The sequence below is a fragment of the Enhydra lutris genome, unplaced genomic scaffold (genome assembly GCF_002288905.1).
Source record: "Enhydra lutris kenyoni isolate GAN:26980312 unplaced genomic scaffold, ASM228890v2 scaffoldscaffold9, whole genome shotgun sequence".
Taxonomy (NCBI): Eukaryota; Metazoa; Chordata; class Mammalia; order Carnivora; family Mustelidae; genus Enhydra; species Enhydra lutris.
This window is the reverse complement of record NW_019154093.1, coordinates 72,500,054-72,644,232: the sequence shown is the minus strand read 5'-3', so window position 1 is coordinate 72,644,232 and position 144,179 is coordinate 72,500,054. Positions and strand designations below refer to the sequence as shown.

Below are 144,179 nucleotides of genomic sequence, written 5' to 3'. Positions count from 1 at the left end.
TTTACAGATCCCTTTATAGACTCTCTTTTGGCTCACCCCTCAAATGCAGGTGGGCCTCAAGATTACTTTTCAAGCTTCCAACTGTCATCCTAGTGTGGGTGACTCACAAATGGATAGCTAGCCCCTGCTTCTGAGTCTCTCCTCTTCCCCCGTGATCATAGTCTTGGTTAAGCATTCCACCACCAAGCCCTTCTATATTTCTCCTTTTCCCTTACCCCAACATACAGTTCATCATGTGGTCCTATGTAATTCTTTAGTATAACTCATAACCAGTTTCCTTCCTCTCCATACCTATCACTCCTAGTAAGCCCTGGCTCCCACCATCCCTCACCGAGTCACTCTAACCAGTCTTATAACCAGTCTTCTTGCCTTTCCTCTCACTATTTTTTCCTCCACATTGCACCAGATGACCCTTCTAAAAGTTACATTTGATTGTATTCTGACCCTGCTTAAAATTCTTCAGGGGCTTGACAATGTCACTGGGAAAAGTCCAAGCCTCTTAGTATGGTATATAAGATGATTTCTTGGTAGGTGTTGAGGGTAGTGGCGCAGTTCTCCACCTTACAGTTATTCAAAGATCTGGATTCCTTTCTTCTTGTGGCTCTACCATCCTCAAGGGTCTCTCATGATTATCTGCATTTAGCTGGTAAAGTGGAATGAGCATGTAGGATTCTGTTAGCCAGGCCTAGAAGTGGTACACATTACTCTCCCTCTAACTTCATCAGTGAGACCTTGCGCACGTGACCATATTTAACTGCAAGGGAGACACTTTTATAATTAGTAATGTAATCTAGTGGTGTGTCCAAAGAAGGCAAGAAGGAATTTTGGTAGGCAGCTGGTGGTCTCTGCTACATCCCTCACACTCTTGTATCTTTATTCACCTTTTGCTACTCATTTTTAAAATATTCGGGTCGAGCTACTTCTATGACCGTTTCCCTCACATCTTTATTTCCCACTGAACATTGAACATTTTTTTTCCTTTGGATATATTTTAGTTTATGATGTAATTAGTATTTCTGTTCTTCAATAAAACATTAATCATTTTAAGAATTTTGTAAAATATGTAGATATATTTCCCAAGAGTTCTAGTTGTTTTTTAAAGTACAGTGTCATATCAGTTTTGAGTGTGCAATATAGGGCTTCTTTTTAAAGTTTTTTTTTAAGATTTTATTTATTTATTTGACAAACAGAGATCACAAGTAGGCAGAGAAGCAGGCAGAGAGAGAGAGAGGAGGAAGCAAGCTCCCTGCTGAGCAGAGAGCCCAATGTGGGACTCGATCCCAGGGCCCTGGGATCATGACCTGAACTGAAGGCAGAGGCTTTAATGCACTGAGCCACCCAGGCACCCTTAGTGCTTTGACAATTCTATATATTACTCAGTGTTCATCAAGATAACTGTACTCTTAATCTGCTTCACCTGTCTTATCCACTCTCCCACCCACTTCCCCTATGTTCTCTATAGTTAAGAGTCTGTTTTGGGTTTTTTTTTAATCTCTCTTTTTTTGTTTGGTTGGTTTCTTAAGATCCACATATGAGTGAAATCATACGGTATTTTTCTTTCTCTGGCTGACCTATTTCATTTAGCATTCTACTTTCCGGATCCATCTATGTTGTTGCAAAGGATTTCATTCTTTTTTTTATGGCTGAGTAATATATACATGTCACTTCTTCACCCATTCATCTATGGGAAGAAATTTGGGTTGCTTCCATAATTTGGCTATTGAACCTTGAACATTTTCTATCATAATGGCTTTGGTGTCTTCTCCATTAGCCTATAAACTTCTTGAGGGGAGAGGCTATATCTGGTCCATTTCTTTTTCTCAAGCATTTACTGAGTGGGTGGATACATGAAAGATTGTTGAGTAGAAGAATGGACTAGTCAGCTGCTAAACTTCTTGAAAGATCCAATACTCAAAGACTCTATGTTTTTAGTGTTAGAAATTTTACTCTAAAACTAAGGTACCAATAATCTATGGCAGAATACCTAATTTATATAAGATAAATATATGCATGTTTAAACACTAAAATTTATAATCTACCTTGTCTGAATCCCATGTCTCTAATATCATTTCTTCTCTCTTATAGACACTATTAAAATCTGTTGATATAAATGCATGAAATCTGTTGAGGCTTAGAACATTTATGCAGTACCTTAAAGATAATGAGAAGATAATGAGGTTGACTTTTAAGAGTTTGGACACAAATAATGATGGTATGTTTGTATGTGAACAAACATGTATAGCCAAGAAGTAACCATGTTTTAGTAAAGGTTTATTATTTGATATTTGGGATCCTTAAAAAAATTCATTTATTTAATCCATCATTTGTTTGACTATAACTGCTCCTAAGGAATATTTTTAAATGATGTAATTTTTATTTGCATACTATCTTTCAAAAATAATAACCATGAATTAAAAAGCCTGTACCTTTTGAACTATATACCTTTTCCCTTTAAACAATATAAATAAAGATACTTATAACATTTTGATAAGGTTTTTACATGAAGCTCCATGTGGCAATGGTGAGTAAGCCAAATCTCGAATGATGAGTGAAAGTTAGTTTAGTGAGGAGTGGAAAAGTGTTCCAGGCAGGGAAATGGCTTTCTATGAGACTGGTTACACCAGGAAAGCAGGTCATGTCTGAAGAACTGCAGGAAGAACAGTGAAGCCAAGGCTGAGAGCAAGGAGAAGTTTCAGAGATGAGGCTAAGAAGCAGGCCAGGTGGGATCATGGAGGTCCTTGAGGCCTGTGAAGATTTCTGGACTCAATCCCTGGGGGAATGAGGTGGAAGACCACTGAAGAGTTTTCGGTAGGAGGAGTAGTACATCATACTTGTGTGGAACATGGATTGGTGTCTAAACTAAAATGGGATTAGTGGTGATGGGAATAAATAATTTGGGAGATGTTTATGCATGGAACAGACCACATTTGGTGATTGAAATTGGTAAAGGAAAGGAGAGAGGCAAGAGCAATTGGTTTGAGCAGCATTGAAGGGTGGTAGTATTATTTATTGATATAGGAAATATTATATGGGCTTTCTAGTCTCTTCTTTTTATCTTGGCAGGTAAAAGAAATAATTGGGATATTAATGTCTTATGAAATGTTACAACAATGCAGTGAATACTGCTTAAATCTTTGCTTCTGTATCTTTTCAAAACTTCCAGTTAATCTTTATTTTCTTTGTTCCTTTAAAGGAGTGATTGATACTTCAGAAATTATTGATGCTCTTGACTTAATAGGTATACAGATTTCTAAAAAAGAGGCAGTGAAGATTCTCAAAAGGTCTGCCCTTATATGTGTGTATACAATTTAAAATTATTTTTTGCTTACTTTTAAAACCTTTTCATTATAATAATGACAACAATGGAAACTTTAGGGAAGCATGAGTAATAGCTTATAATTATCGAGCACCTGTTTGCTAGCATTCTTAGGACTTCACATATATTATCTCCTTTAGTTCTTGCAAGACTTTATAGTCCAAGTATTATTTTCCTCATTTCACAGATTAGGAAATTTTTGAATAGTGAGGTTAAGTAATTTCCCCAATATCAACATACCACCCAAATACCACCCAAATATTAACACAATGATATAATTTTAGTGCATGTATCTATTATTTTTGTAAGACTTTTATATTATTAGTCAGTCGGTCAACCAATCAAGTTAGCTATCAACTGAATATTGTTTGGTACTTTTTGCCAGGCCCATAATAGACAATGAGGATTCAGTGGTTAAAAGTATGCTCTTGGCGCCTACCCTGACAGAGCTAACAGTCCCTAGGGGTAGGGAGTGCAAACAGTGGGTAGACAGTTGCACTATGGCAAAGGTTATGTTAAGAATATATAGGAAGGCACCTGGGTGGCGTCAGTTAGGCATCTGCCTTCAGCTCAGGTCATGATCCGGGGTCCTGGGATTGAGCCCCTCATCAGGCTCCCTGCTCAACGGGAAGCCTGCTTCTCCCTCTCCCACTCTCCCTGCTTGTATTCCCTCTCTTGCTGTGTCTCTCTGTGTCAAATAAATAAAATCCTTAAAAAAAAAAAAAAGAATATATAGGAAATCTTGGCTCTGTGGAAAGAGCTGAGAAGCCCTTCAACAGATGAATGGATAAAGATGTGGTCCATATATACAATGGAATATTATTCAGCCATCAGAAAGGATGAATACCCAACTTTTGCATCAACATGGATGGGACTGGAGGAAATTATGCTGAGTGAAGTCAAGCAGAGAAAAGTCAATTATCATATAGTTCCACTTACTTGTGGAATGTAAGGAATAATATGGAGGACTTTAGGAAAAGGAAAGGAAAAGTGAATTGGGGCAGATTGGAGGGGGGAGATGAACCATGGGAGACTGTGGACTCTGAGAAATAATCTGAGGGCTTTAGAGGGGAGGAGGTGGGAAGATGGGTGAGCCTGGTGGTGGGTATTAAGGAGGGCATGTATTGCATGGAGCACTGGGTGTTATACATAAACAATGAATCTTGGAACACTGCATCAAAAACTAATGATGTATTTTATGGTGACTAACATAACACAATAAAAAATATATAGGAAAACAATAAAGAAAGATATCTTTCATGAATGAAAAATACTAAATTTTATCAAAGTATTTTCATTTTTAAAGCTTTTGTCGTTTGACCTATTTACATAATAAATTATAGTGGTAGATTTTCTGACATTAAACATTCCTGGGATAAGGCTAACTTGTTATGAACTATTTCATTCAGGAAAATGTATAGAAAGATAAAGGTAAAAATTTAACAATCATGCCATCACTGGATTTATCATAGTTAAGATTTTGCTATATTTGGCTCAAACTTTTTTGAGTAAATAAAATATTGCAGATAGTTGAAGTTTTCCATGTATTCCTAATACTTGTTTTCTCTCTTGCTGCCAGACGTAACTACTATCCTGAATGTACTATTCATTCAGATTTTTATCTATTTTACTGTAGGCATACTCTTAAAATATACAGCATTGTTTCTCATGTTTTAAGACCTTACTTAAGTGGTGGCATACCATGTACTTTTTTTTTTAAGATTTTATTTATTTATTGGACAGACAAAGATCACAAGTAGGCAGAGAGACAGGTAGAGAGAGGAGGAAGCAGGCTCCCCAGGGAGCAGAGAGCCCCATGATGGGCTCAGTCCCAGGACCCTGGGATCATAACCTGAGCTGAAGGCAGAGGCTTTAACCCACTGAGCCACCCAGGCGCCCCTAAAATTACTTTTTTCTAAGTCTTCTATTTTTGAAATTTGTTGCTGGTGGTGCATACAGCTCTAGTTAATCATTTTAGCCACAGTAGGGGTCCTGTTTAATAAATGTAATTCAATTTATTTATGAATTCTCCTGATGATAAGTCATTTAGGTTTTAATTTTTTTTTGTTTTGTTACTAATACAAAACAATGCTGCAGTGAATTTCTTGTATACATTTCCTTGTATATTACTTGCAGTAGAGTTGCTTGATTATAGGGTATGCTGACATTTAACTTTAATTATATATACCAAATTGTTCTTCAAAGTGGTTGTACCAATTTAACTTCCTACTAAAAATGTATTTATTTTCAAATATTTGATACTGTAGGCTTCTAATATTTTAATATTTTCCAAGCCAATGAGTCAGAAATATTATTCTGCTGTTTTAATTTCACTCAGTTTAACCAAATTCCTCATTAATAGTGAGTCTGAGTACCTTTTCATATATTCGTTGGCCATCTGGATATTCCTCTTCTGTGAAGTACCTACTCATGTCTTTTGCCTATTTTTCAGCTGGATTGGTTGTATTTTTCTTAATGGCTGACATGTGTTCTTTCTAAATCCTGGATATTATTCTTATGTTGATTATATACATTGTAAATATGTTTTCCTAGCTTGCTGCTTACTTTTAAATACATATTTAGGTGTTTTTTGTCATTGTGCAGTTTAATATTTTTATGTAGTCTTATTTCTCCATTTTTTCTTTTATGGATATGCTTTTCACATCTTGAGAAATTCTTCCTTACCCTCAGACATAAAAATATTAATCTCTATTTCTTTTTTCTAAGATTTATTTATTTATTTTAGAGAGAGAGCATGCACCTGTCCATGCATGTGAGTGGGGGGAGGGAAGAGGTAGAGAATCTCAAGTAGACTTCCCACTGAGCATGGAGCCCAGGATGTGGGTCTCTATCTAATAATCCATGAGATCAGACCTCAGCTGAAACCAAAAATCAGATGTTAAACCCCCTGAGCCACCCAAGCACCCCAAGATATTAATCTATGTTTCATTAAAAAATATTGTGTCTTACATTTAGTTCTTTAATTAATCTATAATTAATATTTGTGTATGGTGTGAAATAAGGATCCATTTCCTTCCTTCCTTCCTCCCTCCCTCCTTTCTCTTTCTTTCTCTTTTTCTTTCTTCCTTCCTCTTTCTTTTTCTCTTTCTCGCTCTCTTTCTCATAGTTGGTTGTTCTGTCATCATTTATTAACTGGTCCCATCCTTTTCCCACAGATTTTAAATGCTTACCTCTGCATATGGATGTTTTTCATCTGCATATGGATGTTTCTAGTATCTTTATTCTATTACATTAGTGTCTATTACACATCATTACCACAAGTCTTAATTACTATCACTTTATATACTCACTTTTTTGGTCAATTTTTTTTGTTTGTTTGTTTGATTTTTGAGAGAGAGAGAGCGGGGGTGGGGGAAAGGGCAGGAGGAGAGGAACAGAGAATCTTAAGCAGGTTCCACACTGAATATGGAGTTCAATACGGGGCTCAAACTCAAGACCCTGAGATTATGACCTGAGCTGAAATCAAGAGTTGGATGCTTAACAGACTGAGCCACTCAGGTGTCCCTTACTATCGCTTTAGAATCCATCTTGATGTTTTGACTTTTTTCATCTTCAATACTGTCAGTGCTCTTCTTGGCCCTTTGCTCTTCTATACTAATCTGAGAATTGACTTATTTAGTTACATACACACATGTGCACACACATATCCTTTTGGAATGTTAATTGGAATTGCATTGAATTTATAAATTAATTAAGGAGAGAACTGATATGCCTATGATGTTAAATTTACTCTTCCATCATATGTTTATTATATATAATAAATACATTATATATGCATTTATTGATTTAAATCCTCTTTTATGTCTTTTAATAAAGTTTTATATATTCACTAAAATGGTCTTGTATACCTTTAGCTGGATTTATATCCAAATATGGTTTTTGTGGCTTTAATAAGCATATAGCTGAATTTGAGTTGTTTTCACTTCATTAGACCGTTTGTGTCCATATGAATGAGTGATGCTATACCAGCAACTGAGATGGGACATGGAATCCTTTCTGTGATCTGGCCCCTGTCTGCCTCTCTAACTGCATCATCTCTACAACTTTCCTTCTACTCTGTACTCTAGGCTGGTTGAGCTTCTTTCACATCTTAAAAAAACATAATCTTTCTTTCCTCCAGACCTTGTACAAACTGTTCTTTCTGCCTGGAAGACCCTTTCCAACTCCTTCACTTGAATATCTCCTACTTACTCCTTGGGTCTCAGTTTAGATGTGACTTTAACTTCTGAAAGTTCTTACCTTCCTGATGTTTGCTTTTTCAGCAGCTTTACAGAGGCTTGTCGTACTTCCTATTGCCACTAGACTGTCATCTCTGTGAAGCAAGGGCAGAGTATATTATTCATTGTTCTGTAGTCAGTGACCAACATAGTGTTTGTCACATACTAGCAGATCGATACGTGTTTTCTGATTGATTTAATGATGTAACAAGAGCCAAGAATGGAGCATGTCATATTTAACAGAACAGGCCAGCAACATAAATATTGAAACCCATCCACTGGATATGAAATTTGGCAGATTTCTGGGGATCTCAAGTGAAAGAATTTTCAGTAGGGAGCTAAAGAGTTGAGTCAGACTGTTACTGACTGAATGGAAGGTGATGATATGGGGACTATGAATGTGGTTTATGAATTTGGGATATTTGGATATGAAGAAGACAGGCAAGTCTTTTTATTTTTATTATTATTTTTTAAGGATAGGAGAGATTTGAGGAGAAGTAACCACCAGAGAGGGAACTGTTGGATATGATGTAGAGAGAGGAGATAAGTGATTGGGAGGGAATGGGACCAATGGCTTGAGAAAGAAAGAGAAAGACAGACAGAGTCCTTCAGTAGGAGTCAACATTTTACCTTCTAGGTCTAGAACACAGGAGGTAAGGATGAAAGTGGGTAGGGGGAAATTGATTCATTTACTCAACCAATATTTATTTTTTAAAAGATTTTATTTATTTATTTATTTATTTGACAGACAGAGATCACAAGTAGGCAGAGGCAGGCGGTGGGGGGGGGGGAAGCAGGCTCCCCGCTGAGCAGAGAGCCCAACACGGGGCTTGATCCCAGGACCCTGAGATCATGACCCGAGCCGAAGGCAGAGGCTTAACCCACTGAGCCACCCAGGTGTCCCTCAACCAATATTTATTGAGTGCTTACATTCATCTAGGTGCTAAGGGTGTAGTAATGAAGGAAACAGGCAAAAATTCCTGCTTTATGTAACTCAGAATAAACAAGAGAGGAAAACAGTAAGCTAGATAAACAATCTATGTTAGATGGTGATTAGCAATAAGGGGAAATATAGAGCAGGGGAAGGAAACAGTTTGTGTGTGTGAATGGTACAGGGGACTGTAGTTTTAGACATGGTGAGTAGGAAGGTCTTGAAGGTAATGTTTGAGTAGAGATCTGAAGAAGGTGAGAGAAGGAGCCATGATAATCTTTGAGGGGAAAAGCCTTCCAGGTAAAGGAAATAGCAAGAACAAAGGCCCAAGTTGGACATGTATTTATAGGGTTAGGGCACTTAGAGGGGCCTAGTGTGTTCAGAATAGAATGAATGAGGAAGAGGGTGGTAGGAGATTTTAACAGGAGTCAGATCTCATCAGACTTGAAAGGGAAATTATAAGGACTTCCGCTTTTACTCTGTAAGTCATTGGGTGGTTTTAAACAGAGGTCTGCCATGATTTAACTTCAGTGTTGCAGTCTCATTCTGTCCCATGTGTTCAAATAGCTTGTAGGCAGCAGGGGAGAAAGCAGGTAGGCCAGACAGGACAGCTTTACAATAATACAGACAAAATTTGAGGGTGGCTTGTACCAGGATGGAGGAGGTTGGATTCTGAATACATTTTGAAATGTCAACATAATTTACTTCTGGATCAACATGATTCAGGGTAAAAAGGAAAGAAAAAGTCAAGGTTAATGCCAAGATTTTTGGCTTGAGCATCTAAATAATGGAGTGGGTATGCATTGAGATGGATAAGACAGAAAAAAGTAAGTTTGGGATGGGATGGTTATCAGTCCAGATTTGTTCTTATTCTCTTCTAAATGCTAATCAGACATACAAGTAGCAGTGCCAGGTAGGCAGCTTGAAACAGGAGTCTAGAGTTCAGAGAAACACTCTGGCAGAGATTTGGGAGTCAGGGGCTTAGATAACATTTAAAGACACAAGACTGGAAGATAGGACCAGGGAAAGAGTATATACTCTGAGGGCTGGTATTCTTTAAAGTTAAGAGGCAAGGGATTGAGGGGGAAACCAGTGAAAGAGAGTATAAAGGAGCAGCTAGAGAAAAAGGACAAGAATCAGGAGAATACTCTGTTCTGGAAGCCAAATGGAGGAAATGTAAGGAGGAAGCAGCTGTATTTTTCAAATACTGCTGACAGGCTAAATTAGATAAGGACAGAGACCAGACCCCTGATCTCACACTGAGGAAGCCACTGGTGGAAAAATGGTGGTGAGAGCCTAATGGGAGTGGGTTCAAGAGAGAAGGAGGAGGAATTGGAGACAGAAGATAGACAACTCTTTTTTTTTTTTATTTTTAAAATTTATTTTCAGAGTAACAGTATTCATTGTTTTTGCGCCACATCCAGTGCTCCATGCAATCCGTGCCCTCTCCAATACCCACCACCTGGTTCCCCCAACCTCCCACCCCCCGCCCCTTCAAACCCCTCAGATTGTTTTTCAGAGTCCATAGTCTCTCATGGTTCACCTCCCCTTCCAATTTCCCTCAACTCCCTCCTCCTCTCTAACTCCCCTTGTCCACCATGCTATTATGCTCCACAAATCAGTGAAACCATATGATAATTGACTCTCTCTGCTTGACTTATTTCACTCAGCATAATCTCTTCCAGTCCCGTCCATGTTGCTACAAAAGTTGGGTATTCTTCCTTTCTAATGGAGGCATAATACTCCATAGTGTATATGGACCACATCTTCCTTATGCATTCGTCCGTTGAAGGGCACCTTGGTTCTTTCCACAGTTTGGCGACCGTGGCCATTGCTGCTATAAACACTGGGGTACAGATGGCCCTTCTTTTCACTACATCTGTATCTTTGGGGTAAATACCCAGTAGTGCAATTGCAGGGTCATAGGGAAGCTCTATTTTTAATTTCTTGAGGAATCTCCACACTGTTCTCCAAAGTGTCTGCACCAACTTGCATTCCCACCAACAGTGTAAGAGGGTTCCCCTTTCTCCACATCCCCTTCAACACATGTTGTTTCCCGTCTTGCTAATTTTGGCCATTCTAAGTGGTGTAAGGTGGTATCTCAATGTGGTTTTAATTTGAATCTCCCTGATGGCTAGTGATGATGAACATTTTTTTATGTGTCTGATAGCCATTTGTATGTCTTCATTGGAGAAGTGTCTGTTCATATCTTCTGCCCATTTTTTTATATGATTGGATAGACAACTCTTTACAAAGTATTACTGCAATGTGAGGAGCACTAGGTGTTATATGCAACTAATGAATCATTGAATAAGACATCAAAAACCAATGATGTACTATATGTTGGCTAATTGAATTTAAATTTAAAAAAAGAAAAAAAAAGAAGTGTTACTGCAAATCCAAAGAGAGAAAAGGGTGACAGTGGGGAAAGTAAGGTCAACAGAATTTTTTAAAGATGAGATTGCTTGAACCAAACTCATGTTTTTGGGAGAAATGGGAGATGGCATTGGCCTGAGAGTGAGTGTCTGGAGTTGATTTGGTGGCTTGGGGAGACCTTTGGAGGTTAGCAACAGAGAAAGCTGAGAAAGAGAGCTGACTGAGACAAGAAGTTGAAATTTTGGGAAGTTCACACTTAGCAATATATTTCACTATCTTTCTTCAAATTCTTTTCTTTTTTTTTTCTTTCTTCAAATTCTTAATTTTGTTCAGGGATTTGAGAAATTCTCTAGTGAGAATTCTCCAAAATTCTTAAAATTGGCTTAATTATATTATCCCATATTAATGGATGTTATATTTCCATGGGTATTTGGTTTTCTTATGGTATTTTTTATATCTGAATTTCATATCCATAGAAAGTAGAAATTGTCTTTTAAGAGCTGAATTACCGAAAAGGTAATTTTCAGTCATTATTCTGTTGCTAGAGAAGTTACAAGATGAGGTTTATCAGATGGAAAGAAGGGAAAATGTTTAAGAAGAAGTGGGTGAAGATTGGCATACAGGAATACTCACTTATAGTTTTGTAGTTCTTTATAGTTTGTAAAGCCATCATATATATAATCCCATATAATACTCTAAGGGTGCCTAGCTGGCTCAGTTAGGGTAACGTGCAACTCTTGATCTCAGGGTTGTAACTTTGAGCCCCATTGTGTGTAGAGATTACTTAAAAATAAAATCTTTTAAAAAAGTACCCTAAAGCTCTATGTTGTAGGACCTATTCCCATAGAAACTGAAGTTTAGAGATGGTAAGATGCACTCTACATCACAAGAGTAACAATGGACAGAGCTCAACTATAATCCAGATATTCTGACTTTAAGCAAATAAGATATCATTTTGATAAAGCTATTCAAAATTTATGAATCATAATTTATATTTGAGCATATTCTTTTAAAAATATACAGCATGGATACTGATGGGTCAATGACAGTGGACTGGGATGAGTGGAAGAAGTATTTTTTATTTAAACCTGCAAGAAATATTAAGGAAATTGCCCATCACTGGAACTACTTGACTGTAAGTGATCTCTTCTTTAATATTTGTATATTTTATACCATGAGTCATGATCATAAAATGTAATACATTATAAACCATTAGAAAATTATGGGGCCAGCAACAGACACATGAAAAAGAGCTTAACATCACCTGGCATCAGGGAAATACAAATCAAAACCACAATGAGATACCACTTCACACCAGTCAGAATGGCTAAAATTAACAAGTCAGGAAACGACAGATGTTGGCCAGGATGTAGAGAAAGGGGAACCCTCCTACACTGTTGGTGGGAATGCAAGCTGGTGCAGCTCCTCTGGAAAACAGCATGGAGGTTCTCAAGAAGTTGAAAATAGAGCTACCCTACGACCCAGCAATTGCACTACTGTGTATTTACCCTAAAAATGTAGTGATCCGAAGGGGCACGTGCACCCAAATGTTTATAGCAGCAATATACACCATAGCCAAACTATGGAAAGAAACTAGATGTCCATCAACATATGAATGGATAAAGAAGAGTGGTATATACATACAATGGAATACTATGCAGCCATCAAAAACCGAAATCTTGCCATTTGCAGCAATGTGGATGGAACTAGAGGGTATTATGCTAAGCGAAGTAAGTCAATCAGAGAAAGACAATTATCATATGATCTCTCTGATATGAGGAATTTGAGAGGCAGGGTAGGGGGTCATGGGGGGTAGGGAGGAAAAAATGAAACAAGATGGGATCAGGAGGGAGACAAACCATAAGAGACTCTTAATCTCAGGAAACAAAGAGGGTTGCTGGGGGCTGGAGGGGAGGGATAGGGTGGCTGGGTTATGCACATTGGGGAGGGTATGTGCTATGGTGAGGGCTGTGAAATGTGTAAGCTTGATGATTCACAGACCTGTACCCCTGATGCAAATAATACATTATATGTTAATTTTTAAAAAAAAGAAAATTATGGGGTCAGAATATTAGCTAGGGAGATTTTGTCGATTAAAAAAGTGATGATAAAGAATGTCATTTCCTTACAAATTTGTATAACGCGAAATATCTGAAGTGACATAGAATATTTACATCAACCAAAGTTTCAACTAGCAAAAGGCACCCATTTGTTGGGAATGATTAGGCACTTAACAGTTAATTATTACTCCTACACAGCACCATTATTCTATATTACAGTTGCTTATTTTCTTGCCTAAAAGTAGGGACTGTGAATTGCTAATTGCTGTGTCACACAGTACATTCTCAATAAATATTTTCTGGATAAATGAATAAACTATAACTGGAATTCTTTTGAAAGAGTGCCAAGGTTCTAGCTTTTTCACATTCATAAGCCTCAGGAAAAAATACTACTTATGATACATACACAGCAGAACTTATTATCTACTCTGGGCACTACATGGGAAGGTCCAGGATTTTTTGTTTTGGGTTTCTTTTTGTTTTTGTTTTGCCAATTCTACTGTAGGTAAAAATATAAAAGGAAACTGCTTCCAAATGTGTGCTTATATTTCATATTTGTTTTGTTAGAGGTAAAGAGTCTGACTGAACATAACATGGGGATCCACTAGATCTTGAACAGTAGAAATACTTTCATGTTATTGCCAATTGAATAGTTATCTCACTAGCAGTTTATTAGCCTCTATCTCACCACAGCTACAAATGTTTGGTAGAACCTGATGGGTTGTTCTTTTTTGTATTCAATCGTGGACAAATAATTTTTAATTGAATGATAATAGACTTAAAAATGGCAAGTGTAGGGGCACCTGGGTGGCTCATTTGGTTAAGCAACTGCCTTCGCCTCAGGTCATGATCCCAGAGTCCTGGGATCAAGACCCGCATGAGGCTCCTAGCTCCATGGGGAGTCTGCTTCTCCCTTGACTTCTCCCTCTCATGCTCTCTCTCTCTCTCTCAGATGAATAAATAAAATCTTAAAAAAAATGGCAAATGTAAAGATTATCCTAAATGTGATAAAAATATTATTAGTTTATATATTAATTTACTTTTTGGTGGGCAGCAAAGCAAGGTTTATTGAGCGAGATAGCAAAGTGATAGTACAAAGTTCCCAAGGAGGGAGGAGACCTGAAAGCATTGCCCAAAAATATTATTTGTTTATAACTGATAGTATTTCAAGCTAATTTATTAGTTACTTAAAATACATTGATTGGTGAAACACAAAGTTCTAGGAAAGGCTGATATTAATTTACTGTGGAGCTGAGATATATAAAACACTTTTTAGATCTTATAAGGGGAGAACATACTCATTTGAGATCTAATTATTAATTAATTAATTTTGTTTTAATAGAGAATTGATATGGGAGAAAGATGGACTTTTCATGATTTAACTGATGAAGAGAGAAGCTCTGGCCTGTTAGGGAAATATCTGTTGGCTGGAGGCATAGCTGGTACTTGTGCTAGAAAATTAGAAAATTAGAGCGTCTAAAAACCCTAATGCAGATGTGTTACATAGTTCATGTGCATATATCTGAGTATGTGAACAATATTTGATGCTTTTCAAAAAACGGGTTTCAGAGGTCTTAACTGAATGATTCCTTGATATGCCCATGTGCAAATTATTTCATTGCCAGTAATCTAGACTTTATTCAATAAGCTGCCAGGCACTCAATTCAGATCGAGGGTACAAAAAACAAATAGTACACCCTTCTCAACCATATGCATTTTGGACTTTAGTGATGGAGGCAGATACTATAAATGAGTAACTAAATACAATCTAATAATCGAGCACTAATATTCTAGGGAGGGCAAAAATCGGGAAGTCTCCTTTTCCTGTGGAGTAGGGGAAAAGGATAGACAATACTCTGATTCTCTCCATGGATTAGAAGTTGTGACAGCAAGAATCAGAGGCTGGTCAAAGAGTTCTCTCCCTCTTTATTCCTTAGCAAATACAGGGCTCTGTAGATGGAATTCTTCAATTGTCTTGTCTGTCACCAAGCGAACCACGCAATGATCACAAGAAGTCAGTCCCCTGTAAATCAATTTCTCGAAAACTCCACAACTTTTTTTTGTAGCCTTGTTTCTTTTGCCAGTTGCTCTTTCCTTCTATGCGTGGCAGGCTTAAGCTTCTACACTGCCCCACACTTCCTCAGACTTCTCTCATTGAGCCTGGGGTACTAGGAGCACCTCCCAGGCCTTGCCCTCTTTTTCCTTTATTTATCTTCAGGTCAAAAGTTTGTATACTCTTGGCAAATTGAATCTTTTATCATTGTGAAGGACCCTCTTGATCTCTAAATGTTTTTAGTTCTATTTTGTCTGACATTAACATAGCCACACTCCTTTCTCCTGTTTGGAATTTGTATATTCATTGTCATCCTTTTACTTCTAAACTTTCTGTATTTGTATGTTTTAGATAAGCCACTTAAAACAGCATATGGGTTTTGTTCTATTTTTAATTGGAATATCTAATCCATTTATAGTTAAAGTACTCATTGATATTTTCATTTAAACCCACCATCTTATTTTATGCTATTTGCCCTGCCTATTTTAAGATCCTCCTTCCTTTCTTGCCTTCTGTTGTATTTAAAAAAAATCATTCTGCTCCCCGCCTCCGCCGCCATTAGTTTAGTTGTTGTTTTTAAAAATATTACTTGTAACAGTAATTTGTGGACAAGAATGATGATATCCAACTTCAGACTAGATTTCTGTTTGTTTCTGTCAGGTGCCTGGGAGTGCTGTCAATCTGGGATCACTTTAAATCAACTTCAAGTCTTGAAGTTTCCTGGACCACCCAGGTAATACAGAGCCATGCCGTAAGTCCTTGCAGAGGCTGGTTTCTTCTGGTTTACTCTTACTGTGGGGTTATAGCCATGCAAAGTCCCTATTTAAAGTGAAAGTGGTATGTGAGAGACCTATACATTTGGTGGGCCCTAGGATTTATCTTTTGTTCTTTGTTAACCCTGTGAGGCCACCAAAACAACTTCATTTCACAACTGTTTCTTCTGCATTCAGAAGTACACTTGAATGCTAATCTTACTTTTCTGTGTTTTCTCCTACATACTAGCCCTGCAATATACCTCTGTCTTCTTAGCTCATGGATACCTTTAAGGAAAATTTAAGAAATATATGTTTCATCAGCTTTTTTCAGTTGTCCTCCTAATTACTAGTTTGTCATTACCATAAATGGAATTCTAAACTTATTTTATGGTTTCTGTTACATTGTCATACTTCCTCCTAGGAAGATAATACCAACTTGGACTTTTCCTAATAATGTGTGATATTACCTGTTTCCCTGTATCCTCACCAACATCAGGTAACATTATTTTATAAAAGATTTTGCTGGTAAGAGAGACAATAATCAGAAGGACCTAAATATTGGGAAGATTCCTGTCACTTATATTTTTACATTACTAATGGTGTTTCTGAGAACACTGGAGAGAGTTGAAGTATATCCTTGTCAAAATTATCAAGGTTGTTAATATTACATTCTGTTCAACAATCACATTTGAATCCTCAAAGTTTTGTCAATAGGGTGATTTTAAATATTTAAAATTAACAAATAGTATTTACATTCCTATAATGATATAAATACTATTTATTATAAAGCCATCCAGTGTGTTAGAACTATATTTTTTTTCTCTGTGGATCTCTGTGCCATACCTCCTGTGGAGGATTGTTTGCAAAGATAGATTCCATAGTTCTTCCCATCTTTTGTAATATGACATTGCTACTCTTCGCATCAAGAGGTGGACTTTGTCTTACCATTTCTTGAATCTGGGCTAGCTTTGTCCAGAGGCATTGTGGGACTTGGAGGCTTAGATTTCAAGAGGTCTTGCAGCTTTTGCTCATGTCTGCTTAGTGCCCTAAGACATCTGTAAAGAAGTTTAGACTACCCTACTTGAAAATAAGAAACCATATGGAGAGAGAAAGAGGCACAGCTAATAACACCAATCAACCAGCCATAGGCCTGAAGCCATCTTGGACTATCCAACTCCTGTCAAACTGCCAGATGACTATAGCTATACAGGGAAGAGTAGCAGAAGAACAACTCACTGAGCCCAGTACAACTGTTAATCTATAGAATCACAAGCAAATGAAATGTTCGTTGTTTCAAGCCGCTGAGTTTTTTAGGGTGTTTTATTATGTAACAATAGTTAACTGATACACCATTTTATGTTACTGAAAGAATATTTGCAAAAACCCAAATTAAATTAGGACTTAAATTATAGGAGGAGTGATTTTAAAAATATTTAACAATCTGTGTAGATGAAAGAATGTCACAGAGGCTGGAGTACCAATAAAGATGAGGGTATGTGAGGTAACTTTTGAAGTGCACTGGCTAATGGTGGACTGTCATAGCCTCTGGGGTCAAATGGATACCTAGTGTTTGCCTGTCAAGGTGCAAATGTCATCAACAGTGGTGTTGTCTCTCCTGTCTTGATCTGGACTTGCTTTTAACAAAGAGGCCCAGGGATGACACAATAGAAGTCAGGCATATAGACTGGTTAGTGGTCACTGGGGCAGGTATCTCTTCAAAGTGGAGCCCACCTGGAACTTCCTGGAGCCAGAGTAATTAGTGTTGTAGGTGGTGGGTATACAAGGGCTTATCTTAGTGACTGTGAATCAGCCAGTCAGAATTATCTCCTTATTTTATATATTGGCTCACTGTAAGGACTCCTATATAGGTTTATTATACAATTAAAGCAAATATACTTATTATTGTGGATGTATAATACAGCTATCATTCTGAGTTTAAATGTCTGTTTCTCCTCATTAGAGAGTTGGTAATTGTCTTCTAGCTGCAACTGACTTGGTGATTATCTTCATTCTGGTTCTTCTATTTCAAAATAAAAAAAAATATTAAAAAAAAAAAAAATTTAGGTCAGTGTTCCCCCCTTTCTTCTTCATATATGTATTGCAAGGATCCTGCTGATTCCTTCCATGTTTATTAAATATTCAACTATTATACTGTAAGGGCTTCCTAAAACAACTCTTTATTTATTTTTACACTTTTATTTATTATTTATTAAGTAACCTCTACCCCCCAACATGGGGCTTGAACTCACAACCCTCAGATCAAGTCTCATGCTCCGCTGACTAAGCCAGCCAGGTATCCCCCCAACTTGCTCTTCAATACATCTTATTTTAAAACCACTTTTGCATCTTTTCTTACTGGACTATATTTGTTGAGTTTGTCTTTTTTTCCCTTATGTTATCTTCACTCACGTGCTGAACCATATTGTTCTGGGCTTAATTTTTCTTATGCTATATGCAATGTATTCAATACACAGGGCATACTCTCTTATGTTCTCTCAAGGCTATTGGCTATTTGTTTTCCAATGTATGCCCTGGAGAAAGGTCTCAGGGCTTTCGGCCACAAAATTAGTTGGATTCCATTTTTCCTCTGCTCACACTGATCATACTGATCATACTTTTTAAAGGCCTCACAGTCCCTTGTTAGCAATAAATTCTCTGAGTTTCAGTGGTCTTAAACTCTCAGGAATGTTATTTCTCTGATTCTTCTGTTTACATTTATATCTGATTCACCCTTTTCGTGATGGGAGAGTAATTTGTCCATCCCCTTGAGGAATAGGAAACAAAGCAACCATGCCTATGGCATGTTTATCCATGTCCCAAGTGTAAAGTGGCCTCCTTCATAAGCTATAGTGCAGGGATCAAAATAAACATGCTTTCAAAGCTCTCTAATTACCAGAACAGCTGCTGCTTCCCCCAATAAGAAAGACTTTCAATATCCAGGGAACTTTAACTCTTTCCTGCCTGCCACATGAAAATTATAATATGCAGTTCTCAAAGTTCTTCAAATCATATTGTCCATTTTCACCCTCCCCTTTTCAAGGCTCGGAGTTTAGAAGCAAAGAATGTGAGGATAATAACCCGTTTAAGAGAGATGGTCAAAGAGGGTGGAGTTGTTTCTCTATGGAAAGGAAATGGTGTGAATGTTCTCAAGATTGCTCCTGAAACCAGCTGTTCAGTTCTGGTCAAATGAACAGGTAAAGCCATACTGCCTATGACATTTATTCAAAAGGAAAGTTATTCAATTTTATTTTTAAAATTACTTTATATTATTACAAACAAGGGAGACAATTACTTATATCAGAGCATTATTTTAATGTTTTATTATTTTATTTGGGGGGATTTTTATTTATTTATTTACTTGAGAGAGAGTGAGCACACACGAGTAAGCATGAGCAGGGGGAGGGGTAGAAGGAGAGGGAAAGAATCTCTAGCAGATTCCTTGCTGAGTGCAGAGCCTGACATGGGGCTAGATCCCATGACTCTGAGATCATGACTTGAGCTGGAACCAAGAACTGGATACTTAACCAACTGAGCCACCCAGACACCCCATTATTATTATTCTAAAATTATGGTGTTTTTAAAAGAAAATTCCTTCTTTTAATATTTCCTCAATAGAAGCTAGTTTAGATAATTGGTTTGGGCATCTACATGGGACCTTCACAATAATATACTAAGTTCACTGAAATCCAACAGGAATATGGTTGAATCAAGGGAGAAAAAATGAAACAATTGAGAATCAGGCTTTAGAGACCACTAACTTGTATTTGCCCTATTCTATCTGTGTGGACTTGGATAAGTTTCCATAACATCTCTGAAGTTCAGTTGGCTCATCTGTAAAATGTGGAAAATAAAATGTATTTTGCAGCTTGGTACATGATAAGCTTTCAAGAAACAGTGGTCCCTGTTGGGGTCCGTGATCAAAGGAGTGAGACTGATACAAAGCGAAGGTCAAGCAAAGCTTTATTTCGCGCCAAGCATCAAGAATCAAACTGACCAGTCAGGGCTGTCTCTTATGAAAAGGTGACGACCACGACCCCGGCAAGGCCGCTCCCAACGTGGCCGCTCTGGACGAGGCTGCTCCCCAGACAGGGCCGCTCCCCGGACAGGGGCTGCTCCGGCGAGGCCGCTCAGCGAGGCCGTGGCTCCGGGCGGCAGGGCCGCTGGCGGCTCTCACGGCTCTTACAGCTCTGACAGCTCTTACAAGAGCTCTGACAGCTCTGACGGCTCTTACAGCTCTTACGAAAGCTCTGACGGCTCTGATGGTTCTTACAAGAGCTCTGATGGCTCTGATGGCTCTGACAGCTCTGACGACTCTCCTACTCCTCCTACGGCTCTCATTCTTCTTTTCCGACGACTCTTCTGCTCCTCCGACGACTCTCCTACTCCTCCCCAGCCTCAGCCTCGAAGACTAACCTTTATAGGGGTGGTTGAGCCCCGCCCACACACAGGTGGCCAATGGGATTTAAACTCACCTCAGTAAATATATGCACACCCCTCTGATTGGATGTCTTCACGTGGCCTGACTCGTCCTTGTATCTAGGCTTTGCAAGTAAGCTCCTCTGGGAGGGGCAGGGTCAATCTAAGTTCACTGCATAGGGTCAATCTAAGTTCACTGCAATAAAATGGCTCCCTCTGGCCAACCAGGCCTTTATAGTCCCAAGTATTACATAAATCATAATAATGTAGGATACTGTGGGTAAGTTCTATAGAGGGACTCAAACTAGGTTGAGGAGGGATGACCGCCTCAAAGAGGTAACATTTAGGTTGAAACCCAAAGGGTAAATGGAAAATTTCCAGTTGAAAGACAGAGAAAAGAATATTCCACCCATAGTGAACAATGTGTTTAAAGCCCTGGAGGCAAAAGAGCAAGCTATGTTTGAAGTGTTAAAAGAAGTTCCCTAAGGCTAGAGTGGTGATCTCGGTTAAAGAGAAGGCTGAAGAGGCAGATAGGCCAAGGAAAGAGAGGCAGAAGCATATGCAGGGAGAATGGTTGGGACAGTATACAGTAACCCCGGTGAGAGATAAGAGTGATGTCAGTGGAGAGACAAGTGGACAGATTCCGCAGATATTTAAGAAGTGGTTAAGATTTTGTTATAATTGTTTGGGGAGTGTAAAAGAGAGTAGGATGTCACAGATGATACTGAAATTATTAATTGTTCAACTGGGACCATTTATTGTGATGGGGAACACTTGGGCAGGACTGCCATGTCACAAATCCTCGAAGGTACCATTTGCAATATATTTTGGGGGGCAGTGTGTGTGTGTGTGTGTGTGTGTGTGTGTGTGTGTGTGTATTTAGTTTTGGGCATGTGGAGCTTCAGGTGTCCATATGAGTTAGGATTCTTTAGGTCATAAATCACAGAATTGTGACTCAAGCTGGCTTCCATAATAAATGGAATTTATTTTCTCATATTTAGAAATAAGGTGGACTTCTGGTGAAGCTTTATTATCAGATCAACAGTGTCACCAAAGAATTTAACCTTCCCCCATCTCTTCTCTCAGACTTCCACTGAGTTACTACGACTTACTCTTTTTGTGATTGAAAGATGACTGCCAGAGACTTCCAGGTGTTCATTTTCTTTGTGTGTAAGAGAGCTGACTCTTCTTGTATTTCTGACAGAAGAGCAAGGAAGTTTCTTTTGGGAAGTCTTCCTAAAACATTTCTTTGGGTCTCACTGGTCCAGGTTGTATCATTTATCAATCCTTGAACTAATTAATATTGCAGAGTGATAGAATGTACTGACTGGCTTGGAACAAGAAGCTAAAATACAGACCAAAATAAAGGCCAAGGAAATATTCTACTGAAAATCCATTCCCTAAGGAAAATTCTATTGTCATTATGTAGTAATAATGACAGCTCCCTCAGTTTCTGTCTGGCAAGCATGTTACATATCTGTGTTATTGTGTTTAATCTTTATAACAATCTTACAAAGTAGGGCCTGCAGAGATAATGGTGACCAGTATGGACAAGGCACTTAACTTCATTTTCCAGATGAAAAAAACTGAATTATAGAGAAGTTAGATCATTTGTTCTGGATTACTCAGTAAGTGACCTAGCCAAGATCAAGTCCTAGGTCTGTTTGTGATGTCATGTTGCTTTGTTAAAATTGGATAGAGTTGCCACCAGAACTTATTGCATAGGATGTAAGGGCCTGGTTGGCCAGAGGGAGTCATTTTGTGTTTATGCAGCAAACTTAGATTGACCCCATGCAGTAAACTTAGATTGACCCTGCCCCTCCCAGAGGAACTTACTTGCAAAGCCTAGATACAGGGGTGGGTCAGGCCAGGTGAAGACGTCCAATCAGTGGGGCACGCATATATCTACTAGGGTAAATTGAAATTCAATTGGCCACCCGTGTGTTACCTAGCAGTTTCTTTCTGTGTGTGGTAGACTTAGCATGACTGTGCAGTGTTCTCTGTGTATTGCAATCTCATTGGCCACCTGTATATAGCCCGGCTAAACTACCTCTATAAAAGTTAGTCTGTGAGTCTGGGAGGGGTCGCCTCTTTGCAAGAGACGGCCCTGACCAGTCCGTTTGATTCTCGATGCTTGGCGCGAAATAAAGCTTTGCTTGACCTTCGCTTTGTATCAGTCTCGCTCCTTTGATTACGGACCCTAACAAGGATGCTTAGTTGTTTTCATCTCAGTGATTTCCATTCCATTATAATTCCTTATTATAATCAACACTTGTTGGATGTCTGCTAGATGCTAGATCTTATTCTAGGCAAAAAAAAAAAAAAAGCATATAAACTGAAGTCTCTACATTAAGGTTAGGGCTTCCCATCTAAAGGGCATGACTATATTTAGGTTCCTGGTAATGTACACTATGATTTTAAACTATGGATTGACTGCTCAGGTGTTCATTGATATTAAATAAGTTTGTGTGCCCTCTGGGACTTCTGGGTATTAACACACGTTTGACCTTTTATTGATACAGTATAAGAAGTTTCTTTCTTCTGAAGGAGCCAAATTAGAAACTTTTGAGAAATTTGCTTCTGCTTCTTTGGCTGGTGCTACTGCACAATCTCTTATTTACCCTTTGGAGGTAAGTGCTATTGAAAGAAGATTATTTAATTGTTAATTTTAATGAAAATTATGGTTATTTTTTTCAAATGAGCCAGAATCCTCTTACAATTAGTAGTAATTACACGGAGTAGGGAAAACTTATTGCCAAGGCAGTATCAACAGAGCTGTGACATTTAGCTGGCATTTCTATTACTGTTCTTTTTTTTTTTTTTAATTTGCCCTTCCATATGAACATTTTTTGACTTGCCAAGTTTCTTAAAAACAAAAAACAAAACGAGTTGGGATTTTTTATTCTAACTGTACTAAATGAATTTTGGAAAGAAATGGCAATTGTAATACTGAATATTTTTGTACAGGAAGGAGGTATCTCTCTCTCTATTTAAATATTCTGCTATATTCTTTTTTTTTAAAGATTTTATTTATTTATTTGTCAGAGAGAGAGAGGGAGAGAGAGCGAGCATAGGCAGACAGAATGGCAGGCAGAGGCAGAGGGAGAAGCAGGTTCCCTGACGAGCAAGGAGCCTGATGTGGGACTCGATCCCAGGATGCTGGGATCATGACCTGAGCCGAAGGCAGCTGCTTAACCAACTGAGCCACCCAGGCGTCCCTCTGTTATATTCTTTGATAAGCTTTATAATTTTCTTATAGAGGTCTTATATATTATAAAGCTTTTATATTACTGTATGGTTGTGATATTTGTTATTATTAATGTATTCTAATACATTTTGCTAATGTTTGTTGCTAGTATATATGAAAACTCTTGGATTTTAACTTCTATCCAACCACTCTACATTATTCTTATTAATTCTAATAATTTAGAAGCTTTTAAGGTTTTCTCTTAATCATTGTTTTTTGGAAATTTCACCATGACATGTACAGATTTGGATTCTTTTCTTCATATTAGTTAATTTTTTTTTTCAATGAAAAAGTTGGCATTTTTTCTGGTCCTGAGAAATTTTTTACTATTAAATTTTGGGTTATATATTTTTCTTTTTTTTTTAAGTAGGAGCCCAAAATGGGGCTCAAACTCATGACTCTGAGATCAAGACCTGAGCTGAGATCAAGAGTTGGACACCTAACCGACTGAGCCACCTAGGCACCCAAGGAATATGAATATATATATATATATATAGAGAGAGAGAGAGAGAGAGAGAGAGAGAGAGAGCTTTCTGTACCCTCCTTCTGTAACTCTTTTTAAGTTAATTAATTATTGCAGTATAATTAACATACAGTGTTATATTACTTTCAGGTATACAATATAGATATTCAACAATTCTATACATTGCAATGCTCATCATAATAAGTGTACTCTTAATCCCCATTACCTATTTCACCCATTGTCCCAACCACTTTCCCTCTTATAACCATCAGTTTGTTCTCTATATTGAAGACTTTTTCAATTTGTCTTTTTTTCCTTTGTTTTATTTCTTAAATTCCATATACAAATGAAATATGGTATTTGTCTCTCTCTGGCTGATTTATTTCACTTACCATTATACCTTCTAGATTCATCCATGTTGTTGCTAATGGCAAGACTTCATTCTTTTCTATGGCAGAGTAATATTCTATCATATATATGTATATGTATATGTGTATATATGTATGCATATGTATATAAAAAACTTCTTTTTCCCTTTTTCAATTTTTTATTTAAATTCTAGTTAGTTAACATATAGTTATAGCACTTCTTTATCCATTCATCTATCTATGGTCATTTGGGCTGCTTCTGTAATTTGGCTACTGTAAATAATGCTGCAATAAACATACAGGTGTATATATCATTTTGAATTAGTGTTTTTGTATTCTTTGGGTTAATACCTGGTAATGGAATTACTGGATTATATGGTAGTTCTATTTTTGATTTTTTTAGGAACCTCCATACTGTTTTCCACAATGGCTATACCATTTTGCATTCCCACCAACACTGCTCCTTTCTCTCCATATCCTTGCCAATACTTGTTGTTTCCCATGTTTTTTATTTTTATTTTTATTTTAGCCATTTTGACAGGTGTTTGGTGATATCTCAATGTGGTTTTGACTTGCATTTCCTTTATGATTAGAGATGTTGAGCATCTTTCACGTGTCTTTTGGCCATCTGTGTGTGTTCTTTGGAGAAATGTCCATTTAGGTCTTCTGCCCATTTTGAAGTTGGATTATTGGTTTGGAATTTTTTTTTGGTGTTGATTTGTATATGTTCTTTATATATTTAGATAATTACCCTTTATTGGATCTGTCACATGTAAATATCTTCTCTCATTCAGTAGGTTGTCTTTTAGTTCTGTTGATTTTTTCCTTTGCTGTGCAGAAGTTTTTTTTTTTTTTTTTTTTTTTTTTTTTTTTTTTTTTTTTTTTTTTTTTTTTTTTTTTTTTTTTTTTTTTTTTTGATAGATAGAGATCACAGGTAGGCAGAGAGGCAGGCAGAGAGAGAGAGAGAGGAGGAAGCAAGCTCCCTGCCGAGCAGAGAGCCTGATGCGGGGCTCGATCCCAGGACCCTGGGATCATGACCTGAGCCGAAGGCAGAGGCTTTAATCCACTGAGCCACCCAGGCGCCCCCAGAAGTTTTTTATTTTTATGTAGTCCCAATAGTTTATTTTTGCTGTTATCTCCCCTGCCTCAGGAGGCATATCTAGAAAAACGTTGCTATGGTCAGTGTTAGAGAAATTGTGGCCAGTGTAATCTTCTAGGATTTTTATGGTTTAGGTTTCATATTTAGATCCTTAATCTATCATGAGTTTATTTTTGTGTGTGGCTTAAGAAAGTGGTCCAATTTCATTCTCTTGGATATAGCTGTCCAGCTCTCCCAACACCTTTAGTTGAAGAGACTGTCTTTTTCCCATTGCATATTCTTGCCTCCTTTGTTGAAGTTTAATGGAACACATAATTTTGGGTTTATTTATGGGCTTTCTATTCTGTTCCATTGATCTATGTGTCCATTTTTTTGTCAGTACTATACTGTTTTGATTACTACAGCTTTGTAATATATCTTGAAATCTGTGATTATGATACCTCCAGTTTTGTTCTTCATTTTTTTAAATCATTTTTTAAATTTATTTTCAGCATAACAGTATTCATTGTTTTTGTACCACACCCAGTGCTCCATGCAGTCCGTGCCCTCTCTAATACCCACCACCTGGTTCCCCCCCACACCCTCCCCCCCCCCCACCTCTTCAAACCCTTCAGATTGTTTTTCAGAGTCCATAGTCTCTCATCGTTCACCTCTCCTTCCAATTTCCCCCCACTGCCTTCTCCTAACTCCCCATGTCCTCCATGCTATTTGTTATGCTCCACAAATAAGTGAAACCATATGATAATTGACTCTCTCTGCTTGACTTATTTCACTCAGCATAATCTCTTCCAGTCCCGTCCATGTTGCTACAAAAGTTGGGTATTCATCCTTTCTGATGGAGGCATAATACTCCATTTTTAAGATTGTTTCAGCTATTTGAGGTCTCTTGTGGTTTCATACAAATTTTAAGATTATTTGTTCTAGTTCTGTGAAAAATGCTGTTGGTATTTTGATAGAGATTTCACTGAATATGTTGATTGCTTTGTGTAGTATAGACAATTTGATAATATTTTCTTCTCCCAATCCATGAGCATGGAATATCTTTCCATTTGTTTATGTCATCTTCAATTTCTTTCATCAAGATTTTATAATTTTCTATCACTACAGGTCTTTCACCTCCTTTGTTAAGTTTATTCCTAGGTATTTTATTATTTTTGGTGCAGTTGTAAATGGGATTGTTTTCTTAATTTCTCATTCATCATTCATTATTAATGCATAGATTTGCAACATATTTTTGTATATTGATCTTGTGTCCTGCAATTTTATTGATTCATTTATCAGTTAGAGTAGCTTTTTGGTGGTGTCTTTAGGGGTTTTTGTATATAGTATCATGTCATCTGAAAATAGTGGAAGTTTTACTTCTTCTTTACCACTTTTGATACCTTTTATTTCTTTTTCTTATCTGATTTCTGTGACTAGGATTTCCAATACTATGTTGAATAAAAATGGTGAGAGTGGACATCCTTGCATTGTTCCTGAACTTAGCAGAAAAGTCCTAAGTTTTTTACCATTGAGTATAATTTTAGTATAATTTTTTATATATGGCTTTTGTTATGTTGACATATATTCCCTCTAAGCCAACTTTGTTGAGGGTTTTTATCATGAATGGGTGTTGTACTTTGTCAAATTCTTTTTCTGCATCTATTGAAATGATCATATGGTTTTTTAATACTTTCTTTTGTTGATGTGATGTATGATATTGATTGATTTACAAGTATTGAACCATGCTTGCATTCCCAGAATAAATTCCACTTGATCATGGTGAATGACTCTTTACGTATTGCTGGGTTCAGTTTGCTAATATTTGGTTGTGGTTGAGGATTTTGCATCTGTGTTCATCAGAGATATTGGCCTGTATAGTTCTCTTTTTTGTAGTGTCCTTGTCTAGTTTTTTTAACAAGGTAATGTAGGCCTCACAGAATTAATTTGGAAGTTTGCCTTCCTCTTCTATTATTTGGAATAGTTTGAGAAGAACTGATATTAATTCTTCTTTAAATGTTTGGTAGAAGTCGCTTGTGAAGCTATGTGGCCCTGGACTTTTATTTGTTGGGAGTTTTTTGATTACTGACTCAATTTCATTGCTGGTAATTGATCTGTTCAAATTTTCAATTTCTTCTTGATTCAGTTTTGGGAGGTTATGTTTCTAGGAATTTATCCATTTCTTCTAGGTTGTCTAATTTATTGGCATATAATTGCTCATAGTATTCTCTAATGCTGGCTTGTATGTCTATGGTATTGGTTATTATTTCTCTTCTTTCTTTCTGATATTTTTATTTGAGCTCTCCATTTTTTTATGAGTCTAGCTAAAGGTTTATCAATTCTATTGATCTTTAAAAAAAAAAATTCCTGGTTTCATTGACCTGTTCCATTATTTCTTTAGTTTCTATTTTGTTTATTTATGCTCTAATCTTTATTATTTCCTGCCTACTACTGGTTTTAGGTTTTGTTTATTATTCCTTATCTAGCACCTGTAGGTGTAAGGTTAGGTTATTTATTTGAGATTTTTCTTATTTGTTGAGGTAGGCCTGTATATTTATAAAATTCCCTCTTAGAACAGCTTTTGCTGCATCCCAAAGATTTTGGACCAATGTATATTCATTTTCATTTGTCTCCATGTATTATTTTTAAATCTCCTCTTTGATTTCTTGGTTGACCCATTCATTGTTTAGTAGCATATTGTTTAACCACCATGTTCTTTCCAGATTTTTTCTTGTGGTTGATTTCTAGTTTGAAACTAGATCTAGTTCCTGACCACTATTGCTGTGGTCAGAAAAGAGGTAGGGTGTGTCTTTGATATTTTTGAATTTGTTGAGCCTTGTTTAGGGCGTAATCTATTTTGGAGAACGTTTCATGTGCACTTGAAGAGGATGTATACTTTGCTGTTTTAGGTTGGAATGTTCTGAATATATCTGTTAGATCCTTCTGGTCCTATGTGTCATTCAAAGCCACTGTTTCCTGGTTGATTTTCTATTTGGATGATCTATCCATTGATATAAGTGGGGTGCTAAAGTCCCCTATATTATTGTATTACTACTGATTACTTTTTTTTATGTTTGTTACTAGCTGCTTTATGTATTTGGGTGTTCCCATTTTGGGTGCATAAATATGTACAATTGTGATATCTTCTTGTAGGATTATTCCCCTTATTTTTATAATATGGTGTCTCTCTTTGTTCCTTGTTACAGTCTTTGTTTTAAGGTCTATTTTGTCCAATAAAAAATGTTGCTACCCTGGGTTCCTTTTCACTTCCATTGGCATGATAAAAGTTTTTCCATCACTTTCAGTCTGCATGTGTTTTTAGGTCTGAATTGAGTCTCTTAATAATCAGCAAAAAGATGGGTTGCTTTTCAATCCATTCCATATCCTGTGTTTTTTTTGTTTTTGTTTTTGTTTTGATTGGAGCATTTAGTCCATTTATGTTCAAAGTAATTACTGATAGGTGAGAACCTATTGTCATTTTGTTACTTGTTTTATGATTGTTTTTGTAGTTCTCTGTTTCTTCTCTTGGTCTCTTGTCTCATGGTTTTGTTTATTTTTGTTTTTGTTTTTCAGTGATATGTTTGGATTCCTTTCTCTTTATTTTTTAACTATTACCAGTTTTTGATTTATGGTTACTATTAGGTTTGTATATAACATCTTCTGCATATAACAGTCTATACTAAATTGATGTTCCCTTAAGTTTGCATTCTTTCTTTACTCCTCTTCCCCTCATGCTTTAGGTATATGGTTTAATTAATATCCTTTGTGTGTGTGTGTGTGTGTGTGTGTGTGTGTGTATGTGAATTCCTTGACTGTTACAGATATACTTACTTTTTCTGCTTTTGTCTGTTCTGCTTTTCAAGCTCCTGCTTATAGTCTTTCCTTTCTACTCAAAAAGCTCCCTTTAACATTTCTTGTAAAGGTGGTTTAGTGGTGGTGAATTTCTTTAACCTTTGTTTGTCTGGGAAATGATGTCTCCCTTTATTCTGAATGATAACCTTGTTGGATTGAGCATTTTTATGTACAAGTTTTTTTTTCCTTTCAGAACTTTGAATATATAGTACCACTCCCTTCTGGCTTGAAAACGTTCTGCTAACAAATCAGCTGGTAGCCTTATGGTTTTTTTGTTTGTTTGTTTGTTTGTTTGTTTGTTTTTTTACTTTCCTACACCAGTTTTATTTAAAACACAAATAAGTATTTCTCTTTCTTGTAATGGCAAATGGTTCAAATAATGCTGAACATGAATCACTGACTAATACAAGGACTTTAAATATGAAACAAAATTATTTTTAAAAAAGCAAAAGGATAAAGGTTATATACAAAAGGGACCTGGAATCTTTAAGTGGATTCCAAAAATGAAATGAGTAGAAAATCTGTGGTGAAACCAGAACATTCCACCCCTGCTTTGGAGAAGGGCTATTATACAACATTCAGTCAGCTGAAGATGGATTGGTGGAGAGGTGTCTATACATAAATTTTAAGTCATTTTTGCTTGTGCAGAATCATCCAGATCTTCCCAAGACTGAACAGGCAGTCCTGTGGCTTGTATGTAACTATTTTCTGTTCTTTTGCCATTTTTAAAATTCTTTCTTTATCACCATTTTCCCATTTTAATTACTATATGTCTTGGTGTAGACCCCCTTTGGTTGTTTTTTTTTTTGGGGGGGGTCTCTCTGTGCCTTCTGGATCTGGATTTCTGTTTATAATTTCTGATAATGATATTTATCTACTCTAAATCAATTAAAGTCACTAGATTCTTAAAAAAAAAAAAAGTAAGTGGGTAGGAGGAGTTAAGATCGTGGAGTAGGGGGATCCTGAGCTTGCCTCATCCCTTAAACAAAACTAGATCAACATCAAATCATTTTGGACAACTAGGAAATCAATCTGAAAAGTAAGAAAACAATCTGCACAGTTGGAAGGAGAGAACAGGTAGATGTGAGTTTAGAGTCATGAATTGGGGGAGAGAAGCGCTGTGGTACTATGTTGGGGGGGGGCCTTTTCCCAGAGTTAAGTCAAGGTGAGAGGAAAAGAGCAAGTGAGAGAATAACACTTAGTGTTCACATAATATGTTGCAGTGAGAGGATCCCCTGGGTGGCACAGGGAGAGAAAGCTTCCCTTTCTGGAATACATTTGGAAGAGGGTTTTTGCCTCTCCAAGGACATAGGGTCTGCTAGGAGCCTTTGAGCACTGTCCAGCAGCAGGGGACAGAGGCACATGCAGAGGATGGATAACCTGGTGGCAGAATTTTGCTGTGCATCACCATAGACTCCAGATACCATGTGCATGCCGTGCAACTGCTTTTCTGGGACAGAACAGTGCTGGGCACAATGCCAGGCTTTCCTCTGGGGGAGGGGAGTGGGTCTGTGCCTTGTCAGGCCCTCTAAGATTTGGAGTTTTGAATTCCAGCTATTGGCCAGAGATAAAACATAGGAGATCTGTGGCACCAGGCATGCCAGCAGCCTTGGCACAGACAGGGTGAGGACAGGAATCTGATGAAAGCCTGGGGCAGAGTAGAGGAGATTGTTCTCCTTTTTGTGAGGGCTTCCTAAACTGGAAGGCTGTGAGTAACCCTCATTGGGGACGAGAGCACAGGATGACCCCAGCTTCCACACACCCCCACCCACCAGTGCACTGGGACTTCAGAGAGAAACACAGTGCCTCCAGTGGAGGCTGGAGTCGCTTACACCAAACCCCGGCCCCCTGCTACTGGCAGGGGCATCTTTACAAGGGCAGGTCTGATTGTGAACAAACAGAGCAGGCCTCTCCCTCAGAAGATCACCGTAGCCCCCCGCCCCCATATACCAGGTCTACTGATCATAGAGTGTTCAAGAGTCTCAGCTTCAGTTCTGGTGGAAATAGGACCAGGTTTTCTTTTTTATTTTTAATGTATTTATTTTATCATTTCTCTTCTTTTTTCCTAGGAATCAGGCTTAAGGTTTTTTGTTCATTTGTTAGTTTGTTTGTTTACTTTTCTCATTTTTTGAATCAGGCTTATTTTCTTTCTTTTTTCCTTCTTACTTTCTTATTTCTTGGAATCAGGCTTATAGTTTTTGTTTGTCTGTTTACTTTTTTGTTCCTTTTCCTTTTCTCTTTTCTTGGATCATACATTTTATTTTTTATTTTTTTATTCAGACTTATCTTAACAAACAAACCAAAGCACACCTCGTTAAATGTCCAAACACTCCCCACTCCAATAAAAAAATTTTTAAAAAACCATGTAGGGTATCAGAATGGATTAAAAAAACAAGACCTGGGTGCCTGGGTGGCTCAGTGGGTTAAGCCTCTGCCTTTGGCTCAAGTCATGATCTCAGGGTCCTGGGATCAAGTCCCGCATCAGGCTCTCTGCTTGGCAGGGAGTCTGCTTCCTCCTCTCTCTCTCTCTCTGCCTGCCTCTCTGCCTACTTGTGATCTTGCTCTGTCAAATAAATAAATAAAATCTTTAAAAAAAAATAAGACCCATTGATATACTGCTTACAACAGACTCATTTTAGATGCAGAGTCACTTCCAGATTAAAAGTGAGGGGATGGAGAACCATCCCATGCTAATGGACATCAAAAGAAAGATGGAGTAGCCATACTAATATCAGACAAACTAGATTTTAAACCAAAGACCATAGTAAGAGATGAAGGGCACTATATCATAGAAAAGGGGTCTATCCAACAAGAAGACCTAATAATTGTAAATATTCATGTACCCAACTTGGGAGCAGCCAAATAATATAAGTCAATTACTAACAAACATAAACTCATTGATAATAATATAATAATAGTAGGGGACTTTAACACTCCACTCACTACAATGGACAGATCCTCTAAGCAGAAAATCAATAAGGAGCAATGGCTTTGAATGACACACTGGACTTCACATATATTCAGAACACATTCTAAAGCAGCAGAATACACATTCTTTTTGAGGGCATGTGGAACATTCTCCAGATTAGGTCACATGTTGGGTCACAAATCAGACCTCAACCAGTACAAAATACTGAGATCAGACCATGCATATTTTCAGACCATAATGCTCTGAAACTTGAAGTCAACCACAAGAACAAATTTGGAAAGAGCACAAATACATGGAGGTTAAAGACCATCCTACTAAAGAATGAATGGGTCAACCAGGAAATTAAAGAAGAAATAAAGAAATACATGGAAGCAAATGAAAATGAAAACATGACAGTCCAAACCTTTGGGATGTAGCAAAGGTAGTCCTAAGAGGGAAGTATATAGCAACACAGGCATTCTTCTAGAAAAGTCTCAAATACATAACCTAACCTTACACCTAAAGGAGCTGGAAAAAAAGCCGAAATTAAAAAAAGCTGCAAATAAAGCCCAAAACCAGCAGAAGAAGGGAAATAATTAATATTAGAGCAGGAATAAATGATATAGAATTTTTTAAAAGTCAGTAGAACAGATCAGTGAAACTAGTGGCTGGTTCTTCGAAAGAATTAACAATATTGATAACCCCCTAGCCAGACTTATCCAAAAGAAAAGGACCCAAATAAATAAAATCACAAATGAAAGAGGAAAGATCACAACCAACACCACAGAAATACAATTATAAGAGAATATTATGAGCCATTATATGCCAGTAAATTGGGCAATATGGAAGAAATGGATAAATTTCTAGAAACGTGTGAACTACCAAAACTGACACAGGAAGAAATAGAAAATATGAACAGACCCATAACCAGCAAAGAAATTGAATCAGTAATCAAAAATTTCCCAACACATGAGTCTAGGGCCACATGGTGTACCAGGGGAGTTCTACCAAACATTTAAGGAAGGAGTAATACCTATTCTTCAGAGGCTATTCAAAAAATAGAAATGGAAGGAAAATTTCCAAACTCATTCTATGAGGCCAGCATTACCTTGATTCCAAAACCAAAGACCCCACTAAAAAGGAGAATTACAGACCAATATCTCTGATGAACAAGGATACAAAAATTCTCAATAAGGTAATTGAATCCAACAGTACAATAAAAGGATTACTCACCATGAACAAGTGGGATTTATTCCTGGGATACAGGGATGGTTCAACACCCACAAATCAATCAATGTGATACACCACATTAATAAAAGAAAGGATAAGAACCATATGATCCTCTCATTAGATATAGAAAAAGCATTAGACAAAATACAGCATCATTTCTTGATAAAAACCTCAAGAAAGCAGGGATAGAAGGAACATGGATCAGGATCATAAAGACTGTATATGAAAGGTCCATAGCTAATATCATTTTCAATGGGGAAAAACTGAGAGCTTTCTTTCCCTAAGGACAGGAATAGGGATGTCCACTCTCACCACTATTGTTCCACATTGTACTAGAAGTCCTAGCCTCAGAAATCAGACAACAAAAAAGAAATAAAATGCATTCAAACTAGCAAGGAAGAAGTCAAACTTTCACTCTTCACAGATGACATGGTACTGTATGTATAAAACTTGAAAGACTCCGCCAAAAAATTACTAGAATTCAGCATGATACATGAATTCAGCAAAGTTGCAGGATATAAAGCCAAAGTACAGAAATCTGTTGCATATCTATAGAGTAATAATGAAGCAGGAGAAAGAGAAATCAAGGAGTCAATCCCACACACAATTGCATCAAAAACCAAAAGATAACGTAGGAATAAACCTGACCAAAGAGATAAAAGATCTGTACACTGAATACTATAGAACATTTATGAAAGAAACTGAAGAAGACACAAAGGAATGGAAAAACATTCCATGTTCATGGATCAGAAGAACAAATATTCTTAAAATGTCCTTACTACCTAAAGTACACATTCTATACATTCAGTGCAGTCTCTCTCAATATAACAGGAGCATTTTTCACAGAGCTAGAACAAACAATTCTAAAATTTCTATGAAACAAGAAAAGATCCCAAATAACCAAAGTAATGTTGAAAAAAGGAAAACAGGGGTGCCTGGGTAGCTCAGTGGGTTAAAGCCTCTGCCTTCGGCTCAGGTCATGATCCCAGGGTCCTGGGATCGAGCCCTGCATCGGGCTCTCTGCTCAGCAGGGAGCCTGCTTCCTCCTCTGCCTCTCTGCCTACTTGTAATCTCTGTCTGTCAAATAAATAAATAAAATCTTAAAAAAAAAAAAGGAAAAAGGAAAAGAAAGCAGGAGGCATCACAGTTCCAGACTTCAAGTTCTATTACAAATCTCTAATCATCAGTAAAGTATGGTACTGGCACAAAGACAGACATATGGATCAATGGAACAGAATAGAGAGCCCAGAAATGGACGCTTAATTCTATTGTCAACTAATCTTCAAAAATCCAGATAAGAATATCCAATGATAAAATTAAAGCACGATAGGAGGAGGAGGAGGAGGAGGAGAAGAAGGAGGGGGGGGGAGAAGAAGGAAGAAGAAGAAGGAGGAGGAGGAGGAAAAGAAGAAGAAGAAGAATATCCAATGGAAAAAAGACAGTCTCTTCAATAAATGGTGCTGGGAAAACAGGACAGTGACATGCAGAAGAATGAAACTGGACCACTCTCTTACACCATACACAAAAATAAACTCAAAATGGATGAAAGACCTAATGTAAGACCTGAAACCATAAAAATTCTATAGAGGAAGATAGGCAGTAACCTCTTTGACCTCAGCCAGAGCAAATCCTTACCATACACCTCTCTGGAGGCAAGGGAAACAAAAGCAAAGATGAACTATCGAGACCTCGAACTAGAGTTCGTTCATAAGACTGTGGTAACAAAGGATTAAAAATCTAGATACCTACCTAAATGACTGTTAAAAGTCTTTTGCAAGCTGAGTTGTAGTGATTCTGTTTCACTTAAAAAGACTCAATAAAGTACCTGCTGATTATTAAGAAAAATTATATATTAAGTTCAGAAAGATTCTTTCTATTTATTTTCACATATATATCCCTATGAAATTACCAACTATATCAAGAGAGTACTTTTCCAGCACCCCAGAAGGCTCCTTCATACCTTTCCCAATCAATAAATACCCACACCCAGGGTAACTATTATTCTGAATTTAATCACCATTTATTAGTTTGCCTTTTTTTTTTCTTTTTTTTTTTTAGAGAGAGAGAGAAAGATAGAGCACATGAGCTGGGGGTGATGGGAGGGCCAGAGGAAGACAGAGAGAGAGAATCTTTTTTTTTTTTTTAAAGATTTTATTTATTTATTTGACAGATCACAAGCAGGCAGAGAAGCAGGCAGAGAGAGAGAGGAGGAAGCAGGCTCCCCTAGAGAGCAGAGAGCCCGATGCGGGGCTCGATCCCAGGACTCTGAGATCATGACCTGAGCCGAAGGCAGTGGCTTAACCCACTGAGCCACCCAGGCGCCCCGAGAGAGAGAATCTTAAGCAGGCTTAACTCTCAGTGCAGACCCCGAGATGGGGCTCTATCTCACAACATTGAAATCATGACCTGAACTGAAATCAAGATTTGGACACTTAACTGACTTAGCCACCCAGATATCCCTAGTTTGCCTGGTCTTGAAAACTATGTACTGTCTTGGAGAGTCATCTTTGTTGACTGTAATTATTTTCTTTGCTGTACAGTATTTTATTACATGAATACTATACTTAATCCATTGTAATATTTTAAAATTTATTTTTAAATTGGAGTATAGTTGACATACATTATTATATTAGTTTCAGGTGTACAACATAGTGATTTGACATTTATATCTATTATAAAATGCTCACCACAATAAGTATAATGATCTATTATACTAAGGGAAACATAAGCACTTATTTCTCTCATTTCTCACACATTTCTCTCTCACTTATTTCTCTCATACACACATATTATTTCTTTTTTTTTAAAGATTTTATTTATTTATTTGACAGAGAGAGAGATCACAAGTAGGCAGAGAGGCAGGCAGAGGGAGAGGGAGAAGCAGGCTCCCCACTGAGCAGAGAGCCCAATGTGGGGCTCGATCCCAGGACCCTGAGATCATGACCTGAGCCGAAGGCAGAGGTTTAACCTACTGAGCCACCCAGGTGTCCCAGCACATATTATTTCTTATATACATACCAGAAGAAGAATTTTTGGGTAATAGGGTAAATACATATTCAGTTTTTTTTTATTGTTGTTGTTTTTAAAGATTTTATTTATTTATTTGACAGAGAGAGAGATCACCAGTAGGCAGAGAGGCAGGCAGAGAGAGAGGGAAGCAGACTCCCTGCTGAGCAGAGAGCCTGATGCGGGCCTCAATTTCAGGACTCTGGGATCATGACCTGAGCTGAAGACAGAGGCTTAATCCACTGAGCCACCCAGGCGCCCAACACATATTCAGTTTTAGTAGATACTGCCAAATTGGTTTTCCATAGTGTTTATTTCAGTTTATACTATAACAGTAATGTATGAGTTCCAGTTGAACTTCATCTTTGTTAACACTTGTTATTGTCAATCTTTTAATTTAGACATTCTGATAGTTGTGCAATAAAATCTCACTGTCACTTTAATTTATATTTCTCAATGACTAATAATATTGAATACTTTCATTTAACACTTATTTTATTATTTTTTTGTATCTTACCATTTTATTTTTATTTTTTAAATGACATATTTATTTCAAGATCTAACAAATATCGCTACTAAAGATTTTTTTTTAGTTTCTCAATCTTTTTTTTTTTTAAAGATTTTATTTATTTGGGGCGCCTGGGTGGCTCAGTGGGTTAAGCCGCTGCCTTCGGCTCAGGTCATGATCTCAGGGTCCTGGGATCGAGTCCCGCATTGGGCTCTCTGCTTGGCAGGGAGCCTGCTTCCCTCTCTCTCTCTCTCTCTCTCTCTCTCTGCCTGCCTCTCCGTCTACTTGTGATCTCTCTGTCAAATAAATAAATAAAATCTTTAAAAAAAAAGATTTTATTTATTTGACAGAGAGATCACAAGTAGGCAGAGAGGCAGGCAGAGAGAGAGAGGAGGAAGCAGGCTCCCCGCTGAGCAGAAAGCCCGATGCGGGGCTTGATCCCAGGACCCTGGGATCATGACCTGAGCTGAAGGCAGAGGCTTTAACCCACTGAGCCACTCAGGCACCCTGCTACTAAAGATTTGATGTTACAAACTTCTGTTATTCTTTTTTAAAAATTTAGATTCAATTAATTAACATAATGGGTTATTTGTTTCAGGGGTACAGGTTTGTGATTCATCATAATACCCAGTGCTCATTACAAAACATACCCTCCCTAATGTCCACCACCCAGCCACTCCATCCCTCTACCCCTCTCTCCTCCAGCAACCCTTCAGTTTCTTTCCTGAGATCGAGAGTCTCTTATGCTTTCTCCCTCTCTGGTTTCACTTGTTTCATTTTTTCCTCTCTTCCTCTATGATCCTTTGCCTTGTTTCTTCAATACCATGTATTGGTGAGATCATACGATAATTGTCTTTCTCTGACTGACTTATTTCGCTTGGCATAACACCCTCTAGTTCCATCCATGTTGTTGCAAGTAGCAAGATTTCATTTTTTGATGGCTGCATAATATTCCATCATATACACATACACACACACAGAAATAGACACACACACACACACACACAGCCCACATCTTTATCTATTCATCTGTCAATGGACATCTGGTCTCTTTCCATAGTTTGGGTATTGTGGACATTGCTGCTATAAACATTGGGGTGCCATTTTGGATCAATACGTTTGTATCTTTGGGGCAAATACCCAGAAGTGCATTTGGTGAGTCATAGTGTAGCTCTATTTTCAACTTTTTGAGGAACCTCCATACTGTCTTCCAGAGTGGCTGCACCACTTCCTATACCAACAGTACACGAAGGTTCCCCCTTCTCCATATCCTTGTCAATATCTGTCATTTCCTGACTTGTTAATTTTAGCCAGTCTGACTGGTGTGAGGTGATATCTCATTGTGGTTTTGATTTGGATTTCCCTGATGCCGAGTGATGTGGAGCACTTTTTCATGTGTCTGTTGGCTTTGGAGAAATATCTGTTCAGTCTTTTGCCCATTTCTTCATTGGCTTATTTGTTCTTTGAATGTTGAGTTTGAAAAGTTCTTTATAGATTTTGGATACCAGCCCTTTATCTGATATGTCATTTGCAAATATCTTCTCCCATTCTGTCAATTTTTTTTGTCTTTTGTTTTGTTGCCTGTTTCCTCTGCAGTGTAAGCTTTTTATCTCAGTGAAGTCCCAATAGTTCATTTTTCCCTTTGTTTCCCTTGCCTTTGGAGACATGTCTAGTAAGAAGTTGCTGTGGCTTAACACTTATTTTAAAGATTTGATTTACTTATTTTAGAGAGAAAAAGAGAGCATGAGTTGGTGGGAGGAACAGAAGGAGAGCGGGAGAAAGAATCCCAAGCAGACTCCAGTGCTGAGTGTGGAGCCCAACATCGGGCTCAATCTCATGACCCTGAGATGATAACCAGAGCTAAAATCAAGATTCAGTCGGATGCTCAACTGATGAGCCACCCAGGTGTCCCCGCCTTTTTTTGATATGTACACAGCCATGGCTTCTGTGAATAACAAAAGTTTGGTTTCTTCCTTTCCAGCTTTTATACTTCTTATCTCCTTTTCTTGCCTCAAGTCACTCATTAGGCGCTCCAGTACAATACTATAATGATAATGGAAAGAGTGGACATATTTATCTCATTCCTCCTCAGAAGAAAACTATTCCAATATTTTACCATTGAGTATGATGTTGCTGTAGGTTTTGGGAATGTACCCTTTGTGAGAGTAAGGAAATTCTCTTCTATTCCTTGTTTGTGGAAAGTGCTTTTTAAATCATGAATAGGTGTTGAATTTTATTAAATGCTTTTTCTACATCATCATAATAGTATTATTTTCTCCTTTTTTCTATGAATGAATGACTTTCAAATGTTAAAACGACCTTGAAATCATGGAATAAACCTCCTTGGCCATGTTGCATTACCATTTTATATAATATTGGGTTTGATTGATAATATTTTGAATAGGATTTTTATATTATATTCATGAGATTTTTGGTTGTAATTTTCCTTCCTGTAATGTTCTTTTCAGGTTTTTGTATTATTGTTACATTGGCTCCATAAAGATCGTTAGAAAATATTCCCTCTTTTTCTAGTCTTCAGAAGAACTTGTATACAGCTAGAATTAATTTTTCCTTAAATATTTGGGAGAACTCACCAGTGAGCCCAATTTTGCCTGGATATTTCTGGTGGAAGACTTTTTTCTTTCTTTCTATATTTTAATAACAGATCTGAGTTCTTTAAAAGGTATGGATTGTTCAGGTTTCCTATTTTTAATCCCATCAGTTTTGAGGTATTGTGTTTTACAAAGAGTTGTCCATTTCATCTAAATGTTTAAAATTAATAGCATAAGGTCATTAATAGTATCCTTTTTTTTTTAAAGATTTATTTATTTATTTGACAGACAGAAATCACAAGGAGGCAGAGAGGCAGGCAGAAAGAGAGGAAGAAACAGGCTCCCTGCTGAGCAGAGAGCCCGATGCAGAGCTCGATCCCAGGACCTGGGATCATGGCCCGAGCTGAAGGTAGAGGCTTTAACCCTCTGAGCCACCCAGGCGCCCCTAATAGTATCCTTTTAATATGCCTTTAATAATGACCTTTAAAAATTACTGTATGTACTACAGTGATGTCTCCTTTAAATTTTCTGATATTAGCAATTTGTTATTTTTCTTTTTCTTAATCAATTTCTTTGGGTTTTATAAATTTTAATCATCTTTTGATTTTGTTGATTTTTCTCTATTGTACATTTGTGTTCTATTTCATTGTTTTCTGTTCTACTTGTATTATTTTTATCCTCTTTTTTGCTTGTTTTTTGTTTAGTTTCTTAGGTTTGAAGTTTAGATCAGGGGTTGACAAACTACGGTTTGCAGGCCAGCTCTTACTCACCACCCATATGTGTAAGTAAAAGGTAACTGGAACATAGTCACTGCTATTTATTTATCTGCTGTCTATGGCTACTTTTGTGCTACATTCGTAGACTTGAGTAGTTGCTAGAGATCATGTGGCCCACAAAGCCTAAAACATTTGCAATCTGCCTGTTACAGCAAAAGTTTGCTGACCCCTGGTTAAGATAATCGATGTTAAACCTTTTTTTTTTCTCTTTTACAAACCAGTTGCAGTTTCTGAATATTTCTCTAAGTACTGCTTTACCTATATCCTATAAACTGATATTATTTTCATTATTATTCATTTCAAAATATCATCCAAATTTCCATTGTGACTTCCTTTTAACTCATTGGTTATTTAGAAATATACAAGCATTTGGGGATTTTTCCAATGAACTTTCTGATATTGAACTTGTAGTCTAATTGCACTGCAGAAAGAGAATGTACTTTATATGATTTCTATTCCTTGAAATTGAGAACTGTCTTACTGGCCTAGATATGGTTGATTTTGGTAAATGTTCATTGTATATTTGAAAAGAAAGAGAATTTTGAAATTGTATTTTGTGTTCTATACATGTGTTCTATAAAGTAAATTAGTTTAAATGTTAATAAAATGTTTTATATCCTTAGTGATTTTTTTAATCTGCTTTTTCTATTGGTTACTGACAGAAGTGTGTTTAAATCCCTAACCAGGATTGTGGATTTCTTCATCTTTCCTTTAATTTGGTCTACTTTTGCTTTCTATATTTGAAGCTATATTATTATATATATTAAAATTTAGTATTGACCCTTTCCTTATTATAAAATGTACCTTTTTTATTGCTAGTAATAATTTTTTTTTGCCTTAAAAAGTCTACTTAGTCTGATATTAATGTAGTTACAATAGCTTTCCTTTGGTTAATCTTTGCTTAGTATAATTTTTAGAGCATCTTTTTACTTTCAGTCTTTTTGTTTCCTTACATATAGTTTATCCATTCTGAAACACATGCAGTTATAGTGCTAAAAAAAAATCCAATGTGATTATTTTGTCTTTTAATTAACATTTAGGGTTAATTAAATGTAATGGGTGGCTCAGTCGGTTAAGCATCTACCTTTAGCTTGGGTCATGATCCAAGGGTCCTGGGATCAAGTCCCACATTGGGATCCTTGCTTCACAGGGAGTTTGCTTCTTTCCCTGCTTGTTCTCTATCTCTCTCTCTGGCAAATAAATAAAACCTTTTAAAAAATAATTAACATTTAGTACATTTATATTTTAAAGTAGTGTTACAGTTGCATTTAAGTAGAGACCACATGTTAAATTGCTACTTCTTGTTGATTCCATTTTTCATTTTCCTTTATCTCTCTCTTTTTTTGGAGTCTCCATTTGAATTATTTAGGTATATTCATTATTTCAGTATTTCTACTCCATTAGCTTGTTAGTTATATATATATATTTTTATTTTTTTTACCCTGGAGATTCCAAGGTGAATCTTTTGTTAATTACAGCCTACCTTAAGTTAGTACTTTTTAGCAATATCTTTCTTTTTTCTTTTCTTTCCTTTTCTTTTCCTTCCTACTTTCCTTCTCTTTTACCAATTTCTAATACAATAGTTTTATTTCATTCACACCGCACACCCTTTTGTGCTACTATTGCCATATATTCTACTTTAGTATATATTTTAAACCCCACCACACATTGTTTTAAAAATCAATGTTAATTTTTATTTTATTCTCTTTCACTGTTTTACTTCCAGAATTTCCTTCCTTTCACCTGGAATCATTATTCTTCTAGTTAAGGAATCCCCTTTAGAATTCTTTCTTCAGTGGAAGGTCTACTAGCAACAGATTTTCTCAGCTTTTGTTTGTTTGTTTGTTATGGCACAGTAAATTTATTATTCCAATGTCTTATGAGTTCCATAATTTTTGTTCAAAAGTTAGCCAACAGGGGGGGCGCCTGGGTGGCTCAGTGGGTTTAGCCTCTGCCTTCGGCTCAGGTCATGATCCCAGAGTCCTGGGATCGAGTCCTACATCGGGCTCCTTGCTCAGCAGGGAACCCGCTTCTCTCTCTGCCTCTGCCTGCCTCTCTGCCTGCTTGTGTGTACTCGCTTGCTCTCTCTGGCAAATAAATAAAATCTTTGAATATTAAAAAAAACAAAAACAAAAACAAAAATGAAAGTTAGCCAACAGTTTTATTGTTGCTGTTTTAAGGTACTCTCTCCTCCTACCCCCATGCTTTTTAAGATTTTTCCTTCTGTCTCTGGTTTTCAGCAGTTTGAATAGAATGTGCCTAAAATGTGGTTTGCTTTCTGCTTTTCCTTCTCCAATTCTTAAAATCTGTGGTTTAATGACTTGTCAGTTTTGTGAAAATTCCCAGTCAAAATTTCTTCAAATATTGCTCTATCCCCTTTTTTTTCTGACATTCTAATTAAATGTATGTTAGATCTTTTCTTGATGTCCTATTTACCTATTATGTTCTTTTTTGTATTTTATATTACTTTTCACCCTTCTCTGTGCTTCAATCTGGATGTTTTTTTTTTCTTACTGCACCTATCTTCTAAAGTTCACTAACCTTATGTTTTGCTTTGTCTAATTTGCTGTTGAACCCAATACATTGATGTCTTAACTTTAGTATATTTTTCAGTTTGACTTTACATTTTTATTCTTTTTTTAAAAGATTTTATTTATTTATTTGACAGAGAGATAGAGGTAGAGAGAGCCAGAGGACACAAGCGGGGGTGTGGGGAAGGACAGCAGAGGAAGAGGGAGAAGCAGGTTCCCCCCCGCCCACACCCAGCCAGGACCCCAATGCAGGGTGATCCCAGGACCTTGGGATCATGACCTGAGCCAAAGACAGATGCTTCACTGGCAGAGCCACCCAGGTGACTCTTTACACTTTTATTCTTAAAAAAATATATAGTAGGTGTTGTGTGAAAGTCTCCATCTTTTCTCTAATTTTTAAAACATATTAATCACAATTATTTAAAATTTTATGTATTAATGCTTATTTTGTTGTCTGTTTTTCTCTCTAGGATTTCAGTTATTTGATCCTGTTTTTTTGTTTTAATGATGCCTCATTATTTTAGATTGAATGATGAGATTTTGTAAGAAAAATTGTAAACTCTGGATGATGTTATTTTTCTCCAGATAGGGCTAACTTTTCTTCTGGTAGGTAGCTACTGTATAAACAGATCAACCTAAATCTATTGAAGGTTGGTTTTAGATTTGTTAGGGATTATTTATTTTCAGCTCTGGTCTTTCTCCAAGGTACTTATTCTTAGAGTGTGGTCCTTATCCCTAGACAGTAACATTTTGTGGGTCTTATCTGAAAGCCTAGCATGGTTACCAAAGTGCCTCACCTCACCTTGTTGGGCCTGAACTGCAACATTTATGATCCACATGGTGTTACTGCTAAAATCTTTTCCTAGATCTTTAGCCTTCCACCTACTCTTTTCTGTGGAGTTGGCAATGCCTCAAGGGAAAACTACACAGAGACTTTTGGACCCACTTCACTTAGCATGACCTCCATATCAGATTCTTTTCCTCAAGTATCTGGGACATTGGCATCCTTGATCTCCAGCTTTTGTCCTCTGTTCAGTAACACTCGTTTTTTCTGTTTGGACCCTATTCTCTCATGCTGAAAACTGTCAAATGGCTTAAGGTAAAACAAACAAACAAGGAAACAAACAAACACCAGAGTGAAATGTAGTCCTTACCTCCTCTCAGGGATCCTAGTCTTGTTTGCATTGATTAATCTCAAACAATGATTTCATGTACTTTGTTCATACTTTAATATTTATTTTTATTTGTAGGGCTAGTCTAAAACAAACTACTCTGTCATAACTAGAACTGAAAATCCTCCTTTGTTCTCTTAACATCTCCATATTTATTTGTGAGCTCTTCTGTTTCTTTCTTTTTTTTTTTTTAATGATGTTTCTTGGTCACTTGTACCTGCCCTCAAATCTATAATCAGCTATTTTTCCTTTTAGTGCACAGGGTAGTGGTATTTCAAAATAAATATCTGAGTCCTAGAATCATTAGTTGGTATTGAAGCTATTAAGTTAAAGGGAGTTGGGGAATAGTATATTCACATGATGATGCTACAGTATCATCTATCAGAATTATTGCTAACTGAAAAGAGAAAAACGTACCTTTATAATGGAGAGAATGGGTGGTCATCATTATAACCAACTGACCAACTTGGCAATCAGCATTGGCAACAGTAAAATTAAAAAAAAAACAACTCTAACATAATGCGCCTCTTGATGTAATGTACGCATATTACATAGGATAGCATCTGCTATGAAGTACTCTTGCCCAAAATGTTTTACTGGCATGTGGAAATGCTTTTAGACCTAAAGGAAATGCAGGGATCAAGGGATAAGTTAAATGCTACTAGTAAGAATCAAACAGACAAATCTAGAATGTAGGATATTCTATAAGACAGTGTGCCTGGGTTATTCAAACAACCATTGTCACAGAAAAAGTGGTGGTTGTGGGGAAATGAATGGTACTAGTCTTGATTAGGAAATTAAGGAAACATAACCAGTGCAATGAGTAAATTTTGTTTAGATTTTAGTTTGGAAAAAACAAACCCAGTTCTAAGTGACATTTTTGGGACAACTGGGAAAATTTTAATAAGGAGGTATTTGGTGAGATAGGGAATTATTTTTAATTTTCTAAGGCATATTATGATTTAGGTTATATAGATTAATGTCATTCTTTTTAGAATATGTTGACATGTTTAAGGTTGTAAGGTTATGGTGTTTGTAACTATCTTGAGGGCATACATTCACACACACACACACACACACACACACACATATATACATATAAACACACACACATATAAGTATGTGTGTATAGAGAAAAGAGAAAGAGACAATAAGTACAGCAAAATGTCAAATTCTGAAACTAGGTGGTGAGTATACAAATGTTCATTGTATTATTTTTTTCTGTAGTTTACAGTTTTCATAATAATGAGATGGGGTAAGTCAAGGGGGATGTAGGTTCAATATTAGAAAGAAAGTAAGCCTGCTCCATATTCTTTTACAAAATCATAGAAATTGAAAGCAATGTTATTAGCTTCTACTAAAAAATAAAAGGCCAAAAATGAATGTAGTAATAGAACATTCTCCAAGAAATATCATGTAAGTATCTTCTAAAATTTCAAGGCACTTTCTCTAGATTTCAAGGGAATTATTTTATTTTGGGTGGGGAAGAATGGAGGGAGGAAATGTTTAGATTAAAACAAATAGCAACAGACAAACTTTTCAGTTCTCTACTGCTTTTTACTTAGCTATGTCAATTTTGGGAACATGGTATAATGATTAAGGAGAAAAATGATAGCTAAAGAATCTGAGACTATTGCCAGGAACTATGCAATGTGCCAGGCATGTGGGGTTTGAGTAAGCAAAAAGACTTTGATCCCTGCTCTCAGGGAATTGATAATCTAGCAGGGAATATAGTTCTTAATTAAATATGGACATAAAATGCATAAACTGTGATGAGAGCTAAAAAGGAAAAGTGGAGTTTTCTAAATACTACCATGGGGAGAGTTGAGGCAGTTCTGGAAGACTTTCTTGGGGAAGTGTTGCTTGGACTGAGAACTGAAGGCTGAGATGGGGTTAATAGCCAAAGGTTGGGGGAATGACTTTCAGGCAAAGGGAAAAGCATGTGCAACTAGCCTTAAGAGGGAAGATTTTGGGACATTTGAGAAACTATAAGTGGCCTGTATGGCTAGTGTGCAGAAAGCAAGGGTGTGGTACAAGTGAGGTGGGAGGAAGAAACAGAGGGTAGACCATACTGTGAGTATAATGGGGAATTGCTGAAGCAGCAGAGTGACGTAATCAGAGTTGATTAAAAGTTCTCTTTGATTAAAGTATGGAGAAAAAAATGAAAGAGGTGATTATGGTATGAGGCTAGGCAAGAGATGATGGTAGTTTGGAATCATGGCATTGGACTTGTAGGTAAATGCATAGATTTGAGAGCTATTTGGAAAGTCAGGTTAATGGTTTGGATACGTAAGATGAGGGAAACATTATGGAAGCCTTTCAGGTTTCCAGTTTCAACAGCTAGATGAGTGGTGGAGCCACTCCCCGAGAAAAGAAAAAATGAATGAGAAACATATTTGAGGTTTTTTCATAGTTTTAGTTGTTTCTAAGAAATCAGATGTAGAATAAAGTTACCTCTCTACATCTAGCTAGTTTTAAAAATTATGTCTATGATAATTATAAGTAAACTTCACCACCAGTGAACAGAATTCGTTCTTAAAGGAAAGAAAATTAAATTGATATGAGTATCAAATAGCTCCATTAGAGTCCCTGATTATATAATATGATGAACCAGAAATGTTCCCTTGGAACTGCTTGTGAAAGAATTCAAGTATTCATACTTTTTTCCTGCTTTAACATGTGTTTTACCTTAGTTAGTGTTTGAAAAAAGCTAAATACAAAATAAATTAGGCTTTTCCTTCCCTTTCATTTTCTAGGCATAATAGGAGTCCCACAGCTAAATATGATCAGTGTCTTTCATCAAATTTATAAAAGCAGTGGAGTGATAAGGTTTTTCAGAAGCATGACTCCAAAATTCTAAAGTCGCTTCTTTCAGAATGCATAAATTGTACAGTTTATGAGTCAATAAAACCACTCTTGGAAATGGTGTAGAAATGAAATTGTGAATTCCTATTTTATATACATTTATTTATAGGCATAGGAATGTCTTGGCTTTCTTCTTAAATTTCTAGAGGGTAGCATGAAATATGTTATATCCATCCTTCAAAAAGATAAACATATGAATCAAAATTAAATACTGAATTTTAATCTTTGGTAAGCCAGAATTATGTTTATTAAGTTCTTTATGAATTGAAATCTTTAATATTCAGAAAGTCTATTTAAGCCTCTCTGAATTTTAATGAATACTCACCAGAAATTTGCATTTAAATAGATTAAGATGTCAGGCGCCTGGGTGGCTCAGTGGGTTAAAGCCTCTGCCTTCAGCTCAGGTCATGATCTCAGGGTCCTGGGATCAGGCCCCACATCAGGCTCTCTGCTCGGTGGGGAGCCTGCTTCCTCCCTCTCTCTCTGCCTGCCTCTCTGCCTGCTTGTGATCTCTGTCTGTCAAATAAATAAATAAAATCTTTTAAAAAATAATAAATAAATGGATTAAGATGCAATTTATATTACCTAATATTACCTAATTATATTTTAACCTAATATATTTCTTATGTTAGAGAAAATTGGAATATTTGAAAGTTTTTCAGCATATTCTGTTTCCTATTTTAAAAACCTAATGTTTTGTATCCTTATTTTAGATCTGTTTGAAAGCATTAAAAGAAAACCTATGCATTTAAAATTACAATTAAGAGGGAAATAGTGGTGTTTTTGAATCCCTTTTCTTTCTGTAAACTAAGCAAAACAAAATAGTTCTGTCTTAGAATTACATGACATGGGGTACCTAGGCGGCTCAGTGGGTTAAGCCTCTGCCTTCGGCTCGGATCATGATCCCAGAGGGTCCTGGGATCGAGCCCTACATTGGGCTCTCTGCTCAGCGGGGAGCATGCTTCCCCTCCTCCTCTCTCTGCCTGCCTCTCTGCCTACTTGTGATCTCTGTCTGTCAAATAAATAAATACAATCTAAAAAAAAAAAAAAAAGAATTACATGACATTGGAATACTGAACACTCTTATTTGTGGATACAGACATTTTTAACTTACTCTTGGTTCTTAACATTGCTAAAAATTACAAGAAAGTCACCAATGTGAACAAAGTAAATTATAAAAAAACTGAGAACTCTTGTTCTTAAACCTGTGTTAAAAGGTTCACGTGCTTTTTTTTTATATTAACGAATTCATATATTTTTTTCTATCTTTCATACATGCTTTTAAACTCTATTTTTTAAGAATAAAGACTGGCTAGAGTTCCCCCTTTGAAATCCTAAACTTATATGAAGGATAAATAGTATTCTTTGCCCTTTGGAGGTTGTTTTGTTTTGTATTTTGCCTCTATTTTAAAAAAATGAATTAATTTATTTTTTATTGAAGAAGAGCTGACATACACTGTTACGTGATGCTTGCCACAAGTGTGGCTACCATCTGTCATCATACAATGTTACTACAATATCATTAACTATATTCTCTACACTGTATCTTTTTTTCTCATGTATCTCCCACATCCCTTCACCCATTTTGCCCATCCCTCCACCATCTCCCCTCTAGCAGCCATCAGTTTATACTATGTATTTATGGTCTGTTTCTGCTTTTTATTTGCTTATTCATTTGTTATTTAGATTCCACATATAGAGAAATCAGATGGTATTTGTCTTTCTCTGTCTGATTTATTTTACCTACAATACCCTCTGGGTCCATCCATGTTGTTGCAAATATGCCTCTATCTTTTCAATCTATGTTGAGAGAGAATAGGCCAAAGATATTTAAGATTGCATGTATATATAGCTACATTTTAAAAATTGTATTGGCTCAAAAATTGTGATTTAATGAGATACAAATATAAATTATATAATTTATCCTGAAGATTTAATGCACAGCACAGAGATTATAGTCAACAATATTGTATTATAGACTTCAAAGTTGCCAAGACTAGATCTTTCTGGTACTCACTACTAAAAAGTAATGATGATTATATGATGACATAGAGGTGTTAACTAATGCTACAGTGGTAATCATGCTATGATATATAAATGCATCAAATCAAGTGTATACCTTTACCTTATATGATGTTATATGTAAATTATATCTCAATAAAATATTATGAATTATTCAATTAAAAATAGAGATAAGAGATAATAAACCAGTTTGGAAATGTAAAAAAAATAAATTATACAATTTATATTATAGCCAACAACTAGTAACTGGATAGGACCAACTCTCTTTTCAAGTGTTTTTTTAAAAGATATTTCTGCCATTTTTTCAGTTTCTCTAATATTTGGAGTTAGGTCTTATCAAGGTTATTAAAATTTAGTTAAAATCTGCTCTCCCTATAAAGAGTATTGAAACTCAAAAGAATAATTCGTATAGTCTTTTTCTCTCTTGTTAAATGGCATGATTTAATTTGCTGTGAAATTAGATGAACTTAATTTCCTTAGGATAGGATAAGGAGAGGATCCTTGGGATAGGGTACTTAATAATGGAATTAAATTTTAAGGTAAATTTCCTAAAAATTAAAATTAATATGAATATACAACTAGCATAAGTTTGAGTGACAAAACCACACTGAATTTTTAGTTGGATTCCCTTTTTTCTTAGTAGGATTTATTAATATAAGGATTCTAATTAATTTATAACTCAGCTTCTAAAATTCACATAAAAAGATTAAAATAAAGCAAATGCCTCAAGTGAATTAGTATGTTACCATACCTTACTATTAAAAACAATTAGATGGTGCCTGGGTGGCTCAGGGTCTCTCTCTCTCTCTCTGTCAGATAAATAAAATCTTAAAAAAAAATTAGAAATTAAAATTTTTATGTGAAATTTTATTCTATAACAGAGAAGGGAAATAAATAGCAAGCTGGACCACTCAATTACTACAGATTATAAAGATCAAGTATTCACTTAAAATAATTATATATTGGTGAAGTACTTTATTTTTTAAAATTCTTTCTTTTTAAAGATTTTATTTATTTATTTGACACAGAGAGAGAGAGAGAGATCACAAGCAGGCAGAGAGACAGGCAGAGAGAGAGAGGGAAACAGGCTCCCTGCTGAGCAGAGAGCCCGACGTGGGGCTCGATCCCAGGACCCTGAGATCATGACCAGAGCCGAAGGCAGAGGCTTAACCCACTGAACCATGCAGGTGCCTCTGGTGAAGTACTTTAAATACTTCAGTGGATCTGAAACATTTTACCAGTGTATCAGATCCACTCAACTCTTTTAAAGTATTTTGTCATTTATTTTTTTCTCTTTTTTTTTAGAATACAATTTCTGAATAGCAATGTGGCATATAAATTGGAATTGTTATTATGTCCTTTCCATACTCCTGGATTTGGAGGGATGTTCTGATCTAACCTGTGAGTTTATATATTTTCCCATTATTTTGTTTGTTAATAAAGACAGAAGTATTTCTGCATACAATTCAATTAATATATAGTAGATTATATATGGACATGAAAAGTCTAATCCCAGGGTGGCCCAAATAGGTTTGATCCCACCAAGTTGTCTGTGGAGGGAAGAAACAGTAATGAAGAAGAGTACCTGTGAATTAGATGTGTGGATCTACCTTTCTAAGGATTCAACAGATCTTTGAATTGGTTTCTAATGAGCTAAGGTAGTAAGGGAAATAAAATTCAAACTCTCCTCTATGCACAATAAATGCTTTATAGGCAGTCACATGTTTTATTCCAGTTAACCATTAAGTAAGATAATAAATATTTATGTGTATATGTGTACACATATATCATCATGCTATAAATACACACACATGCATAAACATGATACACATACATATATACATGCACATGTATAATCACAATTTTTTTAAGCATCAAAGTTGATGGAGAGGGGTAGAGATGTAAAATGTTGATTGTAGTTAAATATTTAAGTACCCACCATGTGATAGGTGTTATATAACACATATGCTGCCTTCCTTTTAATATATAGAAGACAAAGTATTCCTCTTTCTCTTATTAATAAGGTAAATTAGAAACATTTCCATACCTGTCAATTAATTAAAGAATACCACAGCTATAAATTCCTCAGAAATCTTGACTTGTGTCAATGAATCTCCTTAATTTTTAGGAGTAAGGCTATGTTAAATAGAATTCTGGCTTACTTTCGTTGTCCTGCATACATATATTCAAACATCATTTTGAATTATGGATTATTTCTTGGGGCTCCTGGGTGGCTCAGTCAGTTAAGTGGCTGACTTTTCATTTCAGCTCAGTTCATGATCTTGGGGTCATGAGCTCAAGCCCCATGTTGGGCGCCACACTCAGTGCTGAGCCTGCTTATTCCTCTCCCTACCTCTCCCCCTGCTCATGCTTGCTGTTGTTCTCTCAAATAAATAAATAAATAAAATCTTAAAAAAATAAATTGTAGACTATTTCTGAAAGCAATATCATCAAAACATTGATATTTGAGATGGGAACAATTATTATTGAATTAATCTCTGTTATTTATTAAATGCTTCCATGACCAGTTTTTGTCAGTCTGACTAAAAGAGTAAATTTGTTCTGTCATTATATATATCATTAAATATATATATTTTTAAATTAAATATGTAGTATTTCACAAAGAAAATGATAAATCAGTCATGTACTCATTCACAATACTATTTGACTTCAAACACTATCTTTTTGCTTCAAACACTAGCTTTCCTTCTCTCCCCTCCTGAAAAGCAAATGCCTCAAGTGAAATTAGTATGTTACCATACTTTATTATTAAGAACAATTAGAAATTAAATTTTCTGGTGTGTTTCATTCATATGCACATTTAAAATTTTGTTTATGTATGGGTGTATCCATAAATATTTTTTATAACCATATACTATATATATCTGGTAAAACTTGCTTTTTCACTCAACATTGTTAAATTTATCTACATAACTTTATTTCATTCTGGTTTACTCCTATGTGGTATCCCACCATATACATACACAGATTTATCTAATCTTCTGATGGGCACTTTTGTTAATTTAAATGAGAAATAGATCCTTAAACTATTTTAGTTTTTAATTTTTTTTCCTGTGGCTTGATGTCCTAAACTATTTTAATAAATATTCAACCATGTTAGAGATTTTATACCTTTGTGAACAGAGGATGGAAGAAATTCCAGAGCTTTCTTCTGCATTATTACTGGAACAAAGAAGCTTGAACAAGTACTTTTACATTTCAGAAAACAGAGATGTGAATTTAACTATTATTATTAAAGCAGTAAAGTACTATTTAAGATTATCATAACTGCAGATTTTCAAGAGTTAAAAACATAGCAACAGCCTCTGGAATCCAGTTAACTTAGAAAATATCTTTGTTACACATAAATTAAGAAGCCATTAGATAGTCTTTCTTGTGAAGTTCCTGTTCAAGTCTTTCTCCTAGTTGCCTAATTTTTAATTGGGTTGTTTGCCTTTTTCTTATTGATTTGTAGGAGTTCTTAAAAATTCTGTCATTTGTTAGCTATTTGTATTATGAATATCTCTTTTTCAGTCTGTGACTTGAATATCAACTATCTTAATTGGGGTTTTTTGATGAACAGATGTTTTAAATGTTGATGAGGTCCAATTTCTCAATTTTCCTTTCATGGTTAAAGTAGTAAAAACAAAAAATAACAGAGACCATATGTGGTCTACAAAGCCTAAAATATTTACTGTCTAGTCTTTCATAGAAAAAATAAAGATGGTTCTTGAACTAGACTAATGAGTTGGACATAGCTGCAATTTGGAAATCAGGAAGTTGCTATAGCTATCACCACCACCACTGTAAAATTTGCTTCAAGTATGCATGATGTTGGTGAATAAACATTGGAATGCTGAGTCTAGGCACAAAAACTGGTCTAAACCCTAATATTCATGACCCTGCATGCCAACTGAAACAGCAAAAGGAAGCTGTCTTACTTCCTCTTTCCAAATTCTATGTAAGGTTTTGGAGGGAATCTGATTCTCTTACAGAACGCTAGCTTCAAAGGAGTTTAGAAATACAGTTGTGAGCACTCTGTGGCCTCCAAACACAAATGCAGAATGAAGGTTGGAAATACTAATCCAAAGTATCTGCCACAGCTCCCAAGTGTTTTTGTTTTTTTTTTTTAATTAAATTTTATTTTTTATAAGCATATAATATATTTTTATCCCCAGGGGTACAGGTCTGTGAATCGCCAGGTTTACACACTTCACAGCACTCACCATAGCACATACCCTCCCCAATGTCCATAACCCACACCCCCCAACCCCCCTCCCCATCAACCCTCAGTTTGTTTTGTGAGATTAAGAGTCACTTATAGTTTGTCTCCCTCCCAATCCCATCTTGTTTCATTTACTCTTCTCCTACCCCCTTAACCCACCATGTTGCATCTCCAAGTGGTTTTTTTTCAAACAACAGATACTATTACACCAAAACAGCCCACTAAGAAATTTTCCATATTGCTTGCTGTGATTCAGAGCAGGGACCAGACTCAAGCTCCTCACCCAGAAACTCTCATAAAAAACCACAATAGCCCAGTTCTCTAACCCAGTTTACACGTGCTGCTTGCCATCAGGAAGCAGAAGCCACAAGTGCCAAACAAACCCCATGGCCCAGCTTACAACCAGTTTGTGTTGCAACAACAAGAACCAGACTAGGCCAGTCTGAGCCATGATGGACCCCAAAACTGAACTTTCACTGACTTTCCCCCTCATTATAATGTTAAAAATCATGCCAGGTGGGGTGCATGGGTGGTTCAGTTGGTTAAGCATCTGCCTTCAGCTCAGGTCATGATCTTGGGATCCTGGGATGGAGCTCCAAGTCAGGCTCTCCCCTCAGTCTGCTTCTCCCTCTTCCTCTGATCTCTCTTAAAAAATGAGTAAATAAAATATTGAAAAAAAAAACTTGTGCCCAGGGTAGAGATTTAACATGCCAATCAGACACGTAATGTATGACAAAACATGATCTCTAAGTGAGTAGGCACTGATAAGTCCCCATCTCTACATGCTTAAATGTCACCCTTTCCCCCTTCCCCCAATCTCTTTAAAACTGTCCCTGACCTCTCCTTGAAGAGCCAGCCTGAGGACACTTTCCTTTGTGCTGTCTCCCTTGTGCTGGAAGTATAAGCCCCAATAAAGATTTGCCTAGAACAGTTGTCAGCCCTCTTGTCAATTCTATTGCTTGGTGAGCCCAAGGGGCCCACTCAGTAACATAAGGATGTGACTTCTAATAAAGTGGTAATAGCAAACTTTTAAATGCTTACAATGGGCCAGTTGTAAGCACTTTACATCTTTTTTCTTTAACTTTAATAATGATCCTACAAGGTAGGTATAATTAAACTCATTTTACAAATGAGAAAACAGTTTTAGAAAAGAATTTGTCTAAGGTTGCATAATTAGTATGTGGTAGAGCTGCAATTCAAGATCAAGTGTGTCTGAGAAAACACCTTCTAGTACTTTTAATTCTATGCTTAATCTTATGGTTTGGTGAAGAATGGGATAGACAGATGAAAAATACAAAACAAAACAAAAGTATGGAGAAACTCTAAGTTTCTCCCCTTACCAAACACACTCTAAATCCTAGAAGTTAGGTTTATGGATCAATGGGATTAAGATCTCTCCGGAGAGTGTAATCTTGTTCAGGTTTAATAATTCCACACTTTAAATAAGCACTTAATTTTTTTTCTTCTTTCTGGAACACAGCCAGATTCTGGGGAAATTGAATAATCTGTTCTTGGCATCAAGTAGTGAGACAGAAACATAAATGGCCAAAATATGATAAATGCAACTTTTTTTTCTGGTGAGCACTTTGATTACATTCTGACTATACTTTCGCTTTATATCTATAATGAACCCAAATTATAAAGAATACTGTATATAGAACACAGGCTGCTGGGAAAATGGCAGAGTAGGAGGACTCAGGGCTCACCTCTTGCCACGTGGCCAACTAGAGAACATCCCCATCAGCATAAATAACCCAGAAAGTGATGCAAAGTATGGCAGAACAGACTCTCCATACCTGGATGTAGACAAGAGGCCTCAGTGAAGCAGATCCACCCTCTCCAATGGCTCTTGGAAAGATGCCATCAAAGCAGTGCCACAAGGCTGACACTGTACAAGTAGCCCAGGCAAGGGCCAGCACCACTCCAAAGTGAGTCCTGCTCCAGGGAAGAGAAGACAACCACACATGCCAGTCTGACTGCGACCCCAGCAGTGGGCTGCGGGCAGGCAGCTGGTCTGACTGAAGGCTCCACTCACCAACAAAAGCTTCTCAGGACAACACAGGGAAAGCGCCCTGCAGTTTGGTGCTACTTTATCTCAGGCAAATACCTGCTCTGACTCAACTCAAACCCAAGGCAGCCCTGGACCAGCCCACTAACAACATAGACACCAGACTCTACCCACAATAGGCAAAGAGCCATCACAGACTGGACTGAAGGCAAACACAGCTCTGCCATGATGGTAGGACACCCCTGTAGCAACACACATAAGAGATACCTTGAAGCACCATTTTCTGGTGAAAGAGAGACACTGAACTGTAGGATCTCTTTTTCATAAAGCCACTACTTCAAGTGAGGGAGATGTAGCTTACCTTCCTAACACGTAGAAACAGACACAGTAATAGATAAAATGAAGAGACAGAGGAATATGTCCCAAATGAAAGAGCCAAACAAAATCATAACAAGAGACCTAAACCAAATGGAGAGAAATAATATATGTCTGATAGCGAATTTAAAGTAATACTCATAAATACTCATAGATACTCATTAGAATTGAGAAAGGAGTGCAGGACCTCCATGAGACCCTCCACCAAGAGATATGGACCTAAAAAAGGACCAGTTAGAGATAATGAACTCACTAAATGAAAATAAAAATAGACCACTTGGAATAAATAGCAAACAAGAGGAAGCAGAATAGACCTGGAAGACAGAGTAATGGAAAGTAATCAAGCTGAGCAGATGAAAGGGGAAAAATACACAAAAAAGAGAATAGACCCAGGGAACTCAGCGACACTACCAAGCATAACAATCTCATGATAGGGATCCTAGAAGGAAAAGAATGAGGAGAGGGGGCAGAAGGTTTATTTGAAGAAATAATAGCTGAAAACTTCCTGAATCTGGTGAAGAAAAGAGAAATCCAGGTCCAGAGGCAGAGAGAGCACCCAACAAAACCAACCCAAAGGGGTCTACACCAAGACACAAAGTAAATAAGATGGCCAAAAGTAGTGATAGAAAATTTTAAAAGCAGAAGGAAAATGGAAAATAATTACATACAAGGGAAGCCCCATAAGGCTATCAGTGGGTTTTTCAGAAGAAATTCTGCAGGCCAGAAGAGAGTACCATGATATATTCAAAGTGCTAAAAAAGAGAAAATCTACAGCTAAGAATACTCTATCCAGCAAGGCTTTCATTCAGAATGGAAGGAGAGATAGAGTTTCCCAAACAAAAGTTAAAGGAATTCATGACCAGGAGCAAAACCAGACACATCCTCACACACACAATGCTATCAGCCTGTGGGTCCCAAATTGACAGTCCAGCCGCCCTTCTGCCTGAGTCAACATGCATGGCCTGTCACCTGCTCAATGTCAAGTCAACATGTCCTCACGTCAGATAGGCAAGGGCTCAAACTGACACCCTTCCCCTCAAATTCCAGACACTGTGCTCAAGTTTGTGCACAAAAGTGGGTATAATTACAACAGCAGAATGAAGCAAACCAAATAGTGACACTAACTCTGTGGAATGGATAAAAGGAGTGTGGTAGGCTGAGAACATCACCAATAAGCACATCAAAGAACAATACATACAGCATGATCCTGGTTATAAAGAAACAAACCTGGGAAAAATCAGACAAAATCAGAGAGGGAGACAAATCATAACAATCTCTTAATCATAGGGAACAAGCTGAGTGTTGCTGGAGGGGAGGGGAGTGAAGGGATGGGGTGATGGGCATTAAAGGGAGCATGTGATGTAATGAACTCTGGCTGTTATATAAAACTGATGAATCACTGAACTCTACCTCTGAACCTAATAACACACTATATGTTAATTAACTGAATTTAAATAAAAAAAAGAACCCCTTCCCCCAAAAGGAATACTTTATGTATGGGTAAATATTACACAATATTTAGATAGTACCATCTAGTTGCTTAACTTTAAAAATTGTTTTGTTGAGGCATATTTATATTTAATAAAACACACTCATTTTAAGTGTTTAGTGTAATGAATTTTTATGAAAGTACACATTTATGTAACTATTATCATATTCTGACTTCTGTTCTTTCCCATAATGTTTTTTGAGTTTTATCCATGTTGTGTGCATCAGGACTTCATTCCTTTTAATTGCTCAGTACTATTCCATTGCATGGACATACCATCATTTGGTTATTCACTTACCTGTTGAAGAATGCTTGCTCCTAGTTTTTGGCTATTAAAAAATAAAGCTGCCACAATATTGTTCTTTTTTTGGATACATATTTTCATTTCTTTAAAGTAAAAACCTACAGATAGAATGCAGGTTTGTGCTACATTTATGAGAAACTACTAAACTTTTTTTTGATTATAATACTCTACCTTCCTACATCAGTAATATATTAGTTTTAGTGTACTATACCCTCTGCATCACCTGACATTGTTTGTATTTTAAATTTTATCCATTCACGAGGTTATACCGTGGTTTCTTGTCATGGTTTTAATGCACATTTCTGTAACAAGTAAAGATTTTGAGCAACTTTAAATGGGCTTATTGGTCACTCAGATATTTTCTTTTGTGAAATGTCTGTTCAGATCTTTTGTTCATTTTTTAAAAATTGGGTTGTCTTTGTGACATTTTAAGTGTTCTTTAGAACTGTGGATACAAGTCCTTTGTCAGAGATAGGTACTAAAACATTTTTCTCTCAGACTTTGTCTTGCCTTTTCTTTAAAAAAAAAAAAAGATTTTATTTATTTGTTTGAAAGAAAGAGAGAGAGAGAGAGAATGAGCAGGGGGGAGGGGCAGAGGGAGAAAGAAAAGCTGACTCCCCACTGAGCAAGGGCTGGGGGGAAGGGCATGCAGGGCTCAATCCCAGGAGCTAGACATCATGACCTGAACTGAAAGCAGACACTTAACCAACTGAGCCATCCAGGTACCCCTTCCTGCCTATTTTCTCAACAGTGTCTTTTCAAGACACAAAGTTTCACATTTTTTTCTTATGGATATCCTATTGTTCCATCATCGTTTGTTGAAAAGCCTATCTTTTCCCCACTGAATTATACCGACATTATTGTTGAAAACCAATTGATCACATATGTGTAGGTTTATTTATCTAGACTCTGAAACTTACTATTTTTCAAAATGGTTTTAGCTACTCAACATCTTTTGCATTTCCATATTAATTAATTAATTAATTTGTTTGTTTATTTTTAGAGAGAGGGAGCGAGAGTGCATGTGCATGTGAGTGAGAGCAGTGAGGGGCAGACAGAGAGGGAGAGAGAATCTTAGGCATGGAGCCTGGGGCTCAATCTTATACCCCTGAGATCATGACCTGAGCCAAAATCAAGAGTTAAATGTTTAACTGACTAAGACACCCAGGCACCCCTCCATGTAAATTTTAGAATCAGCTTGTCAGTTTGTATGAAAAAATCTGCCAGGGCTTTGATTGGGATTACATTACATCTCTAGATCAAATCGGAGAGAATGGACTCTTAACAATATTAAGTTCCAATCTACGAAGATGACATATCTAATTATTAAGTTTAATTTCCTTTAACATTTTCACTTTTTAGTGTCAGATATTGCATATATATGATTATCACTAGGTATTTCAGTTTTTGATGCTATTATAAATGGCATTAAATTTTATTTTACAATTATTAGTAGTATGTAGAAATAAATTAATTTTTATATTGAACTTACCTCTGGCAACCTTGCTAAATTCACTTATCAATTCAAGTAGCTTTTTTGTAGATTCCTTAGGATTTTCTATGTAAATGATCATGTCATCTAAGAACAAATAAAGTCGAACTTGCCTCTTGCCAGTATGTATGCCTTTCCCTTTTTCTTATCTTATTGCACTGGCTAGGACATCAGGTACAATACTGAATAGAAGGAGTGAGAAGAGACATTCCTGCCTTATTTCCCATCTTAGTGGGATAAAACCTTTAGTCTTTCAACACTGAGTATGAATATTCATGTTAGCTTTACAGAGATGGCTATTCAGATTTACTTTTTATTCTTCTGTCAGCTTTGATAGTCTTTCAAGGAATGTTTCCATTTTATCTAAGTTGTCAAATCTATTGACATAAAGGTGTTCATAATGTTCTCTCATTATTATTTTAATATGCATAGAATTTGTAGTGATGTCTCCTTGATATTTGTAGTTTGTGTTTTCTTTTTTTCTTGATTGGTCTAGTTACAGGTTTATCAATTTAAGTAAGTTTTTCAGAGAAAATAGCTTTTCATTTTACTAATTTTCTTTATTGTCTTTTATTTCTTTGATTTCAAGCCTACTTGAAATCCTTTTTACTTACTTGGGATTAATTTGCTCTTCTTTTTATAGTTTCTTAAGGTAAAACCTTAGATCATGGATTTTAAAGTTTTTCTGATACAAACATCTAAAGCTATGATGTTAATTTTAGGCACTATTTTAGCTGCATTCTACATTTTCCAATTTCCCTGTGATTTCTTCTTTGATTCATGTGTTATTTAAAATACATATTGTTTAATTTCCAAGTATTTGGGTACTTCCCACCATCTTTTTGTGATTGAGTTCCAACTTAATTGTCCTGTGGTCAGAGAACATAGTCTGTCTGATTTCAGTCATTTAAAGTTTATTGACTTGCTCTGTGGCCCAGGATATGATCTTTGTTAGCGAACTTTAAATGTACAGGTAAAAATAATAGGTATTCTGCTGTTGATAGGTACACAGTTCTATTAATATCAGTTAGTTGATCATGTCAGTCTTTATGCCCTTACTTTGTTTCCTTATTTTATCAATTGCTATGAGAAAGATATTGACATCTCTCACTCCAATTGTAGATCTATTTATTTCTCTTTGCAGTCTATCCATTTTTGCTTCATATATTTATCTAGCATTTAGCAAAAAAATGTACAAAATTTATAAGAAATAAATAACATCTTAAAGTATATCTAATAACATTATTTTAAGAAATAAGCTAATTTAATTCTGTGGTCCAAGACTTGGGATTTTCCAAGAAAATATATTTTTTTAAAACACTGGTCTGTGTCTGTCATTAGACTGTGCCTCTGACTTTAAAAATATGTGACCAGAGATTGAAGACCAAAATTCCACTGCAACAAATTACAGAACTACATTTTTACATAATCCCTTAACCCTGTCTACCCTCAATTTTAGAAGGTCTCAGGCTCCTTTATAAAGAAGTTAAGGACTGGCTGGCAGCCACGTCCGGAGCCCCAAAGACAAAAGAAAAGGGTGTGGTCAGCAGTGTCTAAACAGGACCAGCATTAAATAAGACGAGGATTTTAAAGTGTCCTTTGGGTTTTGTGACAAAGGAGTTCTGTAAGGTGGCTAGTGGTGACAGTGGCGAGGCCGCAGTGGGTCTAGGAGAAAGTGGGAGATGAAGAAGAGGGGGGCTCCTGGAAACAGCCCCCAAGGTCCCTCGGAGAGGGCCTGGAGGCGAGAGACCAGAGCGGAGGGCGGGGTCCCTCTGGGAAGACTGGAAGGCGCCTTTTTCAGACGCCCCCACTCCCCCAGGAAGAAGAGATGGCACCGGGGTGCGGGATGCTCCTGTCTGAGGCGCAGGTCAGAGCAACTCACCTGTTGCAGCCGCTCAGTTTGCCCTGGAAACACCCGGATGCTCCTCCCACGCCACCTGGAGAACGCACATCGCCCTGCCTCGGGTAAGCCCCACAGGCTCCTGGAAGCAGGTTGGCGCGGCGTTTGGTGGCTCAGCTTCCAACTTCCGGGGTGGCCGAGTCTCGCGAGGGGCCTGGGCCCGGCTTCCCACGTGGCGGGCCTCCCGAGTTTCTCCCAGGGGTGCCTCGCTCGCCCGGAGGCTCCGTTGGGCAGTTGCCGGGGCCATGTGATGGCGCGCCAGCAGCCTCGAGCAACCCGGGCTTCCTCTAGGCGGTGGCAGGTGGCGCAGCTGGGGGGCTGGACGCTCTCACCGGGACCCAGAGGGCAGGCGGGCGTGTTGCCACGCTGCTGCGGGCTGGGCAGCCTGGGCCATGTTGCACTGGCTACCGGGCTTCGTGCTACCCTCGGTGACCTGCCAGGAGGATGATGACCACAGCAGCTATGAGATCCTCTTCCACAACCTGGACCCCTATGGGAATGGGTTGGTGGACATCGTGGAGCTCCGGGAGGGGCTGAAAAGCAGGGGCACTGCATTTGGTCTGAACTCTGAGAATGTGAGTGACCAAGGGAATGTGGCACCAGGAGCTTGTGGAAGATGGTGGGTAGAGGGCGAAGGGAAGCCATACTTGGTCTTTGCAGAGCTTCTTTTGTAAGGGCCTACTTAGCCAGAGTGAGCCATTTTGTTGTTTATGCAGTAAAGTTAGATTGAACCTGCCCCTTCCCCCCAAAAGGAAAGCGCTAGAAACAGAACTGGTGAAATACGGCCAAATAGCCCCAATAACGGAGCACAGATACCAGGACATGTCAGGCTGGGCAAAATAACGGAGCCCAGCTACAAGGACGTGTCCGGCCAGGTGGAAACGTCCAATCAGTGAAAGCGCACGTATTACCTCCCTACCCGCCAAGGACGTGTTCGACCAGGTGGAGACATCTAATCAGGAAAGCACCTCCCTAACCACCCAAAAATTGTGGGCCCTGCCTCTTGGGCGCCAATTCTGACCAGAGTGATAGGCTAGTTCAAATAACTACTATAGGGTGGATTGTAATTCAATTGGTCACCTGTGTGTGGCCAGGCTCAACCACATGGCCTTTACTCTATAAAAGTTAGTCTGTGAGGCTGGGAGAGGTTGCCTCTTTGCAAGAGACGGCCCTGGCCGGTCAGTTTGATTCTCTATGCTTGGCGCGAAATAAAGCCCTGCTTAACTTTAGCTTTGTATCAGTCTCGTCCTTTTGTCTACGGACCCTTTCAGTGGGGACTCGTCCCGGGATAAAACAGCGAGGACTGAGCCAGCATCGGAAAGCCTCGGAGGTAAGATCTCAAGACCCCTTGAGATCCTATCTGTTTGTCTGTCTGTCTGTGGAGCTCCAGGGTAATAAAGACCACTGGGGAGAAGCTGGACGCAGCATAGCTCCCAGGGCTGGAGTGGATGCGGGGACGCCTCATCCCTCGGGGGGGGGGGGGGATTGCCAGGGGGTATGGGCCCTCCCAGGCAATCAGGGGACCGAGAAAATCCCCACCAGCGAGCATGTCTAGGGGACCAAGAAAATCCCCAGCAACCGGCTGGGTCTACGGATGCACATAGGGAACCGAGAAAATTCCCTGCTGGGTCAACGGATGCTCATAGGGAACCAAGAAAATTCCCTACAGTGGTAGGTTACCTTTTTAAGCTGGGATTATATCTTGCACATCTTTGGGCTTAACATCTGGTTGAAGAAAGGCCGCTGGGTCTGGTTGTAGGGGGCCAGGTAACCCCCACCAGCGGGTGAGGGCCGCTGGGTCTGGTTCTGGTCTGTGGCTCGTCCCGGCGAGCGTCTGTAGGGGGCTGGATAACCCCTGTAGGGGCCGGAAAAACCCCCACCCACAGCAGGCTCTGGATGAGGGCCGCTGGGTTTGCGGTTGTCTTTGTCTTGTCTTTTTGTTGTCGGTTGTTTGTTGTATTTGAAGGAATGGGGCAAGCAGAGTAAGGGGACTCTGATTTTCATCTCTCTGTTCCTCCTCATAGATATGGGGCTTCTCCTTTACTCATTTCTTGTGTTGATGGCTATAACTGGAGCCAACTGGGGTTAGTCTAACTCGAGACAGAGACTTTAAGGAATATTCCCAAGCAGCTGCCGAAACTTCCTTTGTTTCGGGGAAGTTCCTTGCCCTCTCTGGCCCGATGTGGACTGCATAGCCCCCTCCCCCTTGCTGGTGGGAAAGCATGGCGTCTGCTCCTCTGTTGGAGTTGATGAGCTCTAGAACCGGGAATCCTTTCTCTGCCTCCTGGCGGCACTTTGTTTCCTATGTCTCCCCTTCTCCTGTTTCTGCACCAACATGCGTGCAGCCTGCATGACCAGCCTCTAGATCATGCACCATGGCTCCTTCTCTCTTTACTGTCAAGGAGCAAGAAGAGCAGCCCCTGGACCCAACACCCCCCACTCCAGATCCTCCCACCCGTGTCTCAGGTAAACATTCGAAGTAGAGTGGGCCCAGGTGGAACGTAAATCAGTATTTGAACTAAGTTAAGTTTGTTGGTTTAATTAAGATACATGTCTTTTAAGTTATCAGCAGTAAATGTGAAACTTCAGAGTTTACTTAAGATCAAATAAGCTCTCGTTATTTCTGTTAAAATCTGTTGAAATCTATTAGCAAAGAAATGACTAAACTGATGGTTAATTGTCTGTCTCACAGTTTAATGGGTAATTGCTGAAGTAGCTTTCAAAGTCTTTGCTAACCTGAAACTTTAAACCAAATGGGATAAAATGCTAGAGCGCTGGTTGCTGGAACTAGGTTTGTGCTTTTGAAATCTGTTGGTAAACATGTTTTGTGCTTAACTGATTTATAAATTTGCCATCTGAAGAATTCTGTTGTAACAGTTCACAATTAGTTAATAACTGATTAAGGTGTTTCTAAGAGTACAAAATTCTGCTAAGTGTAACTAAGACTGATGAAAATAAAGGAAGCAACTCTGTGGAAAAGTAGATGATATGTAAGGAAGATTTAAGGAATGGAAATGCTTTTTATTAAAGATAAAAGATAATTTTGTCCTAAATGAGATGGTGGTTTGGAAGGAAATAGCTTGGGACAAAACCTGAATACGAAGGAAAGTTGTAGAAGGTTTGTGAAGGGAAATCTTCAGAAAAAGAATTTTAGATATGGTCAGGACGGACTAAGGGAAAAAAAAGGGGGGGGGGGTGGAGACCAGATGCCTGATCCTGTCTAAATAAGAAAGAAAGGAAAACAGCCTCCAAGGTGATTTAGCACTCTCCTGACCTGTCTGCACATAGATTATACTTCCAAGTGAAAAGGCCATTTGGCCTTGAGAGATTAAGAAAGCAGCCCAACCTTGAGAGACTGTAAAAACATCCTGTTACCTCCCCCTGACCCCCATTGCCTGTAACCATAAAAATTCACTCTTATTTGTAAAGAGTGAAAAGGGAGACTGATCACCTCCCATTAGCCAGGGATACCCAAAAAGGGGAGGATGTCCAACGTGTTTGAATCTGAAGAGTGCCTGACTGTGTGAATGTGTCTGTATGGCTCCACTGCTTCGGCTACGGAGTCTGAGTGGGCTGCACCCTGAGTCTCATGGGGCGTCATATGGCATAACGGTCATCTACTCCACGGAGTAACCTGGTCCGGGGTTTATACAGACAGACCTTAGCTAAGAGGCTCCTAAGTCCCCGTGAGGGACGCGAGCAGGACAGCATCTGAAAGATTCCCCCTCCCTTTGTTTGCGATGTCATTCACAATGGGAGGGAAACCCAGATAACTCATATCTTAAGACTACATGCTTAAAAAAAAAAAAAAGAAAAAAACACTGGTATAGAAAAGCTGGTTTTCTCTCTGTTTAAAAGAGCAAAGTTTTCTTCAGTTAATTGAAATATAAAGGGTTTTCTCTTTGCCTACCCAGAAAACCCAGTTTCTATGTTTTGTTTTATCAGGTGTTTAACATCCCTAATTATATTTAGGCATGTGTTTTAAAACTTTCTAAGGTTTTAGCAATTGTTGACAAGATTTAAACCAATGATAAACCTTGGGTTATATTTGGGAAAATGCTATAACTACTCTAAAGATTCTATACATTTCCTAAAGTTTTGATGTTTTGATAAGGTCATCACCTGGTAATTTAACCATATCTATTCTGAGTTTTTGTCATTTGTAATTGTTTTAATTCTCTTGTAAGATGAATTCTGCCCTAAAAGAACTTCATATGGGAAACTTTCAGGACAATTACAGATCTTTGATATATTAAAATCCTGGCACTGAAATGGGTAAGAATTTACAGAAGTAAGAGCTGCATTCAGACTAAACCAGAATTAGTAACATGGGACTAAATGAACTGAAAGATTATAATGTTGTGTCTCTTAATGTTTCATCTTATTTTAAACATTACTGGTTCTGTAATGTTTGCTCCTCCTGACTAGGGAAACTTTTTCTTAAGTTATCTGTAACTTACAGAGAGGTAAAAATATTTATTCACAAACGAATCAAGGCATTCAATTTTTCTCTCTATCTGAACCCTCTGAAATCAGAAGGTCTCAGTAAGTATTCTTTCTTCCATGGCAATCAGTCATTTGCATAAGTTCAATAAGAATCTGTTTTCCTTGTAACAGGACACTAGTGGAAACTGGTTATTTTACCAAGGCTGGAATGTCATATTTAAGAAGACTCAGATATGACCAGACAGCTTAAAGGAACTAAGGTTGACTTTATGAAACCTGGAGCCGTAAAGCCCTTTGGAACTGTTGGCCTGATACCTTGCTTACAGAGTTCCCAGCAGCCTCACCAGGTGAGTAAAGAATGTCACTCCTTGGTAGGTGCAGAGCCTCAGAAAGAAGAATTCACCCAAGTCGACTGGTATTGTAGTCATGTCTGATGGCAAGTACATGGCTTGGCTTCTGGCCCGGAGAGGCTACTAAAAGTTCAACCTAGAGATTCCTTATAAAAAGTTCCAGCAAAGCAGATTCTAAAAGATTTATATGATTACTTACTGTTCTTGCTGAGCTTATGTAAATAATAGGCTAAGTTTGTTAAAACTGGACTTGTCTTTCAAGTGAATTAGTCCTGATTTGGCTTTCTCTGGAAATGAGGGTTATTTTAGAGAGAAAAATTATGTTTTAATAACATGCCTTTATGGATGTTAAGTTCTAGATTTGGTTGTCTTTAAATGTTTGTTTGCCTAAGCTAGACAACTTGAGGTAAACTTCAGAGGAAGATTTAAAATATTTACAAAAATGGTTTAAACTAGACTATGAAGGTGACTGGGCTAAGACTAGGAAGAAATTAATAAGCCAAATATATCAGGGCACTCATTTGGGGACATGCAAGCTTAAGGAGCTTATGGGCAAGCAGTTTCGGGTTTCTAAATTATGGTGTATGATTCAGGATGTGTTTGATAGATGTGCTCAATGTCAGGTGGTAAATGCGGGAAGAACTAGGATGGGAAGAGAAAAAAGAGAAAGAGGTAAGGAGCCCGGAATTTATTGGGAAATGGATTTTACAGAGATGAAACTGGGAAAATATAGACACAAGTGTATGTTAGTTTTTATGGGATACCTTTTCAGGCTGGATAGAGGCTTTTTCTGCCAAACATGAGATGGCAGGAGTGGTAGCCAAAAGCTAATAGAGGTTTGGGTTACCTCTCGCGATCGGGTCAGACAATGGCCGTGCATTTGTGAGTTCAGTCTCACAGGCATTGGCCAAGGCCCTGGGCACTAACTGAAAACTACATTGTGCCTACTGGCCCCAGAGTTCTGGGCAAGTAGAGAGAATGAACTAGACTCTTAAAGAGACCTTGACAAAGCTAATTCTGGAGGCTGGTGGTGGATGGGTGGCTCTCCTTCCTTTCGCCCTCCTCATGGCGTGATGTACACCCTATTTAAACAAGGTGACCCCCATTTGAAATAATGTTTGGGAAACACCCCCACCCACTCTGCCCTCAGCTACAAGAGGTTGCCCTAGCAAAAATGATTGGTCAGTCTGTACTCCAGTCACTGCAGGCATTACAGTCTGTCTAGCCCACGCAGGGATCCGAACGGCCCACACTGAGACAGAGACGGAGCTGGAACCACATCCTTACCAACCCAGGGACTTGGTTTGGAATATGTCACCACCAAGTGGGAAACTTGGAGCCTCGCTGGAAGGGACCTTTACTGTCATCCTGACCACCCCCACGACAATGAAAGTAGAAGGCATCTGGGCCTGGATTCATGCAGGTCACATCAAACGAGCCGAGGACGAGGACGCCCCCCAGAGATGGAAGCTGCTGCCAATGGACCCTGCAGATCGTGGACTAAAGCTAAGACTCAAAAGACTATGAGTTCATTGTCACTCCTATTGTTACCTGTTTTTGTAAGAGCTTCTAAGTCACCTCATAAGACAGAAAAGTATAGGTGGGAAATTAAACGAACGGAATTAGGAGAAGTGGAAAAGGTTATACAAAGCGGTGAATGGCTAACTCATCAGTTGACTGTGCAATTTAATGTAACCTTATGCCAGTTGACACCCATTAACCCCTGTTTAGATGCCATACAGTTTTACATGTGCCCTAACACTGGGCCTCCCCAATGTGGTGGGTGGGGGGAGGCCTAGGGGCCCACCCCAGTACTATTGTGCACAATAGGGATGTTATAAAAGTTTGTTCAACTGGTCTCCGTGGACGACTTCCCTAAAATCAGCAATTGCAGGCCCCCTGGTTTTATAAATTACTAATGTTATTTTTTGGCCCCTGCATTATAAACGCTGTAATGTCATTTGTACAAAAGAAAATTAGAGCGATAATAATGTTAATCATACATGCTCAATATAACCCCTTACAACAGAAAAACATAGAACTGGCTAAAAAGTCAAGGATTTGACTAATCTCCAAAGAAAAGGGGGGAATGTAAGGTCCTACTTAGCCAGAGCGAGCCATTTTGTTATTTATGCAATAAACTTAGATTGAACCTGCCCCTTCCCCCCAAGAGGAAAGCGCTTAGAAACAGAACTGGTGAGGGGCGCCTGGGTGGCTCAGTGGGTTAAAGCCTCTGTCTTTGGCTCGGGTTGTGATTCCAGGGTCCTGGCATCGAGCCCCGAGTTGGGCTCTCTGCTCAGCAGGAAGCCTGCTTCCTCCTCTCTCTCTGTCTGCTGCTCTGCCTACTTGTGATCTTTGTCTGTCAAACAAATAAAATCTTAAAAAAAAAAAAAAAAGAAACAGAACTGGTGAAATACAGCCAAATAGTCCCAATAATGGAGCACAGATACCAGGACATGTCAGGCTGGGCAAAATAACGGAGCCCAGCTACAAGGACGTGTCCGGCCAGGTGGAAACGTCCAATCAGTGAAAGCGCACGTATTACCTCCCTACCCGCCAAGGACGTGTTCGACCAGGTGGAGACATCTAATCAGGAAAGCACCTCCCTAACCACCCAAAAATTGTGGGCCCTGCCTCTTGGGCGCCAATTCTGACCAGAGTGATAGGCTAGTTCAAATAACTACTATAGGGTGAATTGTAATTCAATTGGTCACCTGTGTGTGGCCAGGCTCAACCACATGGCCTTTACTCTATAAAAGTTAGTCTGTGAGGCTGGGAGGGGTCGTCTCTTTGCAAGAGATGGCCCTGACCGATCAGTTTGATTCTCGATGCTTGGCATGAAATAAAGCCCTGCTTAACTTTCGCTTTGTATCTTTCTCGTCCTTTTGTCTACGGACCCTTTCACTTTCAAAGACCCGTGTGGTGAGGGTGGGATTCTCTTCCGTGAGTCTTTGCAGCGAAGAATAATGTAGCATGCGAAACATGTTCTCAGCCCTCTTAGATCACTTCCCACAATGTCCAGAGCCTTCTCCTGGGATTTTTGGGAGATGCTGAGTGGGTTTCTGGTGATTCAGAATTTATGAACTTCAGGGGCTCTGTTAGCCTTTATGAATTCACAAGGAAGAGACCTTCTCTTTTCTCAGGATGTTCACAGCCTAGGTTCATGCTTCAGGGTCTTGTACGAAAGACAGGCACAGATAGGTCCCCAGAGCTGCTCTCTCCCTGGCATCGACACCAAAGGTCTACCTTGATCCATAGGTTGACACTTCAGCTGATAGATTTAGTGCTTTGCCTAAATTAGGAATGCCTTCCTTCTCTGGACCAGTCTTGACTTGATTATTTAAAAACTGTCAGGTGAGAGTTTCAGGATCTCAAGAGAAAACAATTACTCTATTTCCCTTCTATCAGTGCTAAACCATCCTCAGATGTCATCCCACTTGTTTCCGCTCTCTACTGGTAAGATGCGTGTGCTAGAAGCCCAAAATATTCCCATGGTTTGGAGATTCCTGTATGTGATAGGACTAGTGGAACTTATAGTTATTAAACCGCCCCTTAGTTGTATAATAAGACCTTCAGCCCAAATGCAATGTAATGTGTAATTTAATGTCAAAAGATCACACATACTTTGATCATTGGATTAGCCTACTGGCTGAGGCTCCTCAGGCAAGTAAGACAAATACGTACCTAAAATATATGTCCCGATTAGGGGCGCCTGGATGGTTCAGTGGGTTAAAGCCTCTGCTTCAGCTCAGGTCATGATCCCAGGGTTCTGGGATCGAGCCCCCCATCAGGCTCTCTGCTCAGTGAGGAGCCTGCTTCTTCCTCTCTCTCTCTCTGCCTGCCTCTCTGCCTACTTGTGATCTGTCTGTCAAATAAATAAAATCTTATATATATATAAGAATATATATATATATATATATATATATATATATATATATAAGAATATATATATATATCCCGATTAAACACTGCACCTTTCAGGGTGGAATAGTTTCAAGTAATCAGCCTGCTGCTCAATGGCTGGTGGGTTTCCTGAAGGTTGGTGTTATGTCAAGTTGTTCAGTATCAGTCTCTGTTGCTAGTAGGTTGGGCATTTGGCAGCAGCAGTAGCTATATTAGGCTTGGTGAGTGGGAGCCCATGCTGTTTGGCCCATCTGTCTATCTCCACCACCATGACCACTCCATTACAATACCACTGTGTTGGCACTGGAATTCATTGCGTCAGCTGACAGAGTCTGGTTGACTATCTGGCTGGGTCATTCTGTCTGCTTGGTTGTCTCCTACCTCTTCCATGGGAGTGACCCTACAATGTAAACAAAGTTTTACTTTGTGTCCACTTCCATCTTTGTACCTATTCCCCAGACCTCTTTGTCTCTGATTTTCCAATCTTTTTTCTTCCAGGCCACTGACCATCTAACCAAGCTATTTACCACTGTCCACTAGTCTGATTTATTGTTCTCTGGCCACTTCTCTTTTTACATAAAGTGAACGATCAGGTACACTACTTGAAGTTCTTTTCACTGGGCAGATTTTCTCTCATTGCTGTCTTTCAGGATTATTCCTGACTAGTGCTGAGTAGGGCAAACTGGCCTTTTTCAGTTGACACTCACATACTAAGAAAAGCTCTGTGAATCAAGCTCATCCTTTTTAGTCCCGTGTCATCTGGTCATACTGAATCTCCATGTGGTTATAGGTGTGAGTTCAGGGAGAAGTAATGGTATAACAGTGATGGGGTGTGAAAATCTGGATCACTCTTTTTGTGTGGGGCTTGCTTGTGCTCTGATTCTGCTTGTACTTGATCTCAGATATACTGTTCCATCATATGGTTTGTTGCTGGAATCTCCAAAACTTATCACTTGGTGAGTCTGACAGAATACAACTCAAGATAGGCAACTCTGGCTGTATGTCATTTGATGTCCCATATTTAAGCACTGTGTTTCTACCAGGGTCCCATAGCATAACAGGAACCGTTACAGTTTTCTGCTATAGATTCTCCCTTTGGGGCTTGCTGTAAAACTCACACAACATCCTTTCCTACCTCTGATACTTGTAAAACTGCAGAGCCTACTTGGTCAGGTGGCCCAAGAGGCAGGGCTGTTTGCAGCATGACTTGGATCTGCTGAAGAGCTCTTTCCAACTATGGTCCCCATTGAAGCTGTTAACCTTTCTTGTTCCTCAAAATCAGGTCACAGAGATTTTCTTAATTTTGAGACACATTACCTCTAGAACTCAAAGAGGCCTCAGGGGTGTGTTTCCTTCTTAGGTGGGTATAAGATGCAATCATTTGCCCTTTATTTTGGTGGTGGTCGGGATATGTCCTGACATGCTCCAGACTACTGGTCCTGAAATACTTTATTGATGTGATAGATCCCTGAATCTTCGTTCACTATTATTTCCCACCCTCTGGAGTGCATGTACCTTACCAAGTTCTCCAATCTATTGCTAATTCTTTTTCTTTTTTTAATAAGAGAATTATTATTCTTTAAATATTTATTTATTTATTTTTAGAGACGGGTGAGGAGCAGAGGGAGAGGCAGAGATTGTCCCAAGCAGTCTCTCTGCTGAGCACAAGTGCAAAGCAGGACTCAATCTCAGGATCTTGAGATCACAACCTGAGCCAAAACCAAGAGTCGGACACTTAACTGATTGTGGCCCCCATGCACCCTCTTCATTGCCACTTCTTGTTCATCGAGTCTAACTAACATGATGTCATCAATATGGTGAATGTATATTGTAGATGGACCAGGTCCCTCTGTGACAGAGGGCAGGAGATTTAAATGTATGTTATTGCCTATATCATGGGAATGTCAACTGCTTCTGGTTCTGTTATTTGGTAAATGGAAAACAATGCATTCACCAGATCAAGGGCCACATTCTTTGTCCCTGAGGCTATGTTAATCTGCTCTAATAAAGGTACCATATCTGGAGCCATAACTGCAATTGACTACTCTGCTGCTTGGTTGAGTTTGAAGCAGTCCACTGTCATCCTCCACTGTGATCCATGTAGCTTTTGTAGAACTGAGAAATGTGAATTAAATGATGGACACTGCCACCTTTGAATTCCTTAGTAAGTCTGTAAGTCCTAACCTGTGATATTTATATGATTTTTTCCCAATTATTTTACTGTGGTAAAATACACATAACATAATACTTATTCTTTTAACCATTTTAAGTATAGAGTTCATTGGTATTAAGAAGATTCATAATGTGTGCAACCATTTGTTGCCTTAACTCTTTTCATCTGGTAAAATGAAAACTTTATGCCCATTGAAAAATAACTCCCCATTCTCCCTCCCCCAGCCCCTGGCAACCATCTTTCTGCTTTCTGTCTCTATGATTTTGATTACCCTAAGTACTTCATGTAAGTGAAATCATGTAGTATCTGTCTTTTTGTCACTGGTTCATTTCACTTAGCATATTTATCCTCAGGGTTTTTCCCTGTTGTAGCAGATATCAGAACCTTTCCTTTTTAAGACTGAATAATATTCCATTGTATATTTATACCACATTTTTGGTGCTGTATTATTCTCAGCCTTTTTTCCAATGCATTGATGGCCTGTAGTAACATCCATCCAATTCCACAGTACTTATAGTTGGTATTTCTCCTAAATTTATTAAAAAAAAAAAAAAAAAAGCTAAGGTATTGCATCAGCCAATGCATTCTCTTCCCATTGCAGTTCACCATCTACCACCAGTGACTGTGTATCATGTGGGGTGTGCTTCCTAAGACCATTTCTGGTACCAGCTGTCATAGGCTGTGTTCCATGAAAGCTGCCTCTAATACTCTGATTCGTATGCAGAAAGTTTACTGGGGAGGACTCATGGGGAGAATACCTGTAAGAGTTGGAGGAAGCAGGATTGGACAGAGCGGGAAGTTGAGCTGTTGATGGAGTTGCAACAGAGGCTTCAGACCCTTCAAGAAACTGGATCTGGGATAGTTCTTTAGAATTGTCCCTCTTTGAGGCAACCGGTTAGGCCTTTATTACCTGACCTTGCCTCTTCTGCTCCGTCCCCACTTATCGAAGTTGGCTGCCTCAGGGAGTGACTTCAGGCAAGGTGAGTCTTTTCAGCCTAGGGCAACATGAAGGGAAGAGCTCAATTAAGAGCTGTCAGTCACCAGTACTCCCAGCTACTCAGTTCTGAGGGGGATGTGAGCTGTGTACCACAGAATCTACTACAGAGATACATTTGGAAAATAGTGCTGATGGGACTAGTTGATTAATTGTATTCGGAGTGTGAGATAAAGGAAGAATTCAAGAAAGACTCCAGGAATTTTGGTTTGAGCATCCAGATGGATGGTGTTACCATTTGCCAAGATCAGGCAGACTTGGAGAGTAGTGAGGTGGGGTGAGTGATTAATCAACAGTTCTTGGTTTGGACATTTGAGGTCTCTTCTTAAACAACCAGGTGGATATAGCAAGTAGGAGTTTTGTATATCTTGAGGAGATGTCAGGGTAGAGATGTATATCATCAGCATTATATATTTAAAGCTTTTTATTGGGTGAGATTCCCTAGGTAGAGGGTATGTAAGAGCTGCTCTGAAGACTGAGTCCTGGATCACTACAACATTTTGACTTCAGGAACAGGAAGACCCAACATAAGAGACTGAAAAGAAGCAGATAATGAAGTGGGTGGGGGGAATCAGGAGAGTATGGTTTCTTGGGAGACCATGCAAGTCAAGTATTTCAAAGAGGGAGTTATTATATAGAACTGAGAAGTGTGCTGAGAGGTCTTGTAAGATGAAGACTGAATTTAAAGGTGGGGTTTGTCAAGATGGAGGAAGTGTCTAACCTTGAGTAATTTCATGCATGTGTGTACCTTGTTGTTGGTTGTTACTCTGTGGAAAATGAGATTTTCTCTGTGGAAAATGAGAGGCTAGGATTCTGAATTGCTGATTGCCTGACCACCTTCCTATGCTAGTGATATGCGTTAAAGTCATGGGGGTGTACAACACAGAGGACAATCTCAGCTGGGGCTTTGGTCCCAGATCTCAATCTTATTCCCATCTGTGAAGAGGGAAGTTGTGCTGGATTACTGGAAGTTCTTGACTTCTGAACACAATCCAGGCCAGTGGGTCTCCAAACTTGAATATATATGCCTACGTATTAACTTCTAAAGAAAAACTATTCTTTTCACTACATCTATATCTTTGGGGTAAATACCCAATAGTGAAATTGCAGGGTCATAGGGAAGCTCTGTTTTTAATTTCTTAAGGAATCTCCACAGTGTTTTCCAAAGTGGCTGCACCAACTTGCATTCCCACCAACAGTGTAAGAGGGTTCCCCTTTCTCCACATCCTCTCCAAAACTTGTTGTTTCAAGTCTTGTTAATTTTGGCCATTCTAACTGGTGTAAGGTGGTATCTCAATGTGGTTTTGATTTGAATCTCCCTGATGGCTAATGATGATGAACATTTTTTCATGTCTGTTAGCCATTTTGGAGAAGTCTTCTTTGGAGAAGTGTCTGTTCATGTCTTCTGCCCATTTTTTGACATGATTATCTGTTTTGTGTGTGTTGAGTTCGTGGAGTTCTTTATAGATCTTGGATATTAGCCTTTTGTCTGTAGTGTCATTTGCGAATATCTTCTCCCATTCCATGGGTTGGAAAGAACCAAGATACCCTTCAACAGATGAATGGATAAAGAAGATATTGTCCATATATACTATGGAGTATTATGCCCCTCCATCAGAATGGATGAATATCCAACTTTTGTATCAACACAGACGGGACTGGAAGAGATTATGCTAAGTGAAATAAGTCAAGCAGAGAAAGTCAGTTATCATATGGTTTTGCTTACTTGTGGAGCATAAGGAATAACATGGAGTACATGGGAGATGGAGAGGAGAAGGGAGTTGGGGGAAATTGGAGGGGGAGACGAACCATGAGAGACTGTGGACTCTGAGAATCAAACTGAGTGTTTTGGAGGGGAGGGGGGCAGGGGGTTGAGTGAGCCTGGTGGTGGGTATTAAGGGGGGCACATATTGCATGGAGCACTGGGTGTGGTGCATAAACAATGAATTCTGGAACACTGAAAAGAAATTTTTTTTAAAAGTTAAAAATAGAAAAAAAAAAAAAACTATTCTTGTACTACCAAGGATCGAGTTAAATCATTTTTTAAAAAGATTTTATTTATTGATTGAGAGAAAGAGAGCATGAGAGAGAGCACAGGTGCAGGGGAGGGACAGAGAGAGAGGGAAAAGCAGATGCCCCACTGATCAGGGAGCCTGGAGCGATCCCAGGATCCTGAGATCATGAATAGAACTGAAGGCTGATGCTTAACCAACTGAGCCACCCAGACACTCCAAGTTAAATCATTTTTATCATGTTACTTAGATATATCTATAAACAAGAAAATCATAAAATCATGTTTATAGCTCTTATATAACCATAAATCCTAACAGATATACAAATTAAACAGAAGTCCATAAAAACCACTGAAATTCCAATTAATAACATTTGTTTAATGGGACAACTAATAGCATTTGGCTAAAACTAAATTTCTACTTTCTTATGAATATTTTATTGATTGGTAAATTTAAATTAAGCATTATTAAGATTTATTAAACATAATTCTGAAATTATGTTTGCTCAGTTCTCCTCCACTTTCTTTTTTTGTTTGAATACTGTGAGAATGCATTCATAGAGTGGACTCTGATGTCACTGGATTTTACTTGGCAAAAAATGCATTATTGCCTCTAAGGTGAACCCCTGTTCTTTTTTTCATTAGCCTCAAGAAAGTGGTATTATTTGAAGGTAGCTGATGTGTGAACACAAATACACAGGGGCCATGAAATAAATAGGTCTTAGTTATGAGGTGACTATCTGGTTGCTTATGGTATTTGCCTTCAGATTATCTTCAGAAAGAAAACACAAAATTAGAAAATTTCCACAGAAAACACCAGGAGGGGGTTGTAGGTTTCAGGCTGAGAAACACCCAGATTATAGATAAAATTAAGCTGCCAGTGCCCTCTTTTCCTCTGGGCTCTACCCTGTTTCCTACAGGATTTTCTGATGAGATGTGGGGGTCTCCTCAGGTGGGGGACGGAGCCTAGAAAACCAGTTTAGAGCTTACTAAGCAAAAGCAAATATGTGCTTGTTGGAGTTCTATTTATAATCTTTTGATTCCTCCCAGTAAAACTCTCCTGTTTTAACAGTGAGCCTAATTGTTTTTGATCTATTATCAGTGCTCTAATTTCTTAAAGAAGAATAGGGAAGTAACAGGAAAAAAGTTTTCCTTACCTCATTTCCACCCAAAACTTTCTGTGACCCCTGGAACTTTTGCTTTAACAACCTCTCAGCACTTAAACCTCTTTACAGAGCCACGCTTTCCCCTGAAGTTCTACTGAAGCAGTTCTTCTCTGAGGAGCCCTCTTGCAGCCCTCTCTGGGTTGGAGACCCTCCTCTCCTTTCTCCTTTCGAAGCATTTGCTTCACTGAAGCCCGTGCCATCTGCCATCTGACCTAACGATTTTATTCTTTGCTGCTCCCAGACCTTCTATATAAACCTCTTGGTCACTGAAGACTTAGCACCTGCTCACAGTCCTCATCTCCATTCCAGATACTTCCATCGTCCTGGGTGACTTCCACATCTACTTCTGCGTATGAACCGTGCAACATCTATTCCAGGCTTCCTAATTCCTTGAACGTGTTTCAGCGCCTCACTTTCATGGCTCCACTTATGTATATTCCCTAATAAAACTGGCTTAAACAAGGCTTTCTTTTTAGCACAGTGAGGACACATAATAGTCATCACTTAGTAAATGTTAGCTGTTATTATTGCACTAATTTATATCCACAGCGTTGGAGGTTGGTGGAAATAGGGCAGTAAGATTTCCATTTCTATAGATTTTACTGGGAATGTGGGAGATTCTGAAACACTAGAGTGGGAGCATGGTTGGGGAGGGTCTGAGAAGGCCCAGCGGTGTGAGAAGCTCCCTCCCTGACAGGAGTCTCAGCTAAACCCACAGGTGAGCTTATATAAACACACTAACTTTAATTAAAAATAGATGAGTTGAAAAGTTCGCCCATAACTTTATGAGATGGCATACACAATATAAAATTTTGAATTAGGCCTGCCTCTTGTCCAATAATGTTACAAACCATACAGCTAAGCCTCTGGCTACTCAATTGACCATTGACAAGGCAAGCAGAAGAGTGACAGAACTAACATTTAATGATCATTTACCATGTGTTAGGTCCTGTCTTAGGTAGTTTACATTTTCCATTTCATTTTATTTATTATGTTAGTCACCATCCATTTCATTTTAAATTTGTTTTTTCATGTATAAAAAACAAGAGTTCTATGTTTCAAAATTTTAATTTGAACACTCATAATAATGTAAATCACTTGGAGAAATGAACCTCATTGACCTTTACGAAAATGAGAAAGCTCTTTTTTTTTTAAGATGTATTTATTTATTTTAGAGAGATAGAAAGAGAGAGAGTGTATGTGTGTGAGCGAGTGCAAGGGCAGAGGGAGAGGGAGAGAAGCAGACTCCCCACTGATCTGGGAGCCTGACATCAGGCTTGAACCCACAACCCTGATATCATGACCTGAGCTGAAATCAGGAGTTGAATGCTTGACCAACTAAGCCACCCAGGTACCCTGTGCAAGCTCTTATTTTTTTTTTTTTTTTAGCAACGTATAATGTATTATTTGCATCAGGAATACAGATCTATGATTCATCAGTCTTACACAATTCACAGCACTCACCATAGCACATACCCTCCCCAGTGTCCATAACCCAGCTAACCTATTCCTCTCCTCCCCAACCCCAGCAACCCTCAGTTTGTTTTGTGAGATTAAGAGTCTTATATGGTTTGTCTCCCTCCTGATCCCATCTTGTTTCATTTTTTCCCTCTCTTACCCCCACAACCTCCTGCCCTGCCTCTCAGATTCCTCATATCGGGGAGGTCATATGATAATTGTCTTTCTCTGATGGACTTACTTCACTTAAGCTCTTATTTCTGAAAACAACTTACATTTCTACATTTTGTAGAAATGTAGAAAATGCCATATAAAAATAAAACTGTTGTCCTTCACTGTAAAATTTCCTTGTATTACTTCAAAAAGCTTTTACCATTTTAGCCTCTAATCATTTTGTAACTTACTAGCAAATGTAATGCATAGGAAAGCATGTGGTTCCTACGTGTATTGTTAGAATTGGTATATGACTTAAAGTCAAATTTAACCTACAGAAAAAAAATTATTGAATGAGTAGGTGTGATTAATGATGGGATGTAAATGAACTATGGCAAAAAAAATTTACTCCATTGTTAGAATGATTTCTAGAAATTTAACTGTAGAGAATAAAAATGTATTTATTGGCAAAGGAGGAAAAATTAGCCATTCAAGCCAGTTAGTAGAAAATGCTACTTAATGATTCTGACATAAAAGTGTCTAAAAGATTCCAAGGAGATGAAAACATGTTCTGATCTATCTATCTTACTCCTAGTAACCTCTGCGCTGTATCTTACTGTATCTTACTCCTTATAAATTGCTTTGGAAGACTTGTCCAGTAAAGGGAATGGAAGAGGAATAAGTGAAATTGGTAGAGAAGGACTAACTATTTAAGGAAAATGAACAAATGAGTGGAGGAGATTTTTCTTTTTCTTTTTTTTTTTTTTTTTAATTTGAGAGAGAGAAAGCACATGCATGTGGAATGGGGGGCAGGGAAGGGGCAAAGATAGATCTTTTTTTCAGATTTATTTATTTTTAGAGACAGAGAGAGAGAGAGAGAGCTCAAGCATGAGCAGGAGGGGCAGAGGGAGAAGGAGAGGGCATCCCAAGCAGACTCTGTGCTGAGTGTGAGCCCATTGAGGGGTTTCATCTCACAACCCTGAGATGATGACCTGATCCGAAACCAAAATGCTCAACCTACTCTGCTACCCAGGCACCCTAAAGGGATAGAGAGAATCTTAAGCAGGCTCCATGCTTAGCATAGAGCCCAAGGCAGGGTTCAGTCTTATGACCCTGAGATCGTGACCTGAGTGGAAATCAAGAATCCATTGCTCAACCAGCTGAGCCACCCAGGTGCCCCTGGAAGAGATTTTTCAATCTTGTGGGTTTATTTCTGGACTCTATATTCCATTGATCTATATGGCTATTTTTTGTGCCACTACCATACTGTTTTGATTGCTAGTTTTCTAATATATCTTGAAATCTGGAATTGGGATACCTCCAGCTTTGTTCTTCTTTCTCAGGATTGCTTTGGCTATTCAGGGTCTCTTGTGGTTCCACAGAATCTTTAGAATTATTTGTTCTAATTCTATGAAAAATACTGTTACTTTGATAGGGATTGCATTGAGTCTATATATTGCTTGGGTAGTATGGATATTTTAACAACATTAATTTTAACAATCCATGAGCATGGAGTGTCTTTTCATTTGTGATGCCCTCAATCTCATTCATCACTGTTTTTTTTTTCTTTTATTGTTGTTTTCTAGTTTTGTTGTTATTTGTTTGTTTTTCTAACACATAATGTATTATCCGCCCCAGGGGTACAGGTCTGTGATTCATCAGTCTTACACAATTCACAGCACTCACCATAGCATATATCCTCCCCAGTGTCCATAACCCAACCACCCTATCCCTCCCCCCACCTCCCAGCAACCATCAGTTTTTGTTTTTTTTTTTTTAAAGATGTTTTTTATTTATTTGACGGGGGGGAGGGTCACAAGTAGGCAGAGAGACAGGGGGAAGCAGGCTCCCTGCCAAGCAGAGAGCCCGACATGGGGCTCGATCCCAGGACCCTGGGATCATGACCTGAACCGAAGGCAGAGGCTTTAATCCACTGAGCCATCCAGGTGCCCCACCATCAGTTTGTTTTGTGAGATTAAGACTCTCTTACGGTTTGTCTCCCTCCCGATCCCATCTGTTTTCTAGTTTTCAGAGTACAAGTCTTGTATCTCTTTAGTTAAGTTTATTCCTAAGTATTTTATTCTTTTTGGTGCAACTGTAAATGGGTAAATGGGATTATTTTATTAATTTATCTTTCTGCTACTTCATTATTAGTAATAGAAAAACAACCAATTTCTGGGTGTTAATTTGCTATCCAGCAATTTTACTGAATTTGTTTATTACTTATAATAGTGGGTTTTTTTTTGTTTCATTGTTTTGTTTTGGTATGGAGCCTTTGGAATTTTCTAAGTATAGTATCATGTCATCTGTAAATAATGACAGTTTAATTTCTTCCTTGCCAATATGGATGCCTTTTATTTCTTTTTCTTGGTGATTGCCATGGCTAGGACTTTCTAGTACTATGTCGAATAAAAGTGGCAAGAGTGGACATCCTTGTCTTGTTCTTCATCTTAGAAGAAAAACTATCAGCTTTTTGATATGACTTTCCCTCCCCCCTCCTTTTTTTACAATCATATTTTTTTGACATTCCCTTTTTGGATGATAACTTGGCAATTCTGTTTCCAGGAATCTATGTTATAAATAATTGCAATTTGAAGATTATAATCTCACAATAATATTCATTGTAGCATGTCTTATAATAATAGTGAAAATTTGGGAACAACTTAAGTGGTGAACAATTCTTTTTTTTTTAGATTTTTGTATTTATTTGACAGAGAGAGACACAGTAAACAGAAGTAGAGGGAGTGGGAGAGGGAGAAGCAGGCTTCCTGCTGAGCAGGTAGCCCGATGCAGGGCTCCATCCCAGAACCCTGAGATCATGAATCCAGCTGAAGGCAGCCGCTTAACGACTGAGCCACCCAGGTGCCCCTAAACCATTCTTTTTTTTTTTTTTTAATTTTTATTTGACAGACAGAGATCACAAGAAGACAGAGAGGCAGGCAGAGAGAGAGGGGGAAGCAGGCTCCCTGCCGAGCAGAGAGCCCAATATGGGGCTCAATCTCAGGACCCTGAGATCATGACCTGAGCCAAAGGCAGAGGCTCAACCCACTGAGCCACCCAGGCACCCACCTCCCCCAACCCCTTGAACCATTCTTAAGTAAGCCAAAGAATCATTAAATAAACTCCACAAATATGTTTTCTTTATATTATTTCTCCACATTTTTAGGCTATTCAGCAATTATTGACTACTCATTGTATGTCAGAAACTGTTCTATGTGCTTGGGGTGTAGTGATGAACTAGACCGACAAAGTCCTTATTTCTTGGGGGATATGTTTTAGTAGGAGTGGCAGGCATTAAACAGATAAACAGACAAGATAATTTATAATACTTCCTAATTACATTCCCCTCTCTGGTCTTATCTCCTGTTTTCTTCCATTTCTCACTCCCTCTCTCCTTCACTCACTGTATTACAGTGAGCTGTAATCGTTTCAGCAACGTTGGTGTTCTTCATGTTTCCAAACACATACTAGGCAAGCTCTCAAAGCATTTACATAAAGCTACTCCTATAGGTTTTGATGCATTTTGTACCAACTACTTTAGTAAATATGACAAACATGAAGGACCTCAGCTATTTCAACTCATGAGACTCATCTTCTAAAAAAAACGCATGTATATCCTCTTATAGAACATTATCACATCCAGGAAGATCAGTAAATGACCAAAAAAAATACCATTAAAGAAATGTTGGTGATAAAATATTAGGTTTAAAAATTTTAGCAATTTGACTTAGGATCCAAAAAGTGTATGCGTATTGGGAATTCTATGAAAAGACCCCCATGTTCATCACAATTACTACTGCATCCCAAAAGAATATTTCTGCATTGTTACAGTGTATTCCCTGCCAATATAAACCACTGTTTCATAATTCTAAAGAAATTAGATGGTAATTCACATAAATGGTTGGGGTTTATAAGCTTCTTCTTACTCAAAATAAAATAAAATAAAATAAAATATGACTTACATCAAATTAGAAAGAAATCTTATCAGAATTTTGACCAGTTAAAGAAGCCAGACCACCCTGTTAACCCTCACTGGCTGCCTCAGAGTGCAGAACTGGCATGTTATGTACAAGGAAGGGGAGATGTGAGCAGAATCCTGGCTCTACCTCCACCTACCTTATAGTGTGAGGGTGGACAAAAGCCCTCAGCTTTCCTGGGGTTTGTTTCCTCAGTTGTAGAATTGAGGGGAGCTTGCTAGATGGCTTGTAAGAGATCTTTCAACTAAAAGGATCTAGGTCAGCTTGAAATCCCCATTTTTGAGCAGACATTTAGGGTGGTGAAAGAAATGGATTAAAAACAGTGGGTGAAGTGGGGCTCCTGGGTGACTCAGTCAGTTAAGTGTCTGACTACTGATTTCAGCTCAGGTCATGATCTCAGGGTTGTGAGATCCAGCCCTGTGTTGGTCTCTGCGGGGCATGGGGCCTGCTCGAGATGCTATCTCCCTTTGCCTCACTCCCTTACCCTCTCTCTCAAATAAAAAAAAAAAATCTTAAAAAAATTTCATTGTCTGATGCTTCATTTGCTTACCTGCTAGCAGTATCAGCCAATAGATCAAAGTATCTGGCAAAGATTTTTTTTATAAAATAGAGGCCCTGCCAAGTTTGGGTAGAAAAACAACACACCACATGTCACACCAGCAGTCAGGACTTCCTGCCTCTGAATTTTAACAGCCATCAGCCTGGTCAGGAGATGCACATTCAGGCCATTCAGCAAGATCGAGTGAGTACACGCTGATTGAGAATATGTTTCCAGGTGCTTGCTGCAGCAGCACATATACTGAAATTGGAAAGAATCAGTTTTCTGAAATCTTCCCAGGAAATCAATGTGAATGGAACTGGTTCTGAGAGAAAGGATGAAGACAGTTAAGTGCAGGGTGAGATTCTACTTTTTCTTTTTCTTTTTTTTTTTAAAGATTTTATTTATTTATTTGATAGACAGAGATCACAAGTAGGCAGAGAGGCAGGCAGAGAGAGAGAGAGGAGGAAGCAGGCTCCCTGCAGAGCAGAGAGCCCGATGTGGCGCTCGATCCCAGGACCCTGGGATCATGACCTGAGCCGAAGGCAGAGGCTTTAACCCACTGAGCCACCCAGGTGCCCCCTACTTTCTCTTTACAAAACAGAAAAATGACCGAAAGGCCAGTAGCTTTTCATTTTTTGTACCCTAAAAAGAATACACATATCACCTCTTCTGGAATCTAACACATTGGTTTCATTTTCAAAATGAATCATTTTATTTTCCTCAAATGCTGCCATAAATTGTCAACCTTAAGCATGTCATAGTCACATGTAAGCCCAGGACTTCCACAAACTTCTCTGGAGCTTACAGCCAGAGTAGTCCAGGAAGTCAATTATTAAAGCCCTTTACACAGCCATACATTCCTTTGATGTTTGGGTTATCGAACACAGACACACCGAATAACTTGTCCATTTCTGTTTCTGAAAGTGTTAGCTGTGTTTTCTTTTCTTCTTTTTTTTCTGTTTTATCTTACTTTACTTTACTTCATTTCACTTTATTTTATTTTATTTTCATCATGATAAGTGTACTTTTTAATCCTCATCCCCGCCCTCCCCCACCTCCTTTCTGGTAACCACCAGTTTGTCCTCAATAGTTAAGAGTCTGTTTCTTGGTTTGTCTCTCTCTCATTTATTTCTTAAATTCCACATATGGGAGAGATCATATGGTATTTGTCCTTGACTGACTTATTTTGCTTAGCATTACACTTTCTAGCTCCACCCATGTCATTGCAAATGGCAAGGCTTCATTTTTTTTCCCCACAAACTAAAGTTATTTTTAAGAGTGTAAGGCACATAGTTGTTCACTTGCATGAGACATCTAACTTCACTTCATTCTGAGCATGACTGATTAATTCATATTCTGAATGGATACAGAGCAGGATATTATGAATTTCCTTGTCTTTCACTGAGCTATGATTTATACTTTCCTGACAAGTTTATTTGAAAAGTAATTGGATAATTTCATCCTATATTTAAACATTATTGGAGGTAATAAATCATACTTTGAAAGACACTTAGGATATTGGAGAAGTTTCTTCACAAAGTGACAACATTCACTTTTAAGGGGCTTTATCCACTGCAGTGGTGATCCTGAAGAAGGGAATAATCCCTACTCACTCATAGAGGTTTTTTTTTCTCTCTTTTATAAAAAAACCTTTTTAGGGGCATGTGTGTGGCTCGGTTGGTTAAGCATCTGCCTTCACCTCAGGTCGTGATCCCAGAATCCTGGGACCGAGCCCTGTGTTGGGCTCCCTGCTCAGTGGGGAGCTTACTTCTCCCTCTTGTGTACTCCCTCTCTCTCTGTCAAATAAATCAAATATTTTTTTTTTTAAAAAGAAGGCTTTTAAAAGAATTTTAATTGATTACCCAATGTCACATATCAAATTACCCAAGTGACTGTAGCTATAGAAGGACCTCATCTTCATTCTTTAACTTTTTGTTTTCTGGTTTCTTTTTTTTTTTTACTTTTTAAAGATTTCACTTGAGAGAGAGAGAGGAGGGGCAGAGGAAGAGGGAAAGAATCTCAAGCAGACTCTCTGCTGAGTGGAGAGCCCCATGTGGGGCTTGATCTCAAGACCCTAAGATCATAACCTGAGCTGAAATCAAGAGTTGGATGCTTAACCGACTGATCCACCCAGGTGCCCCTGTTTTGTTTTTTTTGTTTGTTTTTGTTTTTGTTTTGACAGAGAGAGATCACAAGTAGACAGAGAGGCAGGCAGAGAGAGAGAGAGGGAAGCAGGCTCCCTGCCGAGCAGAGAGCCCAAGGCGGGACTCGATCCCAGGACCCTGAGATCATGACCAGAGCCGAAGGCAGCGGCCCAACCCGCTGAGCCACCCAGGCGCCCCCTGTTTTGTTTTTTTAAAGTTTTTATTTAAGTTCCAGTTAGTTAACATGCAGTGTAATATTAGTTTCAGGTATATAATATAGTGCATCAACAATTCCATACATTATCTGCTGCTGTTATCATAACAAGTGAACAAGAAAATCCTATCGCCCCACTCCCCACAGACACCCCCCCCACACCTATCAGTTTGTTCTCTAGAGTTAAGAGTCTGTTTTTTGGCTTACTTCTTTCTCTCTTTCTCTTTTTTTCCTTGCTCATTTGTTTTTTCCTTGAATTCCACATATGAGTGAAATCATATGGTGTTTGTCTTCCTCTGACTTATTTTCACTTAACATAATACTTTCTAGCTCCATCCATGTTTTTGCAAATAATAAGATTGCATCCTTTTTGATGGCTGAATAATATTCCATTGTATGTATATAACACATCTTTGTCCTTTCATCTATTGATAGACACTTGGACTGCTTCCATAATTTGGATATTTTAAGTAATGCTGCAATAAATATAGGGATGCATGTATCCCTTTGAATTAGTATTTTGGTGTTCTTTGGGTAAATGTCCAGTGGTGTGATTCCTGGATTGTAAGGCAGTTCTCATTTTAACTTTTTGAGGAACTTCCATACTGTTTCCCAAAGTGGCTGCACCAGTTTGCATTCCCACCAACAGTGCAAAAGTTTCCTCTTTTTCCACATCCTCACCAACATCTGTTGTTTCCTGAGTTGTTAATTTTGGCCATTCTGACAGGTGTGTGGTGATATCTCTTTGTGGTTTTGCTTTGTATTTCCCTGATCCATAGTCATGCTGAGCATTTTTTCATGAGTCTGGTAGCCATTTGCTTGTCTTCTTTGGAGAAATGTCTGTTCATGTCTCCCGCTCATTTCTTAACTGGATTCTATATTTTGTGTGTGTTGCTTTTGATGAGTTCTTTCTAGATTCTAGACATTAACCCTTTATATGATGTCATTTGCAGATATCTTCTCCCATTCTGTCAGTTGCCTTTTAGTTTTGTTGATTGTTTCCTTCACTCTACAGAAGCCTTTTATTTTAATGAAGTCCTAATAGTTCATTTTTGCTTTTGTTTCCCTTGCCTCTGGAGACATGTCTAGTAAGAAATTGCTTTGGTTGAGGTCAAAGAGTTTGCTGCATATTTTCTCCTCTAGGATTTTGATAGTTTCCTGTCTTATATTTATTTCTTTCATCCATTTTGCACTTACTTTGTGTATGGTGTAAGAAAGTGGTCCAGTTTCATTCTTCTGCATGTTTCTATCCAATTTAACATTTTAACAATATTTGTTCTTCCAATCCATGAGCATGGAATGTTTTTCCATTTCTTTGTGTCTTTTTTAGTTTCTTTTATAAGTGTTCTATAGTTTTCTGAGTAGAGATACTTGGCCTCTTTGGTTAGGTTTATTTCTAGGTATCTTATGGTTTTTGATGCAGTCATAAATGGGATTACTCCTTGATTTCTCCTTCTGCTACTTCATTATTAGTGTATAGATATGCAACAGATTTCTGTACATTGATTTTATACCCTGCCAGTTTGCTGAATTCATCAGTTCTAGCAATTTTTTGGTGGAGTATTACAGATTTTGAATATCATGTCATCTGCAAAGAGTAAAAATTTAACTTCTTCTTGCTGCTTTGGATGTCTTTAATTTCTTTTTGTTGTCTGATTGCTAAGGCTAGGACTTCTAGTACTATGTTGAACAATAGTGGTGACTGTGGAGATCTGTGTATGTTCCTGACCTTAGGGGAAAAGCTCTCAGTTTTTGCCCATTGAGAATGATATTAGCTGTGGACCTTTCATATATGGCCTTTATGATGTTGAGGTTTGAGGTATGTTCCTTCTATCCCTACTCTCTTGAGGGTTTCTTTCAAGAAAGGATGATATATTTTGTCAAATGCTTTTTCTGCATGTATCGAGAGGATCATATGGTTCTTATCTTTTATTAATGTAGAGTATCACATTGATTGATTTGCAGATATTGAACCACTCCTACAGCCCAGGAATAAATTCCATTTGATCATGGTGAATAATCCTTTTAATGTACTGTTGAATTTGATTAGCTAGTGTCTTATTGAGAATTTTTGCATCCATGTTCATCAGGGATATTGGTCTGTAATTCTCCTTTTTAGTGAGGTCCTTGGTTTTGGAATCAAGGTAATGTTGGCCTCGTAGAATGAGTTTGGAAGTTTTTCTTCTATTTCTATTTTTTTGTAACAGCCTCAGAAGAATAAAGAACCTTCTTTAGGTGTTTGGTAGAATTCCCCTGGGAGCCATCTGGCTCTGGACTCTTGTTTGTTGAGAGATTTTTGATTACTGATTCAACTTCTTTGCTGGTTATGGGTCCATTCAAATTTTCTGTTTCTTTCTGTTTCAGTTTTGGTAGTTTATATGTTTCTAGGAATTTGTCCATTTCTCCCAGATTGCCCAATTTGTTAGTGTAAAAATATTCTCTTATATTGTTTGTATTTCTGTGGTATTGGTTGTGATCTCACCTCTCTTATTCATGATTTTATTTATTTGGTCCTTTCTCTTTACTTTTTGATAAGTCTGGCTAGGGGTTTATCAAGTTGATTTATTCTTTCAAAAAACTAGCTCTTGGTATCATTGATCTGTTCTACTGGTTTTTTGATTTCTGTATCTTTTATTTCTGCTCTAATCTTAATTATTTCCCTTCTTCTGCTGGTTCTAGACCTTATTTGTTGTTATTTTTTTCCAACTCCTTTGGGTGTAAGGTTATATTGTGATTTGAGACTTTTCTTGCTTTTTGAGGAACGCCTGTGTTGATATATACTTCCCTCTTATTACTGCCTTTGCTGTGTCCCAGAAGTTTGGACTGTTATATTTTCATTTTAATTTGTTTTCATGTATTTTTAAATTTCTTCTTTAAATTCCTGGTTAACTCATTCATTCCTTAGTGAGGATGCTCTTTAACCCCTAAGTATTTGTGGTCTTTCCAAATTGTTCTTGTGTTTTCTTGTTCTTATGTTCTTTATTCTTTCTAAATTGTGTTTGTCATGTTTCATAGAATTGTGGTTTGAAAATATGCATGGTATTATCTTAATCTTTTCCACTGGTTGAGGCCTGACTTGTGAACCAGTATGTTATCTTTTCTGGAGAGTGTTCCATGTGCACTTGACAAGAATGTGTATTCGGCTGCTTTGGGATGAAATGTTTTGAATATGTCTGTAAAATCCATCTGGTCCAGTGTGTCATTCAAAGCCATTGTTCCCTTGTTGATCTTCTGCTTAGAAGATCTCTCCATTGATGTGAGTGGGGTGTTAAAGTCCCCTATTATTATATTGTATCATTAGCAATAAGTTTCTTTAAGTCTGTTAGTAATTGATTTATATATTTGGCTGCTCCCAAATTAGAGCATAAATATTTATAATTGTTAGATCCTCTTGTTGGATAGATTCCTTTATTATGATACTGTGCTATTCTTCATCTCTTATTATAGACTTTGGTTTAAAATCTAATTTGATGTAAGTATGGCTACTCCAGCTTTCTTTCAGTGTTCATTAGCATGATTGATTATTCTCCACCCCCTCATTTTCAATCTGGAGGTATCTTTGTGTCTAAGCCTTTTTTAAAAGATATTATTTATTTATTTGACAGACAGAGATCACAAGTAGGTGGAGAGCGAGGAAAGCAGGCTCCTGCTGAGCAGAGAGTCCAATGCGGGGCTTGATCCCAGGACCCTGGTATCATGACCTGAGCTGAAGGCAGAGGCTTTAGCCCACTAAACCACCCAGGCGCCCCTCTAAGACTTTAAAAAAATATATATTTTATTTATTTATTAGAGAGAAAGTAAGAGAGGGAGCATGAACAGAGGGCAGGGACAAAGGGAGAGGGAGAAGCAGACTTCCTGCTGAGCAGGGAGCCTGTTTCAGGACTTGATCTCAGGACCCCAGGATCACGACCTGAGCTGAAGGCAGATGCTTAACCACCTGAGTCACCCAGATGCCCCTAAAATGAGTCTCTTGTAAGCAGCATATTGATGGGTCTTTAATCCTATGTGTTTTGATTGAATTATTTAGTCCATTTACATTCAGAGTGATTATTGATAGATATTAATTTTGTGCCATTGTATTACCTATAAAGTCACTGATCCTGTAGATTATTCCTTTCTAGTCTTTGTTGTTTTTGGTGTCTCTTTCCTGCTCAGAGTGTCCCCTTTAATATTTCTTGCAGAGCTGGTTTTGTGTCTACGAACTTGTTTAGTCTTTGTTTGTTTTGGAAACTCCTTATTGTTCCTTCTATTCTGATTGACAGTCTTGCTGGATATAGAATTTTTGGCTGCATATTTTTCCCATTCAGCACGTTGGATATATCATGCTACTTTCTTCTGGCCTACCAAATTTCTGTGGTCGGATCTGCGGTTAACCTTATTTGACTATCCTTATAGTTTAAGGACTTTTTGTCCCTAGGTGCTTTCAGAATTCTCTCTTTATCTTTGTATTTTGCAAGTTTCACTACTATATGTCTTGGTGTTGACTTTTTTTGTTGTTGATGATTTTGAGGGGAGTTCTCTGTGCCTCTTGGACTTGAATGCCTATAATTTGTTCAAATAAACCTTCTGCCCCTTTTTCCTGCTCTTTTTCTTCTGGGACCCCTATGATACAGATATTACTGCATTTTGTGAAATTGCTGAATTCCCTAAGTCTGTAATCATGATCTAATAATTATCTTTCCCTCTTCTTTTTAGCCTCATTATTTTCCATAATTTTATCTTCTGTGTCACCTATTCAATAGTCTCCCTCTTCCATCATCATTGTCATTACCTCCAGTCAGTTTTGCATCTCAGTTATAGATACAGTTTTTATTATGATGTATATCTTAGGTCTTTTAGCTCTGCAGCCAGTGTTGCTGTGGTGTCTTCTATGCTTCTTTTAAGCCCAGCTAGTATTTTTGACTGTTGTTCTAAATTCTTGTCTGGATATATTGCTTATATCTGTTTGAATAAATCCCTGGCTGTGCTTTCTTCTTGATCTTTCTTTTAGGGAGAATTCCTCCATTTTGTCATTATGTCTAGGTTTCTGTCTTTCACATGTTATGAAAGGGCCATATACTGTCCAGGGCCTGGCATTTTGGGAAGTGTTTCTGATGTATGCTATTGTGTTTTGGCTGCTCATTTTCACAGGTCAGTCCTCTGCAGAGGTCATCCTTCTTTGTAGTGGGGAGTGCTTGGACTTTTAACTAGGTGTGCTTTGATTTGTTTGTTAAGATATGCCTAAAAGGGGTGGAGGGGGAATGCCTGATCAAAGAAAAGAGAAAAGGAGAAGGAGCAAAAAACAAACAGACAAACAAAAGTATAATCCTGAGTCCAAAGAAAAAGAAGGAAGGAAAAAAGAAAAGAAAGAAGCCTGAGCCAAAAAAAAAAAAAGAGAGAGAGAGAGAGAAAAGGAAACAAACAAATCAACAAAAGAACAAAAAACTATGAGCCTGATTCCAAAGAAAGAAAGAGAAAAGAAAAAACCAGCTCCACTGGAACTGAGGCTGATTCTTTGGGGCACTCTGTGATCAGTAGACCTGGTACATCATAGCGACCTGTGTTGGTCTTCTGAAGGAGAGGCCCACTGCTCTGTCTCACTGTCAGGACTGTCCTTATAAAAATGCCCCTGCCAGGTGCAGGGGCCCTGGGTTTGTTGTAAGTGACTCCAACCTCTCCTGGACATGCTATGTTTCTGTCTGAAGTCTGACAGTGCTGGTATTGGTGGGGGTGGGGTGGAAGATGCCATCACCTTGCCCTCTCATCTCTAGGGAGGGATGCTCATGGCCTCCCCATATAGGTGGACCTCACAGAAAAGAGAACCATGTCCTCTTCTCTGCCCCAAGCTTTCATCAAATCTCTTCCCTCATAATGTCTGTGCCCAGCCATGGGCATGCCTGGTGCCAGAGTTCATCTGTGCTTTATCTCTGGCCCGTGGCTGGGTTTCAAAACTCCAGATCTTAAAACCCTCTTCCAGGGGGCACCTGGGTGGTTCAGTCAGTTGGGATCTGCTTTAGCCCTGATCATGATCCCGGGGTCCTGGGATCAAGCCCCATGTTGGGCTCCCTGCTCTGTGGGGAACCTGTTTCTCTTCTCCCCACTCATGCTGTTACTGTTGCCATCTCTTTCTCAAATGAATAAGTAAAATCTTTTATAGAAAGCAAAATCAAAACCCTCTTCCAAATGTACTCTGGGAAAGGGACCTTTCTCTCCTAGTGCCACCCAGGGGATCCCCACACCATGACGTCTTTCACAGACCCTTCCACTACTCTCTCTCTCCTTCCCCAGCTTTGTTCTACAAAAAGTACTCCCTCTCCTCTGTGGCACCGCAGCTTTTCTCTCCCCTAATTCATGGCTCCAAACCTAGTATCTGCCATATTCTCTCCCTCTAATTGTGCAAATTGTTTTCTTAATCCTCAGATTGATTTCCTAAGTGTTCAAAATGATTTGATGTTTAACTAGCTGTGTTTGAGGGAGGAAGAAGCCCAGGGTTACTCTACTACTCCACCATCCTAAGTTCTCTTAAAAATTTAAGTATTTTCTCTCATTTAGTTAATAGAGTGTGAGGTCTCTGATGGCAAAGATTATGTATCTTAGTATCTTTCCTCTCTCAAGGTACTTGGCATTCATTGTTTACCTCTGTTAAATAACTACTTATAAATTCAGAATTATTTGGAATGACATGGTGGCTATTCTCTAGTATTGCACAAGTTAAAAAAATCACAAGTGTTCCTAGAAGCCTTTCACCTGTGACTGAAAAACTAAGACAATAATTAATATGAGTGAAATGTGCCAATGTTAGCATGCTACAGTGGGTTTACTTGCAATAAGTTTCTGCAATCAATTTCTTCTTTCTTGTAGGACATTTTTTTTAAAGATTTTATTTATTTGACAGAGAGAGAGAGGGATCACAAGTAGGCAGAGAGGCAGGCAGAGAGAGAGAGGGAAGGAAGCAGGCTCCCTGCAGAGCAGAGAGCCCGATGCGGGGCTCAATCCCAGGACCCTGAGATCATGACCTGAGCCGAAGGCAGAGGCTTTAACCCACTGAGCCACCCAGGCGCCCCTCTTGTAGGACATTTTTAAAGCTGGAAATACCAATGAGGATTCAGGATTGGACTTTGGAGAATTTTTGCGGTACCTTAAAGACCAGGAGAAAAAATGAGGCTGGCATTTAATAGTCTGGATGACAATAATGAAGGTGTGTGTTTGTATCTTATTCACAATTAACTTGACATGAATAATAATTGTCAGTACTAAAGGACATTGTTTTAGCAGCCTTTAACTTTCTCTTACCATCAGAGATTCAGTTATTTCTATTGCATGTCTAGCAGTAATTTTTTCTTTCTGAGAATAATATATAAATATCATTGACTAGTGTTATAAGTTTTTTCTAAAGCTTTTATTTATTTCCTTGACAGACAGAGATCACAAGTAGGCAGAGGGGCAGGCAGATAGAGAGAGAGAGGGGAGAGCAGGCTCCCCACTGAGCCACCCAGGTGCCCCACTAGTGTTATAATTTTTGTGTGGTTACTATATTTTTAAAGATTTAACTTATTTATTTGAGAGAGAGAGCATAAGCAGGGGGAAGGGACAGAGGGAGAGGGAGAAGCAGAATCCCCACTGAGCAGGGAGCCCGATGCAGGGCTCGATCCCAGGACCCTGGGATCATAACCTGAGCTGAAGGCAGATGTTTAACTGACAGAGTCACCGAGATGCCCCTGGTTACTATTTTCTCAATAAACGAATTTATCCTCTGAATTTAAAGCTTCTGGGCTTAGGGAGTAGACCTCTCCACTCTTTTGCAATGTATGAGCTAAAAGTATCATGGTGATTTTAAAAAATGCCATTGTTTGCTTGCTGATTTTGAAAATATTTTGGTTGCAGGGAAGTTAGATAACACAAAGATGGTGAGAGAAAGTAAAAGTTACTTGTAACCCTGCCATCTGGAGATAAGGTTTAACATTTTAATATATGTTTATAGTTTCTTCTAGACATTTGTTTCTTGCTTGGTTTCTCTTTCTCTCTCTTTTTTTAAGCATAACTTTTTTTTTTAAGATTTTATTTATTTGTCAGGGACAGAGGATAGAGAGAGCACAAGCAGGGGAAGCAGCAGGCAGAGGGAAAGGGAGAAGCAGGCTCCCCACTGAGCAAGGAGTCACTTGTGGGGCTCCATCCCAGAACCCTGGGATCATGACCTCAGCCAAAGGCAGATGCTCAACCAACTGAGTCACCCAGGCATCTCTCTTTCTCTCTTTAAATCAAATTGTAGTCACACTACATATAGTTTGATGTCCTACTTTTTTCTTTTAATGTTATAATGTAAGCATTATCATTTCTTTTTTTTTAAGGATTTTATTTATTTATTTGGCAGAGAGACACACCGAGAGAGGGAACACAAGTGGGGAGTGGGAGAGGGAGAAGCCGGCTTCCCTCTGAGCAAGGAGCCCGATGTGGGGCTTGATCCCAGGACCCTGGGATCATGAGCTGAGCCAAAGGCAGATGCTTAATGACTGAGCCACCCTGGGGCCCCTGCATTTATATTTCATTTAATATTCTTCACAAACATAGTTTTTAATGATTCTGTAATATTCCATTTATGAGTAGACTTATCCAATCATTCCTGTATAGTAAGACATTTGGGATGTTTCCAAACTTGCACTTTAATACATATTGTTGTGATCAATATCTATGCTGATTTACAGAGGAAAGGTGTATTTTATCATAAACCCTTAAATCACAAAGACTTAAATCACAAAGTAAAATACCATTTCTTTCTCCATATGTAGCTAGTGGGTAATTAGAGCCTAATTACACCCAATCTAAAAACATATGTATTAGTTTTTAAGTTTTCAGAAATCTAGTTTTTGTTAATTGAAAAATTCTAAGTCTAGCAGAAAAGCTATTTAAAGGATTATGTTAATGGATTCTTAGGTAAAACAAGATGTATCCTGAATGTCACAGGCTTTAGTGACCTCCGATACCCAAATTTCAGTGCTTCAAGTTTCCATTCACTTTTTAGAAAGAATTGTAGGTCTTTCTGGGTCCTGCTATTGAAATACTACCCTGAAGTTTTAGAGGTACTACTTACTAATGTCTTTCAATTAGAACTGGTAATCAGTTGCTGCTGTTCTTGTCCCAGTAGTTCTGCTTTTGTGCTATTCTGGAATTTCACCTGTTATTGGTGGTTACCACCATAATCATCATTTGTGAGCTGAAAATCCACTGCATCAGATAATCAGTGAAATCAGATTGTCATTAGTAAAAACATAATGCTACTATTGTCTCTGGTAAAGCTGCAAATCAGTGCTTGTAGCTCCTGGTAACAAAGAGAACTTTTTTCCTGAGGCAAGGTGGAAATCCAAAAGTAATACAGTGATTAGCAATATAGATCTTTTCATTTCTGCCTTGACCGATCAAACTGGAATATCACAGCTCAGTTCCCAAAGTCTTGAAGAGGTGCCATTCTGGAAGAGCTGCTGTCCAAATTCCCATGGGCTTCATTTGTTTTGAGTCATGACAGTTGGTATGAAGCTCCACTGTTGGCACCTAGACTACAGATCTTAGACTCTAAGATCTAGCTGAGGTGTGAGGTCTGATTGAGCTGCCTGCTTTCTGTGTCATCATTGTTGCTGCTTCAGTGGACACCTTTGCGTAGAGCTCAGTCAATTTGGCCAGCATACTTTTTGTGGGTGCAAAATGGAGTACATCCTCTGGTATGGGTTGAACTGTGTGCACCCTAAAAAAGATACGTTGAGCCTCCCATACCTCAGACTGTGACCTTATTTTAAAATAGGTCTTTATAGAAGTAATTAAGTTAAAATGACGCCATTAGCATAATGCCCAATATCTAATATGACTAGTGTCATGTAAAGGGGAAATTTGGACACAGAAGCAGATATGCACAGAGGAAGATGATGTGAAATGGCCCTTTGGTGTGATGGGGTTAGGAATGCGGTGATACATCAGCAAGCCAAGAAACACCTGTGGCTACCAGAAGCTTGGAGAGAAGCACAGAACAGATCTTTCCCTGGCATCTTCAGAGGGAACATGGCCCTGCTGACACTTTGGTTTCAGACTTCTGGCATCCAGAACTGTGAGACCATAAATTCCTGTTTTTCTAAGTACTCAGATTGTGATACTTCATTATGGCAGCCATAGGAAACTCCTCCCTGCTGTTATGCTTAATCAAGTGTCTGATAATACCAGAATATTTGGGGCCTCACAAGCTTTCTCAATTCATATGAACATGTAGTCACTTTCTTCCAGAGCGTCCAAGTGCTTCCAGATTGGCTGGGCTAATGTAGTTTCTGGTATCAGCTGTGTGTCATTGACCCTGGAGCCAACATTGCCTTTTGAATGCTATTACTGGATCTGACTCACTGGATCTGGCTCACTTCCCCTGTTTTTCCTTCCTGACATCATTATTCCTGTTGGGACTCTCCCAGCCCATCACACATTATATTTGTTAAAAATTAATAGTATGCAGGATTCAATCTTTACCACCTGCTTTCTGTCCCCCAGGAGGGTTTCCAGGCCTTATGCCAATCAGTGGAGGCAAGAGGATGCATATGGGCTGGGGTATTATCAAAATCACTGGCAGGAGGTGCTCAAGCCCCCATGTGATCCAATCTGTTTAACTTCTCTCACTAAGTAGTATCTGAGCTCCTGCTCCTATTTAGCCAAAGTGTCCGTGGCTTGTGGTTATAATGACGTGAATGAAGAAATTATTGAATTCTTTTTTAGTTGGAGTTTCTTGGAGATTGAAAAAATGGTACGAAAGGAACTGACATTTATTGTACTTTATTTTCTATATCTTATTTTTGTCTCATACAAGTCATTATAGCAGCTGAATTTTACAGAACAATGAGTTTAAGGAAGGTTAACTATTTTGCATTCCATTGGCTCTCCCAGTGAGCCACATCTCCCAGGATGTATGCCTTTGTGTAGGCTTGTGAACCACACAGGCCTGGGCTTGGCCGTTTTTACTTCCTTCAGTCATTGGGGCATTAGCAAGGCTTAATAAGTACTTGTATATTGGAGCTTGTCCTCTTCGAATACTCTTTCTTAACATCCCGAGCCACCAGAAAAGAGATCGAGCTACCCAGTGGGAGAGACCACTCATTTAGTTCTCAGTTGTTCTACATTTCCATCTGAAGTAACAGACATGTGTGAAGACATCTTGGATTTCCAGTGGTAGTTGAACAAACCTTCAAATGAATGAACTCACACAAGTGGCTCAGGCAAGACAGGCAGAAGAACCAACGAGTTGAATCAAGCTCAGATTGCATACCCATAATCAAATATATCCTTTTTAAACCACTAAATTTTGGGATAGTTTGTTACTTAGCATTCAATTGCTGGTACAGGGATGGAATACTTTGCATTTCTCCCCGGAACTGCAATGCTGGAATGGTTGTGGTCCTCCTCTCCATCCATCGAACAACTGTTACTCTGTTGAATTCATTTCAAGTCTATATTCTCAGTGTAAGCCTGCTGCATATAATTAAAGACAATTTTGAATATCTTTCTTCAGTTCATAGACCTTGATAATGTTCTGGATCTCATTACCTATTTTTTTTTTCCTACATCTTAGCTTGGACTTTTGGCTCCTTTCAGGTAAAAATTACCTGATGTACTTTAGTTCAATGAAGCAAACAGTTTTTGAGCACTATATGTGTACTATTGCACTGGGAACTGTGTTAACAAAGGTCTTCAGAAGTAACAATTTTTGGTGAATTAGGAATAAACAAACATACACAAGACAGACTGTGATAGTTGCTGTAGAAGTGATATAGGGAGAACTTAATTGTGCCCAGGGACAATTTAGATTTGTACTGGATCAATACATAAACAGAACTGAAAAGAAAGGATTTCTTGAGGGGCGCCTGGATGGCTCAGCGAGTTGAGCACCTGACTCTTGGTTTTAGCTCAGGTCATGATCTTAGGGTCATGGGTTCAAACCCTGTGTTGAGCTCTGTGCTCAGCAGGGAGTCTGCTTGAGTTTCTCTCTCTCTGTCCCTCCCCCAACTTGCATGGCCATTCTCTCTCTCTTTCTCTCAAATAAATAAATGAATAAATCTTAAAAAAAGGGGGGGGGTTTCTTGAGCAGAGAGCTCATAGTCTGAACAAAGACAGAATTAGGAAATTGTCAGTCAAGATCAGAACTGGTTTATATAGCATTTCAGGTTAGCCCTAACTTGGTATTTTGGGGGGAAGATTTCATTGACATACAACATATATAGCAATGTGGATAAATTCTAAGTAAAAGCTCCACAAATTTTCCTGAGACAGACATACAACATGGAAACAACATCCAAATTAAGAAGCAGAATATTATTAGCATCTCAGGAGTGTCCCTTTCATGTCCCACCCAAATCACCACCACTCTCCAATGTAGCTACTATCCTGCTTTTTAGTACTGTATGTAAGTTCTCAATCTTTAACAAGTAAGTGTACCTTGCTCATACTGCACCTTTTGCTGAAATGCTTTTTTGTTTCTTTGGTGGTCTCTTGTTTATCCTTTATAATACTTCATTTGTGACTTTTGTTTTTAATTCTTATTTATCCCTGCATTGCTTTTTTATTCATAACTCTTCTATAACATATACTTTAGCACAGTGCAATGTATTTTTAAAATAAGTAGTTCATTGATACAAGCTAGTAAGCTCTTTGGGGGTTGTTCTTTTATTAATTTCTGGCTTCTCTTACATTTAACATAGTGATTTTAATAGTATACCTTAAAAATTTTTTTTAAGTTATTGAATTAATGAGTATAGTGTTTGAGGATAGTAATGGCATATAAAGCAGAGGATTCAGTTTCCCCAAGAAAAGTTTGATTTTTAGGTTAAGGAATAGACAATTAAATTCCGCCTTGTGGAGCTTGGAATACTAGGGGCCTTGGAGGGATCACAAAGAATCTGAAATTCTGTATATGAATACCAGGCTTTGTCTGTAGGGTAAATAAATATGTCTCATACATATGTATGCTATTTATAAATGTATGCATATGCAGCTATGGCTCATAAAATATGAAATAAAGATGTGACTGAAGTTATAGTGGTTTTTTAATGTTATCGATTTTATAGCTAAGTGACATTAAGTTTTTTTGAGAACAAAAATGTCCTAATTTTTTAAAATTTTCTGTAATTTCTTTTTTTAGTTAACTCATTTTTTCAGTTTTCCAAGATTCATTGTCCTCATATTTTAAAAGATTGAATAGTCTCAACTCTTGGTTTTACACAAGGGAGGGATCAAAAATTTTTTTGGATTTGGCAAGTGGCATGTGAGTGAAGTGTTTTAGAGTTTGAGGAGGATATGGAATACTTAATTTCTCCTTCACAACATCCAGCAATTTGAGATTGAGATGCATGGTAGGCTTATTAAATATATAAGTTGACTCAAGTTATTTAACATAGGATATGGTTGTGTTAAAAAGAGTTTGTGTTGTATTATATTTTTGGTATGTTATTTCTTTAAAAACTTAAAACATTGAGTGGCCTTATTTTCATGAATCAGATCTTCAGAGTTAGCTTTTTAATTTTTTCCAACTAGGTACAATAATCTAGATTTGTTGTAGATCTACAGTCCCTTATTGGAAATCCTTAGGGTAAAATGTGTTTAAAAATTTAGAATTTGAGTTTTAGAAAAGCAGCACAGTGCATGTACAATATATTATGTAATACTCCTAGTGGGGTTTGGGCCATCACCATGCAATTATATACGTGAATATTTCTTCAGTGAAACAAATGAATAATCACACAAAATCAGATAAATAATTGACTACCAAATGAATTTTGGTACCAAATTTACAAGTCTTTTAGTTTTCAGAACTTTTACCCTTTGTATTTTGAATATGGGATTATAGTTCTAAAAAACATGGGCTTTTCTCCTAAAATTTGTATGGAACCAGAAGAGACCCCAAATTGCTAAGGAAATGTTGAAAAAGAAAAACAAAACTGGGGGCATCATGTTGCCTGATTTCAAGATTTACTACAAAGCTGTGATAACCAAGACAGCATGGTATTGGCACAAAAACAGACACATAGACCAATGGAACAGAGTAGAGATCCCGGATACAGACCCTCAACTCTATGGCCAAATAATCTTCGACAAAGCAGGAAAAAATATCCAATGGAAAAATGACAGTCTCTTCAATAAGTGGTGCTGGGAGAATTGGACAGCTATATACAGAAGAATGGAACTCAACCATTCTCTTACAGTAAACACAAGGATAAACTCGAAATGGATGAAAGACCTCAACGCAAGGCAAGAATCTATCAAAATCCTGGAGGAAAACATAGGCTGTAGCCTCTTCAACATTGGCCACGGCAACTTCTTTCAAGATATGTCTCCAAAGGCAAAGGAAACAAAAGCAAAAATGAACTTTTGGGACTTCATCAAGATCAAAAGCTTCTGCACAGCAAAGGAAACAGTCAAGAAAACAAAGAGGCCACCCACGGAATGGGAGAAGATATTTGCAAATGACAGTATAGACAAAAGATTGATATCTAGGATCTATAAAGAACTCCTCAAACTCAACACACACAAAACAGACAATCATATTAAAAAATGGGCAGAAGATATGAACAGACATTTCTCCAATGAAGACATACAAATGGCTATCAGACACATGAAAAAATGTTCATCATCACTAGCCATCAGGGAGATTCAAATTAAAACCACATTGAAATACCACCTTACACCAGTTAGAATGGCCAAAATTAGCAAGACGGGAAACAACATGTGCTGGAGGGGATGTGGAGAAAGGGGAACCCTCTTACACTGTTGGTGGGAATGCAAGTTGGTGCAGCCACTTTGGAGAACAGTGTGGAGATTCCTCAAGAAATTAAAAATAGAGCTTCCCTATGACCCTGCCGTTGCACTACTGGGTATTTACCCCAAGGATACAGATGTAGTGAAAAGAAGGGCCATCTGTACCCCAGTGTTTATAGCAGCAATGGCCACGGTTGCCAAACTGTAGAAAGAACCAAGATGCCCCTCAACGGACGAATGCATAAGGAAGATGTGGTCCATATACACCATGGAGTATTGTGCCTCCATCAGAAAGGATGAATACCCAACTTTTGTAGCAACATGGACGGGACTGGAAGAGATTATGCTGAGTGAAATAAGTCAAGCAGAAAGAGTCAATTATCATATGGTTTCACTTATTTGTGGAGCATAACAAATAGCATGGAGGACAAGGGGAGTTAGAGAGAAGGAAGTTGAGGGAAATTGGAAGGGGAGGTGAACAATGAGAGACTATGGACTCTGAAAAACAATCTGAGGGTTTTGAAGGGGTGGGGGGTGGGAGGTTGGGGGAACCAGGTGGTGGGTATTGGAGAGGGCACGGATTGCATGGAGCACTAGGTGTGGTGCAAAAACAATGAATACTGTTATGCTGAAAATAAATTAAAAAATTTTTTAAAAAATGAGTTTGGAAGGGTTCCATTTTCTTCAGTTTTTTAGTAGAGTTTGAGAATGATTAGCATTAATTCTTCTTTAAATTTTGGTAGAATTCATCAGGGATATAATCTGTTCCTGGACATTTCTGTGTTAGGAGATTTTTTTGATTAGTGATTCAATTTGATTTTCTCTTTCTTCATGATTCAGTCTCAGTATGTTTGTTTGTTTGTTTGTTTTTTAAGATTTTGTTTATTATTTATTTGACAGACAGAGATTACAAGTAGGCAGAGAGAGGAAAGGGAAGCAGGCTCACTGGTGAGCAGAGAGCCTGATGCGGGGCTCGATCCCAGGACCCTGAGATCATGACCTGAGCTGAAGGCAGAGGCCTTAACCCAATGAGCCACCTAGGTGCCCCTGTCTCAGTATGTTTTATATGCCTTTGAATTTATACATTTCTTCTAGATAATGCAACTTATTGGTGTATAATTGTTCAGAATAGTGTCTTAACCATTATAGTTTTGTAGTATCAGTTGTAATCCTTTTTTGTTTCTGCTTTTATTTGTCTTCTCTTTCTTTTTAGTTAATCTAGCTAAACATTTGCCAATTTCGTTTATCTTTAAAATAAAACAGCTCTTAGTTTTGGTGATTGTTTGTTTTTTTGTTTGTTTGTTTGCTTTTGTTTCTGGTCTCTGTTTCACTTATTTCTGCTCTGATCTTTATTATTTTCCTTCCTTCTACTAACTTTGGTCTTAGTTTTTCTTTTTCTAGAACCTTAAGGTATTATTATTTTTTATTAGTTTCAGGGGTAGTATTTAATGATTCATCAGGTGCATATAACACCCAGTACTTATTATATCAAGTGCTGTCCTTAATGCCCATCACCCAATTACCCCACCCCCCCTCCAGTGACCCTCAGTTTGTTTTCTAGAATGAGAGTCTGTCTCCCTATTTTCATCTTATTTTATTTTTCCTTCCCTTCCCCTATGTTCATCTGTTTTGTTTCTTAAATTCCACATTTGCATGAAATCATACATTATTTGTCTTTTTCTCACTAACTTATTTCAGTTAGCATAATACTAGTTTCTTAAGGTTTAAATTTAGATTGAGGTTTTTCTTGTTTCTTGAGGTAGGCCTGTATCACTATGAACTTTCCTCTAAGAACTTCTTTTGCTGCATGCTGTAAGTTTTGGTATGTTGTGTTTCCATTTCTCTCAAGATTTTTTTTTTTAAATTTCCCTTTTTATTTCCTCTTTGACCCGTTCAGGGGCCTTATTCTCTTCATTATCTCCTTTATTTTTTGTTTTTAAGTATCCTGCATTTAAATATAACATTTAACATAATTAAGCCAGTACCATTTTTTAAAAAAAATGTAATCCTACTAAAGTCCCCTCTAGCTACCTTATCCTTTTTCTCTCTTCATGGCTACACTTCCTATTCACTTCTCAACTAATTGGCTTTGCTTTCACCACTTTGTATAAATTATTTTACTAAGCCAGTCTCCCTACTGTTAGTTCAGTGGATATTTTCTAGATCTTACCACTCTCTCTTTTTACATGTTCTCTTTAGCTGGCTTCCTTGACACTGCATTCTCCTGGTTTTCTTCGCACCTTTCTGCCATTTTCTGTCTCCCTTGAGAGTATTCTTTTTCATTCTGCCTCTTATATATTAGTTTTCTTCTGTGTTGTATTTTCAACTTTTTTTTTGGCCTCTCACTCTGTATGTATTTTTTTCCTAGACAATCCTATTTATTCTTCCACATTGAATTACCAGATTTAGGCTAATTGATTTCCCCAAATCTTATGTCTCTAGAGCACACCTTCCTTCTGCATGTGCAAGCATTTATTGGATATCAATTGGGACACCTCAAACACATACCACATTGTTTGTCCCCTAGATATTCTTTTATCACTTCGATGAATGGCATCATCATCTTCCTAATTACCCATGTCAGAAATGCCAACATTATTCCAAGGTCTTGAACTTTCCTTTATTCTTCATCCATCCCTATATATAGCCTTAAAGTTTTTTGTTTGATTGTTTGTTTCAGATTTTTATTTATTTGACAGACAGAGATCACAAGTAGGCAGAGAGAGAGAGGGGAGGAAGCAGGCTCCCTGCTGAACAGAGAGCCCGACATGGGGCTCGATCCCAGGACCCTGGGATCATGACCTGAGCTGAAGACAGAGGCTTTAACCTACTGAGCCACCCAGGCAACCTTAGCCTTAAAGTTTTTAAAATACCTAATGTCTTCAAACAAATTATTTTCTTTGCCCAGAGCACTCTGCAAACAAAGAACCATGGAACACTACATCAAAAACTAATGATGTACTGTATGGCGACTAACAAAACATAATTAAAAAAAAAAAAAGAACATTCCCTTGGTTAATCCCTACTTCTATAGGGAGTTAGTACACTGTGGTGGACAAGAAGGTAACCTTTGAGGTCAGAATACCTGGATTCATATTGCTTTGCTACTTCTAATTCACTTTATGTGAGAAGTGTTCCCTGACAGTTCCACTCATCTTCCCCCAACAAAAACAAAACAAAACAAAACAAAACAAAACAAAATTCTACACTCTATTAAATGTCTCTGAACTATGTTCTTAAAATACTTTTTTTGCTACCCTTGTTATTGTACTTATTCCTCTGTATTATAATTGCTTGTTTCCTTTCCTATGTTTTGTATTATAGTGTAAACTCCCAGAGGGGAGAAACTTGCTTTCTGCACCATATTATGAATACACAACCCAGCACCCGATGTATTAATTTATTAATTCAACAAAATTTTTTAAAAGATTTTTATGTGTTTATTTGACAAACAGAGACCACAAGTAGGCAGAAAGGCAGGCAGTGGGGGGGGGGATCAGGCTCCCCATTGAGGAGAGAGCCCAATGTGGGGCTCCATCCCAGGACCCTGAGATCATGACCTGAGCTGAAGGCAGAGGCTTAACCCACTGAGCCACCCAGGCGCCCCTAATGCCAAGTTCAGAATAATAAGTCCTTACTCCAACTTGATTATCTCTGTAAAGATCCTTTCTTCAAATACGGTCACACTCTGAGGCATTAAGACTGCAACATAGAAATTTTGGTGGGGGCACAATTCAACTCCTAACACCTTGCTACCCAGAAGTATCTGCTATTGAAAGTTTGATATATTTTCATCCATTCCTTTTTCAGTGCATAGTTTAGTGTTCTCTTTAATAATCTTGTAATATTTTAGCAGCAACAACACATTTTGTTTATGCAAAAATTCTCTGGTAATTAAATCATTCCTGTTCCCTTGAAGTTGCTCTCTTTGATGTATGAGATTAATATATATATTTGGGGACAAGAAAAATTTAATATATCAATTTTATATGTCTCTAAAGTACAGTAAAAATGGTGTGTTCATAGATTTCTACATTTATGTATTATTATTTTATTAGCAATAATAACATCAATGCTATATTACCAGCAAAATAAATTTAAAAATAAATTTCCTGTACATTTCTAGGTTCATAGTTTAAAGTCCAGGAAAATGAGATTGATTGATGGGTTTGAACAGATGTTGAAAGAAGGAGGAATACGTTCTCTTTGGCGGGGAAATGGTGTAAATATTTTTAAAATTATACCTGAGACAGCTCTCAAGATTGGAGCTTATGAACAGGTAAAATGTTATCACCTATGGAATTTTATGATAAAGATCAGATTATATATATATATTTTTTAATATTTTATATTTAATTTTTAAAAATTTAGACTTCAATGAGAGAGAAAACTGGAATGTGCACAGCAATAGGTATCACTGTAAGTACAGGCATACCATGAAGATATTGTGGATTTGGTTCTAGACCAGTGCAATAAAGTGAGTCAAATGAATTTTTGGTTTTCCAGTGCATATAAAAGTTATGTTTACACTATACTGTAGTCTAGTCAGTGTGTGATAGTGTTAGGTCTAAAAAAAACTTTATGTACTCTAATTAAAAGTGCTTTATTGCTGAAAAATGTTAAGCATCATTTGAGTTTTCAGTGAGTTGTAATCTTTTTCCTGGTGGAGAGTCCTGCCTGGATGTTGAGGACTGCTGACTAAGCAGGGCGGCAGTTGCTGAAAGCTGGAGTGGCTGTGGCAATTTCTTGAAATAAGACAGCAGTGAAGTTTGCCTCATTGGTTAACTCTTCCTTTCACAAACAATTTATCTGTAGCATGGGACGCTGTTTGCTAGCACTTTACCCACAGTAAACCTTTTTTCAAAATTGGAGTCAGTTCTCTCAAACCCTGCTGCTCCTGTATCAACTAAGTGTTGATACTAAGTCTAAATCCTTCATTGACATTTTAACAGTCTTCACAGCATCTTCACCAGAATTAAATTCCATCTCAAGAAACCACCTTTTTTGCTCATCTATCAAAAGAAGCTCTTTATCCATTGAAGTTTTATTATGAGATTGTAGCAATCCAGTCCCATTTTCAGGCTCCACTTCTAATTCTAGTTCTCTTACTGTTTCCACAATACCTGCAGCAACTGTCTCCACTGAAATCTGGAACCCCTTCTTCTACACTCCTGTTAATTTTGGCCTCTTCCCATGAATCATGAATGTTCTTAATGTCATCTAGAATGGTGAATATTTTCCCAAAGGTTTTCATTTTACTTTGTGCAGATTCATCAGAGATATCTATGATAGCAAGAGTTTCATGGCAACATCCCCTGCTGTAGACCTTAAGAACAGTCATCTTTGGGTCTTTCAACAAGGACTCCCTTCTTCTCTTAGGAACATAATCTACTAGTAGGTTCTCCAGTCTCATGATAAACTCCACTGTAATATTTCCACCTTCCTGCATCTACCTATTCTTTCCTCAACAATCTGCCAAGACTTCAGCATCATCACCTTGCTTACTATCAGCCAGAGCTATGCCTAAGCTTTAAAAAGCAGTTCCAGCACCACATTAGGATAGGTTTCAGGAGTCCTGTGCCATGGGAGAGTGCTCCACATCAATAAAGTCTTCCCTATCCAGCATTATATTCTATCCCTCAGATCCCCACCATTAGTACTCTTGTGACCCACTGTCACACTCCTCCTCTGGTTTCTTCCAGTCCATAATAACCAAGTCCTTGGGCTATCTGAGAATTAACTCTACATAAACTGTTGGCTAGAAGGCAGTCAGAGGTGGGGGGGTGGGCAGTGGACAGATTGTGAGAAGAGCAAACATCCTTTTGATAAGCAACTGCCTCTTTGAGGCGTTTGCATGCATGGCCTGGGTACAAAGAGAAGCTGCTCTGCTCTAGCAGTGAGAAGGGGACAACTTTTTGCCAAATTGGAAGGTGCTGGTGAATTTGGGAGCTCAAATTTCTTAGGCATATGCACCCAAATGTTCCCATCCCATGTGTCAGGATCCTACTCCTTCCCAGTGAGGGTCCTCACGTTAGCATAGGAGACCTTTTGAGGTTCTGTATTGTTTCCTTCATAACTCTGTTACCTTTACATTTATATCTTGGGCCTGATTTTTAGCAGTCTATGAGGATCTCTCAATGCTGCTATGAAGGTCTCACAGTGTTCATAATATGCTTAATGGTGAAAGTTAGATGACTTATAACCTTGACATTGTCTTCCTTCAAAGTTTCTAAGATAGTGAATTAGAATCAACCAACTCCACAATCTTTATAATTGTCCCCATGCTATTCAAGTATTAGGGCAACTGAATAATATAATACTTTTCTGTCTACAGGTACTCTATCCCAAGCCACTAGAACTATGAATTTTAGTAATTGTAATGCCACAGCATACCACAGATTATCATCATTCCATTTGCCAACTAAGATCCAATTGTTGTCAAGTGGCTGGTGAGTGATCCAGTTCTAACAACATTAGCAGACCTACTTTGTAGGACCACTTTTCAAAGAACCAGATTTTCATTTTGTTGATTTTCTCTGTTGATTTCCTATTTTCAATTTCATTAATTTCTGTTCTAGTTCTGTTTATATTTTTTCTTCTTATTTTTTTGGATTTAATTTGCTCTTTTTCTAATTTTCCAAGGTGGAAAGTGATTACTATTTATAAATATTTCTTTTTTTTAATATACATATTCAATGCTATGTATTTCCGTCTAAGTACTACTTTCCACTCCTTTGATAAATTGTCTTCATTTTCATGTAGTTCAAAATATTTTTAAACTTTTCTTGAGATTTCTTCGTTGACCTGTGTGTTATTTATTTATTTTTTATTTTTTTTAAAGATTTTATTTATTTATTTGACAGAGAGAGATCACAAGTAGGCAGAGAGGCAGGCAGAGAGAGTGAGAGGGAAGCAGGCTCCCTGCTGAGCAGAGAGCCCGATGCGGGGCTCGATCCCAGGACCCTGAGATCATGACCTGAGCCGAAGGCAGCAGCTTAACCCACTGAGCCACCCAGGCACCCCCTGTGTGTTATTTAGAAGTGTGTTTTTAAATCTCCACGTATTTTGGTATTTTTAAAAGATTATCTTTCTTTTACTGATTTCTAATTTTATTCCACTGTGGTCTCAGAGCAGCCATTGTATGCTTTCCATTCTTTTAAATTTGTTAAGGTGTGTGTTATGGCCCAGAATGTTGTCTTTCTTGTTGAATGTTCCATGTGAGCTTGAGAAAAATGTGTACTCTGCTATTGTTGGATGAAATAGTCTATGGACCCAGTTACATACAGTCAATTGGTGGTGGTGTCGAGTGCAGCTATGTCATTACTGATTTTTTTTTTTCTGGAACTGTCCATTTCTAATAGAGGATGCTGAAATCTCCAGCTATGATAGTGGATTCATCTGTTTCTTAAAAAAATTTTTTTTTATTTATTTGAGAGAGAGAGAGTGAAAGAGAGAAAGCACAAATGGGTAAGGGTCAGAGGGAGAAGCAGACTCCCTGCTGAGCAGGGAGCCCAGTTGCAGCTCTTGATCCTGGGACTCCTGGTTCATGACCTGAGCCGAAGGCGGACACTTAACCAACTGAGTCACCCAGGTGCCCCTGGATTCATCTATGTCTCTTTGTACTTCTATCAGTTTTGACCTCATGTAGTTTGATGGTCTGTTGCAAGGAACATATATGCTAAAGATTGTTATATCTCCTTAGATAATTAACCCCTTTATCAGTAGGTAATGCCTTCTTTAGCCTACCTAACTTTCCTTGGTTTAAAGTCTGCTCTGTCTAAAGTTAATATAGCTACTCACACTTTCTTTTGATTGAAGTCAACATGGTATATTTTTCCCTATTCATTTACATTTAACCTATATGTGTCTTAATCTCTAAAGTGGATTTCTTATAAATAACATATAAGTTGGGTGTTGTTTTTTGAGCCACTCTGACAATCTCTGGCTGTTAATTGGTACATGGGACCACTTTTGAAGTGATACCAATTACTTTAGTTTGGATCCCCCCCAAAAAGTCTGGGTACAGCTAGTTTATTTGTGAAGAAGCAGGAATGAGGAAGCAGGGGCAGTGAGACACAGAAGGAAGAAAAGTCAATACAAGGGTACATATGTGAGGTTTCAGTTATATGCAGTAGGGGCTTCTTTAAGGAACTTCTAGGATATGTACAGAATTATTCCCAGAATTATCTATCTGAAGGAAGAGAGCTGGGCCATTTATCTGCCAGTTTCTGTCCCATATTGTATGAAGATTGCTCTTAGGAGTTTAACTTCCCCAGACTTCTGAGCTGGACAGGCTCACACAGTTTCAGAGAAGGCTCTGAGTCAGAAAAGCAGAGAGATGGGATGATTTTTCTTTTGATGGGTTTCTGTCAGTGAAGTGAGTCTGTGAGTCTGCACAGAACTGTCCATATTTGATGTAGGGCTCTGGAAGGGTCTGCCATGGCTAGTGAAAGCCTGCTTAGGTTTGGGGCCTGAGAGTTGCTTTGGAGATCAATGGAACATAGGGTTTTATCGGCTTTGCTTATGGGTTTTCTAGCATACCATTCTTTCAAAAACTTCTTATACCACTTCTCTGTTTGTTTCCAGTCAATATCACGTGGATCAGCCATATCTAAAAATCTCTTCTCTGATGTTTTATTTTCCAGTTCCTGTGCTTAGTCATTCATCCTCTCTCTCATTTTTATAGTGGGCTACATTGGTGTCAACTAAAACAATAGGCTGAAATTAGATGACAACACCTGACTTTGTCAGCTGGGCAAGCTCTTTGGGACATCTAATTTCCTTCTGTTGGGGAACAGAGCAGGTGGCTTTTCCTACTTGGAAGCCCACCATTCTTGACTACTGAGCCAGGCTAAGAAAACTTCCTTAACAGAGCTCCATTTCCTTCCATTTCTGCTTGCAAATTGGCTTTGGAGAAGGCCCTATGGCTGAAAAACAGAGAGATGCATTAGGTCATGTGTTAATAGATCTTGCTAAAAGAAGCAAGGAGTGGGCAACACTGACCAACATTCTGAGGTTTTACAGTCAGTTTTCCTAGCACTTCAGGCTCAAAAAGCACACGATCTACCTTCCAAATTTCACAGCAGGCAGTTTTATCAAGCATTTCCACAAAGCATTAGAAAGATCATCATCTTCTCAGACTGCAGTATCTGTGTCCTAACAATAAAGCCAGTGTCACATATTTTAGGTTTAAGTTAATGGTAGTACCCTGTGTCTAGTAACAAATTCCTGTTCTTGTTTGGGTTCATCGTAAGCTGTTAAAACAAACAGATTCCAAAGTACAGTAGCTTAAATGAGATAGAGGCCAGTGGTCTAGAGTTAGTGGTACAGCTCTGCCATCTTCAAGATATGACTTCCGAGGTTGCTTCCATCTTTGTCATTCTTCAGGTGGAAGAAAGAGGAGTCTGGGGCAGGCCTCTTTAAAGAGATGTCAAAATTTGCATACTCAACTTCCTTTCATATCTTGCTGGCCAAAATTAGTCACTTAGCCACACAACCTAGCTCCAAGAAAGAGGCAGGAAATGTAGTTTGCAGCTGTGTCAACTCTGTTACTAAAAGGATGAAGACATTGGGTACAGGGAACATATAGCAATCTCTCATATTAACTGAATCAATCACACTTTTTTTTAAGATTTTATTTATTTATTCAACACAAAGAGAGAGATCACAAGCAGGCAGAGAGGCAGGCAGAGAGAGAGAGAGGAGGAAGCAGGCTTCCCGCCATGCAGAGAGCCCGATGCGGGGCTCGATCCCAGGACTCTGAGATCACGACCTGAGCCTAAGGCAGAGGCTTAACCCACTGAGCCACCCAGGCGCCCCTCAATCATACTTTTTGATGGAGAGGCACTGATTTGAGAGCTAGAGTTAGTTCATAGAGAATAGCTGAATTATATTGATGATAGGCCTCTAGAAAAGGCAAACAGGAAAATATCTTGCCTAGGAGGTAACAAGAGAATCAGTTTGCTAAGGCTGTCTTGGATCCTAAATGAGTTCCCAGTTTCAGTCTCCATGAAACTTGACTTACTTTAGTTCCTATGAAGCCTGACTTCTGTGCTGATATTTGTTTTCCTTATTTCTACGTGTGTTATTGCAGTAACCTCCCTGCTACTTAAGCTAACAAGAGCAACCCCTTGTTCCTTGTAAGGGAAAGAGCTTCTCACATTGTTACTATCTTGATTAACCTGTAACCAAATAATATTAAGTACCCTGCATATGTAAGACATGGAGTGAAAAAGAGATAACAGATACAGTCCCTGACTCCTTTTTTGTCATTTGCATGCTCTCTATGAAATAGCATATTCATGAGTATGCTTAAGTGATTTAATGTTGCTAACTCATTCTGTGGGTAAAAAATAAAGGAAAAAAGAGGCCAAATAGAGAAGTCTTACTTATTATCTCAGACAACTAATGGCATAAAAATTAAAATCAAGTATTCCTCTAGATGCTAATGTCAGGTATCTGGAATACTTTTTCAAATAATTCTATACTACTAATTAATGTTATAAACTTAGAAAAAATATATATATATTCGATTTCAGTAATATTATACATTTCAATACTTTTATTTATACAGTATAAGAATTGGCTAGGTTTTGATGGTGCTAAAGTAGAAATTATTGAGAGATTTATATCTGGCTCATTGGCTGGTGCAACTGCGCAGACCTGTATTTACCCCATGGAGGTATGTATTATTATAAAATTTTAAGTAAAGTAATACTTCCAGTGCAAAGTATAACTTTGAAAAAATATTTATTGAGGGGCGCCTGGGTGGCTCAGTGGGTTAAAGGCTCTGCCTTCAGCTCAGGTCATGATCTCAGGGTCCCAGGGTCGAGCCTTACATCGGGCTCTCTGCTCAGCTGGGAGCCTGCTTCCTTCTCTCTCTGCCTGCCTCTCTGCCTACTTGTGATCTCTGTCTGTGAAATAAATAAATAAAATCTATAAAAAATGTTTTAAAAAATTTATTTGAGAGAGAGTGAGGGGCGTGCAAGCCAGGGGGGGGGGGGGGGGGCAGGGGAAGGGCAGAGAGAGAGGGAAAAGGAGAGAAGCACATTCCCCACGGATCTGGACCGCACTCTGGGCTCAATCTCACAACCTTGATATCATGACCTGAGCCAAAATCAAGAATTGGGTGCCCAACTGACTGAGCCACTGAGTTGCCCCACAAACTATAACTTTCAAAATAAATGAAAATAGATCAGAATTTTATATAATAAACAGCTTATAGCTATAGGATTTAAATCTCGTACCAAGTGTTAATTGGCCCTTTTGTTTGTTTATTTGGGATCAAGGTAGTATTGTAGATGTATCAAGAAGATTAAAAAAAATCATTGCTTGCTTGCTTGATTGATAGAATCACTTAGTCATTAATCAGATCAAATCTGTATTGCACAGACACTAAGTTTAAGGTATTTTTCTAGATGCAAAGACAAATCAGACAGGCATTTTGGTCATGGAACTTATGGATTAGATGGGGAGATAAAACATGTATGTCAATAATGATCCAAAATAGAAAATATAAATTCTAGAAGAGAGGTCAATATGAGTGCTATCAAATTCAGAGGGGAGAAATTATTGCCAGCTAGGAGTTTCATGAAAGTCATGAATAGAATATGTGAGTGTGGCTTAGATTTTGGACATTCAGAGATAATGAGGAAGGCCTTTTAGGTGGAAATAATGACTTAAGCAAAGGAATGGTGGCAAAAGAGCAGATACTTAGGTTTGGACTGGATAATACCATGGATAATGGGTTGGGCCAGATCAGAAAGGCTCTTGAATGCAGTGTAAGAAATATAATTTCAATTTCTTAAAAAAAAAATAAGCCATCAAATACTTTGGAACCTGAAATATAATCTTGGTAAAGTTGTTTTAGAGTGAGAGAGACTAGAGAAATGAGATAACTACATACAAGAGATTGTATGAAGTGATAGTAAAGGCTTGAAGTACGATACTGACTAGAGGAAATGGACTCATGTTAGGTCTGTCTTGAGAGCTGACAGCCTGACGCAGAAAGGAAGAAGAGGGAGGAAGAGGGAAAGGAAGAAGGCAAATTTCTGTCTGGGTTGTGTGCTTGGGTGTTTAGAGTTACATCTGAGTTACATCTCTAATAGAATTTAAGAGTGGCGGAAGTAGCCCAGACTGTGAGAGAGTGATGAGTTCAGGTTTGTATGTATTTAATTTGAGTCGTTGGCAGATGACCACGTTATGATTTTCAGCAGGCAGTTGCAAATGTGATACCGAGATTTGAGAGGTTTCAAGTCTTGATGTGTCATCCGCAAAGAAGTGCTAGTTAAAGTCATGAAATTACTTAGAAAGAAAGTAGTGGGTTTGTTGTTGTTGTTTGTTTTGTTTTGTTTTGCTTTTTAATACTGAGAAGAAAAACTTTGAGAAGACTTAATTTAGGGAGTAAGTGGGGAAAAAAAACCTGCCAGGGAGTACACTGCCCTGGGGAGGGTGGAGAGTTTTGAGAATGAGATTATCCAAAGCATGGGGTGGTGCGGAGAAGTTCTTTAAAAAGCCTTCCAACTGATGACTCAGAGCCAGCTCCGTCAAGATACACAGTTTGCCCAATCAAGAAAAGTTCATGCTTTTTTTTTAAGTTGTGGCTGTTTTGGAGAACCATTTCTCAAAAGTATTTTTAGTGCTCCCTTAAATTAGATTAATGGAAATTAAGAGGACAAGGAGTAAGTTTCTATCAGGAGAATTGCACAGGAATGTTGATCACAGACAGACTACTGAAGCCTACTATTGCCTTCATAGTGCCTGTTATGTTACTACTTTATGAGCACGTTTAATCATATTAAATGATTATAGTTTATCCACCTCACTGTTACAATAGTTCCTACAGTATGTATTTTAAGTATATACAGAATGTTATTTTTCATATTGCTTCTTCACTTTAACATGACCATACATATATATTTTTAAGTTGGAATTTGGCTGTAGTTGCTTTATTTTGAGGCAACAATGTTATCTCAAGTGAGTTTGTTTTATAGTATGTTGCCTTATAGCACATTAAATGAGTTTGAGCAGATGTTATCAATTAAAACCACAGTGATTCATTACATTTTCCTGTTTAAATAATTTTTAAAAACTGTACTATGTTAGCTGTTTATAGTTAAAAGCCAGTTAGGGAAAAGCTAAAATTATATTTAAGATTACTTTCCTTTTTGATTTCTATGATAATTACTAAACATTGTATATAATGCAGTTTTCTGTATTGCTAGATGAGTTGAGTGAATCTGATCAATATATTTTTATAATATTCTTCACATTTAGGTTCTAAAACTGGACTCTAGGTAAAACTGGACAGTATTCAGGGATCATTGATTGTGGCAAGAAGCTTCTGAAGGAAGAAAGTGTCAGAACATTTTTCAAAGGTTATATTCCTAACTTCCTAGGCATTCTACCTTATGCAGGCATAGATTTTGCTGTTTATGAGGTGAGTTTATTCTCATAATATGACATTATGTGTTAGAAAATTTGACATAATAATAGTATTCATTCTAAAAATCTAGTTGTAAGTCACTTTACATGAAGTAGTTTCTGACCAAGAAGTCTGGTTGAGTTGAATGGTTTTATTTGGCTCTCATTTTATACCTTAATTGTCTAGTATTGTAATAATAACTTTTTGGTTGGTATTTTGTGTGAATTAGGTTTTACTGATAATATTTATAGACTTAAATGCTGATATGGTGGTTCTCAACTCTGGATGCATATCAGAATCGCCTGTATGTAGATATGCAAAAAAATAAGGCTCCTGGGCTACCTGTCCTTCTTCCCCTCCTTACCCCGCCCCTTGTATGCATGCTCAATCTCTCTCTTTCTAAATTAATAAATGAATAAATCTTTTTAAAAAAGATTCTTGGGCTACATCTTAGAAATTCTGATTTAATTATTCTGGGAGGAAGCCCAAGATTTAGGTTTTTTACTCTCTAGAGAAATCTGATGTACAGTTAAGATTGAGAAAGCTTAGACGTTACTGCCCAGTTGTGAAAATGAGAATTGAAGAGGAGGAGTCCTTGGGGGCTATTGGGGAAGAGGCAGTGTGGAGATAGGGAAAATATCCTAATAGTGTAGTGCTTACTGATCAGGCAGTAATAATTCCAAGTTATTCCCCTTCTCACCAATCATTTCATTTTTATGATCATACATATGTTTTAGGCAAACTATTTTAACAATGTATAACATTTGTCATAAAAACCAGGTGAAAGTACATGACTAGTACCACTTAAATTCATTCTCAGTGCAAGAAGGACAGCTCTCTAGCTATAGGCCCAATGGTATTTTTGGCAAGTGGTATCACAATCGTATGAAAGATAGCCATTTTTTTTTTTTTAGGACTTAAAAATGCATATATCTTTTATAGATGTTTAAAGAATTGAATAACATAGTAGGTATTTCTTTTCTTCTTTTTGCTTGCTTTTGTAGTCACATTAAAATAAATTCGTTCCTGCTGTTTATCTTGGGCTCCCTCCATTCTTTTATTTCTTCAGTTCAATATCTTTTGCTTTCTCATCGGAGTAAGAGTGATGTTACACATTTCTCTTTTTACCATTGCATGACTAATAATTGCGCTGAGTAAAGACATTTTGAAATATATTTTTTCAAAAGCATCACATTATATATTTCATCGTAATTGTCTCAATATATAATGGTAAAGCTGTAACCTTTGGTAAATGAACAGTCCTAAAAGCATTTAGTGATCTTTTAACCCACTATTTTGAAATAATCTCCTCTAGCCACTTTTATTCAAGGAAAAGCAAATTTGGAAAGATGAATCTCTCTTAAAAGTTCAGAAAATGTAGTTTTATTAGCCTAAAGTGGATTATGCAGTCTTCTCTATATTATTCTGTTTAATCCCTCTGAGAATCTCCAGAATTTTGCTTGGGTCTTTGAATGTCATTACAAACCAAAACAACTAGGCAAAATACAACAAATAAAACCAAAGAAAACAAAAGCACACAGAGAGATGCGAAACATAGGAGAACTCAAACTAAGGTTGTCTGAATACATTTTTTTGAAAACATCTGTGTGCCCTGTCCCTCATAGGGCAGTATGCGGGTAACCACCTCTGTACATGGAGTTGCAACAATTTCTTGTAAAGATTTTGGAGAGAACAGTTATAAAAATCAAGCGGTTAAGCTTGACTCTTATTTATCAGTGTTATCACTTGATAACTCAGTTTCTCTGAATTAGTTCCTCATTTATAAAATGTGTAAAGTGGAGATGACAATATGGATTTGTCAAGTTTCTGTAGGGATTTAGTGAGATAACGTCTATGAATTTATGACAATGCTCAGTGTAATTCTGGAATCAAGAAGCTACTCAATACATTTATTGAAATTGAGTGAGCAGGGGACTTTATTCTACTTAGACTTGCATAGTGGTTAAAGGATATTTACTACTCTCTTCTCTGCCAGCTGTTGAAGAATTATTGGCTAGAACATCACGCAGGAGAGTCTACAGACCCTGGGATAAGGATTTTGCTGGGATGTAGTACATTGTCTCACACATGTGCTCAGATAGCCACCTTCCCTCTGACCTTTATCAGAACTCGCATGCAGGTTCAAGGTGAGTTGTTTTTTTTTTTTAATGAAGTAATAAGTTAAAAGGTGGTTAAGAATAACTTTAATGAAGTATGAATAAAAATTAAGTTAAAAAACAGTTTAAAATAACTAAAGTTATTTTAAATGAGTAGAAATTAATGATTTTAAAAAATAGAAAAACTGGACAATTGATAAATCAAAAGCAGACTCTGATTTTTAAGGCACACATCTTGAATTTATTGTTTTATTATAGAGCCTTTTGTTAATTTTAGATTTTATTTCTTCTCCAAAGTTCTGCTTGGGACTTCATACATTTCCTTCAGTTATTAATGATCTCTTTAAGGAGTTTATAATTAGGAAATACCATGACAAACAATAGAAAAGATTTTGCTTTCTTCAAACTAAGTCAACAGTTACTCAATGTGAACACGCAGTTTCCCCTCTAGTTCTGCTCTCATTGTTATATTCTGCATCAGGAACGTAATACATTTGTGGAATTGAAATTGTATTGCAATCCCCCTAGTAAGGAGATATTAGGCAGAAGGGAGGGTATCTGTTCTGTTCTCTCAAGTGAAAGGTTAGAAATTTAGATTTTAAGAAAATACCTTTATCACCTTTCAAGAAGAGGGGAAAAAAAACCTTACATAATTCTTTTATTATCTTCCTTAGCAAATTATTTAAGGAGTTTTGTGGTGATATTCTCTTACATTTTCTCCTCTTTTTAGTAATATTTTTAGATTTAATTTATATTGCAATCCAGGTGGGGAATCTCTGTATCCATTCCATCATCAACCCATTGCCCTATCCAAGTATTTGTGTCATACACATTTCCAAATGCTCCTTTGTATTTTATATGTGTTTTTCAGTATGGTAACCACTAGTGACACATGGCTATCAGACACTTGAAATGTTGCTAATTCAATTAAGAAACTAAATTTTTAGTTTTACTTAATTTTACATAACTTAAATTTGAATAGACACAAGTGCCTAGTGGCTATATTGGACAGCACAAGACCATTCTATATGTAGGGAGAGAGTAATATTCTAAAGTAATTTTAGCCTCTGTAATTCTCATAAATCATTGGACTATCTTAATGTACAAAGACTGAATATTGAATTACACTGATTTTTTTTTTCAATTTATAGCACTGGAAGAAAAAGAAACAACAACTTCTATGATTCATCTCATTCAAGAGATACATAACAACGAAGGAAAAAGGGGATTTTTCAGGGGTCTTACCACAAATATCATAAAGGTGCTTCCCTCAGTAGGCATTAGCTGTGTAGTTTATGAAATAGTGGGACAACATTTGGGATTAATTTAAAAGTGAAATATCAGGGGCTCCTGGGTGGCTCAGTGGGTTAAGCCTCTGCCTTCAGCTCAGGTCATGATCCCAGGGTCATGGGATCGAGCCCTGCATCAGGCTCGGCAGGGAACCTGCTTCCTCCCTCTCTCTCTCTCTCTGCCTCTCTGCCTACTTGTGATCTCCGTTTGTCAAATAAATAAATAAAATCTTAAAAAAAAAAGTGAAATATCAAATTGTTGTCATTACCAAAATCACTTAACTGTAAGATAATACCTGACTTATAAAGAGAAATTTGTCTTTTCCTAAAAGGAAAGACATATCAAATAATTGTTAAAACATTTTTTCTTTATTTCTAATACACAATTTATAAATTAAATAATCATTTTAGTAAAGTTCTTTAATAATATAAAATCCTTGATAGCTGCAGAATTCCATTTACACTTCCCACTACTCTCCCTTGAATCCTAACTTGAAACTTCTTTTTATTGGGTTTGGATATACCATGGTAACATTATAAAATATTTGGTCAGTTGTAGCTGCTTGTGTTAACCTTTTTCTATTTAAATAATTTTTTGAAAAGCTGAGCTTGATAATGTTTTATACACTAAAACAAAAATCACTGCACTTAAAATCGATGTTACAGCCAATGATCACAATTTCTCCTTTTTAAGCAAAATGGAACATTGGTTTCCTAATTTCTTCACTGTTCCTTCTATCAGATTGTGGGCAGAATAATGATAACATGATAACCTCTTTCTTCTCTGGCTACTTTATTTGTAAATATAAACATTGTTGGTTCATTTTTATTCTTGATATTTTTGGCTGTTATAGGCAAGTCAATATTGAGAACAAATCAGCACTGGACAAATTTTTGTTTTATCTTCTGATTGAAAAAAATTTGAAAGGAAGAATTTTAAATATTAAATCCATTATTTCATACTTGTTGAAGCAATTCTTTTTTTTAATGTTCAGTTAGCCACTGTATAGTACATAATTAGTTTTTGATGTGGTGTTCATTGATTCATTTGTTAAGTATAATACCCAGTGCTCATCACAGCATGTGCCCACCTCAAAACCCATCACTCTGCTACCCCCTCTTCCCACCCTCCTTCCTTCTGAAATGCCCAGATTGTTTCTTGGTGTCCATAGTCTCTCATGGTTCATCTCCCTCTCTGATTTCTCCCCCTTTGGATTTCCCTCCCTTCCCCTATGGTGGTCTATGCTATTGATTATGTTCCACATATGAGTGAAACCATATGATAATTGTCTTTTTCTGCTTGACTTATTTCACTTAGCATAATCCCCTCCAGTTCCATCCATGTCGATGTAAATGATGGGTATTCATCATTTCTGATGGCTGAATAATATTCCATTGTATATATGAACCACATCTTCTTTATCCATTCATCTGTTGAAGGGCATCTTGGCTCCTTCTACAGTTTGACTATTGTGGACATTGCTGCTATGAACATTGGGGTACATGTGCCCCTTCTTTTCACTATGTCTGTATCTTTGGGGTAAATACCCAGTAGTACAGTTGCTGGGTCATAGGGTAGCTTTATTCTTAACATCTTGAGGAACCTCCATACTGTTTTCCAGAGTGGCTACACCAGCGTGCATTCCCACCAACAGTGTAAGAGGGTTCTCCTTCTTCCACATCCTCACCAACATTTTGTGCTTCCTGTTTTGTTAATTTTTGCCATTCTAACTCGTGTAAGGTAGTATCTCATTGTGGTTTTGATTTGTATTTTCCTGATGGCTAGTGATGTTGAACATTTTTTCTCATGTGTCTGTTAGCCATTTGTATGTCTTTTTTGGGGAAGTGTCTGTTCATGTCTTCGCCCATTTTTTGACTGGGTTATTTAGTTTTTTAAGTGTTGAGTTTGAGAAGTTCTTTACAGATCTTGGATATCAGCCTTTTATCAGCAGTCATTTGCAAGTATCTTCTCCCATTCCAGCTGCCTCTTAGTTTTGTTGACCGTTTCCTTTGCTGTGCAGAAGCTTTTGATCTTGATGAAGTCCCAAAAGTTCACTTTTGCTTTTTTTTCACTTGCTTTGAAGACGTGCCTTGAAATAATTTACTGTGGCAAATGTCGAAGAGGTGACTGCCTCTATGTCTTCCTGTAGGATTTTTTTTTAAAGATTTTTATCTATTTATTTGACAGAGAGAGATCACAAGCAGGCAGAGAGGCAGGCAGAGAGAGAGACGGAGAAGCAGGCTCCCTGCGGAGCAGAGAGCCCGATGCGGGGCCCTATCCCAGGACCCCGAGATCATGACCTGAGCCGAAGGCAGAGGCCTAACCCACTGAGCCACCCAGGCGCCCTTCCTGTAGGATTTTGATGGATGCCTGTCTCACAGTTTTGAGTTTATCTTTGTGTATGGTGTAAGGGAATGATCCAGTTTTATTCTTCTGTATGTAGCTGTCTAATTTTCCCAGCACAACTTATGGAAGAGATAGTCTTTTCTCCATTGAATATTTTTTCCTGATTTGTCAATGATTAGTTGACCATAGAGTTGAGGGTCCATTTCTGGAGTCTGTATTCTGTTTCATTGGTCTATGTGTCCGTTTTTGTGCCAATACCATGCTGTCTTGGTGATCACAGCTTTGTAATATAGCTTGAAGTCAGGCAATGTGATGCCACCAGCATTGGTTTCCTTTTCTATCATTCCTTTTGTGATTCACCATCTTTTCTGGTTCCATACAAATTTTAGGATTTTTTTGTTCCAGTTCTTTGAAAAATGCCAATGGTATTTTAAAAGGGATGGCACTAAGTGTAAATTGTTCTGGGTGGTACAGACATTTTAACAATGTTTATTCTTCCAGTCCATGAGCATGGAATATTTTTCCATCTTTTTGTGTCTTCCTCTATTTCTTTCATAAATGTTCTGTAGTTTCTAGAGTATAGATCTTTTACCTCTTTAATTAGGTTTATTCCTAGGTATCATATGGTTTTTGTTGCTATTGTAAATGGAATTGATTCCTTAATTTCTCTTTCTACAGTTACATTGTTAGTGTTTAGAAAAACAACTAATTTCTGTGCATTATTTTGTATCCTGCCACATTGCTGAATTGCTGTATGAGTTCTAGTCATTTGGGGGTGGAGTCTTTTGGGTTTTCTACATAAAATATCATGTCATCAATGAAGAGGGAGAGTGTGACTTCTTCTTTGCCAATTTGGATGATTTTTATTTCTTTTTGTTGTCTGATTGCTGAGGCTAGGACTTCTAGTACTATGTTGAACAATAATAGTAAGAGTGGACATCCCTGTCATGTTCCTGATCTTAAGGGAAAAGATCTCAGCTTTCCCCATTGATAATGATATTTGCTGTGGACTTTTCATAGATGATTTTTATGATATTGAGGAATGTTCCCTCTATCCCTATACTCTGAAAAGTTTTAATCAGGAATCAATGTTGTATTTTGTCTTTTTCTTTTCTGCATCAATTGAGAGGATCATATGGTTCTTGTCTTTTCTTTTATTGATTGTTCAAAATGAGTTTTTTGTACACAGCATATGGATGGGTCCTGTCTTTGTATCCAATCTGCAACCTTGTGCCATTTCATGGGAACATTTAGGCACTTCACTTTGAGGGTTACTACTGAAAGATATGTGTTTATTGCCCTTGTATTGTTTGTACAGTCCCTGTTTCTATGGATTGTCTCTGTAAATTTCTGGTCTGTATTCTCCCCCATTCTGGGGTCTTTCTTCTTTTATAGAATCCTCTTAGTATTTCTTGCAGGGCTGGCTTGGTCACATATTCTTTCAGTTTCTGCTGGACTTGGAAGCTCTTTATCTTTTCTTCTGTTCTGAATGACAACTTTGCTGGATAAAATATTCTTGGCTGCATGTTCTCATTTAGTACCCTGAATATATCTTGCCAGCCCTTTCTGTCTTGCCAGGTCTCTGTGGATGGGTCAGACATTATTCTGTATGTAAGGAATCTCTTTCCACTAACTGCCCTTAGGACGGCTTCCTTGGTTCTAAGATTTGCAAGTTTTACTATTACATGGAGGGCGTTGGTCTGATCTCTTTGATCTTGGGAGGCTTCCGCTCTGGCTCTAGGACATGAATGCCCATCTCATTCCACAGATTAGGGACGTTCTCAGCTATGATTTGCTCAACTATATCTTTTAGTGCTCTCTCTCTCCACCCCCTCAATGAACCTAATAATTCTGACATTGGAATGTTTCATGGTGTCGTTGATTTCTCTAAGTCTGTTCTCATGGAATTTAAGTTGTTTGTTCCAGGCCTCCTCCTATTCCTTCCTTTCTATCAGTTTATCTTCTAGATCATTAATTCATTCTTCTGCCTCATTTACCCTAGCTGTTAAGGTATCTAGTTTAGACTGCATCTCATTCATAGCATTTTTAAGTTTGGCCTGATTAGTTGTCATTTCTTGCCTTAGAGATTCTATGTCGCCATTAATGGTTTCCTCAAGCCTAGCTATTGTCTTCATAATTGTTACCCTGAAGTCATCAGACATCCATATCCATTAGGTCTGTGGGAGAGGCCATTGTCTTTGGTTCTGTCATTATTGGGAGTTCCTCCTCCTAGTCATTCTGTTGAGTGGTGGTTGAGGAGAGGTATGGTGTTGAAAATATCAACCATAATCCAGGCAAGGTGCACTCTGGGAAAATTCAGAGCAATTGGAAGCCACCACCAAAAAAAAAACAAAAACAAAAACAAACAAACAAAAAAAAACGCCAGCCAAAATGAAACCCAAGAATAAGATTTATAAGGCTCAAAAAGGGAGGGAGATGGTGAGGGGAGGGGAGCTCAGTAGGATGTTTCAGTTTTTCCTGGTGTATTTTGTTCTCTTTGTTAGAGAGCACTGCTTCCAAGAGTTACAGGGAGATTAAAACTGGTGTGTGTGTGTGTGTGTGTGTGTGTGTATACACACATGTATATATATATATATATATATATATATATATATATGTAAAGGTAGTATTGAATAGGGGGAAAAGGACCACATTGAAACATATCTATCTATCTATATATATATATAAAGAAAAAGAAAATAAAAGTATAGGTATGAAAAAGTATAAGTTAAAAAGTTACTATGGAATGTGCTGTATGAAACATCTAGTTGAAATGATAAGTAGGTAACGACTGAGCCACCCAGGTGCCCCTGTTATTTTCTTTTTACCTACTTAAGCATCTGCCTTTGGCTCAGGTCATGATCCCGGGGTCCTGGGATGGAGTCCCACATCGGATGACTGCCCCAGACCCGGCATTTTCCCCTTAAGTTCCTGGATTCTGTTTGAGCTCTTCCTGTCCCGCCACCACTGCTCTATAAGCCATCACTGGTCCCCAGGTGTAGGGGCTTTTGCACTGGGGTATTACTTTCCAGGGCCTAGCTTCTGGTGCCTCCCTCCCCCTTCTGCTTATCCTCTGGCATCTGTCCATGCAATCACAACTTCATCCTTTGTACCTCTTGATTGATGATCCTCTGCCCCATAGAGATCCAGACGTATATAATCTTACATCTCAGACTGATTTCATGGGTGTTCAGAATGGCTTGGTAGATATCTAGCTAAATTCAGGGAACCGGTTGAAACAAAGTCCCCCACTCCTCCACCATCTTGCCCCTTTCTGTCAAAGGAATTCTTACTTCAGCTTATGGATTGATTGAGTCAGCCCTTGGAAATCTTAAATATTTCTCTGCACTTTTATGAGAAAATGAATCCTGTTCTCTGCTGGAATTAAATGAGAGTGTGGTGAGGTGATAGTAATGGGCTGGGTTGGCCACAACAGGCTTCAAATGAGGAATGGCCTTGCTAAACTGACTCAAGTGCAGGCTTTAAATCTTGGCCTTGCTGATCCCAAAATTTTACTTTACTAAAATTTCCTCAAGATGATCAGTTTCTTGGTGATTAATTAAAATCACAAGATTGAGACATATATCACAATGCAAAGTTATTAATTTACAGTGAAGCTTAATACTTCCCACTCACCAGAATACTTTCATCCCTTCTCCAGGGCACACTGTTTGCTGGTATCAGGGTACCTGGGAAACCAAATAAGTCATGAGAAGATTGATATGAAATTAGGACAAAGAGAGGAATGTTTTACTCAGACCTATCCCAGTTAAGGTAGGAAAGGTGGAACCTTGTGTACAAAGAAGAGTAGTTGAGGCATGAAGTGTAAGAGAGGAGAGGATTGTGGAACTTTAGCTAAACTAAGCCACAGATCACCAGAGGGGAAGAAGGCAAATCTCATGTGAAGTCCAGGAGTAGGTGTGTAAGAAACTTGAGTAATTGTGGTAGTTGTTTGGATAGACTTTCACAATGCATTCAAATTGATGAGATCGTTTGAATAGTAACACAGACATGGCAGGGTGGTGGTGGGGTTCGTGTAATAGTAGGGAAATGACAAGTAGCCTGGTCATTTTGAAATGTGTGGTGTATAGAAATATACAGTGAGACAATGAGGCTACTGCTATTGGCCGATACTAGGTCATAGAGAGCTGTGAGTTACATATGCTAATGACATGCTCTGGTGTAAGAAGATAACTGACAACAGAAGAAAACCATTGACAAAGGAGATAATAGAGCCAGTGAGACCAGTTAGGATAGGATGTTATTTCCATAGCTGTAATTATAAAATGCTGGCTTCTGAGTAAGGGCTTCTTTTAGAGTAGTAGATCCAATTATTTTATCAGAAGTCAAAATCCAATTTATTTTATTAAGTTCCTGCTATGTGCCAGAAATTATTTCAAGACACTTTTAAAGGTTCTCTTGCTTAATTCTAACAGAAAGTTGAGATTATTATTTTTTTATTATTAACATGTAATGTACTATTTGTTTAGGGAGTACAGGTTTGTGATTCATTAGTCTTACATAATGCACAGCATTCAACACAACACATAGCCTCCTCAATGTCCATCACCCAGCCACTCCATCATTCATCCCCCTCCCCTCTAGCAACCCTCAGTTTTTTTCCTGAGATTGAGAGTCTCTTAAGGTTTGTCTCTCTCTCTGGTTTTGTCTTGTTTCATTTTTTTCCTCTCTTCCCCTATGATTCTCTACCTTGTTTCTCAAATTCTATGTATCAGTGAGGGCATATGATAATTGTCTTTCTCTGATTGACTTATTTTGGTTAGCATAATACCCTCTAGTACCATCCATGTTGTTACAAGAGATTTTTTTTAAATTTTTGTTCAGTTTTTGTAAACTAACCAAACCCAACAGTTCACCCCTTTCTCCTACCCCATGTCCTCCCTCTTGTAACCACCAATCTATTCTCTATATCTCTAAGCTTGTGTGTATGTTTTAGGTTCCACATATGAGAGAGATCATATAGTATTTGTCTTTGTCTTACTTATTTCACTTGGCATAATGCCTTTGAGGTCCATCAGTGTTGTCACAGATGGCCAGATTTCATTCTTTTTTATAGCTGAATAATATTCCATTGTATATATATACCACAATTTCTTTATCCATTCATCCATTGATAGACACTTAGGATGTTTCTGTATCTTGGATATTGTAAATAAGACTGCAATAAACATGGGGAGTATATATTTTTTTATTTAGTATTTATGTTTTCTTTGAATAAATGCCTGGAAGTAGAATTGCTGGATCATATAGGTAGTTCTACTTTTAATTTTTTGAGGAAACTTCCATAAAGTTTATACAAATTTACATTTCACTAATGGTGCACAAAAATTCCTTTTTCTCCAAACCTCAACAAAACTTGTTACATATTGTCTTTTTGATACTAGCAATTCTGTTAGGTTTGAGGTGATATCTCATTGAGGTTTGGGTTTGCATTTCCCTGATGATTAATGATGTTGAGGGCTTTCACATACCTTTTGACATCTACATGTCTTCTTTGAGAAAATGTCTATTCAGATCTTCCACTTTTTAAAAGATTTATTTATTTATTTTAGAGAGAGAGAACAAGTGAGCATGTGGCAGGGAGGGGCAGAGGGAGAGAATGTTCAAGCAGACTCACTGCTGAGCATGATGCCCAACTTGGGGCTCAATCTCACGACCCATGTGATTGTGACCTGAGCTGAAACCTGGCTTAACTGACTGAGCCACCAGGGGCCACTGAAATAGATCATATACCTTAATGTAAAAGTGGGAACACTACTATTCAAAGTATTGTGTATTTAAGTAAGATACTATTTTCACCTCTCATATTGAGAAAGTTTATAATATTCTAATACCCAGTACTTGCACTTTTTAATTAAATAAAGCAATAAATAAATAAATAAAGCACTCTCATATACTACCTGTGGAAGTGGGAATTAATTCAAACTTACTGGGGGGCAATTTAATAATACTTATTAAAAATCATGTATCTAAAAGATTTTAAAAAAACATGTATCTACTAGGGTGTTTATATTTTCCATTGTTTGTAATAACAAAGAATTGTAATAAATACATTTAACACAAAATTTTAGTTTAAATCTAACACAATACAACATACTTTTAAAAAAGATTTTGTTCTTATTTATTTGAGAGAGAGATAGTGAGAGACAGCCTAAGCAAAGGGGGAGAGGGAGAAGCAGACCCCATGCTGAGTGCAGAGGCCCATCTGGGCTTGATCCCAGCAACCTGAGATCATGACCTGAGCTGAAGGAAGATGCTTAACCCACTGCACCATCCAGGCGCCCCTTAACACAGTACAATATTAAGCAGTTCTTTGAAGTGTTATGGGAAAGAGAGAGGTTACCATATCTAAATGAAATTTCTGGACAGTGAGCTCATGAGTATTTTGTTCTTTGTGATCTTCTTTATTTTTCGTACAATAAATATGTAACAGTTTTGTAATCAGAAATGAAATTACAAAGGTCATTTAAAAATAGTGAAAGAAATTATAAAGGAGAGAATTTTTTTTTTAAAGATTTTATTTTTTAAACTAATTTCTGTATCCAGTGTGGGGTTTAAACCTACAACCCTGAAATCAAGAGTTGCACACTCCACCAACTGAGCCAGCCTGGTGCCCCTATAAAGGAGAGAATTTTAAGATAGCTGAAAAAATTCCAATGCAACACAGTTAGCTAATGAAGCTCCCTTGTTTTTAAAATTGAAAGCCTTAAACATAATTTAAATGGAATAAAAATGTAAGAATAAAATAGGCATAATTTGTTTATTTATTTGTTTATTATTTTAATTTTTTTAGAGGGCATAGGGCAGAGGGAGAGGGAAGGAGAATATTAGGCAGGCTCCGCACCCAGTGCAGAGCCTGATGCAGGGCTCGATCTCATAACACTGAGATCATGACTTGAGTGGAAATCACGAGTTGGACACTTAACTGACTGAGCCACCCAGACACCCCTAATCCATTTTTTAAAACTTAGTAATTTTATAATAGTTGGTTATTGGTCATCATGTCTCTCTTATAAATAACCTCTGTTCTCCTAGGAAGAGGAGGGTAATAACTCAAGGAAAGCTGAAGGGTTCATAAGGTCGTATGTTTACTCATCCTCTCAGGTCACACAAGCTACCAGGGAGGATGTTGCAGGATATTGTGTGGGCAGCAGGAAGTTCTTCTGAGATTTAACAAACAAATTTGGCCAAGGAAAATTCAAACAGGTCTACATTGTGGCCAACCTTACTTAGTCCATTCATTCATGTGCACTCTGCGTTACTGCAGCTAAGTCACGCTTAGATTGCTAATGATTTGTGTCACCCAAATACAGGTTTCTAATTTGATGATACAGTGAAAAAGAATGGTCTCCATTTTCTACTTTTAGTTTTTATTTGTGGCCATCTTAGGTTTTTAGACCAGTAAACTTATTTCTTTTAAAGTTTTATTTATTTGACGGGCGCCTGGGTGGCTCAGTGGGTTAAAGCCTCTGCCTTCCGCTCAGGTCATGATCCCAGTGTCCTGGGATAGAGCCCCGCATCGGGCTCTCTGCTCAGCAGGGATCCGTCATCCTCCTCTCTCTCTGCCTGCTTGTGATCTCTGTGTGTCAAATAAATAAATAAAATCTTTAAAAAAAAAAAAGATTTTATTTTTTTGACAGTGAGACACAGTGAGAGAGGGAGCACAAGGAGCACAAGCAGGGGGAGTGGGAGAGGGAGAAGGAGGCTTCCTGCCCAGCAGGAAACCTGATGCAGGGCTGTATCCCAGGACCCTGGGATCATGACCTGAACCGATGGCAGGTGCTTAATGACTGAGCTACCCAGGCACCCCAGTTCACTTAATTTTTAAGCAAACATTTCTGGTTTGAATTTTTTCAGAGAAGATATAATGGCTTTTAGTGTTGTAGTATATCCCAAACAATTTATCATGATGGTGTATGGTCCCAAACAAAATATGATTGCCTCCAATGTAATTCTTCTGTCTGCAGAGAAAGGGACAATAAGGTATATTGCTCCTCTCCTCCAATAATAATATTTTGGAATTAATGAAGTATTTTATAGTGTATTATCTCATGAGTCTTCAACTATCCTTCAGACAAAGACAGAGTAGGTATTATTAATCCAGTCTTGTCCATGAAGAAAACTAGAGATCAGAGATTTTAAGTAAGTTTGCTGGAAGTTAAAAATGTCTAAGAACATGGGAACTAGTTTAGTAAAGACATGCTTCCTGGGGCCAGATATATATGAATATGAATCCTGACCACCTTTTGGGAAAGTTACTTAATCTTGCTGATAGTTTTCACATAAGTTGAAAAGGGGTATTGTTATGAGACTTAAATGGGAATAATACATGTAGCTTATACAGAATTTAGGACGTGTCTCTAACAGCTGTCTCCATTCATTTCTCTTAAATATCTCTATATTCACTGAGACCCTTACAGCTGACTATTTTAAGCATGAAGCATAACTTAGGGGATGAATTACTAGGCCATTTTTAAATGTGTTTCCCAGAGTCACTTGGGCTTTATTTTGTGTGGGGCTGGTTCTTCCCATGCTCTAGATGAAATTTAGGGCAAGTCCCACAACTTTTTTGATTGCTTTCAGTTATCAAATTTTTCTTCAATAAAGTAATTAATAGGTTTAGTGTAGTATGGTCATCACAACTTCAGTCTTGATTTAAAGGTAAATAACTTCTCCCTCTCAGGCGTGCTGAGATGAGAGGGCTGTGATGACCACGCTGGGCCTATTTGGTTTCTTCTCTTTTCCTCTTCCAGGACTCTTCTTTCTCTAGCCCCTGAGCCCCATCAGAGTCACCACAGAGTAGAAAGCCGACCGCATACTGATAGGGGCTGCACAGAGTTCTCAGCCCTGATATCTTTCTCTAATGGAGAGACTCCCCACCTCACCCAGTTGCTAGGAAACTCTCTTCTGTAGTTTCTTGTTGGGTGTCGTGCACTCTGCCTGGCTGGTCCCATATGTTTCCTTCTTCCATCTCTACACAACTGATGGTGCCTCCACCTTTTTTTCCTGCTGAAGTTGATCTCTGAATTTAGACAGCCTTTCAGCCCTTTCAGTCAGGACCCAAGACAACATGGTCGTTTCCTGTGGCGGTGCCTTGCACAGCCCACATCTGTGTGGTACAGGAAAAACATTCATACATCCTTTGTTTCAACAGATCATGTAGCTGGCCTAAGGCAGCAGCTCCTCTTTCACTTTATTGGTGAGAACAGTTAGCAAACTTGGTGTAATCATAATAAGGTACCTAGTCCACTGTGTCCAGCAGAGCCTACCAGGCCTCAAAATGTGTGAGACTTAGGTCAAATTTCCAGGTAGTCTCACTGAAGCTCCTTGCTCTAAGCTGGAGGTGAAGGGTGCAGACCCATTACCCTAGGTGGAAGGTGGGGGTGGATAAAAAGGGGGGCTCAGGGGTGCCTGGGTGGCTCAGTGGTGACTGAGTGGTGACTCTGCCTTCGGCTCAGGTCATGATCTCAGGGTCCTGGGATCAAGCCCCGCATCGGGCTCTCTGCTCAGTGGGGAGCCTGCTTCCTCCTCTCTCTCTCTCTCTGCCTGCTTCTCTGCCTACTTGTGATCTCTCTCTGTCAAATAAATAAATAAAATCTTTAAAAATAAAAAAGGGGGCGGGGCTCAGTGCAGCAGCAGTTCTCTCCAGATATCCTCTTCTAATCCAATCCCTTTGACCCTCAGTATAGGTGAAGGTTTCAAGGTCACAAAACTGACTCTCCACCACCACCTTACTTGGAAAATTCTGCATTATGGTCCTGCATGTCATTTTGGAATAGGTTATCTGCTGTCTAGTTATCTTAATCTAAACTTCTGTTTAACTGCCTGTTAATTTTCATTATTTTGTATAAGATTTATGCTCCTATATGTTGCTTATGAATTTAGTTTTTGTTAATTCAATCTCATGTTGCCATTGACTTTAATAATAATTTCCTGGATGCTTTATTGTTTTTATCTGACCTGTTTTCAAGTGGAACTGGCTTTTGGACATTTGACAAATAATCTGATATACTGATACCCAAGTTAAGTTTAATAAAGAAAGTCTATCTGTACGTCTACATCCTCTTCCAGAAAATACCGTTCTCCCCTTTCCTTTTATCTGGACTCACTGGGAACTGCAGCACACCGACAGAATCCTCGGCCCATGAATCTTGCCAGTGGTGAGCACCTAACCTCATCATGAGTCCCTCATGAAGATTTGGAGAACTTAACACTGGAAAGAGTGTTGAGAAAGGGTCTCTCTAGTGCCTGAGGTCGTATGACATAAAACTGAGAGCTTTCTACTAGGTTTTCTGAAAACTGTGCTGTGGGAGAAGAAGATGAAGCAGGAATACAGATGAGAGCAGAGACATGAGAGAGAACTTCAAGTCTATTCCAGTTCATGGCTCTTGCTTCACCTGAGTTCCAGACGCCGTCCTCCTCTTTTTGCATAAGTTAACTCCAATTGGATTTTTGCCTTGGGGCTCTTCAAACGCTAATTCTGACATCCCACTAAAGTTTCTTTAAATTTTTTTGGAAAACAAAATAGAAAACTTAGGTTTTAAATGACTACAGATTTACTGCATGCACACACGTTATATAGTGCATCATGCAGAGTCAACATCTAGATGATGTTTGAAGCTGTGTAGACCTTTAAAGGGAGGGTTAATTAAAATCGGCAACAGTATCAAGAATCAGTACTGTAACAACTTTAAAAAGTGGCACACTTTAACAACAGAAGCTTTCAAGGGTTACAAAAAGAACTTTAGCCATCTCAAGGCCTTTTCTGGAGCACAAAATTACATTATTTACTTCAGGGCTTACATAGAGACTGAGTCACTGAGCAGTCATTCACAGGGATTATAAAGTTCCTGATTTGGAAGAAACTTTGATTTTGTTTTTGAGAGAAGTGTGCTGATGTAATGCATTGTTTCTTCAATATATAGAATAACTTTCAAAGATAAATATATTACATTTCTTTTGTTGATTTATTTTAGTTTTGTTAGAGGGCAAATGAACATGGACATAATATTTTTTAAGTGGAAAAAAGTATGCTGTTACACCCCGGTTTTAAATATTTTAGGTTGTATCTTTTGTTAGTGTAGTTTAGGGATCTATATTTATGACTAAAGAATAAAGACCCACTTTTTTCTTTCTTTTGATCCCCTCCTGCCTGCACTCCCCACCCAGCTTCTATTTGGCACTGACCACCCTTCATCTTTAGGTTACAGCACCCTCTACTGAGTTGTTAGCAATATTACATGGTGGCCATTTTCCCTAATAGTGGCTGCTTTTCCTTCAGGAAGTAACAGTCTGAAAATGTAGTGAAAAGATGAACTTTCTGCAAATCGAAGTGCTCTTACACTCTTTGAAACTTATAAAGATACGGGTACAGCCATATTACTATGAAGAAACAAGTGATGGTGAGTTTGAAGATGTTACAGAGACATATGCAGACAAACTTTAATGTAAAAGACATGCAAGATTTGAATATATGTAGCACCTTGTAATCTTGAATTCTGTCTCCGAAATGACTTAGAAAATCTGGGGAGAATATTCACTTAGCTTAATGTGATAGAATTAAAACATAAAATGATTACTGTCTTTCTAAAGACTACTAGGATATTCAAGTTTAAAATTCATTGTATGATAAAACTATCTTTCTAGTAATGGTGATGGCTTTATATTGAGTCAATCAAATTCTCCTACACAGCCTCCTTTGTAATCGCTTAAATTTGAGACAGCAGTGACCAGGATTTTGACAAAGTGTTGGTCCTTGTGATGAAGTTCTAGAACCTAGGTGAGGTTCGATGGAGTGAGGTCCAGAGCCGATGACCAAGAAAGAATTCTTGAGACATCTTTGGTGCAAAATGGTGGTTTATTAGAACACAGGACAGGACCCCTGAGCAGAAAGAGCTGCTGCTGCCCCGGGGATGTGAGGAGTGGCTGATTATATACACAGGAGTTGGGTAGGTGAGGACAAAGGGGTGTTCAGAAGGGCTACAGGGGTAAAGAAGACTGTCAGGATATTGAAGGCCTGGTTACTATCAAGCCAAGGCCGTTTTCCCTGTAATGAGGCGCTAACTAAAGACAATTGGGGAGTCTCCTGGTGGAATGTCACATTCTTGCTATCAAGCGTCCTTGTTAGTGAGATTTAGGTTTAGAAGAAATTTAACTTTGTTGGGTCCATGGTCAAAGGAACGAGACTGATACAAATCGAAGGTCAAGCAAAGCTTTATTTTGCGCCAAGCATCGAGAATCAAACTGCCCGGCCAGGGCCATCTCTTGCAAAGAGGCGACCCCTCCCAGTCTCACAGACTAACTTTTATAGAGCAAAGGCCATGTGGTTGAGCCTGGCCACACACAGGTGGCCAATTGAATTACAATTTACCCTATAGTAGTTATTTGAACTAGCCTATCACTCTGGTCAGAATTGGCACCCAAAAGGCAGGGCCCACATTCTTGGGTGGTTAGAGAGGTATTTTCCTGATTGGATGTCTCTACCTGGCTTGACTCATCCTTGTATTCTGGGCTCTGTTACCTCCCCCTGACCTGACACATCCTGGTATATGGGCTCTGTTATCAGGGGCTGGTCAGTCATATTTTACTGGTTTCCCAGACTTGTTTCTAAGTAAGTTCCTCTGGGGGGGCAGGGTCAATCTAAGTTTACTGCATAAACAACAAAATGGTTCGCTCTGGCTAAGTAGGCCCTTACAAACTTTATTTACTTTTCCTTCTATCTCAGTCTTCTCTAGTTTTGTTTATGGAGGGGAGGGTGATGTTAGGGCTTGAGGAACTGAGTTATGTGCCTCTGGAAAACGGGCTATTGATAAGGTAACTTCTTTGTTGTAAATCTCAAGGACATTTGTAAACCAAGGGAGACTTGTGCCTTGCAGGATTGTTATCTCTGCAAGTTAACTATTTGTTTTTCTTTTAGGGCAGCCAGGGGTGCCTGAGGAACGACACACATATTACCCACATATTACCGAGGGGAGCGGGTGGAGAGGGGGTGCAAGGTGCCAGCTCTTGCTTTGTCCTCAGCCAGCCTCCTGCTCCCTCATCACTTGTAGAGAAGCTGAGACTTTGGTCTTATTAACACCACACAATAACTACATGGTCCAGTAGATTTAAAAAAAAAAAAAAAGGTAAACTTGTCTACTAGCTAAAATTATGAACATCTAGAATGATCATTTAAGTGGATTCTTTCTAACAACAAGGTATTCAAAGTAGGTGCTGAAAAGGTCTTTGAAGACCAATTATAGATGAAATTGATAAAGTTTGAAGGTTGTCTCCATGGAAGATGGTAGTACTTAAAACAGCTAGAAGCTGGGAAAAATAGTTGCAAGCTGAATTGGGCTGAACCCCCAACTTCTGTCCTGACCACAGAAATGAATCAGGGTAAGGAAATCTGAGTGAGTTCAAAGTTTCTCCTCTTGACCTCTATAGGAACCACTGGTCTTTGGGAATTATTAACACAGAAATGGGTAGGGATGCCCTCTCTCTTGCAGATGTTTAAATGTCTATGTAAAGTTTTATTCTCTCATGCAGGAAGTTTCTATTGTTGACTTTACTTTTATTCTGTACAGTAACAGTGTCTTCTTAATCTGTTGTGGACAGATACTGTTGTAAAATTCAGTAAAAATGATTTATTAGAAAAGTGAAATTAAAAAGACAATCCATGAACTATTATCAGATTCAACAAACAAAAGTACTCCATCAAAACTGCTATAAAGTTTCTAAATGCTTCTAAATATTTGATTTAGCTTGTTGTGAACAAGTAACAGCTTGCAGTCTGGCACTAGAGTGCAAACCACACTTTGAGTGGTATTACTTTTACTAGCAGAGTGTCTCAAACGTTAATATGGGAAAGGATCACCTGGGGCTCTTGCATAAGTGCAGCTCTGGGGTGGTCCCGAGACTATTTCCTAAAAAGCTCCCAAGTGATACTGATGCTGCTGGTCTGCAGCCATAGTTTTGTGTAACGACACGTCATGAACCGTTTTTGATTTTCACACTGGTATTTTGAACTAAGAATTCTTACTCTATTTTACTCCTGTTTAAGTCAGGTACTAATTAAAGTCAGATTTATTGAGGTATAATTTCCACAGAGTAAAGTTTAACCTTTTTAGTGTACAGTGGTGTGCATTTTTTTTTAAGATTTTATTTATTTATTTGACAGAGAGAGAGATCACAAGTAGACGGAGAGGCAGACAGAGAGAGAGAGAGAGAGAGAGGGAAGCAGGCTCCCTGCTGAGCAGAGAGCCCGATGCAGGGCTCGATCCCAGGACCCTGAGATCATGACCTGAGCCGAAGGCAGCGGCTTAACCCACTGAGCCACCCAGGCGCCCCAGTGGTGTGCATTTTTAACAAAGTCATAGTTGTATAACCACCACCATAATCAAAACCTAAACAGTTCCATCACCCCTCAAAGCTCCCTATGCTCTTACATAGTCAGTACCTCCCATGCTATAGCCCCTGGCAACCCCTGGTCTGTTTTCTGTCCCTATAGTTTTGCCTTTTCCAGAATGTCGTGTACTGTATTGTATAGTAGTTTATTCCCTTTTATCACTAAGTAGTGTTCCATTGTATGAATGCAACACAGGTTGCTTATCCATTTAGCCATTTAAGGATGTTTTGTCTGTTCTTGGGTTTTGGTGATCATGAATAAAACTGCTATAATCTTTCTGGTACAAGTTTTTGTGTGAACATAAATTTTCTCAGTCAAAATTTTGACGGGCAATTCCTCCAATTACTGCAAAAAAAAATGTGAAAAAACCATTCAAGTCTGGGCTGACTATTTCAAGCAGCATTTCCGAGTACAGAGTATGCACAGTGGAGGTTAAAAGAGGTTATTAAGGACAGATACAACAATCTGATGACATTGGAAGGCTTTTCCAAGGAAGAGGATAATTCTTAAGACCAGAAATTGGAAGTAATATAAAGAAATAAATTGATCGCACAGTGATTTAACTAAACAGACAGCCCTCGATTTGCAACTCTAGATTCACATATATCTTAAATATATAAAACGATATGGGGGAAGTGACTCAGGGTTCAAGTTCCTGGGTTTGGTGGAAGAACTAGTGTTTGTTTAGTGATTCAGTATGTGGGGAGTATGTGGGGAGAGCCTTACAAGTACCCAGTTGTATTTTCTGTTAATAAAGGAATGCAACGACAGTTTCTATTTAGCAGCTATGAATGAACAGAAAATTATTAGTTTATGATACCCCATTTGGCACTTGTGAGTATGAAGACCTTTTGCATACAATCTACAACATTGTCATGAGGCAGATATTCGTGCTTTCATTTTACTGATAAGAGGCTACTCAGAGAAGCTCTGCCACATTTCCAGGTTTACAGAGCGGAAGGCATTTTCGACTTCCAAGGGTCCTGGTCTTATTCCATGTTATGAAGTAAGCCCTAAATTTGGAATTGCACCCATCCCGAGAGTCAGGGGCCTGAGGTTTTGCTCACAAATGCTGTTGACAAATCCTATGATTTATCAGCGGGCAGATTAAACTAAGCTGTAGAGCCAAGTAGTCTCTCTTTTTACCACCACCCACCTGGACGAACCTTGAATTTCTCTTTCTGATACCCCAGTTTTATTGAGGTGTAATTGACATGTAATATTGTATTGGTTTCAGGTGTTGCTTTTGTTCTTTAAATTGCTTTCAGCTTTAACTCCTCTGCTTCTTAAAGAAGAATTCCCATCCCAGGAGAGCAAGCACTCAACTTCCTCATTTTTGTCAATAGAAAACAGGCCCAGAGATGGGTAGTATCTGTGAAGCCTTTCGGAAAAAGTCCGAGATCTGTGCCGCCCGACGAGTCCCAAATGTCTATGCAGAGAAGACTGACTACCTGTGGGCAGTTTGCAGACTCCAAGCTGTTAGGTATGGGGGCTTGAAGTGGAGTAACCCAAGCTTCGAACTTTCTCTCCCCCCTTCCGCAGCACTTAATCAGCGGAGGCCCAAAACCAAACCCTCGGGGGGGGGGTTTGCTCCTCGAACCTGCACCTCTGACAGCTCGTCAGAAAAAGAGCGGAACTCATTCTCCGGGCCCCAACGCCCCTCCCCAGACCCACCCGCCGGCCTCTCACTTCCGGCCCCCGCCAGGCAGCTCCGGGCCCGCCCCTCCACGCCTCTCAGGGAGGCCGGCGCCCGGCGAGCTCCTCCCCGGGTAGCAGCGGGAGCGGCCACTCCCTGCGCGCCGAGCTGGGCTGAGCCGGGGTCTGCGTCTGCTCTTGCTCCCTGTACGCCGCGAACCCCTCGAAGCCAGGCGGCGGCCGTCGCGCGGGACCTCGTCGCGCCCGGCAGTCCTCGTCCCCGTGACCCCCCTGGGCTGGGCCGCCGCTCGCCTTCCGGACCATGCTACGCTGGCTGCGGGGCTTCGTGCTGCCCGCGGCGGCCTGCCAGGACGCGGAGCCGCGGACGCGCTACGAGACCCTCTTCCAGAGGCTGGACCACAACAAGGACGGCGTGGTGGACATCCGCGAGCTTCAGGAGGGGCTCAAGAGCCTGGGCATCCCGCTGGGCCAGGACGCCGAGGAGGTGGGTCGCTGTGCGGCCGGGAAGGCTGCGGAGATTCTGGGCGCGGGCGGCAGAAGGCGGAACTGCGGGTTCCAGCCCGCGACTGGGCTCCGAAGCTCGGGAGTGGGGCACCGGGCCAGTTACTCCCGGAGCTGATGCGCGTCAGCCTGAAAGCCTACAGGTATTTTCCCGAATGAAATTAGTGCAGCGAACACTGTGGCCCACTGTAACAATTTAAAACGCTGTTCCATAGCACTTTTGGTAGGAATGCATCCCAGGTCCTTCACCTGCCTTTTTGCAAAATTTAATCAATAATTTTTTTTTAAGCTCTCAGACTTAAATGGGCCCCACGCTCTGTAAAAGGCTCACATTTTGCATCCCTTAGAAGCTGCTTTGTTACACTAGCTAGTTTTGTCTAGTCTTTCAGAACTTTTGAAAACCAAAAACCAATCGTATGTTTCTTCCAACTTCCTGTTGAGGAGAGGCAACATTCCATTGTCGAAGACCTTCTTAATGTCCTAACTGCATAAATTCATCTAAAGGGTTGGCCGGTCGCTGAGCAGTTTCAACTTCCCTGAGTCATTTTAATTGTGCCTCTGAAGCTCAGCCCCTTTACCAGGGTGGAGATACTTGGAACCTCTCCAACCCCTCTGAAACATAAGAGGACACTATGGCATTCCCTATCCCAAGAGGGAAGGTGATTAAACTCCCAATAGCCAACAACTGTTTCACAGTTTCTATTTTAAGCTACCCGTTCAATGTCTTTAGTAGTTCTAGGTCCCTTTAGTTTATTTACTATTTCTTCTTGAGTCAGATTTAGTAAGTTACAATTTTTAAAGATTTTATTTAATTATTTTGTCAGAGAGAGAGAGGGAGAGAGAGCAAGCACAGGCAGACAGAATGGCAGGCAGAGGCAGAGGGAGAAGCAGGCTCCTATTTTAAGCTACCCGTTCAATGTCTTTAGTAGTTCTAGGTCCCTTTAGTTTATTTACTATTTCTTCTTGAGTCAGATTTAGTAAGTTACAATTTTTAAAGATTTTATTTAATTATTTTGTCAGAGAGAGAGAGGGAGAGAGAGCAAGCACAGGCAGACAGAATGGCAGGCAGAGGCAGAGGGAGAAGCAGGCTCCCTGATGAGCAAGGAGCCCGATGTGGGACTCGATCCCAGGACGCCGGGATCATGACCTGAGCCGAAGGCAGCTGCTTAACCAACTGAGCCACCCAGGCGTCCCCTATTTTAAGCTACCCGTTCAATGTCTTTAGTAGTTCTAGGTCCCTTTAGTTTATTTACTATTTCTTCTTGAGTCAGATTTAGTAAGTTACAATTTTTAGAAAACTTGTCTTCAAGGTTCGTTAATACTCAATTATGATTTTTTAGAACGTTCTGACTCTGTGTGGCTATATGCTCTATTTCATTTCTGATATCGAGCTCCACCCCCCACACTTCAGTCTTGCCAAAGATTTGTCTACTTTATTTATCCTTTGAAAGAACCAACTTGGGACGCCTGGGTGGCTCAGTTGGTGGGACGACTGCCTTCGGCTCAGGTCATGATCCTGGATTCCCGGGATCGAGTCCCGCATCGGGCTCCCAGCTCCACGGGGAGTCTGCTTCTCCCTCTGACCTTCTCCTTGCTCATGCTCTCTCTCACTGTCTCTCTCTCAAATAAATAAATAAAATCTTAAAAAAAAAAAAAAAAAGAACCAACTTTTGGTACTTTTTACTGATGTTCTCTTTTTAATTTTTTCTCATTAATTTCTATGTATTTCCTTCTATTTTCTTTGGGTGTACTCATTTGCTCTTTTTCTAATTTTTTTAGTTGAATGCTGATTCCTTAATTTTGAGCTACAATATCCCTTTGATCACTTTTTTGCCTTTAAAGTCAATTAGCCAACATAGAGTACATCATTAGTTTTGGGGGTAGTGTCCAGTGATTCATTAGTTGCATATAATGTCCAGTGCTTTTCACATCATGTGCGACCTCCTTAATTCCCATCACTCAGTTGCCCTATTCCCCCACCTACCTCCCTTTAGCTGCATTCCACAAGTTTGTATTTCTGTTTAGTTTCAAGTATTTTGTAATTTCCAATGTGATTTCATCTTTGACCCTGAATTATTTAAATGTGTGCTTTAAATTTCCAAAGACATGCTTTTTCAGTTGGTTCTTTGAAAAATATGAATAAAATAGGGGTGCCTGGGTGGCTCAGTGGGTTGGGCCTCTGCCTTCAGCTCAGGTCATGATCTCGGAGTCCTGGGATCCAGCCCCGCATCAGGCTCCGTGCTCATTGTGGGGCCTGCTTCCTCACCCCCTCCCCTCGCCTGCCTACTTATGATCTCTTGATCTCTCTCTCTCTCTGTGAAATAAATAAATAAATAAATAAATAAAATCTTAAAAAAATATAAATGAATAAAATAGACAAGCCTCTGACAAGATTAAGAAAATATGAACTCAAAATCAGGAATAAGAAATATGTTTAATTTTCCAAAATGTATATATGAACAAATTATAAATTGTATAGAATCATGTCTATACAAACATACAATAGGATGGCATATATTTATCACTGTCATATATATGTATTTTATACATAAGCATAAAATGTACTTTATACATACATACACATATTTATAATATCACTATCTGTGCTTATGATAGATATTAACTAATCCCAGCACTCTTTTTTGACTGGTGTCTTCTTCAATAAAAGGTTAGTAATGGTTATTTATGGATGGTAGGAGTTGCCTTTTTACTTTTTTCTTCACAATTTTTGTATTTCCATTTTTAAAAATAACTGTATATTATTATGATTGGGGAAAAAAGAGGTTTTTGTTTTCATTTTCATTTTGTTTTTATAAATACCACCTCCTCTGAGATGAGTCTTTCTGGGCCACCTTCTATGGAAGAGTTGATCACACCCTACTATGGGTAGGTCCTTGGTCTTACATGTCACTACTATCATAATTTTCAGAGGGTGTTATATTTAGTTATTGATTGTACCCTCCACTAAGACCAAGCATCTCAAAGATGAGGGTCATATCTTAGTCATCTAAGCACAATAATGCAAAAAGATTTAGGACTTGATTTGAAATAGCCTAAATAAGGCAGTGCCTCCTTTGAGATAATACAGAAAAAAGAGATAAAATTTAATTGTAAAGTTGTTAGTCCTTATATTTCCAGTATGTATAGGACAAAATGACCAAAAATCCTCCTACTGCAAGATATCAAGAAATGCTGGATAAATAAAATAAACACATTTTTATGAAGACTATTTTTTTAAGAGCAATTTTAACTGAGAAGGTGGTACTGAGATTTCCCATACACCATATGCCCTTGCATATCACATGCACAGCCTCCCCCATTGTCGACATCACTCAGCCGAGTGGTACCTTTTATTAACCAAGCATGAACCTACACAGCATTATCACCCAAAGCTCATAATTTACCTGAGGGTTCACTGGTGATGTATATTCTCTGGGTTTGGATGAATGTGTAATGACATGTATCCATCATTATAATATAGAGGATTTTCACTGCCCTAAAAGTCCTGTGCTCTGCCTATTCATCCTGCCCCCCACTGCTGATCTTTTTCTTAGCTCCACAATTTTGCCAGATAAACCTCTTTTACATGTATAAGAAGAGAACGCTAATCAAACCGTCTGGATTTAAATCTTGGTTCTGCTGCTAACTAGTTAACTTTGGGCAATTTTCTTTTTCTCTCTCTCTCTCTTTTTTTCTTTTTTTAATGGAAGCATAGTTGACACACAGCATTACATTAGTTTGAGGTATACAACACAGTGACTCGACAACCCTTTTGGTTCCGCTGAGCTCACCACAAGTGTAGCTCCCGTTGGTCTCCACACAATGCCGTTACAGTGCCATTGACTACATTCCCACACTGGGCCTTTCATCCCCCTGACTTACCCATTCCATAACTGAAAGCCTATACCTCCCACTCCCGTTCACTCATTTTGTTCCTCTCCCCTCTCTGTATCCTCACCCCTCTCTGGACAATTTTCTTAATCTCTCTAGCCCCAATTTCCTCATTGGCTACAGAGGCAACACAAGTACCTATTCCAGAGGGTTATTGTGAGGAACAAATGAATTAAAATATGTAAAGTACTTAGAAAAATGCCTGGTACCTAATAAGCAATCAGTTAGCCACTAACCTTTAAATTATTAATTACTGTTACTACAATCACTACAGAAAGAGATGTCAAAAACTCTATGATTATGGATTTGCCAACTTTTGTTTATAATTCTGTCAATTTTCCCTTTTATATTTTAAAAAAATAGACTATATAGTGGACTATACTGGTGGTATAGTCAAATTTAGCATTTTGGTATCTTCCTGGTGAAATGCTCCTTATATAAGTACACTTTCTTGCCTATCCTTACAGCATATTTTTCAAATTCCTGAGTTATTACCAGAGTGTTGCCCTCCAACAGTCACTTCCCAGGTCACCAGTGGGAAATCATCAGCACTGGGCTCCCACCTTGTGCAAGACATACTTCTTGCCCCATATTCCAGTCAGACTCTTTGTCAGTTGGATGATGAGTGATCCAGTTTCCAAATTCCATGTTACCACCTCTTGGGTTGGACCACTTTTGGTCAGTTCTGGTCTTCTGAGGGGCAGAAACCAAAATGGGATTGGGAATGCAAAAGATGTATTGGGAGAAATCCTTGTGAAGGGTAAGGGAGAGGCAAAAAGGGTGAGTTGAGGTCTTAAGACTGGACACAAATTTAACCCCTGTTAGAAGAGTTCAAGAAGGAATGATTTGCGAAGAACTTCGACCAAAGTACAGTTCTTAGGATGTCTCAGCTAAGCCAATGCGGAGGGGTCCAGGGGGAAAATGTTATCAGTTGGGGGAATCCTATGCTATTGGCTGCCCCGTGCTGGTACCCTGCTGTGGCCAGTCGTTGGTTGGAGCAGCCCAGGGCAAGCATGGACTTGCTGGGAGTGCTGCAGCACAGGCGCGAAGGTGTTGCAGGCAGGGTGTCTGTCCTTCAGCTCTGCTCCCACAGCAGGTTCTCTCAAAGGGTGATCTAACCTAGCCACCAGAGCCCTGTCCTCGTGCCACACACATCTGCGTCTGTCAGCTTGGGAAGCGCTTACCTTACTGTTCTCTGCCTCTTTTTCTCAGGGAGGTCAGTGGGACAAACTACAGTCCCCATGGGTTCATTTAGTCACCACTGGTACTCCTCATTTCCCTTTTTACTTTAAATTTCCCTGTTTACTTTAAATTCCACTCATACTCTTCTATAATCACTGCAGGTTCTCGTGACTTTGGGTGGTGTGCCCCAAACCTTCATTTGCGAGGGGTCTGAGCTTCTCAGGCCACTGTTCTGCGTGCCCGTTCATAGTGATCACTGGGTGGCGGAGTAGCGGGCAGCGTATGTAGTGTCCCCATGGCTCACCTGAGTCCACACCTATGCCTCTCTGTCTCCACTATGTAAAAGCAGCCCTATCTCCTGCTGATTGAGGTTAGCGTATACCTACTAAGATGGTGACTTTTTTTTTTTTTTTAATGGGCAATTACTTCTTTTTTCTTTTCTTTTTTTTTTATTTCTTTTCAGTGTTCCAGAATTCATTGTTTATGTACCACCTCCAGTGCTCCATGCAATATGTGCCCTCCATAATTCCCACCACCAGGCTCACCCAACCTCTCACCCCCCGCCCCTCCAAAACCCTCAGTTTGTTTCTCAGAGTCCACAGGCTCTCATGGTTTGTCTCCCCCTCCAATTTCCCCCAACTCACTTCTCCTCTCCATCTCCCCATGTCCTCCGTGTTATTCCTTATGCTCCACAAATAAGTGAAACCATATGATAATTGACTCTCTCTGCTTGACTTATTTCACTCAGCAAAATCTCCAGTCCCGTCCATGTTGATACAAAAGTTGGGTATCCATCCTTTCTGATGGAGGCATAATACTCCATTGTATATATGGACCACATCTTCTTTAGCCATTCGTCTGTTGAAGCCACTCTGGTGGCTGTGTGGGAAATAGATGGAGGAAGAGAGGGCATTGAGGCAAACCTGGAAAATAGTAGCCAACCAAATACTTGGAATTAGGATTAAATGGTCAGTCTTTATGGGGGAAGATTTCAAAGGTGTAGGTCAAGGGTTTGCATAATGTCAAGGATTGGGGAGATTATCTAGAAATGAGAGTATCATTTGAGCATCTACAAATGAGAACTATGAGGTGACTCTTCAAGGGAAGGCTTCAAGATAATAATTTGAATCTAAGACAGATACTTAGCTTGAAGTGAAACTCTACTAAATTTCTATCTGATTTTATCTCCTTTCTGTGTTTCAAGCTTTTGTAATGAATATAGCATTTAGAAGAGCGCAAATATCCATTTACAGTATAAAGGATCTTAAATGGAAAGAATATGGAAAATAAAAGTAGAGTGTAGAAAATGGGCATAAGGGATACAATAGCTAACTATTACTAAGCGTTCCAAGACTACCCAGGGAAGAGAAAAGGCTTCAAAGCAAGTTTACTTTTTAGAGTATTTTCTTTTTTATATTCCTCCTCCTCCTCCTCCTCCTCCTCCTCCTTAATGTTTGTTTTTTGTTGAAGACCACATTAGAACATTCTCAAAGACAGTCCCAATGTTTGTATGTCATTTGAGGTACTCTAAGGAACACGTTTTAGAACATTATAGAGGAAAAAATCTGAATTTTAGTTTACTCAAATGGAAATTGTAAGGAGAATAAGCTGATGAAGAGCGAGCAGTTTTAGCTGGAAATATGCTTATTTTGTTTCAATTTGGGCTTGGAAGAATTTGGAACAGTGAAGGCCCAAAAAACCAAAAAAAAAAAAAACAAAACCCCAAAAAACAAAAAATTTCCCAGTTGTAGAATTAAGGCAGTAAAATGAAAAAAGTGGATCTTGCCCAAGAGGATTTTACAGATTTTTTTTTTTCTTACTTTCCAATCTTGGCATCATTTTAGTGGCATCTCTTTTATTGTATGTGGAGGACAAAGGGGGGCAGGTTTTGTAGGGATTCCTGTATCCAAGTTCAGACCTGGCTGACTTGATGAATGTGTTCAGTTAGCCTGGTAAATTACAGGGAGTTTTATTATTTTTTTAAAGATTTTATTTATTTATTTGACAGACAGAGATCACAAGTAGGCAGAGAGGCAGGCAGAGAGAGAGGAGGAAGCAGGCTCCCCGCTGAGCAGAGAGCCTGATGCAGGGCTCGATCTCAGGACCCTGAGATCATGACCTGAGCTGAACGCAGAGGCTTTAACCCACTGAGCCACCCAGGTGCCCCTTGTAGTTTTTTGGTTTTTTTTTTTTAAAGAATTACAGATAGTTTTAAAACTAAGTTGTTATCATATCTTCATGTGCACAAATTCTTACTTTAACTTTCTTAGGAGAGATTTATCATCATAAGGGGCCTAGGACTCTTAAAACAGAATTGCTGAGAGCAAGAATGAAAGCATCTTGGCCAATGAGTTCCATACTTCGTGTGACTGTGTGGCCTTCGAACCTTTGGTTTACTTTCCTTATTCTTAAAATGCAAGTATCTTCCATGACTCCTGGACAGAGCTTTTGTCAAGATCCCATGTGACTGGATATGAAAGTTGATGTAAAAAAAAAAAAAAATCCTTTAAAATGTGGTGTCACAGGTACTAGATGATGGGCTTCTGGAGGACCCTCTGTCCCCATCAGTACTGAGTATGTGCTGAATGATTAGGCAGTGTCTGAGAAGTGGTTGGACTGGTTGACCTGATTTAAGGGCTCTTCCAACTCTGATATTCTGATTCTCTGCCTTAAAATTTTCTATTTACAACTACAGATGGAATAGATTCACATACAAAAACAGTAGCTTAATAAATGTTAATTGCTTTGAATGGATTTTCTTTTCAGGGTTTCTCTCCATAGCGTAATTCCTCTGTTAACAGGAGGGACTTATTTTATTAGCATTTTTGTTATTAGAAACTTTAGGAATGTGATAGAGAAGTCATAGAGAAGTCATAGAGAAGTCATAGAAGGCATCATAGCAGGGAGTTTATGGTATAAGGAAAACAATGAATTCCAAATACATTTATGTCAAATGTTCTAAAATTTACAACATCTGTACCTTTTGTGTTTTCTCCCTATATTCTAAAATCTGATGTTATCCCTTCTTTGAGGCTCTTTATTTTGGAAAGAATGAAAAAAATGGAAGAATTCTTTCATAAGGCATAAAATACCCTTTTGACCTTGGTAGCAGTCTACCTGTTAGTCTCCTTCCCAAACCCCAACATTTTGTTTCCCCAGCCAGGCCACAGCCATGGACATTTGTCTCTTTATTTTCTTTTCTCTGCCTGGCATTGCTCTCACTTCTTTTCTGCCTTGTCAGTTATTACCATTTGTTTAAGGCTTCAGCTCACCTGTATAATTGTACCCTAGCACAGTCAGAATTATTATTTTTTAATCAACATTCCAGTTAATATGTTTAGAAATAAATAAACTCCCATAAGGCAACATACTGTAAGGGTGCTGCTTGACTCCTTTTGACCACTCTGAATTAAAAGATGTTATCTTTTTTTTTTAGTTAAATTTTTTTATTTTTAAAAGATCTTTTTAAGGGTCACATAGAGTCCACTGAGAAGTCTATATTGGACAGGATCTATGAAAACAACAAGAGGATTTGTTGAGGAAGTTTGATGCCTCACTCTGAAATGCAGACCATCATATCTATGTCATTCACTGGTGCAGTCAGTGTGTGTAGTGGTTGTTTTTATGAGCTGCGGACTCAGACCAGGGTTCAGATGTTTTCACTGTTTGCTATACTTGTGGCCTTGAGTGAGCTATTTAATGCTTGGAAACCTCAAATGTAAACTAGGAATGCTACACAGTAAGTAGTACAAATATTATATAAATCCATTCAACTAATATTTTTGGATAGTTCAAGACACTGTTCAATGAACTGGGGTATATTAGTGAATAAGAGAGATAGGGTCCCTGAACTGTATCCTCACAACTTTCCGTATAGGAGGTGTGTTTGTGTTGGTGGGGGTAATTATAAGTAAATAAGGAACAGGATAATCTTTTTAAAAAGTGGAAAGAATTGTTGAATACAACAAAAATAGTTGCCCTTTTATTAGATGAGACTGTCGACTCTGTTTGGTTCCCTCCTATGTCTTGTGTAAAATTCTGTTAGTTTTCCTTATTACTCTGGCCCTGACTTCTGTCCTTTTGCCTTGGACCACTGTGCCCTGCCTGGACGTCTCTCTCTCTTCGATGACTCTTGGTGGCTACGTGCCTCTCTGCAGTGCACAGGGCCCCTGTGGATTGTACAGTTCTCTTGTGTGGGAGAATTCATTCTTGACTGGGCCACAGCACATCTTGTGAAACAGGATTAGATGTCTGCCACTGCCCAGTTGTTCTGGGGGTAAGCGTTTATTGCAAAGCCTACAGTGGAACTTAGAACTAACTGTGGTGCAAGCTCCTTCTAAAGGCAAACTGTGGATATTTCACAGACATGTGAGAGGCCTCTATATGTTGTCAGTACTTGACAGGATGAGTGAATAGAGGAAGAACTAACAGATAATGGCCAGATTAAATTTTCCTTGTGAATTTTTAAAAAAGAATCTATTTATTTGCTTGGAGCATTTTGCTAGGTTCACAGCAAAATGAAGAAGAAGTTACAGAGTTTTCCCATAGACTCCCTGCTCCCACACATGA

General features: G+C 38.4%; 2 protein-coding genes and 1 pseudogene across 2 annotated transcripts in view; all 3 read left to right on the top strand.

Annotated features, from left to right (window-relative positions):
• The window catches only part of LOC111142938, a 49,329-nt pseudogene extending 2,562 nt beyond the window's left edge, over nt 1-46,767 (top strand).
• Nucleotides 46,768-60,908: 14,141 nt separating this feature from the next.
• Nucleotides 60,909-115,667, top strand: LOC111142937 (calcium-binding mitochondrial carrier protein SCaMC-1-like). The gene is given in 12 exon segments (XM_022496298.1): nt 60,909-61,125; nt 62,276-62,300; nt 85,586-85,601; nt 91,098-91,176; nt 91,179-91,223; nt 91,910-91,932; nt 102,924-103,076; nt 109,371-109,482; nt 111,912-111,926; nt 112,087-112,235; nt 114,217-114,367; nt 115,489-115,667. Coding segments are annotated over 12 exon segments (1,164 nt in total).
• An 18,516-nt stretch (nt 115,668-134,183) lies between these two features.
• The window catches only part of LOC111143465 (calcium-binding mitochondrial carrier protein SCaMC-1), a 47,870-nt gene continuing 37,874 nt past the window's right edge, over nt 134,184-144,179 (top strand). The window contains exon 1 of the mRNA XM_022497221.1: nt 134,184-134,520. Within this exon, the coding sequence (XP_022352929.1) occupies nt 134,338-134,520 (183 nt within the window). The 5' untranslated portion in view covers nt 134,184-134,337. The remainder of the gene's footprint in view (nt 134,521-144,179) is intronic.